The sequence below is a fragment of the Pholcus phalangioides genome, unplaced genomic scaffold, assembly GCF_987345545.1.
Source record: "Pholcus phalangioides strain wild (caught in Gottingen) unplaced genomic scaffold, Ppha-v1.0 ptg000004l_1, whole genome shotgun sequence".
In the NCBI taxonomy this organism is placed as follows: Eukaryota; Metazoa; Arthropoda; class Arachnida; order Araneae; family Pholcidae; genus Pholcus; species Pholcus phalangioides.
This window is the reverse complement of record NW_028301597.1, coordinates 17,633,509-17,777,687: the sequence shown is the minus strand read 5'-3', so window position 1 is coordinate 17,777,687 and position 144,179 is coordinate 17,633,509. Positions and strand designations below refer to the sequence as shown.

Sequence of the window (144,179 nt, the reverse complement as noted above, 5' to 3'; positions counted from 1 at the left end):
CCGTGTGGACCTATCAGTGCTTGAGCGATCCGATGTCCAACTGGAAGTAACGAGAGAAATAGCCTCCAGAAAACAAGAAAATGTATCTCTGCCGTGTTTGCTGCAAAGGGGAGGAGGATGCGCAGCGCATCGACGATGGCAGGAAAGAAACTGCCAGGGTTCTGCAGGTGGCCAGCAGTACACCCAGATTCTTTTCTCAGGCGGATACCGAAACCGACGAAAAACGCGATCTGGAGGTATTGAAATCGAGATTGATAACTCACCACGAGAAGAATATCGACCGCATGCTTTTGACTGGGCAGTGGCGTAAGGCGATGTTTTCTATGCACGGGATCTCTACGCTCAACGGACAAGAACCGAACGAGATCTTCTTTATGCCCAAACCACTCAAAAGCAAGCTGAACTCCGAAAAGATCAGGAAAGCAGAGTCGAAGAGGATGAGGTCATACCCTGATGACATAGCAGAATAACATTGCGAAACCTTCTCTTCTCTTCCAGACAGTTCTTTTATGACCGAATAAACGTCGAATTCCAAGCGAGATAGATATAACTTCCGACTCCTTCATTGTCATTTAAAACCTCAGTGGGAATAATTATACAGGGTCTATAGCTGACTCCTCGCACCGCAAATTATTGGTGAACCGTTGATCCTAGAGAGGCATATTTCCAATTCGAAAAAGTTTACAAATAACGTGTATCCTCCAGATATGTCAGTCATATTGTAAGATGATGTATAGTAAAATAAAATGAAAATGCCACTTTCTAAGCGTAATGAATTCGTTGAGTTATTTAAATTCAAAAATCGCACAAAAGAAGGGAAAAAACAGTATAAAAACTAACGGGCAGCGATTCTTTCCCTCGTTTATGCTGTTCTTTCCTAACTTATATCCGATTTACGAATTCAAATATCTTGATGAATATTGCACTTAGAAACGTGGATTTTTTTTTTGTTGGACCAGGAGAGACAGGTTAACAACTTTATAATTGGAGTTTTGTGAACAGGGTGTCCGTATAAGATGCAATTCTATTTATTTTAATAACTATACAACCCCTTGGAATATGAACGATGGATCTGGCGTCTACACGTTATTTGGGTGCTTTTTCTAATTGGAAGTATGCTTCTAGAATGAATAGTTCGCCAGTGATTTGCGGTGAGAGAAGTTAGCTATTCACTCTGTGTACAGTACACTTTACTGATGTTTAAAATTCTTACATTGGAAGAGCGCACATAAAATTAAGGGCGGGGGAGGGAATGTAATTGAAGTGTTTAAAATTTTCAACGGGATAGATAAAATGGACCATGATTTATTAATACATCGTCAATCAACTGCTTCGATGAGGGGACACCAGTATCGACACCACAGCGTTTCTAGGCTGTGGTGTCGCAGGAAGTTTCTTTCTAATAGGGTTGTGAATAAATGGAATAGCTTACCTCTCTCTCTCTCTCTCCGGGGGTCATGAATTCTAACACGACTGACACGTTTAAAAAGAAATACGATAAACATATTGGGTTAAATCGATAAGCTACCTATATATACTTAGATGAGACACCATAATTTTTTATGGACAGTATGTTTATATTTTATAATAATTATTGGTATTTTATTGATCTTATTGGATTGCTGTATTTTTGATACACTTTTAATGTGTATTCGGCATCCATATTTTTATAGGCAAATTTTTTTTCAGCCACTTCTTTTGGCATTTTGCTGTTGGGATCTTTGTATTTGTACCGCTACTGAAGTAGCAGTTTTTCTTCCGTGAGTGATGGTTTCACTACACATTTTTCTGTCACTACAATACACAAATACAAAGATAAGTTTACAATATGCAGACATGTTTACAATATGCAAACATACAACACAAACAATAAACACACTATCGAGCATGGGACATGAATGTCCTTCAAGCAGGAATGTACGGGTTATACCTGGTGATATTAGTTCAGCAACATCCTTGTTTGCTACAAAAATCAAATTAAATTAAAATAAATGCTAGGTGCCGTTCAAGTATTACGTCAGCAAATTTTTTGCCATTTTTGACCCCCCTCCCCCCGTCAGCAAAACTCTGACCCCTCTCCCCCTTATCAGCACTGCAAAATTTCGTCAGCACTGCCCCCTATCTCCTAACGCATATTGGCGGGATCAAAAACGTACGCGGGAGGGGGGGGAGGCATGGGGGCTCGTGCAGCCTCCCACGAGACAAAAAAAACTTAATTTTCGAAAGAAAATACCTGTATATGTTATTATAATCAATTTCTACAAATTTCAATGCTATTTGGAGGGTAAGAACTCAAAATTTATCTTTAAGAAATTTATTGCGACACACCCTTTAAGCCATATATGGTTAAACCCTTGACCCGCAGACCAAATGTGGCCCTGAAGGTTATCTGCTGTGGCTTGCCCCCTCAAACCTAATTTTGTAAAAATGAACTAAGCGGCACATTTACAAATCGCTTAAATGACCCGTGGCACAATTCCAGAGCATTTAAGAGGCCCGTGGCATATTTTTAGATCACTGAAGTACGCCTCAAAGATCACTTAAGTAACCCGCGACAGAGTTTCAGAACACTTAAAGAATCCGTGGCACATTTAGAGATCCCTTGAGTGACATGTGGCTCAGTTAGAGCACTTAAGCGCCCCCAGTGTGGTTCTACATCCCACTGCAACTAGATGGTTGATCACCCGGGGCAAGCGCGCATTTTGACGCTCTCTTGTAATGTTGAAGGAGAGGTTTCAGAATGAAATTTGCGCCCCCTCGGGTCTAGCTCCCCGGGCACGAGACTCACCTGCTCCCCCTTAGTTGAGGCCCTGCATCCCAGATTACTTATCCAACATTCCCAGGTTACTTAAGTGATCCGTGGCGTAATTACGGATCACTTGAGTGCGTGGCACAGTTCCAGAGCACTTGAAGGATCCATGAAACATTTAGAGATCACTAAAGTAGCTCTGTAGGGGGAAATCAATAGGTAGAATGTAAGTTCAAGTGCCACAAACTAGCGAAAGATTTTTCTCGTATTTGGCGCGCACCGAGTAAGATCCATCAAGAATATTTCATATTTTCATAAAGGGTGGAATCAGGGAATGTTCCGCGGGTAACTTGAGTGATGCTGAGCCGGACTGGGCTGCCGCTTAAAATTGTTCGGGGGGGGGGCGTGTTCTGCGACTTAAGACTTGCGAATTATATCTATGAAAAGTCGCAGAACACCCGATTTGTTTTGCGACAATCCCAGAACATTGTCACGCAATACATGTTATGTGACTTTGTATATGAGTGTGGACAACTCATATACTTCATAATAACAACTCATATACTCACTTCTGAGAAGCAAGGAACTCCTTGAGCTTTCTCTATTTTGTCCTCCAGCGTTGATTTTAGGAAGATTATTATCTAAGCTACAACCGGTAAATTCGTAAAATTTTCATCAAATTCACCAAAGTGGTCAGTGATTATTACCGGATTTGTTATATTGGCCGTAATGTACATACACTTATAAAGTAATTACTTGCATTTTTTTCTGGCAAACAAATGTCTTTTCCCCTTATGAACGAATTTGAGCTCTTACCCATCTTGATTTTAACACATTAATTCATAAAAATTTGAGAATTACTGATCCATGGACAGAATATTTATTTGTGTTTCTGTTTGAAGGAAAAAATCTAATGAGTTCTTTCGATTTTTTTTGATGCTGGCATGGCTTTTTTTTCGGTCTCATCATAATGTTTTAATTATGTATTAGGGAACTATACTGCCATCTATCGGCGTTTCAGAGCAACTTGAATGTTTTGTTTTAATTTGGTGCTAGATTGCAACATGGGATCACGATTTGTTTGAACTGTTGATAGTGATCGAAGATTGGAAAAAGCTGTATAGAACCATTCCCCGACTTACGAACCGCCCAGATCCACTTTTATTCATGATTTGCTCTTGCATTGTCTTATTTGTGCATAGCTTCCAATTGCATTTTCTCCTTATTTTTGCAATGTCAGCAATATGGTTATTATTGTTATAATTATTCTTTTTCTTTTTTTTTGGTGAACAAATAATGCATAAAATTCATGTGATATTGCAATTGATGTGACTACAATACAGAGATGGTGTGTGTCATGTCTTCATTATAACTTTTTCTTTGACATTCTTGATTACGGTTATATGACTGATGCCGGTTCTACAGTATATGTACTGTCGAATGAACTTTACACAAAAATTTTGGCATGAACTAATCTTTTATTGATTTAAACATCTCTGATTGGTGTCTCTCGATTATATAAAATTTCATGTTTCAGGTTTTGGGTGGCATATATATCATCAGCTACTTCCCTCTCAATTACTTCTACTACATTTCCTCTTTTTTCTTCACTGTGTAGTGTTTTATCTCGATGAACACTCATTTCGTAAAAATTTGTAAATCTTTCATTCTCTGCACATACATTTGTCTCCTAGGAGGTGAAGAGAGGCAGTTGTCTTGCACAACAGCTCTGGGCGTGAGCGGTCATCAATCAATCAATCAATCTACACATACATACACTATACACCTTACACACAAGCAAAAACTTGTTTTTTCCTTCCCATGCATACCCCTGGCGATCTGTAAGTCGCCAGACAGCCTGCAAAGGATAGGTGGCGACGGAAATGTTGAATTCTGTTCTGGTCTTAGTCCAGATCCAACTATAACGACGTGGGTTATTATAGAATTGTCCCTTCACATTCAACATTATTACCATTTCCGAGATTATTGGCGCTATTGAAAGAGAACGATCAATAGAATTCAAGAAAGATCGTATTAAAAAACATTTTGTCATTGTATTGAATCGCATTTCCTTGAATTTATGCAGTGGCCGTGATAATTATTTGAATGCCCTATGGACAGCGTTGCCTGAATCTTGTGTGATTTAACCCGTCAAAATGCTCCCATCATCCACAGATCATCAGCGAAGTAGCCTGCTCAATCATCCTGTGATGATCTGGATTTTTTTTTTTCCTTTTTAGCATGAAGTTCTTAAAATGACGCATAGAGGGCGTACGCATTTATATATATTCTAGTTTTTTTTAATTTATTTCGAACAGATTTTTATTATTTTCTAACAAATTTTCTGGTACTATGTAGGACGGATGTAAATTGTTGAGTAGTGGTTGAGTGCCACCAAGCACTTTCTTTTTTCTGTCATTGTCGGTTCAAACCCAGATTCTATGTTTCTATATCGATCTTTTTTTTATCGATTATGCAGTAAAAGCTGCACGAAACGGAACGTCAGGAGACTGAAATAATATTACACAGGTTTCCGTTTTATTAAGGTGCACATAAAAGCATTAATTAAAGAAGGAACTATTTTCTATTTCGTCGAAGACGGGTTTACGTCTCATACTTTAACCGTGTATTAGAAAAGTATGAGTTTGAGCGCCATCTACCTTTCACGAAAGATAACTGAAAGAAAGGGGAAAAGCTTTTACACTGTCATTTCGAGTGAAACATTTCTCGGACTATTCCCGCGGCCGGTGAAAGAATGAATTCTAGATTTATGCATAACGTTTTTCATTGCTGTTTTTTTTTCACTTGGATACTAAAACCCACCATATTCTCCACAACCCTTACTAAAATCCGTCAACACAATGCATTTCAGTACGTAAGAACCGTTGATTTATACCGAACATGATATATATCACCATCAAATCAGAATGACTGGATTCATACACTTTAACCCAGTGATTCCCAACGTGGGCGTTAACGACTCCTTGGAGGGCGATGGAATGATTCGCAAAAAAGATCGTTGCATTTTAAGACATTTAGGAGTTTTAGGACCGTTTTGACTTAATGGTTTATACTGTGGAGGGACGCCGAAACGATACCACGTATGGTTGAGAATTTTATTTTTATCTACTCTTGCTTTAAACCATATGCAATTTTTTAACAACATCAGAAATAATCTCAATGAGATGCAAGTGTGAGCTGCAAGTATATAATTCACATCACATTTCCGACTTACGAACAATTTGTCGTTCAAGTTTTCGGAACGAACCATGTTCTCAAGTCATGCATTTATTCATTCTGAATATAGGTTTTGAAATCCATACTTATCGATTCCTCAAATGGAAAAATTCATAACTATCTGGAAAATAATTCTCTTCTAAATCAAAATTTCTTTCAAGAGTTTTACGAATGAATATAAAATATTGTTTCTGGAGAAACAAATATAGATTTTGGTGAAAATTACTGAACATCTCCGAGTGAGAATAAACATCATTATAAGGTGATTAAAGTTACGACATTTGGTAATTGCCCCATGCAGTAATGCTCTTGTATCGAACGCTCGCTTGGAACTGCTCATGTTTCACTAGATCTGAGTGATCTTTTTTATCTTTCCTTTTAATAATTAACGTTTTAAAGCAAAGCTAAGGACAAATCTGGAAATTACCGTAGCTTTAAAGGGCTACCCTCTAGCACTTCTTCCAGTCGAAATCAATGTACTGTTTTCACGTTAAAAATTTATTATGAACATAGTTAAGCCGGTTGCTGATTATTAGGTAATTAATATGGAATCAAAGGACCTTATGGAGTCGGGATGAATCCCAGTTCTCTGAAAAATTAATGATGGATGGGAACGTTTGAACATATTTAATCGGTTTGTGATGAGATGACGCGGCTACTAATATTCATCCTATGGCTACGATTTGCAATTGCGGAGATGGTAATAGGAATTTCGATAATGTTAAAACTCCTCTGAATGTCCTAAGTCTGTACAAATATTAATCGTCAGAAAAGTTAAAAAAATTATAAACAAGTATTAACCAGTATAATCACAGACTATGAATTAAAAAAAACTAATTAATAAGAAAAATGCAAATTTCATTCATATGACTATTTATACAGTCGACGCTCATTATAATGACCCCATCGTTCTATGGAAAACGGACGTTATACCAAAAGTTTGAAAAATTACAGTTTCAACCCTTTAAATGGAATAGAACAAATCCCTAAAGCCCAATAAAAATGATATAATTTTTTTTAATGAAGTAGGCTTGCTTGTGACTTTCAGCAAGTACAAACTAATGGGTATAGAGAAAAGTGTTGAGCATTCAGAAATCAACTTTACAAAATATCTGGGTTTGTCAATGCTAAAATGAGAGGCTTTCAAGGAGGCGAGATATCTCATCAAAGCCGATCAAAGGGTTAAGGAAAAATTCCATATTTGGACGGATAAAAATATATTATTCATTTTGCTACAGTGTAAACAATTGCAATAAATATGCATCAGGTTAGAAAATAATGATAAAATTGGGCAATAATCAATTGCAGGTCAAAGTCAACAAGCTCACGGATGGATTTTGTTCATTTCTTCGTAAAATAATAAAATGGAGCAGAGCTGAGTTTGGGCGTTGTATTAGATCGAATGGTCTCTGCGGGTAGTTAGTTATATAGGATGAAAAAAGAAAAATAAAAGAAACAAACATGAAACATGGGTAGGAAATCGTTTCAGACGTATCCCACCGGTTGTCATAATGGAACGGTATCAGTAACGCATGGTCATACAAAATACAGTCGACGCTCGTTATAAACGAGCATCGATTGTCTTATTTAGAGAATTTTGGTTCTATTATAACAGAAGGAAATGCAAGTATTCATTCTAAATATTTTATTATTATGTAAGCTAAGTGCATTTAAGAGATATGTGATATATTCTTTCCGAAAATGTTCCGATACATTTCGCATAATTTCTAGAAATTTGTGTAAGATTCTTCATAAGGAACTCCTTTTTAATTAAAAATAAATTCAAAAACGTATTTTTTTTATTCCTCGAATCAAAATGAAATAATCACCATCAATTACAATCTCTTCGAATACTTGGGATACTGCAAAGCTAAACACAAAACGGGGAAAAAAATTTCAATTCCCATAAAAGACATTTTTGCCGTACACACATGTGAAAAAACGTAAATCTGTTGTGTATGCGAAGTATTTTTTAATTAATTCAAGATTGCGCACCGAAAATGAGAAATTTAAAAAAGAAATGCAAATGATTTTCTTTTCCAATAGATAAATTCATGAATAGTTTGAATATCTTATTCGCCGTCAAATTGCCAAACCGAGGTATGTTAATTAAAGCGAGAATTTAGTTCCATTTATTTTTTATATGCAAACATTTATATACCCCACCCCCTTCGCACTAAACAACAATCTACATTCGGTATCGATTTGGTGTATGAGTAAAAAGGTGTTTATCAAATATCGATGCCACTGTCCGAACAGGAAATTTCGCCATTAAAACGTTTAGAAATATAGGAAATCATTTTTATAAAAGGAAATTATATGCAATTAGGCCACTGAAAAAAAGGTAATTTTATAGCTTAAGTACTGTTATTGTCAATAATTACGGAGTGATAATTAAGAAATGAACAAAAAAATAGAAAAACATTATTCTAGAACTACGGAATCGGTTCAGAATTATTGTACACATTTAAGTGACACCCATATAAGAATAATTGTTTTTTTTCCCTCTTAGTTTCGATTAAGGACATAGATGGCCGCACATATAACATAAACTGCTTTACATGCATTCACTACTGCTGTTACTCAACCGTACATGCACTTCGTAAACATTCCGCCTGATGAATTTCTAACGATTTGGTGCTTGCCGGAATATCTGCCGTGTGAATATTTATTTCTCTGACGTATTTATGTTGTCGGAGTTATACACGCATTGTTTCGTGTTCTACTGCTACCAATCGGAAATGAGGGAGTCATCTATCGGTGGTTGCCTGAATTTTCGTGTTGTGTAAGATTCTTGTGGAAGGTCGGTCTGCTTTCTGTGGAGAAACTTTTTAAAAAGGGAAAACGGATCTCTCTCTTTCTCGCATTGGCGTCTCGAAGTTGGGAAACTAACTTCAGCCAACCGTCACTGTGCTGCCAGCGGAGTTCGAGATTGAATGAATCTTCGCGATGCGTCCACGAATTTCATAGCGACGCACATAACGACCACATAACGGCACATACATGCATGCATGTACTACCATACTGCTTTTTTGTGTGAAAAAATCTGCGCAAAAGACGAAATTCAGGAAATGAAACTGTAGTAAAATGTCTGCAAGGTGTTAGACCTGGTTTATGTACTACAATAAAACCTATGTGTTTAACGGAACCTGTATTAAGCGAAAACCTGTCGTCAACGGAAAATAATCTTGGTTCCGTGATTTCAATGCAAAAATACACATTAAAAAAAAAGATGCGTGAGAATCTCGCGCGATAGAAGTGAAACTTCTAGGTTTCACATGACTAGATTCATCTTATTGAATAAATTTTAATTATATAAAATTGAAATTAGACATTTTAAATTTAGGGTGTAGGGAAAGGCAATAAACTCTTTTTGTCCGAGACAAACTGTCCAAACGAAAAAAAACATCTAAATTTACAGTGGTAGCGGTGGGAAATTCATATTGCCCTCCCGCCGCACTCACAAAAATCCTAGTTACGGCTCTCACGGCGAGGATTACATAAACATAGATGACAAAGTGCAAACTGAACCTCACACCACACATATTGACACCCTCATTGAAAATTTAAAAAAAAGTTTAAAAAAATATAAATGTCGGCTTTTTAGAAGAACAGTTTTAATGAAGGATAATTATTTTATCTATATTTAAATTATGTACTTTTTATTTAAATTACCTGCGAGTTCGTTACACAAATTTACACAATTATGCCAATTGAACCTTTATTAGCTAAAACTTGTACTCAACGGGGAAATAATCTCGTTCCCTTGCAATTCTAGTTAGCTAATTAAAAACAGGTTTTACTATATAAGTAATTACTGTGTGTTAGAATGCATTAAGGATTTAAAACCGTATTACATGTGTTTTATCGGGAATAACGTGATGGTGTTTATACGATGAAATAATTTTCTTGAAGAAAAAAAATAACTTCAATGTTAAACATAATATGCAGTTTTGTATGCAATTTAAATACGGTTTTTTATCAAGTAGAAAAAGTGATGATCAATCACGAAATCGCGTTTCGAAAATTTGATTAAAGAAATTTTCTAGGTGAAAAATTATGAATGTGTGTGAAATACTAGGATTGATATGTGTGTGTGTGTGTGTGTGTGTGTGTATGTATATATATATATATTAGATTTTCAATGAAATCTTGACTTGGATCACAATGAATTTCTTAAAAATAAATGTTGAGTTCTTAGCCTTCAAATAAAATTGAAATGAACAGAAATTGATTATAATAACATATATATAAAGACATTTTCTTCCAATATCTCTATTTATTAAATATTTTTTGTATAAAAACATAAATTTCAGATAGTGGGGAGGGGCATGAGCCTCCTATCCCCCCCCCCTCCCGTATATCTCTCTGATATCAATATGCGTTAAAAGGTTGGGAGGCAGAGCTTTGCTGATTTTTGCTGACGGGGGAGTCAAAAATGGCTAAAAATCTGCTGAGGTAATACTTGAACGGGCCGATAGTAGAAAAATGAAAACGGGGAAAGGGAAAAAAACAACAACTACGGTCCATAGGTTACAATAAAGCTTCGCGATGGTGAGAGAGGTAGCGAAACACAGCGAACTGAATTGACTTTGTTCCACTGGCGTCTGGACGAAATATTTCGTCCATAATCATAAAGGGGTAAAAGAGGTTTTGCACGTTTTGTAAAGAATTCCACGAAATCAATACAGATCGAAACGTAGCTACAATGTCTTAGTTCTTTGATCATACGCTCTATCATTTCGAAAGGACAATTAAATTTGTCATTGTATTACTATGCATAACCTATAAGTATTTTCATCATTATTTCTGATGATAACCAATGAAACATGAGATCACACAATCGTTGATTGTTTTTTCCCTCCTCAAAACCGAAATAATGCGCTTATCGTCAAGAACATCCACCTGAAAAATTTTAACAGCAGATCTTTCGGATTTCACGTGGGATGAAAATAAATGATTGCTCCTTCGAACAGCAAATAGCTGCCGTATATCAAAATGTAACCCATGAAAATGTTGTCGCTTTTATGACTCTCAATGGCGAGATTACTTTCAGAATCAGGAACCGAATCACTGCGCTCAGTGAAAATATTTGTATATACGATACTATTCGTTGTTGGAGTAATGACCGTCATATGATCAAGAAGCAATTGCTTCTGGGAGATTATCATTAGAAACGTATACTTATGAATAAATTCGAGAAAACTCATCAACACTAGTTCTCTCGAAGATGGAAACATTTTCCGTAAATGCTCCCACTGTGGAATTTAAGACTGGAATATTCATACAAAATATACAACTCCAAATTTTTATTTCTACAAGTGACATACTAAAATTTTTCTATTAAAATGGGAAAAAATATTCTAAATTTTAGTTATTTGTATAACTTTTGATAACTCCTAACAACAAATTTTGACAAAGTTTTTCTGCCGAAATAAAAATAGTCATTTCTTATGTAATTCGGTGTGCTGATTTGACCATAAAAATGCTGGATTATCTACGGCTTTCTTTTAAATTGCATATTCAAAGCACATGTAATAACAAAATACAATACATTGAAACACACACAACATAATAAAATACAGAAAACAAAATACACGTCCAGAAAAAACAACACAAATGTAATGGAAACTCTACCAATAGATACATGAAATATATTACAAATGGATAGAAGCACAACAAAAATACACAGAAACACAAATGTACTACAGCCTAACAGTTCATTTATATTAGTATGGCACGGACTTCGTTTTGCATAGTGCTCGTACTGAACATATGAAGCATGTCTTAAGGTAGTCCAACAGTGGTCAGCCAGCCTCGAGGTCAACAATTTTCCCTTGGTGACGTTGTTCTATGGTCCTTACTACTTTTTCACCATACAATATATAATATAGTTCTTAATATAATATAATATAGTTCTTAAAGCACTTTTTAACTATAAAAACAGGACATTATCGAAAAAAACATGAACCAATAGACCTTTTCCATGGTGATATTCATGTTCAGCAGGTCAAAATCTTATCTGAGTTGCATATTTTCATGACACGAGAGCCGATAAAACTTTTCCATATTGATATTATAATGACAATATATTCCATGGCTCCACAGGTTAAACCTTCCGGAATTGTATATTTTTTAGTCGGGCGCAATTTCACTGTTGTCCAGTCATTGTATTGTATTATTTTTTCAGTTACTTATACATATTTTACACCATAAATTTCCTAGAATGTACGCCGGGAAAAATAATGCATTTGCCTTAAATACAATTTACGTCTACTATTACTACTTGACTGTACGTACATGCATCTCGTACATATTTCTCTGCGGCATTTCGAACGAATCGATACATACTAGAAGGTGTGTTCTGAGTGTATGCGTGACCCCTAACGTATTTATATTGTCAGAGTTGTGCTTGTTTCATGCTCTTGCTGATGCAGCCATCCGTCTTCCATATTTTGAAGTGAAGATAGTTAATGCTTGAAGTTTCATTTTATGTAAGTATCAATTAGCGTGAGTTGTATTTGCAGTGCCATATTATGAAATATTTTATAGTATTCGTGATGATATATAATTACAGTTTTAAATAATGTTGATTAACGCAGCATTCTCGTAAAATACATACATCTGATGCTGTCTATTTATAGAAAGCTTCTACAGAAACGGCAGATGAAATTATGGGCACCATATTATGTAACAACAAAATTAACAACGCAACGCACACGTTGTGCATAACACAGGAGAGAGAATAAATTAAAACGATGGCTAGAAAAATTTGTTCAAGCCTAGTCAATAATGCTGTTCTCCATAGGTTGTTTCAGGGGTAAAAAACAACTTTTCATAAGCTTTATCGATGATTATATATTTGGTGAGTCATTAGCATAATAACTGCAAAAATTTTTTTGTTGCAACTCTCATAAGAAAAAGTGCAACAAAATACAACAAGATGAAATTTCTAATATGTGAAATTCTTATAAGTCTAGTGCTTTCGCTCCGAACCTCGACGGGGGGTTTTAATGAACGTTATCTCAGCAACTGAATAAGTAATTGGAATTTTCCCTCAAAGTCCTCCACCATAACCCGATTTAATAACTCGGGCCAAAACTCTAGTGAGACAGCATACCTTGGACAACTTTCCCCCTTAATGACGTGACGCATTATCTTCGGGACGCTAAAATATTGATCACTTATTCTATCGCAAATCAGCGAAGATTTTGTCGCGCTTGCTCAGCAATTATTCACATCCCTGTAGAAATAGTTAAGATTATTAAAGAAAAAAACATGCTCTCAAATCTTATGAGTTCGAATCATCAAAGAAATCAGTTCCCTGCGCATTTCTTCATCGGTAAAATGCTTCGTCCGTTGAATTCAGCTTAGATCCACAGAAATGATATCAGAAACATCTCAGATATGCGGAACAAAATGGTGTTTGAAGGAAAAAAATTGCTCTCTGATAGGAAATTTTCGTAGAATATTATAGGCTCTATAAGAGATGGGAGGTATAAAAGCTTCTTTGATTGTTAAAAAGTGACGACTCGAATGCTGGTACATAATGTAGCACTTGTTATTATGCTAGATAGCAACGAATTTGCTCAGATATTCTACTCTCACTCAATCTGAATTCACTTGCTCATGAAGCAATAAAATCTGCAAATACTGTATAAAGGTTGTCCCAAATTGTTTGTACGGCCTATATCTCTGTAATCGTTGATTTTAGAGAGAAAAACATACTTTTGATTACAAAAAAAGTTTTCAAATGCGTGCGGTTACTCAAATTGTATTAAATTTCTCAAGGGGTCGTATACATAAGAAATAGAAGAATCAACTTTTTATGTAAAACTTTAAAAAACAGTTAGTGAAATGTAAAAATGCGACTCTAAAAGTTCATATACACAGAATTGCATATATCTTTAAACGCAATATTAGCGGACATGTTTGATTTTGAAATTATAACTATTTTTATGGCATTGATTGAGGATATGGTTCACTAATTGCGAGACGTGAATTAAATTCATAGTAGTAAACATTTTTTAATTGTCAAAAAATGCCATTGTTATTTATTGTGAATAAAAAAAAAGGAAATTATCGAGGTCATTCTATTGGTGAACAGTGCTGAAAATATGACAACTTTTGAGCCAATGAAAACTTGCCAACACAATGATAAGTTGCCAAAGCATAGTGATTTTATATATTCAATATCTCGATGAATATTGGAGTTAAAATATGAAATTTCTTGCAAATGACTTCTTAGAACGGTATCTACATTTCAATAATTGGAAGTTTCAAAATACCGGGACTGAAAAAAAAGTTAATTCCTTTATTTTTTATGTATAAGTTTCATTATGTATATTTATTTATAATGTATTTCTATGTTGTTATGTTTATATGTTATTATGTATTTATTCTTATTTACTAGAGATTTATATTAGCCATTATTAGAGATTTTAAGTAAGAGTGTGCACCTCATTTGATAACTTTTTTTTAATTATAAGTATATTTCTCTAAAGTCAACGGTTACAGAGATTTCTACTATGCAAGCAAATTTTGAGAAGTTTGTATTGAGTCTCTTGTTTCTTTTTGCCCGAAATTTATCAAACCCGTCTATAAAAACCATGTAATGTTAATTTGGTTCCATATTGCATATATGCAAATACACACAAAAGCCACAACAGGCAAAATGTCCAGCTAGGTGGCTGAATTTTTTTTTTTTCACAAAAATATGAATGTAAAACAAAAATTGAAGCAATTATCATGGAAAAAAAAATAGAAACCATGGGAAAAATATTTTACATTGCCCATAAGAAATTATGGTTGCGTTCACCAAAGTATGTATATATTTATCCCAATATGAGTATCATATTTCTTTTTGTTTAAATTATCAATCGTGTTAGAATTGACGATGTGTGTGTGTGTGTGAGGGTAAGCTATTCCATTTATTTAGAACCCTGTTAGAGAAAAATTCCCCTCGACACTACAACCTGGAAATGTCCCTTATCAAAATCGATACTACTACTATTAACCGTAAATGTACTTCGTACACGTTCTTCTGCGGAATTTCTACCGATACGGAACATGCTGGGATGTGTGTTCTGAGTTGTATGTGGAGACCTATAAAGTATTCATGTTATCAGAGTTGTGTTTTTTTTAATGATAACATAATCACCACGTATTTGCAAGAGATCTTTACGATACGATCTGTCCAAGGAATTTTTAGTGTGTTAGTAGACATCTATGCCCGAACCAGGATTCGAACCCAGACCCGCACAGTCAGACGCTAGCTCCCTAACCATTGCACTGCCACGCTTGTTTCGTGTTCTTGCATCTGTTTTCATTTTTTGAAGTGGAGATTGTAAATGCTTGAATTTTTGTTGTGTAAGCATCATGTTGAAGGTTTGCCTGCTCTCTGCGAGTAGACTTTTTCAAATGTACCAATAGATAATGATGTTTCCTTGTGGACGCACTCGATTGAGGGTTTACTAATAATTCATAGTCCGTCCTATCCATACCGTTGAAAGTTTTCAATACTACTTCAATCATATATTCATGTTCATCACTACGTTTTCCATCACTCAAGCCCCGTGTATCAACTAGGATCGGCTCTTTCTATGCTGGAGCGCTTCTTTGCACTCCTTCGACCAAGACTGCCGTTTTGAAAATATGGTCTCCAAAACCGTTCTATATACTCTAGGCAAAGACGAACTAATCCTCCTAATATTCACGTTCTCATACAATACGCCTTCCTAAATCACTTAATATTAAAAAAAAATAAATCACAAATTGTTAAAAAAATTGTATAATTTTGTATCATTATTCATATTTTTTAACAAAATTAAACGGAAATACGGGGATTACTTCGATTGAAGTAAACACTGCCACGATGCAGTTTAGCAATGAAAAAATACTCGGACATACGACTAATTCGCTTGAGAAGTTTTATAAGATTGGTGAAAATCTATCAATATCGCATCAGTATTTAGCGGTGGAATGCATTGATATTGCATCCAACGGAGATGAGTAGAACTTTAATTAAATCGATATTGCGTTATGAGGTTCAGGATTAGTCGATTCTCCGGTGTAATTGGCCGTTGAATACCCCATAGGATATCAAGAAGGTGGTACAGAAAAGAAGAGATATATTAAGCTGAAGCGTATTAAAAAAAGCGCCAGAGAAAAGTTTTTCTATTTCAAAGAGAAGTGTGTTTTGGGGATAATTAAAGTTCGAGAGAAATTCTCATTTAGAAGATATTGACTTCCGACATCGCCATCGAATGTCTCTTCTTGGCAGCTATTATCTTCGTGTTTGATTGGTTTGCAGACCTTCCTTTCTTCTCGAACACATGCCTGTGAATGACAGTTTCTCATTTCCGAGGCAACATTAAGGAACTCTCGAAGGGTTCTCAAATACACCAGAAAAGATATTTTCCCCCGATGGGGAAAGAGAATGACTTTAGGACGACAAACTTGGAATTTTGTATTTATAAATGCATTTCACATAAGCTCTTTCAATATACCATGACATCATGCGCCTTCAGTAATCAATTACGTGAACTCCGAGCTTTTAGACCGAGAACACTCGTGAGAGATATCGTGAAGGAAAAGCTTCTAAATAATGTGTAAAATATAAAAACGGTTATAACTTTCTATTCTCCCTGCGAGGAGGAGTTTGAATCTAGTAAGTATTTGTTGACGTACGAAACGTCTTATCCATCGTTCCTATGGGCAACGCAAGCAAAAAGTAGAGGGAAAAACTGTAAGTGTCAAATATCGTGCTATAATTTCGAAACTGATCTGAACACATGAGAAAGAATGAAAGAATGCAATGAAACGAGGCTATGCAATCATGTCTTCAGTAGCGACGGGCAGCACAAATTATTACAGTTCGGAGTGACAAAAGTGCCTGCACCTCGTATACATTCCCCTGAGGAATTTTTAACATCGGAATGTTGGTTGTGAGTACATGTGAGGCTAAGGTGTTTGCATTATGGCTATTGATAGAATTGCGATAAAAAACATAGCATGGATTTGTTCATGATATCTCATCATCATATATATGACATTTGAATTGCAGTAACATGTAAGAATATTGCTGAGATGCATTAGAAAACTTATAATAACATAAAAATGCTGCATAAAACAATTAATTAAGAATTCAAAAAGAAGTAAAAACAGGAAATTAAAATAAGCATAAAACGTAATTTTAACAAAGAAATTCATGATAAAAGTTTGTAATGAATGGAAAAATGTTTCTGGGTGTAAAATCTTATAATCAGTACTATATATTAATTCTGTATCATAATTTTATAATCATAATTATTATTTATTAACAACTAGCTATAATAGCCGGCGTTGCCCAGGTTTTCTCAACATACTGCGAGTATTGAAGAAGTGACAAACCATTGTAAAGGAATAAACATGTCTGAAGCGCATTGTTAGGGAACCACGGTGAATAAAGTAAACATTCCGAAAGTCATTGTTGAGACCCGAGAACTATTCTTGCCTGATAATTTCGTGCATTTGACCTGTTTTGTCAAACTTTTACAGTGGCCTATCGTACAAGTCGGGCCCTGTATCGTTTACGAGTATACGCAAAATTTGGTAACGATCGATCTAAAATTGTGGATTTTTAGAGAAAACATATATACACAGAAAATCAATTTTACATATATAGATATCGCTCAAATAGTCAAAACTAGTTTTTGGTTATATTGAAGACGTTTTGCGGCAATCTTAAATTTTTTTTCGTTGTTTCCCCCATGCTAGATATCAATGGATGAGAAAAAGTTATTAATTCGTGCATCACATCTTGATAATTTTTGCAAGAAACTTTTTCGAATTTATTGAAGTTTTTGATGTATGTGCTGTTTCCTTAATGAATCAGTTATTGTCCTTTTTGATCTCTTATTAGTCTCAGCAAATTCTGATATGTGTTCACTACCGATTCTTTGTGTGTACAGTACTTCGCAGAAAATGAGAACGTTTGTTAAGATCAGTCAAGATTTGCAATTAATTTTTTGACGATTTCTGTACACCTTTCAAATTTCACTTAATTTAAGCATTTAAAACGTCATTCTGTGTTCATTTCTTTACGCGATTTCCTAATCGGTGCATTGCTGCCTAAAATTTGAGCTATGATCCTTTATAAGTATTTTGTTAAAAATCTAAATTTTTTTCAGAGTGGAGCACCCTGAGTTTGAAACTAAAAAAGACAAAAAAAAATCTGAGGCATGTTTTGCAGCTTTCAATGTTAAAACTCAAATAATCTGCGGTTATCAGAGCAATAATCTGCCATTTTTAAAGAAATTTTCTCAAATTAAAATCTATTCCGCCTTTGTATAGGCAAGCCTCAGCTATGGCATGTTGAAGAGAAGTCGCTGGGGACAGCGGAGTAGCAGATATTAGCAGCTAATTTCACCTTTTTCATAAATTAAACGTGTTAAAGTATGTTGGGAAATGAATTTCAGGAGGTCACATCAGGTCACTTGTTTCTACCGCCACTCACAAAAATGAACTTTTTTAAAAAATGACTTGGTATTAAAAATAATTTATTTTTTAATAGAAATATCAAAAACGAAATTCAAAATGTATTTCTAAATTGCTAACACACTTGAAGGAAAAGAAATAACTGCCTAAAATTTCCCGGGGAGCTACGAAATATCTGAACGAGAGAGGCTTTGTAAAAGGGTTAGATTGATGTGCGGTATACTGCTACTTGAATAACCACATTGGAGCTCCTTCTGGGCAAAAACTAAGAGGTGATGAACGAAAAAAAAATGTACGTCAGAAGCCGGGGGTTATTCACTCTTCATCTGGGAAAAAATCAGGGTCAACGGCAAAACTTTGTTTTGGCCACGATTTTCGCAAAACGCACCACTGTGCATTATAGGCCTCGCTCTCTGTGGCGAGAATTTTAACGGGGGGGGGGGGCGTCGGCTAGCATTCGAGCCTCGAAATTGCAAACCACAGAAAACCAACTTCAGCCGACCAACACTGTGGTGACAGTGGATTTCGGACCCGGTTCTTCGCGATGCGAGTTTGTTGCTATGACTACTCCACCACCACAGCATTCTTTCATACTACTGTATAATGGTGTAGAGTAATGCAGCTAGAGCCATGCTTGGAGGCAACTTGGGTTATCGTTTTCTGTTCACATACGCCTGACGGTGTACATAAAGGAAATATACTATATTAGCACACACTGATGATGACATGCATGTTTCGCAGTGCAATTTTTTTTCTTCCATAAAGAAATAAAAATAACTATTTTGGAACCCTAAAAATTAGGACAAAGGGGAGAAATTTCAAAAACTCTATGAAGACGTCTGGTAACTACATATGTTTATTAGTTCAATGTCAAAGCATGTTTTTAAACCAGAGCTTTTGATCTTTAACACGATGCTTACATTACACATGAACATGCAGGCACCTGCTGTTCACTTTAAAATATGGAGAAGTGATATAAATAAATGAATAAAGAAACAAATATATACAGGTTGATTCAGAAAAGATGGGAAAAACTTGAAGAGGTGATACTACACACCAATACAAACAATTGTCATCGAAGAATGCATGGTGTAACACAAAACGCAAACGCGCTAGCGTGTTTCGAAACGGCTGCTCCGAAAACGTTAAAATGACATTCCTGTTGAAATTTATCGGCAGAAAAAGAACACCATGCATGCAAATGTAACCTTAGGAACCAGAAGCTGTATGCAAATCTGCGTCACAGTGAATAAAAGGCATGGACTCAATATTACTAAAGTGCTCCATTATCCCGTACGTTACAACTGTTAGAACGGTTGCACGCTGGAATAATTACACAGGGCTGGCGTCCACGGCTTTTATTCACTGTGACGCAGATTTGCATACGGCTTCTTCTTCTTCCCCAGGTTACATTTGTATGCATGGTGTTCTTTTTTCCCCCAATAAATTTCTACAAGAATGCCGTTTTAATGTTTTCGGAGCGGTCGTTTCGCGTTTGCGTTTCATGTTAGACCATGCATTTTTTTAATTGTAATTCTTATGACAATTGTTTGTGTTGGTGTGTACTATCACCTCTTAAAGTTTTTCTCATCTTTTCTGAATCACTCGGTATACATATTTTCCACCTCCCTCTTTTAAAAACCCTTCCCTCTTTTCATGCAGGAAAAAAAACCAAATTGGCGCTATTATTTAAACATTAATTATTGCTATAACGTGCTTATACTGTAGCTGGTGAATTATGTTCATAGCTGTTGAAATGCCACCGGTAAGTTATATATAGACTCAGTTACGTACAACAAGATTGATAGCATTAGGTCTGTTTTACGGGAGTATAACATTAGTATTAATGATGACCTCGACTTTACTAAAGTTGTATAAATAGAAAGCAGCCTCGATCCGATAAACTCGTGTTATGAGAACAACATTTCCCGAAAACATTGTTATTCATTAAAATAATTTCACTTCCTACACAACAAACGTACAGGGCTGGCTTCAATGTGATTACTTACCTTCTTGATTTTATCTCTTTGTTCGTTTTGAAAATGAACTAAACTTCATCGTGGAATATCATTATTATTATGTAAATCTCTAGAATCTTTTCGCTGATAAATGGGCTTTTAAGTGCATTTCTAGGATATAAACTCGGTTTCCTCATTTGAAACGAAATTAAAATAATATTTAATATAAAAATGACAAAAATTAAAACATTTTGAATTAATTAATTTTGATTCTAGCAAAAAAGAAGATATTATTTTCACAATTTACACTTGGAGCAATGTGTGTTTCCCAACCTTTTTACCTTCGTAGAACTCAAAATAATATATAAACATGTTCTAAGGAATCCCTATACTCTCTTCTAAAATAGAATATTTGGAACATTACCAACACTTTTATCCCTTTTAATCATTACACAGCCAAACCTTGATAAGGCGAATTCGCATAATACTTGTAAATAATAGCAATATCTTCTTTCAGCACAAACACTTAAGTAGCAAACTTCGTAATATCAAATAAAAAAATGGCACTCAAAATGGAAGGTATCTCTTCAAAATTATTGCCTGGAAACAAGTTCAAGGTACGGGGATTTTCAATGACAAATTAAGCTGCATTTTGTTTTCTTTATGATTCTATGCAATTTTGTTATTAACATTTATTTTATCTTGCATATTTAACGAGTTTCTATTTACAAATTTCCACATTTTGCCATATTAAGACCGCTGTAATTTATTTGAAAGATCGGAAATTACCATTTTACTATAGATAAACATAGAGCCGCGGTGTGGGCACATCGCCATAGACTCGCATCGCGAGGACCCAGATTTGAACCCGTTGGTGGCAGTATTTTCTGAGGGTTTCCAACCTCAAGGCACGGCAGTGACATCTTTTTCAGCATTAAAAGAGGAAAAAAAGGACTTTTTTGAAGTCGTATAACAGGGAACAGAGTTTTCTGAATCACAAACATTATCTGTGCTCATCGACACTAGAGGGACACCCTTATTAATGACATCAATATCATCTCAGTTTATAAATGTATTGCCATGAAGTACAGTATTCAATTGAGAAGTCTAAAACACACACTCACACATCAATATCTCTCGAGCACGAAAACAAGCATTGAGCATTCTCAAGTGTTTTGGTGAGCACCACCATACTCGCAAGCAGAGTGCATATATCTGCTGTATACGTCCAATCCACTTGGTTCGTTGTTCTATGTATTCAAATGTTTATATTAAGACGCTACGTATGTTTCTAGAGGTATGTAAATACACTCAAACTTGGTTATAAACGCCATCAAAGATTCCATGAGTTTTTGTTGTTAAACCGAGGTTGCAAAGGTAATCAGATACAATCAAATACTTTGCAAGAAGGTATTATTTCGTTATGATTACGTATAATGAATGTATGACCATATTTAATCGAGATAAAACGGACATCGGGGTTATACATACGACAAATTCACCAATTCTCTCTAAAAATATTACCAACTGTCGGAGAAATCATCACATATGACTAACAATTAAGCCATGGCGAGAAATACAGATCAAAAATTATCCAGTGATTTGAAATATATTTCACGGGGAGGGGGATTAGATGGCAAATGTTACGATGGATATACAGGGCGCAAGGCATTTTACTGGCGAACCATTGATTCTAGAGACATACTTCTAATTAGAAAAAGTATTCAAAAGGCATGTAGGACTCGGATATGTCACTTATGTTGCAACGGGTGCGGTACAGTTATTAAAATTCAAAAGAAAAATTTTATTCCAATTAAAAAGTTGTTGCCCTGTCTCTTCTGATGACAACAAAAAATTTCCACGTTTCTAAGTGCAATATTCACTGAGATATTCGAATTAAAAAATGGGAGAAAGTTTGAAAAGAAACAGCATTAGATGCAGGTAAACCATTTTGCCTCTGATGCCAGTAAATATTGGTAACTCATGTAAATTTCGTCCAAAAAAACGGGAAATTTTTGTAATGGAGAAAGTCGGAAAGGGCGGAATTACCGCAAAATATGGTATGTCCTGTTATTGACTAAGCCCAATTACAAGTCCGCCGAACTTGTTCAAAACCCTTTTTCTTCCATCGTTAGGTATCAAAAACGCCATAAACCGACTAAAATGTGTCGTTATATTTGAGGTCGTGTCATTTTGATCGACGTTATAGGCAAGCTCATTGACAATATTCTCACAATATTTCCTATATGGGGATCAATCCACACCACTAATTATTGATGTTATAATCGAGATGAAGTTACAACTGAGTTTGGCCGTAGTTTGCAATACTCATTTTCTCATCATTATCATACTGTTCATTAAACCTGCAAACATCTAAGCGCAGCATTTTAAGGCCTACTTTTCAAAATCAAATCGTTGTTATATCAATTAACACGAAATTCGATTGATACGAAATATTTTAGTGCCCCTGTGTTTCAGAAACTCTTATTTAAGGAATAGAAACCATTTATCTATTACTCTCAAGTCTCGTTTTCTTTCTTTTTTTGGTCAATAAATAATATAATAGACCCTTTAATAAAATAAACTGACGAAGCAATATTGTCAACAGCAATATTCCATCTCCTTAAAACTGTGGTTCCAATTTACCAATTTCGTTTATTTATTGTACTTATTTCTAATGTCTTTTATCTCTAATCCTGATTTTGCAGGAGGAAAAAAAAAACCTGAATTCAATTTAAATTTTGTTGTTTTTTTTCTCTTTAGTTTATCTTCCAATCTTCGTGAGTATTAAATTTTATTTATTTATAAATTATTTTTATTGCCATCAAGTAAATACCTAGAAAATGTCTCATTCGGAACGACGTTGGATTAATAGCCGCGATTGAAATAACAAATGCCATTAATTAAAGAGGCGGAGTTTTTGTAGAAAGAAAAGGAGCTTATATAACATAAAAATTCATCTTTTCTTTCGAAACCCTGTAGCTGAAGGGGGAAAAAATCAAAGAAGTAACATGATTCGAAGAACGTCATCTTCTATGAAGTGTGTTTGTGTTTTTTTAAAGTAGAAACGAGTTATCCGTCTAATTGGATCTTTCACTTGTTTATGCAAAATAGTCCGAGTTTTTTTATTTATTTATTTATAAACTATGTTTCGAAACTTTCTTTCATAGAATGTAATATTCGTAGAGTGATTAAAACTTTATATTGTAGAAACAAATGAAGGTTCTTATCAATTCTTTTTAGTAACCCTTTTCGTCTGATTACTTAGATACGGAGTTATAATTGCCTCTGAATAGCATCCACGCATTATGCAAAATTCATCAGCGCGTGAGTAAACAAGTAATCAGTTTAGTTCTTGGAGGAAAAAAAATAGCTAAAAAAACAAATTTGCAATCAATGAATTAAATGAAACATCAATTATATACAGTATATATATTAAAAGGAACTTATTTATTAACGCTTAGAGTGTTTTATAGTATTCCGCTCGAAGTTTTTCCAACTACTAATCAATGCAGTAAAACCTCCTCCCTCACTAGAAAAACAAAGTGGTGGCTTAGCCAATTTCGAATCAGAATATATTTTTATATAGAGCTCTATACAGTTATACAGACTGAAATAAGGGAACTTTAAGACCTAGAAATTATGAAAATTGGCTTATTTTGTATGTTAAGTGAGTTTGTGCATGCAAATTTTCTAGAAAACAGATTTTCTAATTTTTTAATTCTCAAACACTATAAATTTTCTGCGTCTGTGTTCGAGTTTTTGGTTTTACCTGCACTAGAAGTATTTTTAACGTATTTTAATATAAACTGCTATGAGGCATTATATATGCTAATGTTTTCCATTCAAATACTCTTTTCTCAAAAGAGTTTTTGTCAAATAAGTAAAATTTTTTTAAACACCACTTACTCGAATGTCTTGAAACTTAGTGTCTCTCTCAACACTAAGATGCTACATAATTTAACTAGAGGATTTCTTATTGAAATGATTTAACGAAGTTTTATGGCACAAATTTCAGGTAATTTTGAAGAAGCTACATGTTGTTGAAGTTAAAATTCGAGAAAAAACAACAAACAATTAAAATCCCAAATGCTCTCGTTAAATTGTAAAAAAAAAAGTATCTATAGCATTTGAGGAAAAAGAAATTAGTCCCTTAAGAGTGAATAAAAATATTTAAATATTTCTTAAAAGGAAATAGATTTTTTCCCATAGGAAAGCATGAATACCAAGATCGTGCACCAACCACTCCCTCATAAATAGGTCTAAAAAATAGATCACAATTATTTGCACGAATTCTTTAGTCACTGATCTTGTTCACACTCTATCAGGTTGCCCGTATCTTTGAATATGCATATGTGAAAATTTATTTTTGTTGTTTTATATAGTGAGTCATAATCAGAAATGGGGAGAAAGACAAAAAATATTTTACAAAAACTGGTAATCATAATCACATTAGGCACATGAGAGACAATGGTTGGTGGGGGGGGGGGTGGTCAGTCTTTTGAGAATTAGGGAAATTTTAAGAAAACTTTCCTAGATGGAATTAAAAAAAAAATTTCCAGGGAATTGAAAAGGTGCGTCTACATATACTTAGGGGCCGTTCAAGTATTACGTCATCATCGATGGGGGAAGGGAGGAAGGGGGGTTTCCGATTTGCTGACGTTTGATGACAAGGGGGGGGAGAGGGGGGTTTGCATAATGCTTACGTCATCAACCATCCTTTATGAAAATATGAGTTGGATTCAGAGGGGCAGAGCTGATGACGAAATTTTGCTGACAGGGGGGGGGGGGGGTCAAAAATGGCTAAAAATTTGCATACGTAATACTTGAACGGCGCCTTACTCACTTTGACTTTTGCTCTCAGTGCTTTTGTCTTTTCCCCCATCCTCAATTTTTTCATCTCCCAACATGCACTGAAGAGCCAAAAAAAACTGTGCAGGTGATCAGACAGGATGCTTACGTACCTGTCACCTGTCAGAGTCGTATCTAGACGTATCAGGGGTCCCATATCACGCCAACTGCACACGCCCCATACCATCACAGAGCCTCCATCCACCAGCTTGAACAGTCCACTGTTGACATGTAGGGTCCATGGATTCATGAGGTTGTCTCCATACCCGTACACGTCCATCAGCTCGAAGCAATTGCCGAAACTCGTCAGACCAGGCAACGTGTTTCCAGTCCTCAACAGTCCAATGTCGGTGTTGTCGAACCCAGTCGAGGCGTAAAGCTTTGTGTCGTGCAGTCATCAAGGGTTCCAGCATGGCCCAGCCGCAAGGTAGCCTGCTTATATCCCACAAGGGACAGAGCGGGGGCCATGTTTGGTGTTTGCAGTCATCAAGGGTACACGAGTGGGCCTTCGGCTCCGAAAGCCCATATCGATGATGTTTCGTTGAATGGTTCGCACGCTGACACTTGTTGATGGCCCAGCATTGAAATCTGCAGCAATTTGCGGAAGGGTTGCACGTCTGTCACGTTTAATGATTCTCGTCAGTCGTCGTTGGTCCCGTTCTCGCATGATCTTTAATTTTCTACCGGATTCCCGATATTCACAGTACACTCGTGAAATGGTCGTACATGAAAATCCAAATTTCATCGCTACCTCGGAGATGCTATGTCGCATCTCTCGTGCGCCGACTATAACACCACGTTCAAACTCACTTAAATCTCGATAACCTGCCATTGTAGCAGCAGTAACCGATCTAACAACTATGCCAGGCACTTGTTGTGTTATATAGGCGTTGCCGACCGCAGCGCCGTACTCTGATTAGTTCCATATATCTTTATTTGAATACACATGCCTGTACCAGTTTTTTTAGCTCTTCAGTTTATAACGCAGATCCGATCGCAGCGCCATACAACCTTTGCTATGCAAAATTCAAGAGCTGCAACATGAGTACTTCTAATGTGGCGACCTTCGGTGGGTTGTCCCAAGTTCGATGTCCGTCTAGTGTGCGTTGCTTGGCTCGCTATGAAATATTTCGTGACAACCGTACTCCTAGATGGGAAACCTCAGCAAACCAATCTGAGCATGTAGACTCACGCCCCTTTAAAACTGGAGAGGAAACGAAACAGGGTTTTTTTATACAGCCATCTAGCTGGGTGAATCTCCCGTTTTGACTGTGTAATATTGTATTGTAATATATTATACTATAAGCTAAAAGGTAATAAACGCATCAAAAAAGTGATTACTGGTTTTATAATGTCAAAATTAATAAGATAAAAAAGTGATGGCTATTCGATCACATGATGTATGTGAAATAAGGAGGCGTGACGGCATACGTAGTTTGGAGTGATAAAGAAAATGGTTAAAAATCAAACTATAACTTAAAAACTAATAAACATACTATTTTTCGCCATTTTAATGACACAGCCTTGAGGGTCTCGATCAGTCGTGTTTCCGTAACCAAAGACTTTGGTGTTTTCTTTGACTCCAAGCTTGCATTTACCGATCGTATATATGATCTCACACACCAATAAATGCTTATAACTGCTAGGATTTGTTGTGAGGAACAGCAACAATTTCAAATTAATCGCAACAATCACGACACTTTTCAGGACTTATGTGCTCCCGAAACTGGAGAACTGCACTATTATATGGAGTCCTCACAACAATCTAGACTCACTGATTCTAGAAAGAGTCCAGAACAGATTTCTACGTTACATGTTTTACAGGCAATTTCACGTCTACATCAATGACGTAAGTACAACTGAACTGCGACGTTTTTTACATTTCCAATCATTGGAATGCCGAAGAAGTTACCCTCGCTTTTTGTATAAAATTGTTAATAATATAATTGATGGCTGATATCTTCTTCAACTTATTGATTTTTCCGTGCGAATTGGAAATAGGCCTGTTCGGTGGACTTTTCACCTCCCTAAACCCCGGACAAATATCTTACGACGATCCCCTATTTTTAAGATGTGCAATATAACTTTTATATGATCAGTGCGAAGTGAAACCCGATATGTTCAATGCAACTATAAGAGAATTGCTTAAAAGTTATATGTGAGTATTGAATATTCATGTTACTATGCTTTTCCGTATGTATTTCTATTGTTCCACTCGTTTTTGTTTTTTTGTAATTTGTTGTGTTTGTGTTTTCGTATTTCTATTCTCTTGTCCATCTCTGGAATTGGGCAATCCTTGCCTGTTGAGACGTGAATAAATAAATAAGTAAATAAGGGTTTCTTTCTCCCCGTGTGTAACTAGTAATGGTATGTGAACTGGATACTATGGGTGTAATTAGATTATTTGATACTATACGTATACATATTACTTTATTAATTTTTTTCACAGGAAAATACGAATTCAACTGCTCAAAGGAGCATATTACTGCATTGAATATGGAATCTTGGGAAATAAAGAAAAGTGAATCCACATGATCCAGAATCATCTGAGGCTCGAAAATTCCAGATTTGAGAGATTCTACTGTACCTATATTTATTGATATTTTTATGATTTTACTGCAGGTTCTTATGTTCTTGAGGAACGTGCCTTGTAACTGATTCGATGAGAGCAAGGATCGAAACTTGTGCTGGGATCAGATTGAAATTCATTCAGGAAATCATGTGATGAGTATAAGGATGAACTCTATCTAATCCAGCATCTCCTAGAGATAGATCTAAATCCTAGAGCTTTTATAGGAGGTGCCGCCTCATCACGAAATGAATGAAAATGATATACATATTTATCCTTATGCACAATGGTTTGTAACTTTTTCTTTATACCTCTATCTTCAGACAACTCAAGCTACTCTGACAGCAGTTGATACAATGAAGACGTATTGTACGACAAAAGAAAAATGTGTCTGCGGCTGACACAAACCTGACATTGTTGGTTTCCTTATTTTGTAATTGAATTATATAAGATGGATCGTCATATCATTTGTAGTAGAAAAAATAAGTTTATCTCAGTCATTCCTTACTATTCCGTTTGAAAGTAAGTATTCATTGTTGAAATTCTGTGTATATATATATTGTGATGTGTGTGATATGAAAAATTTAAAGAGACATTGGCATGATGCCAAAATTGAAAGAATGGGAAAAAAATGCATTATCGATCGAGCTTCTTTCTTCTTTAGTCTGATTGTCAGCACTCTTTCATGGATATCGTCAAATTGTATTATGTATGCTTCGAAGAACGATCACGGTTCAAGGATTCTAAATGAAATTTAGATTAATAGGGATTAAATGATAGACCCTCCTTATAACTAAACTACCCATTGTGGAAAAAAAAACAATGACGAAAGAAATTTATAACAAAGAAATTACACGAGACCACTGGAATGTTAGTAAGGTAATAAAAGTACTCTGGAACAAAGACCTTCTTTGTTTTATGTCTACATTAATAACACACTTGAGCATGATAATAATGTTGATTTTTTTCCATTATTTTTACACGTAAGTGCCTAATGTGCCTTCATGTACATCTGGTTTCTTTCTTCGAAACATCCAGCTGGTGCTGACGTGGTAAAGACCTCACTGTAAGAAACATGGAAATTGAGTACCGAATTTTGAATCTAATTAATTTTTTAATTAGTATTAAGATGAGAATTTTTCGATGTTAATGGAATATTACATGAATTGGTTATCAGTAATTACATAAAAAGTTTATTGCACGAAAATGTTCTTCATTTTTCTTGATGAGTTTCGAAATATATAATAATAATAATGCGTGTATAAACGCATATAACATTATATAGAAAACATAATGTAGGAAATACGAAATTTAAGTATAGGTTTTTATGGACTATTAAACAAATGATATCGCACTAAAGCTGTTTCCAAATATCCGAATTTAACACGTAGATAACGCAGTGAAAATTCTTAATTGTGATTCGTGGAAGATCAAAGCGATTTCTTTCCATTTAGAAGTAATTCTAAAATGTTTTAAGCGTACTTCAGAGGGAGAAACACACAGTTCTCAAATTCTCATTTGCCAACCAACTATTTAGAAATATTTCTTTTTCACCGTGACTTTTAATTTATTCTTGCCTTTGTGACAAAAATTCTCATTACCGAACGCTACTTTTAAAACTCAATCAATAGAGTGTTGTTCACGTTGTCAAATGCTGGAGGAAAATCCCCTCACGCTAATTTAAAAGGAAAAATAAAATCCATAGTAGATAAAAAAATATATTGAAATATCTTTTGAAATTTCGTGAAGAGAAATGCACTCATTGAGATCAAGTTTTGATGAGCTTCATTAAAGGGTTTCCAAGACTTGAAGCCATCCTTAATTGGGATCTCTTTTTATGAGATAACTATGGATGAAATCTAAAGAAAATACATCAAAACCAATGGAATTTTGTCTAATTAATAATATTTGTTGCTTTTACCATGAGAGATTTGGTTTCATATTCATATTCAAACGTTTCAAGAAATCAATGACCATTTCGTTGTCGAATTCCATAAATCCGTGATTGTGAAGGACACTTCAAATTAATCAAAAAATGAAGATAGAATTAGTTTTTTTAAAATGTGATTTTATTCTTATTTATTATTAGTAGGTGGACATAAGTAAGAGTTACACTAGTTTCTAGTTTATAAATCAAAGACGCACCGCGAAACGAGAAATAGTTTCTTCTCAGGACTATCAAAAGAATACTTACAGTATAAATAGAGGAAATCAAAATGCATTGAATAGAAGCGTTAGTTGATTTCGAAATAAGAATAAGCTCAAGACGTACAAAGAAAACGTGAAAAAGAGAAGATTAGGTAGGCTTTTGCAGTTATTTCCTTAGAAAGTCAAACATTGACTCTAGCATAGTTTAAACAGAGAGTTACAAGTGAGTTATTCAAGTGATATTTGCATATTCTAATGATTTGGTGGAACCTGTAGATCGGCTTATTTGAATTTTTTTTCTCGTTATCTCGCATTTTGAAATTGCGTATTAAAACATCGTCTTTGGTTCGTTTCACACGGATGCTACGTTTTCTCGACAATTATTTGAAGGCCATTACATCTTATTCTACGAAATTATTCATTCTGAAGGAAATAAAAAGATTCTGTCGAACCACAATGCATTCAAAACGTAAAAACGGAAAATCTTGAGATTTATTTATCATAGGGGGTGGCTCGTAATGAAAGCGCGAAGGCGCGTGCCCCCCCCCCCCCAGGAAAATGTCTAGGTATCAGTTTGATACCTAATTATGATACCCTAAGTTATCTGAATGTTAATTCAATTTCTCAACATTTATATATATCTCGTGGGCTTATTTGAAAAAATATTCTGAAGCGAAATGTTGTTTCCATTTGCAGGAGAATTATTTATAACGTGCTCAGTTCATATTTTCAGCGCTCGAAAAGTAGCGTTTTGGTCCTCAGAGCTCTGTAAGTTAAGATGAAGCAGTGGAGAGGGAAAGAAAAGTTCCGCGCAGTTTGTTATGCTTTCCCCGGCACGTTAGATCCCGCTCCCAAGTAACAGTAACTAGTGAAAAAATTCCCATATCCATGGAAAAAATTGGCTAAAACTGATATAGGTAGAAATTTTCGTTACATCTGTACATGATCTACGTTTAATCTAGACATAAATATATCATGTTCGTATACATGCAGTGGAATCCCGTTTTAATGAACACCGTTATAACGAAAATCTCGTTTTAACCAACACGTTTCTAATCTCCAGATAAGTTTACATAGGAACCATGCAAAAACCTGGAATTCCTTTATAACGATATTGCGTTAAAACTAAGTGTTCGGTCTTTTGGAGTTCGTTATAACGGGATTCGACTGTATATATATATGTATATACATTTTCTTTTTAAAATTGATAATTGAAGCTTGCTTTATTTATTTCCGCCAAGAAAAGAATTGTGATCTTACTGTGCCTATCAACGGTTTTTTAAATATTGAATATTTTAACTTTTCTCCGAATTGTGGTCCTTTGGAGCATATACTGCATTTGTTCTTTGGACATGACGTTGGAGATTTTGTTTACTTTACTCAAACAATCACTCATGCTTTACACATACATGTACAAACTTGTCTTTCTTCTTCTCAACTGCTCAGAAAGGCTATTTGTAAGTCTTTTCAGATAGCCTCTTCGCGTTGGGAAACGACGAAATAAATTAAATTCTAGTTTATAGTGTTTTTTTCCTTGGTAAAGCTAGTGATGGCGGTAATTAAGGTCCGCGCGAAAGATGTAGCCGCTTAGAGGTTCTATCCAGCCTGCCGAGGATTTCAAAATAATGCATTCGAATCCCGTTTTAACGAACTCCAAGAGTGCGGAGAAATCACTTCGTTATAACGAAATTTGCAGGTTTTAACATTGTTCCTATGTAAATTTATCTGGAGGATTAGAAAAGATTTCGTTAAAACGAGATTTTAACGGTATTCGTCAAAATGGCATTCGACTGCAGTATAGAAGTTTTCAATATCAGCGTTTTCAAAAAATTCATTCAAGTGTTAAATTTCTTGCATGTAGAAAACATATTCGTGAGAATTTAAATAGAGATTGATTTAAAAATATTTGCATGCATATGAAAAAAAAATTTGATCATAATATGCAATAAATATGCTGTACTTATTTTTTCACAGTTGCGTAGGATAAACCATTGTGTTTCATTTGCAATGAAACCGTAGTAGCCTTCAAAGTATAGAACATCCCACCACTTCATTTCTAAGCATAAAAATTCTAATTATCAATAAATGGCTGAATATGTCCGGCCCTACTGAATGTCTTTTTGTTTTTGACTCACTCCTAAAAGAGTTTGCCCATCACTGGGTAAGTGCCACTTGTTTCCCTTTTTTATGACTTATAACTCTTTCGACCGCGTTGTTTTTGTGTTTTCTCTCGATGAGCACTCATTTTGCAATGATTCGCGAACAAAATCCTCTCCTGACTCTTTTCACTGTCCACACATACATGTACTACGCAATTCACGAACATGCACGAACTTTCTTTCCACCTCCACATACCAGTCGTGATGATTTGTAAATCGCCAGGCAGCCTGCGAGGGTTGGGCAGCGACGGAAACGTTCAATTCTCGTCGGGCCAATTTTTATTATTTTTTAGTAATTTATATCCAAAGTGTATGTTTTGAGAAAGGTATGTTATATAACTGGGGTAAAAATATATAGAAGTCAATGGGACAAAAGTCAGAAAACACAGAACCGTATGTTATATACACTGTGTATGCTTTATCCAGGACTTGCATATCGGTGCTGATGAACTGGCTACACGCAGTACAGGGAAGTCCAAGATATTCCCGGAATTTTCCAGAATACTGATCGGAATTTCATGTGGCCGGAGATGTGAGACCCGCATCACAGCTCGTGGACGACACTTCGAACACCTTCTTTGACCTCGGTTATTTGTTGAAACGCATATTCACTTAAGTGGTGGTGTGTTTCCTGTGTACTCTACCTTATCAGGAAAGCATTTCCAACCCCGTAGGACATCCAGAGTAGTCAGGGTGCGCTAGTACTGAGACAACCTGTATAAATTCAGCATTTTTGTGGAAAGAAATTGTAGTCAGGCGTACTGTACTGACTGCTGACTTCTATACAGCCATGTTGAGAGTGAATTTTTTGTATTTTATCAGCCATATTGAACATCAAGTCCCAATACACCAATTATCTAATTAATTAGAATAAAAATATTACAAAAATCATATTTGCGAAAACTGACTACTGGTATCTTGGAATGAAATTTTGTTTTGGCACTTCCCTTCCAGCCAGAACATTCGACCACGAGTCTCCACTTATTTATAACGAATTGTGTACATATGACGATTTTCACCTGATCGAAACGTATACAGCTATTGTTTTCAAAATGTACCAGAGTCAAATAGCACCCGAAAGTTCAGGCAAAATGTCATAAATGCTTTTTGTTTTAAATATTTTCGACCCTTTGATTTTTGTAAAAACACCTTTATTTTTCCTTACCATAAATGCCTATTTTAGTATTACTTTCAGTTTATTCGTGAATTTCAGAGGTCATATTCTGTAGAACTTGGATATTTTTGAGTATTTAGAATTTCAAAAGAATTGCTCTTTTTAAAATCCCAACTCTTTGTATTAATTATTACCAGGATGCCCCCTCCTCCCCTCCATTCCCATTAAAACTCGAATAGGTGTAAGTGTCTAAGATATAGAAAAATTGGTATTGCCATTTATAATTTTACTTTCCCCTGATGGTGTTAAACATGTATGCTTCTGTGTCAGACGAACGCTGGCCATGTATGAGAAAAGATGAGAAAAATTATGTTTCACCCACGGTTTCGTAGAATATCTCTTGCATTGTATAGCTGACTGATGAGTGTCTCAAAAGACCGTTGTTGTCATGGCACACGCAAAGTGGAGAAGGAGCTGACTTGGCTATGGACCTGGGGCCCGAGTTGTTTCGATTTTTGGTACCATAAATGCACTGCAGACAACCATAGCTATTTATTTAATATGCATACTCAGTATTTTCGATTCGTGACCAGAGCCACCCTCAAAAGTGCGTGACAGGTAGGACCACTCCCCCCCCCCTCACTGGACAACACGTTTGAAATCTCGCATATGAGGCAATATAAATGAGAAAAAAAAGCGTAAATTTCTTTTACAACAATAAAATCATTTGGTCATTTTCTGTACACGAGGACTAATTAGTACAAGAATAAAACATGATAGCTATGTTTTAAGTATAAAAATCCTGATGAATATTCCAAATAATACAACAAATAAACGAGAATTATTTGTAATTCGAAGGAGATGATCTATTTCTCTACAAGCTCCTCGTCTGATAACGGTTGCATTGGAATCGACCTAAATTCGAGGGACCACGAACTTTTACTTCCTGCACAAAATGAATTTATAATGACTGCATTATTACCGAAATTAAGCTATAATTGAGACAGTAGATCAAGTAAGTGCAGCCAATTTTAGCCGGTTATCAGACCTTCAATAACTTAGCTTTTAACTATTTTTCCTTTCTTCGGTTAATTATAAATTCTTTCTTTTTAGTGTCTATTTCAAGCGTTTTTTTTTTACTGTTTTTTATCCTTTTCCTATTTTGACTATTTTTAGTGTCTAAACTTCCGAGTTCTACGACTTACTTTCAGTTCAAAAATTTGAAAGAGAAAAATATCGCAATCTTTTTTTTAATATTTCACTTTAGTGAAAAACCCTTTTTTTTCCCGTAAAGCAAAGCAAAAAAATTAATTAGGAAAATGGAACCAATCGCAATTTTTTTTTCCTTCTCTTTAGTTGAGAAGTGATTCTGAGTAATCTGGAAGCTCAAAAGAAACTTTCTCATTACACCGACTCAAAAACTTTCATCCTCTATCGTTGTTGTTTCAGGGATTAACGAGTTAATTAGGCTTTTCTTACAAATCGGAAGAAGGGAAAAAAATAAATCTTACGAAAAGTACTAATTTCATAAATTACAGGATCAGTTATTTTCAGCGGTTAAGTTTTATGAATTATTAAAACCGCATCTCTTGATAGATCACTAATCAAATATCTTTTTAAATATCGTACCCTCCTTTATTGCAGAAACATGAATGCACAAATTTCAAAAATTTGGGAAATGACGTTCGAATGTTTATTCTCTACACATATTACTCGATGAATATCATTTTCCCAAAAGATTTTGTAGTATGTAAAATTTGCGATAATTATATATATTAATTACATCATAAAGTATTACACTATTATGAAAATTCAATCTCTGAAAAACTGAATGTCTTTAGATATTTAGATGATTTAGTCATTTTCACACAATTTCCAAAAATTTTCATGAAATTAGTAATAAATTTCCGAACACACTTCATCTGAAAAAGAAAAACGAATGATGATAATACTTCAGCAGATTTATTAGACATAAAATTAAAAGTATTAACAAAACAGCCTTCATCGGTATTTATTACAAAAGAAATTATTTTAAATGTAAAGTTAATTTTTTGACTAATTATTACCACAATATAAGAAAAAAAAAGATCTGAAAACTAATATTTTTTCTCCACTTGGCGGAATTGAAAATATTTACAATAGCGTAGAGAATTATTTAAAAGCGCTATGGAAAAAAATAACTCTAAGAAAACTGTAGTTAGCGATGGCATTCCCGCTTTTTTTTCAACCTCTGTATACGGGCGATCAAGTGGTTGTTACATTTAAATTGTTGCATCTCTTCTGTGTTGTTTTTTTTCGTTATCGATGTTGATGTATTTGTATTTCTGGTTATGTTTCATGGTATGTTAACGTTCTTTGCTCTTTATGTGTGATATAATTCTGGTATACTGTATGGCGAAACATATTATATCGGGTGCACAGCTAACAGCACGCACCACAAATTACTGGTGAACCGTTGATCCTAGAAACATACTTCCAATTAGGAAAAGTATTTAAATAACGTGTAGACCTGTGATAAGTCATTCATATTGCAAGAGGTTGTATAGTTATTGAGACAAAAAAAAAAAAAAAAAAACTTTTCATACGAATTCCCTGTGCTTAAAAACCCAGTTAGAAAGTTGTTGCATTTTCTCCCTTGAGGCAAACAAAAATATTTAAAGTGAAATATTCGATATTTGAATTCAGAAAACGGAGGAAAGCTGGGAAAAACAGGACAAATGAGGGACGTCTCATGAAAAGCTGTGATTCTACTGATTCGTCAAATGAAGAGGGAGGGTAAAATATGAAAACTTACTACGAAGTCGTAATTCTGGATACTGTGTAAATTATTCAAACCCATACTGAATCGTTGGGAAATAAAATGTAGCTTCATAAAATCCTAATATAATTATTTTTTGCTACACATGGATGAAAGACTTGAAATTGAGCTTGACACAACCAGCCGTTTTTGAAGGTTAAGAAAGCAAACCGTATACAGTATGATAAACTTAACACATCTTAACCCTCTATGGTCTCGTATACGAAATACAGTCGAACTTGGTTAATTCGAAGTCCAAAGTCACTTGAAAAAAGTTCGAATTGTCCAATTAATTTATCCTGGATCTGTAAAATGACTCCCAAAATTGCAACTCAATCATCTACATTCACATGGAATAATAATTATTAATTATTAAAATGTAGTAACCAGTTACGGAACTGTTGCCTAAATTATAAATCATAATAATTTATCTTAGCTGCTACATTATTTCACTGTTCTGGAATCGGCATCACTGCAGAAGTTCATGATCATGTTTAAAACCTGATTTACGGAAACAGTTCATGATCATCCGTTACGAAACTGTTTTTCAAATTTTGCATTTATCATGCAACATTTGGGACTTTATCTTTATCATTTTGATGTTATCAACGAAATATATTTTCATTAACGTTTTTTCAATCTGCACTTTCCGATATTTGCATACCTTTAATGACGACAAAAAAATTCAGATTTTGAATACTGCACCCTGATCTATACGTTGAAAAGCATAATCGATTTTAAGTGGTACACATTTCTAGATGCACTCCAGCTGAACAGCGTTAAATAATCGTCATTAAATTATTATCAAAGAAAGAGTGAAGAAAAACAGAATATCCACACCTTTATTATTATTTAAAAATTTGTTGTTTACAACTTGATCGAGAAAAGCAAAGTCTGTGGGTGTCTTGTAGAATTTTTCAAAACTAATTTTTCTTATCCAAGGATTATGTCACTCTCTGCTATCCATACCGTACATGGATGGTCCCGTTTAGTACACACGAGCTCTAAGGAAAGATTGAGGTATTCGTTGCCTTTGTAGTCTAGTGGTCTAGGGCACTCACATGGCAAGTGAGAAATTCAACCGGGCAGTTGAATTTTCTCTCTTTTTTTAATATATCTTCTCACAGTCAGCTGTTAAAAACCTTCGCAAATTCACTAATATTAGAAATCTTTTTTTCCTCTCTCCAACTTCGAATTATTCAAAATATTCGAAAGAATTTGAATGAAACAAGAAATTTTACGTTAAATTGGGTAGAAATCTAAAAGGGAATTCATAAAAGTTTGAATTATCCAAAATTCGAATTAGACTTTTTTTCTACTGTATTTGAATATATACAGTAAAAATGTGGTGTCTTTCTAGCACTTATAAAATACAATTTTCCTCCTTGTGGCAATATCACAAAAATCCAAAATCAAGGCCGTCTGGCTAAAGAGCTTTTGTTGTTTACAAATGCCGGTCGCCTCTTGCACATGTCCCTGCTCTTGTGCAAAGCCTGTTTCATTTTACCTTTGTTAATATTGAAATAAATAATTGTTATGTTTCTTAATCTACTGTTTCGAATGTTATAGTATACCTTAAAGTCAGCTCTCACAACTATAAAACCTCTCTTTTGCGGAAACTGATGGGGCAAAAACATTTTCCAGTGAAAGACCGTTAATCAGGGATTTGAAAATCCCAGTTTTATCACACACGGGAAAATTATTATTTGGCCGTAAAAGAGGGGGTGTCCGTTAAGAGGGGTTTTACTGTACGTGGCCAATACACGGTAAAAAAAATTATACCTGTACATTCTTTTTCGTAAAAAACAAAAAATTTACACCATTACAACCTATTTCTTTTCTCAATTTTTCTGTACATCTTTCAGCGTCATTTTAGTACAAAATACTCCTATGTAAATACTCTAAAAAATACTCTATGTTAGCTGCTGAAGTTTTACGTATTCAGAGATGTATAAAATGGTACAAAATTAAGGGAATCGAAAGTAAAACTCAAGGATAAAAAACAATACAACTAAGCAGGATTTTATCCGTTTATATAGAGATAATATTAAAATCAGGGCAAACTTTTAACCTTAATTAACCTTTTAGCCAAATTCCATTAATCTATAATTAATTAAATTGCTGTGCTGATATATTGTTCCAATTAAAAACATGGTAGCAGAAATCATTTACGTCCGCATTTTCTTTTTTAATTTTCAATACGTATTTATAGAGGTGAACCATAGAGGGTTCATTAGTTTATGAATGATATTTTTCAAGCAGATTTTTTTTCAAAATACAAAAATACGTATTTCTTCTCCGTATAAATAATTTAAAGAAAGGGTCGTTTTAATACACTCAAATAATAAAGAAACTCAAAAGAACAAACCTTCTCATGGGAATTCAGCTTTATTTGCAAAGGAAACACGAAATTACATAAAGCATTTCTTTCATGAAACAAAAAAATTCCCTACAGATTTCAAACACATCAATTTTACACCAATGCATAACAAGAAGTGACAAAAGCAACTGAGTTTGCTACCCTATTAAATGCCAAATCTGGGGCTCAACAACATCTTTACACGTACGTCATTTTTTTTTGTTCCTTCTTATTAATTTTTATTTTAAAAAGATTCAAAAGATTCGTTATTAAAAAGGAAACAAAGTTTGTCCCTTCTTTTATGCTGGAATCGAAGATCGATTCTAAACTTTTGTGGATTCAAGCCAACTTTAAAAATCTCAAAACATTTAGGCAACACATGCACTTTAATATACCATTCCCTATAACCGAATTAATAACAGCTCTCATTTACATCGCAGGTAAGCAGGAGGAAAAAAATTCCATGTTAAATAGTCGTATTTGTTATCCGTACAAAATGGAGGAAATGATTCCCAAAGATTATAAATCCCCTATAATAGTCACAAATAACTTTTTAAACTTTGTGATATATGTTACTTCTCAAGAGGATTCCGACTATCGAAATATACAAATGAATTTAATTTACGATGAAAGAAGTATAAAATAAAATTCGTTGAAAATCTCATATTCAATATTGCAGAAATAGAATCGAATACACACACACACACACATTTTATTATCTTTTTACTCGTGTTAAATGGGTAGCAAATCAGTGTCAGTTCACGATATATACGAGTATAGCAGTTGAGAAAAGACTCGCAATGACTAGAAACTTTTCGTGTCAACAAAAATACATCTTTAGCGACACATAAAAACAGTGCTTATATTATTATCATGTATATATATAATTTGTATCCATATGTATATATTAGAATTTTTACACAAACATGTATGCACATGTATATACAAACACTCATACGTCGTTAACCTACAACAAGATCATACGTAAGTCACAAAGTCACTAATTGGAGAAGAAAAAACGAATATATGATAATAAAACATGTTAGACAATAACTATATTTGTGTGTGTTTGTTTCATGGTAATTAAAACTATTGAAAGAAATTAAGTTAGTAAAAGAAACACCAAATGTGCATTTTCATTATCAAGTACCATTTAATGATGCATTATACTTTCATCTCGCAATTTTAAATGGCTTAAAATTATAAAATTATTAAGATGAAAACATAGCGTAATCAGTCTAAAGCAATATCATTCCATACCTTTACAACTTTACTTTTCCAATAACTTTCAGTAAGTAAATAAATACTAAATTTTGATGCACATGCGTGTTATACAATTATGTAAAACAAAATCATGTATAATATATTTTTTTACCGAAAAATATATAATTTTAATAATACTATAAATATTTTACATATGTATAAACTAATAAAAAATTTTATGCTAATACGAAACATATTTGGGATTATGCTACAGCTTTATATTTTGAATAATAAGACTGGAAAAATAAAGCTAAAAAGATGTAACAAAAGAGCCAAACTTGTTCAACAGAAACTCGGGCATCTCTTTATAAGTTCACCGGTATAGCTCTTTGATTCTGAATCAAATCAATCTTAAAATATAGATATATATAGATTATATATATCATGAAATTTTCAACCTTATTAAATAAACTTTATTTTTATGGTTAGATCATAATAAAAATAAGATAAAACTATTGATCACATTGTTATTAAGAAATACATTTTCATAGCACAATAGTGTTCAATAGAACTAGCCTTCAATTATATATTATGCATATGCTTGAAACATCAATATACGTGTCTTTCTTACGTAGAATCAATTTTATTTTAACCCAACAGGATCGGAACATTTCCTTATATATATATATGCATATAAGACAAACATTGTAATATTCATAGATATTAACATGCAACAGAATATAATACTTCGTAACGGTGATTTTAATTTTCTATTTTATTCAGGTACTTGTAAGAATATTTTTAATATTTTCAATACTAATTTAGATTTTTTTGTCTTCAGTGCTTGCTGGCAAAGAAATAGGCATATACATATGCATGTAAATCTCACATACAATAAAAATTTCAACACAAACAAAAAACTAGGAAATTATAAAAATGTGGCATTCAGTGATACCACTCGCATGTTTCTATATATGCCATTAATATGGTGCCGGTAATTTTTGGTCTCGGTATACATTGAAATTCTTGAGCATGAAACTGGAGATGTTTGTGCCTTTTTCTTGCAAAATAAACGATTCCGCTCGTAGCGGATGAAATTGATTTTCGCATTTTTTCGAAATGAGTAAGGTATTGAAAAAAATCAATATATGAGTAAATCGTCCGAATCATCGTCCGAGTAAAATGTCTTTATTTACTCAACTTAAAAACTGCTGTCGATGGTAGAGTTTCCGAAAGTAAATTCTCAGGACATTTCTTGAAACCACTAATATAATAATTTTAACTGTTGGATGTCACTGAGTAGTTATTCGATTCCATCTCTGCCGCTGCCAAGATCCATAGAAATTAAATTCAGTATAATGTTTACAAAATGTACCAATTCCTTTTAATGAACTTCCAATTGTTTTAATCTTGAAAAAACACTTGGCTTTTCTATATTCAGACATTGAGAATTGAGCCATTTCAATGTTTTTTTTATAGGTCCCTGATGCTCAAATTTAAAAACAATTTTTTTTTTCCGTAGTCGAAACACAACTACTTATGAGTTCTGAATACGAGTTACCATGAAGAGATTTCAAACGCCGTGCAACGTATTTCTATTAAAAATCCATGACACAATATCAGCCGTTCATTGTATAACAGTGTCTATAATAAATCTCGAAGGAAAAAAATCTGTAAAACTAATTGTAAAGATCGATCAAGAGAGAAAGATCGGTGCAATATTCCAGTTGTTCCAGTTCAAAAAGCTCGTTTCTATTTACATTATTTTATTTTTGTTTGCTTATTTTTCTCATGTTGAAAATGTTTTCTTTTATAATGAATAGCGATCGTGAAGAACAAGAATATAAACGACCGCACTAAACATGGATATCGCTGTCAACGCCGTGCCTCTCCGAGAAATCTTGAGCATCAGGTGGAAATTTTTTCCATTTATTTTCCTCGTGTATAAGGTAAAAATTTCATTCGGAAAAAAAAACAAAAAAAAAAACAGAACTTATTTTAAACGTAAGATAAAAGCTGAGTAATTTATCAACTCGTGCATATATAATATATGTATCAATATTCTAACGAATATAAATAACTTCATGTTACCAACATTACGACCGAAACGGTATTACTACCAAATATCAATCAAAAATTTTACACACCTCAGATAATTCTTGTCTGCTGGTCTTTTCAAACGTTTTTATAATATCGATATATTTCCAAGCAATCGAGATCGGTTTTCGGTGTCTCTGATTAATTCGAGGGAATAATTAGGCATGAAAACTGACATGACATTGAACCATCTTCATCTTTCATGCAGACCGAAATTACGAACTGTGTGCATGTGCACGGTACGTTTTTCATGCTAGGGGCTACAATCACTTAGGCTTGCGCAGTCGAGGGATCCGGTGTGCATGTTATTATGGTTATTCCCACGAATATCAACTGATCATTTTGCAGATCCAAAAACACTTTGAAATCTACACTCTAGGTTGTTTTACAACGCGAAAACGAACAATAGGCATTTTTTGTTTGAACACGATCTTATCCAGTTTTGGCACAACACTTGACACTATATCCAACAAGACTTTTTAAGCTGAACATTTTTTCTTTCTTTTCAGAATATTCCGATCAGAAAAAAGAAACTGAACAGAAAAGAGAAACAAACAAACAAACGCGATACAATTAGTAGTTTTGACGAACAGCTGTACAAACAAACAGTAACATTGGAGTTTTCCTCGTGGCAGTGAGCGACTCAATCGACCAGCAAGTTGAATGAGAACTTTCCGCTCGGTATAGCTTCGTCGGTGTGGTTTACGTTTTTCGCCCATAATTTGCACGTGACGGATACAGCGATGCCCACGGCGGGATTGGTGAATCGCACAGCAATTATCGGGGACATGTAGTACGGTTGACCTTTATATGGGAAGAATCTCGTGGAATAACCACGATCGGGACTGTACTCGATCGTGCCCATATTCTCCTGATCGACCAACGTGTCACCTTGGCAATCCAAGAAAACCATATTCGGCTTGTACAGGAGCCTCAGGTCATCCGGAAGATCTGGGAGATTTTCGAGATCTCGTGTTGTGTAAGATTCTGGCTGCCAATCCGTGATGTTGTTGAATTCGAAGAATATGCAAGGCTTGCCCTGATCGTATCCGTAATTCATAGACTTGCTGCATTCCAAGGCTATCGGCCGTATGTCGAAAGCGCATACTTTACCCTTGGGTGGCATCGCTCCGTAACACTCGACGACGTTCTTGGAACGATTGAACGGGTTCTGGTATCTGGATATCAGCTCGTCGAGCTCCAAAGCCAAGTCAGGCCAGACTCTTCCCTCGAACGGTAGAGTCCCGTGCACGAAGTTGATTACGTTCCTGGGCTTGTTGGGCTTAGGCCATATTTTCATGAGCCTCACCCCGGTGTCGAAGAAATCGTCCTCGTAATCCTCGACGGCCAGCAACGTACCGACTAAAACGACGGTGAGCAGGATGATGGCTACCAAGACTGCTATCCACCACTTCACCCTGGACTTGGACAGCCATTCGCGCAGGCCTTTGCCCCTGCCTTCCTTGGAGCTGCCCTTGTCTCCCTTCTCCGGGAGACCAGCGTCGTTCTCTTTGGAATCCGTGGCTGATGTTTCGTAGTCTCCTTTAAGTGGCGAGTCTTCTGCGGCTTCTTCGACTTCTTGCAATTTCTTCTTCTCTACGTCGTCAAGTAGATATTCTTCTTTTCCACCGTCTTCTTTTGCATTTTGTTTCTCGATGTCCGAGTTCATTTCCACAAAAACCTCCTCAGTCTCTCTCCTCTCTCGCTCTTTCCCCTCCCTTCTCAATCTTGAATTCTTTGGTTAACTTTGGGAAAATATACCATATGATTCTCTGTCTTTTTCCTACGATTTCACACCTATAGAAAGAAAAATTTTAGATAATTAGATGATTTTATTGTTTTTTCTTCCATCATTATTATACCCGTCCTTTTAAAAAAAAATTAGAACACCCCAGAAATTTACAAGAGCAAGTCATGAAATGCTCAAACTCGGAAGCCCAAATTAATTGTAATTGTTATAATTTGTATTTTTATCTGGTAAGAGCTTCTTGAGCATATCGGTGGCAAAGAAGTTGCATAAAGTAGATTGAACGTTTCTTGAAGTGTCGAATTACTTTTTCCATTTTGTTTCAAAAAATTAGAACATCTGACTTAAAACCACCTGCCAGTCAAGTGGTTAGGAAACTAGCATCTCACTGTGCAGGTCTGGATTCGAATTACGGCTTGGGTATGGATGTCTACTAAAACTCAAAAATTCTCCCATGTTGATCCCTCGGGAATATGTGAGGATCAAGTTATTAAAAAAAGAGACGCATTATGACATGAATATTTTCATGCAAATTTACACCAATTTGATCGATTATATGTTTATGTATTTCTGGTTATGTATATGAATCTGGAATAATTCAATACTCACATTACTGCAAGAAAAACGGGACATTTCTGCACGTACAAGGCTGATAATAATAATTTTTATGTTTCTATCTTTTTAGCACTTATATTCATTAAATATAGTTTTTATTGCAAAATATGAGGGATGTGCGTATGTATCACGTACGGACAAATCTAATAAACTGTTTAACTTGATAGAAGAGGGATGTGATAATTTTTCTATATTTATCAAACTTGCCAACTATACTAGAAATAATCACTGGAAGTTATAGATGAAGTAAATTTTATTGAGACATTACCAGACGATTTTTTTTGCTATTATGCATAATAACCGGCAATTATGCATAATTACCTATATTTATCATATTCACCGTAACAACTGTACTCTTATACAAAATAATTAAAACACGGTATTCGTTTAAATTTACGACAAAAAGTAGTTTAAATTTCATAAGCTCTTTCATTGGAATGCACAAAAGCGAAATCTAAATCCCAACTTTATACTCCAATGAATAAAATTTTCTTAATGAATTCAGAAACAAAATGTTATGTCACAATTTGAAAACTTTTTGAAAATCTCTCGCATATTTAAAATAAAAAAAATGGAATTTTTGTTTACTCTGGAATTCGAAAGAATCTACGTGAAGTCGGATGTTTGTAATACCTGGAAGCACTAAAAAATCTAAAACAGTCACGAAGTTGAAATAAAGAAAACAAAATACCGAGTGTATTTTTACAGTTTTGTGTATTCAATTTGTTTATACTTTTAAGAACAAAGAAATTCTGGGAAAAAAACTTTTGATACGTGAAACGTATTTTTCTTTTATACAAAACACACGAATATTTTATTCTTAAAGAAGAAAGAATATATAAAAAAAGACAAATAAGGTTATCCATTAATGTGAAAAGAACCTTGCTTCGTGAATTCCTTTTAAATTTATAACTCGAACTTGAATAGAATTATTTGGTCGTGAAGGAAATCTTTGTGTCCGTCTTCCAACTTTAACGATTTTAGGCGTTCTTCAATGTCTTTTTTCACAAAACAATTCTAATAATATTATACTTACCTTTTGAAAAAATAAATAAATCTGATTTGTACCTACCAAAATCGGATGTGTATTCAAGTAGAGTATCTATGAAACATTGAACAGGCATGAGACCAATGCTGTATAGGTAGGTAGAATAGGAATGGTTCATTGTTTTAAGAAAACAAACGTTGAAATAGCGATTGTGGAAAAGGACACAATTTTAACGCACAATTTTTCTTTTGTCGCTCAAAATAAATTCCATGAGATGAATGAAATGTTTTATCACGTCTTCCATATTGACCAGACATGTCAATATTGCATTTTAATTTCTCCCGCCCTTCCATTATGCATTACCATATGAAAATTCTTTCTTTCAAGAAAAGAAACTTCTTATATTTCAAACCAACCCAATTCTGAGAGAAAAAAAAAATTCGAAAATGCCAAAAAAACTTAAATTTGTGAGGAAAAAATAGCTTAAAATTGTTAAAAAATAGCTTAAAATTGTTAAAAAAAAACTTAAAATTGTGGGGAAAATCTGAAAACTGTGAGGAAAAAAATTGCTTACAATTGTGTCAGAAAAATAGCTTAAAATTGTGAGCAAAAGGAATAGATTGAAGTAGTAAGAGAAAAAAGAGCTTAATATTGTGGGAAAAAGAAATAGCTTAAAACTGTGAGGAAAAAATAGCTTTAAATTTTGAGTTTTTCCTTTATCTGATAAAAAAAAAAACCACTTTAAACTTTCGTTACGTCCCAATAGATTTCATATCAATCCATAAATGAAGGTTGATCTGATAAAATTACGCATCAAATACTGTACGTACATTTTCAAGTGAAGGTCAATATTAAACATTAGATTATCCACCAAAAAAAAAAAAGCGAGAGTCATGTTACAGATTAAAGAGCGGATGCGATCAGACAGCCGTTACGCAGTGTCACGAACCTTTTCGAACGATTCCGAAAATTTAATCTGCGATTCGGCCACTCACTGCGCAGGAAAATTCCCGGGGAATTTTCAATTTCTTTTACTCGTCGCTTCACAAGAAGTTGGGGTGGTGACGGTACCTTTAGTCGGAAAGAAATATATTTCCTGGGAAAACTTTTCAGCTGGAAACATGTTTAAACTATTTCCTGGAGGTTGATGAAGTACGGTAGAAGCAAAGGAAGGCGCTGGCGCAAGCTCCAAGAAGAAGTATCACGAATCTCTCGGAAATTGATTTCTTGGATTGAGCCACGAATCCTCGTGGCTTTTCGTTCTTCTCACTCCCGTGTTTTTGTACAACATTCATTTCGAAGATGGCCGAATGCAGTTTTCTTTTTCTTTTCCGTTTTGTACTATTTTTATTCTTTTTTTTTGTTAACACCAGAGATGATTTACACCGCTTTTTCCATATTTTTTCTTTCTTTAGACAGCTGAAGTGGTACCGGATAACTAACCGGTACACGTTTTCTGCCAAGAAAGAAAGAAAGAAAACATACGAGAAAAGGCTTGTGGAAAGGGGAGGGAAAGGTGTGCAGAGAAAGGAAAACTTCTTCCAAGAAAACTGAGTTCCAGAAAGCGATTTATCGGTAAAATGTTGGATACAAAAAAAAAAATTTTTTTTTCTCAAATGCTACGAAAAAAAGACAATAAACTGGTAGCTCATTTATCGACTTCGGAGTCCAGAAAGTATCTGAGAAACTGACAATCTTATTGATAATTGTGTTCTTTTTATCTTCTCACATGCAGTGCCTTAACAGTAGTAGCTTGATCTTTTTAACCCTTTCAACATCGTCTTTTCTTTTTCAACGATGGAGGAAATGAGGGCAGAAGTACGCACCTAGTGGATTTTGACTATAAAAACGGGACCAGTGAGGGTCTGGTTCCATTCATAATTTTTTAACGTAGTTTATTAGATCAGAAGTATAAGAAGTAGTATACGCATAGCTCTCTAAAATAACTAAAATCGCAGTTTAGATCTGTGTAAATATTCAAAGCAGTAGTTTTATAAACAAATGAGTTATACATTTTATAAAAAAAAAATAAAGAATGGGTACTCATTCCCGCCCTGTTCACGTGAGAGTACGCAGTGTGTATGGTTAAGAGTACGTATGCACCCCAAAAATTCCACAGTAGTCGCAAACGAATGTCTTCGTGATTTCGTAACTGGAACATTCTTTCAGAAACAAGCGTTTATTTTTGGGATTTTCAAGACAATTATGCATTTTTGATCCCCATAAAATGCATTAAAAACATAAATGTCATCAAATCTTTATTTTTTTCTATTCATTTTTTTAAATAAATTTTGTGACGAAATAATCCATTTCGTTCAAACTTTTTCAGTCACGATAATACAAGGTATATTCATCTTGACATGCAATTTCTTCCCGAATTTTATTAAATGTTTATGTAAAAAATCACACTTTTTCCGGAGGCAGTTTCTCCTAGAAGCCATCTTAAAAAACCCCTGAAAGTTCAACTTTGAGTGCTGCCCTCTGATGAAAGCCTCTAAAAGTTCATATTCACCATATCAAAAACTTGCACAATCCTTCAACTCAGGGCTTAGCTTCCTGAGATGAAAAGAAAAAAATGTACAGTGAGAAAAAACTACCCACACATTCGTCGTGGAACCAAGGATTAGTGGCATAACCACTTTTAATAACATATTTCACACGTTTAGAAAATTTTTTATTGTTATTTTAAAGCCCTTTCAATGCAATCACACCTTTTCTCTATCTTATGAACTCGGTGGCTTTTGTTTACCTCAATTTCAGATTTCACTTTATTTTGAATGATAGAACTCACATCATCATTTTGTGTGTACTCTCTGCCGCCCGCCCGTGCCTTACTTTTTCTAAATCGCTCATAGATAGCAAATTCCTACTCACGAAACTGTTTGGCAGAGAATGCATTCATAATAAATTAAATCTTGAAAGTTTTTATCCAACTTCTATTTACAAAAAAATTAAGATTTCTCCACAGTAAATCTTCATACTAATATGAAAAAAATTACATTTTACTTAATAAATGGAGAGACGTCAAAGATATTATCAATATAATGACGGTTTTTAACACTTCAAAACACGCGTGTTTACTTGGTCATAGTTGCTTTTACTTCCAATAGCGAAAAAAAAAAAATCGGCTTACTTCTTTTATCCCCTTTTCCTATATACAATAATTTTATGCTTCGTGCTATCGTGAACTATTCGATAAAAATAAAAATACATCAGCTAATTAAATTTTTTTATTCAATCTCGTTCAGCCTAATTGGAAACCTTTTTGTTTGGGTAGCAGATAGAAACAAATAGTGGAATAGACAATACAAAAATAATGCCATAATTTAATTTTGAAATTGGAAGAGAACTTTATGCATTCATTTTGCAAGTGATTAGACATTTTAAGAGGGTTTATGAATTTTTCTCAAAAAAATTTCTTTAAAAACCAATTAAAAGTCGATTTTTTCTGGAATTGACTATAATCTGTTTACGGAATAAACACTAATTTTTATTTTTTTTCAATCGAAATAAATTATGTAAACGGAAATTTGTAGTGAATAAAATATTTTTCTTTGTGCAAAACTAATTAAATCGTTGTTTCTCTTTCATAATGAAAAATTTCACTTTTTTTTTTACAAAAAAAAAAACAAAAAAAACTTGAAAATAGTCGCTTCTATAGATTTTGATTTATTATTTCTCACCTATTTATGGTCCCGTACTACTTGAGAGAACATTTCGTCTAATTTAAAATAGGAAATATCATCTCGAATGAAAGAAAGAAATTGAATTTTTCCCATACGGATACCTATAACGGGAACATCTCGGTTTGTGAATAACACATTTATTCGGTACTTCATAGAGATCCGATAGTTCATTTGAATCGATATTCATGCCTTTCCCTCGGAGCAAATCGTGGAAAAATAGATATCCGATGTTCGCGAGAAATGTCTCGCATCAAAAGGAGAAATGTTCTCTCTCGCTCTGAAGCTTCCAGAAAACAGCCATCGAAGTTTTACTTCTGCCTTATCAGTTTTGTACTCCTCGTCCTCCTCTTCCTTTCGTTTTCTCTATGGGGTTCCGTCTTATAGTCTTTCCTCTCCTCTCGGTACCTGGTGGAAGATACATACATACATACGTATGCCACAAGTTCCTTTTCAACCTCCAAAAGCAAACTTCCTGCTCTGACCTCTCTTTTGAAGGACATCATTGTCATTAGGAGTTTCAGCGTGTTCCTCTGGCAACCGCAATACGTCCACCGGCCACATCCTTGCGCCTCTTTTGTACGCACACGGACCGAGTGGCGAGGCAAATAGCCGTTTTAATGGAAACAAGATCAAATTGCTTTCCGCTTCACGTGAGATCGGTTCCCTGTTCTGGTATAAACACATATATACACAACCTCATGTGTACGTAGCAAGTGCTCTATATACATATCCTATTATCTTCCTACTGACGCTAAGGAAATTACTGGAAAGTAAGGCGATATATGACCTAAGTCCAGGCAACGTGTGCATATATACGAAGTTTCTTCGTAAAGCTTATTTATATCATGAGGATAAGCAAATAATGCGATAATGCGTTTCTAGGAATTAAGTTGAAGCAGAATAAGAAACAGACAATGCATGTTTAGGAAATTCGCTCAGTAGGCTATTTTTGGTGTGGTAACGCAGAAATATGTTGGCAGAAATACATCCGTGCCTGACTTCGATTTTTAATTATTGAATACTTAACCATACATGCACCTCGTTCTTCTGGGGAATCTCTACCAAATTGGTTACTTGCAAGAACGTGTTATGGTGTATGGTGTATATATTACGGTAAATGTGATTAATACAGTTATTATACACAATAACAGATTGTTATGCATAATCACCGAGCATTTTGCTGAATTTCGCGAATCTCCCTGAATTTTTTCACTTTCACATAATACCATGGTGTCGTTGGTAAATTTGATAAGTTTTCCCTAAATTAATCATTTCTACCAGCGATTATGCACAGTACCCGAGAGTCATTGTTAAATATGATAAATCGTAGGCCTACTATATGATATACTGTACATGATAATTCATTACATCAGGGTACTTGTTACCATTATATCGGTGTCCGACTATATTCATCACACATACTAGACTCCTTTGGAATTTTTTGAAATGAAACTTCTTTAGGGATGGTGCGAATTTTCAGATCCCCGTCGGAAAATGTGAAACGGTGGAACGGAAATGACGTAACTTTTCTTTCCTCCCCCCCCCCCCTTAAAAACGGTTAGGCAGACGAATTTACGTTGGGTTAGTGTTGGCAAGGGGTAGAAAAAATTCAGGAATTGTCTTGCGGTTGCCTTGCATGATAACCTGTTATTATGCATAAAAACCGTTTTATCACATTTACCATAACATATATATAAGTGGTCCCAACTTATATATGTCGGCAGGAGTTATGCTTATTTTCGTGTTATACTGGTGCCGTCACCTGTCAACATATGAAATGGCAAATGCCTGAATTTTTCATGTTATGTAAGTAATGTGTTAAATATCTGACTACTCTCTGCCGAAAGAGAGGAAGAGAGAGTATCACATTCACAGTACCGCTGCTTTGCTTCATCACACTTTATATATATATAGGAGAGTTCCATCACCAAATTTTTCGGATTGGCAATTTAATCTTAGCAATTTATGAAAGAGAAGTAGTGTAATTTGATATTGCCTATAAATTTCGAGTGCATGTGTGTAGCCATTTTTATGGGGGAAAATTACACTGACGTGTTCGAAGAGTATGATCCTTATTTCTGATTTCACGACTAAGGTACAACTAGAAGTTTTTTAATAAAAAAAAAGATTTCTCTTACATGAAGGAATTACTTCCGTTTCAAAATTCTACCGGTGATAAAATCCAACGGTGTTAATTGTTTGTCCAGCAAAGGATACACGAGTGTCCAAAAGATAAATCTGTACTTTGTTACGAAAATATCAACAGCGATGTGTGCAGTCTCAATATATTGGTTTTCTGTTTTCTCAAACTTCGAGGCGGGAATGCGAGCCGAGCTCTTGGTTAAAAGTCTCGCTACAGATAGTAACAGGCCTACAATAATTCGAATATTCAATCATTATACTTCACTCACTTTCTCTTCTGAAATGCGAATGGCAGCAGTGAAAATCAGACACAACACTACATACGCACGCAGATTGTAATATACACACAATCACACTACCAGCACAACTCAGTCGGTAGTAAATTGCCCATGGATATAGACAAGATTTTTATTCTGGGTATGAAAGAAAAAGTCTCAATATCGCACCATTTTTCACTAGGTAGTCACCTAGGCATCGTGATGGACCAGTCAAATCGACAGGTACCTGATACCTGAACTCTGACATCATCTATACGTTAGAACCACACACACAACACTTTCCAATGCGCACTAAATCGTTAGAAATTCCTCAGAAGATTTCCTTCTTGCTGAAGTTGGGTTTTCTGTCTTCTGTGTTTCTATGTTCCATAGAGGAATATGGACGAGGTACATGTGTAGTTTTCGGTAGTAGTAGAGTAAATATATACGGAATTGCGAGTAACGAGTGGAAAGCAACTACATCTTATCGCTCCTCGAATAATGCATCACGCATTCACAATAATTTTGTGCCATTTAATGAACTCATTGTCTTTTTGCAATGCTAAATTCAATAATGAGTTCAATTTTGAAAGTGTGCTTGAAAATATGATCTTTACTTATTATTATACTTCGTGATTATAATTAAAGTTCCCGTGCTCTTAGTAGTTTTTCCTCAAAAACTGCTTATCCGAATGCAGCTAAATTTTCAGGATGTCTGAATGAGACCATGGGAGAGAGAAAAAAAAGTTCAATCTTCGAGCACCACATAGGTCCGAGTGGCTTCAGTGTACTGACACTGCCCAGACCAATGTAGTACCCCTCAGTATACTCACATCACTCCGATCTATGTAGCGCCCGTTCTGGTAGACGTATTTCATTGAAACTTGGTATATACGCTATATGGTCCATGGAAAAAAAGGGAAATTCAAGAAAAAAGCGGAACTTTTTCACCTGGTGCTCGAAAAGTGAACTTTTTTTTATTTCATAAATCTTCCTCCCATGGTGTCATTAATATATCCTAAAAATATACAGTTTTTGAGGAAAAACTACGCGACTTTAATTATAATCACCCTGTGTTTTAAAAGATATACGTAAATGAACATTCCCAATACTTCTTTTTGGGACATTGGCAAACATTTATCATGCAGTGTGGAGCGTAAAATGAAGCTCATACAAAAGAAAATTATCATAACATACATGCAATAAAAAAAACTATTTCCTCGACAGAGAAAAAAGAGTGTTTAATTCGATATTTCACTCAACGGAAACTATTCCGACAACACTCAGTACCAGAAAAAAGATCACTTCAAATTTATAATACCTCCTCAACATCATCTTTCAAAACCAATTTTCCTATTCCTTTAGCAGAATAACCTTGTTTTGTAAGATCTAGAATAAAATGGAGAAATGTCTTTTTAAATTACAATCACGAGACGCTTCTGCTCCCCCAAGGGACAATGTCTGGTTTCATGATGAGTTATGAATTACGAGAAGTAATCATTATTCTTACTTATTATTCCTACACACTCTTCTTTTTTTCTCTATTCTATGTCCTCATGTATTAAATATTTTATTTAATCATTTTATCTTCAAGACTTTTTTTGTTTTATTTTGCTTACAGATTTTATCTCATTATATAATTGAATATCTTTCAATAAAATATTCCGAGGAAAATTTTTCGTTTTTAATAAATTTGTGGAACACTAGCTACAATATCCGGAGTTTTCCGGAGTCCGGGTTTTCTTCAATTACTGGAAGGATTGAAAAAGTGACAAAAACCATTATAAAGGAATAAACTATTGTACCTATTACTGGCAGTATTAAAGAAGTGACAAACCACTGTAAAAGCATATGCATATCTAAAACGCATTTTTAGGGAACCACGGTAAACAAAGTAAACATTCCGAAAGTGATCATTGTCGCTCAGAAACCATTGTTGTCCGACAGTTTTTGGCCCATTTCGGGCAGTTGCCCAGCTCTGATAAACTTTTATAGTGGCCTATCGTTCGATCCGGGCCCTGTTTGGTGTATATGCAATATCTGGCGATGATAGATCTAAAATTGTAGATCTCTATATAGAACACACACGCAAACACACAGAAAATCAATTTTATAGATTCAATTAATATTAATGTATCCAGACGGAGACATTGATCTTATTCAAGTGCAGCCATATTTCTGGCCTAGGACTGTCTAGATACGGATGACGAATTATGTATGCTTCAGATTTGAATATTGTAGGTAATTTTTTTTCCCCTTTAATGCTTCCAACAGAATTCAAGTTGAATATTTTAAAAATTATTTTTAAAATACAGTGTACGCTGCTTAATGGGATCACATCGGGAACTGGAGTTTTTGATAACAATAACCAATTGATAACTATACTCAAAAAATCTCGGATGTACGTAGGATGACCATATGTCCCATTCGACCGAACGAGACACTTCCATTTTTTTCTCCGCATAACATGTCTCAAAAAGTAAAATTATGCATCCTTTTCAATTGTTCTAAAACATGATTTTCCCCTCTTTAAGCTCTAATGTTCTTTTTTTAGAAGTGGAAGTTTTTTAGGTGAAATTGTGAGGAGTTTCAATGAAACTGTCTAATGTGCATTACGAATTACACTACTTTTTATAATGCACTATCTATCTATACGGTAGGTCCAATAGATTCTCTGGTAAAAGTCTTCCGGTCTACCAACTGCTAATGTGGTTACTTCAAAGAAACTCACCATAAGCAGAAAAGGACTTCCTTTTTTACCTTACACATGCCTTCGCTATAGGAAAAAATTGCAAGTGAAGCGCTATATGTGCATTAGTAGCTATTGAGGCTCGATTAGGACATTGTAAATTGAGTACGAAAGTTTTGATCAATAAGGGAGTCTTTTCTTAGGGCCGTATTCACCGACATGGTTTAAACTGTAATCACAATTTTTGGATAAGAGATCAACATAGATTGGTTAAAAACCTGAATTTAACAATCCATATGGATCTCTTATCAAAAAAATTGTGACTATAGTTTAAACGATGTCGGTGCATACCACCGATAATCTTGCAGATTGATAGCGATAATATAGAGGAAAAAATAAGTCTTGTTCAACCATGGCTTCAAAATATGCAAAAAGAAAAAAAAAATTCAACGGGAAAAAAGATCGATAACAAACAGAAGTCCTGATAGCAAGAAACGAATTTTTCCCTATGTTATTATACCATTCCGTTCCGGACTTTATATAAGTGATAGAAATACGCGAATGATAACATTATTCGTGATCCTAATTAGCAACGTCTACTGCATAATGTATTCTATTTAGCTACCCGTACTTACCTTTTGCGTTAAAGATACACAACTGAAAATAAAAGTGTTGATGAATCGTGTAAAGAAAAGTTATATTATTTATTACTAACAGTGTTCAGGAGAACTGTGTAAAAATATATAGTTGAATTTTTTTTTTCAGTTCAAAACCATACGTGAATTCATTGGCAACTCGATTTCATTGAGCTTATTGAACATAAGAAAACATCGAGTGAGTTGAACTCACGTAAAGCGATAAAATTACTTGCCCAAGTCACGTTTCTGATACTATGCATTCATACAAATAAAATTGAATTTACGCGTTGGTATATTCATTACCGACTTCTCAAAAGAGGGGGTATGTGGTGAAAGGAAACTTATTTTTTTTCTACTTTTCTTTCCAAGGCATTTAATTTTATTACTTTAGTATAAAAAGAATTTCCCCCCTTTCTTTCGCGAAATTAAAAAAAAAAAAAGACCCCGTGTTTAGGGGCATCCATTGATTTTTTTTTGTGTGTTGTTGATCCCAAAAGAAGCTGCTCCTGTGTTTACCGAAAAGCCCGTCTTATGACTCCCTTGCAAGCAGTAAAATCTGCGTCTACGGCGATCGCCATTTATTGTGCGGAAACTTACAAGCTACTTTCGGATGTAACGGTCAATGTCAGGGGGCTTATGGCATTATGACAAGGAGAACTCATCAGCCCCCGTGTACTTGCTCGCGAAAGTACTCTCTTTCATCTCAAAATACCCTTTTATTATTTTTTTCTCTCTCTGTGGCGTTAGTGAAATAATACTCGTATTTTTTTTTCCCCTCTCTCCACAAATGAAAAAGCTCTATAAATGTTATTCCAGTTTCTTTTCTTTTTTTTTTTGTTGAATTCACTGTTCGTGGGTTGGGATTTAATGTCAACCATCGACTGCAGAGATATTGTGTGAATGATAACTTCAAAAATGAATTACTGTCGGATCCACTTATAATGAAATCGGATATTACGAACTATCGGTAATAATGATTTTTTTTTGTCCTAAAGAACCTGCAATAACAAATTAGTGTTAAAAATATCGCTTATAGTACTGTATTGCCATATTTATGAATATCGGATATAACGAATGAATGAGCGCCAGAACTCTGCCACGGGATTATTCTGTTTTCCGGCATCTCTCTATTTTACATATATATTTTTACCAATTATTCGGTACACTTTATTTTTAAAGTTCACTTAGTGTTAGGTTTTTACAAAGTCTTTTGCAAGAATGGGGAACTTTTTTATAGGATTAACTTTCATAAAATCAGAAATTCTCTTTCAGTCTGAATCGAAAGTCCGAACGGAAAATATCACTTTACTATTCCAAGTAATATTAATATGGGTGTGTCAAGTCAGCGCCGCGATGACGATCTCTAGCTATAAATAGCGCTGATTCTGTTGGTACCCAAAACTGCTGGAATAAAGAGGGATCAGCGTACCCCAGTTTCGTTTTTGTCAGAGATTCTCAGTTTTTGTAAATCATTAAAATGTTTGCAACAGGTCCATGCAATGCTCACAGCAGTGGCTCTTTCAGTTTCTGTCATCCCGTGGCTCTTTTTTTCAGTAAACGTTTATCCGTGACTTTCGGGAATATTCTAATAATGAATCACTTCAAAGCACTGAATAGCACACACTGACATTGCCAGCTTGCTCCTTGAATAGCAACGCCCAGTTTGACAACTACCGACTTACAATACATGGGTTTAATATTTTATTCAAACCTATGTGAACATTGCTGATATTCGTGAAACACATGAATAATTTTAGTTTTAATTATAATTAAATTTTCAAGTCTATTTGAGGAGCTTCCCCCCCCCCCTAATTCGCGGATCATAGGCTCAGTAACGTGGATTCCTCTCATTAAACTCGAGTATTTATCATGCATCAGTTATAAAGAATATCGGATATTGCGAATGCTTTGACGTTCCCGTGCGACTTCGCTACATCCGGGCTCGACTGTAGTTATCCACGAATGTTTCTGACATTCCTTTTTATTTCAATGGCTCCAACAAATCAGTAAACGATTGAACTCTTTCTGAGAATATTGTTTTGCTACGAATTTTTTCTTCAACTTTCAATGGGAAAATTAAGATATCAGATACTATTTGCATGTGTGTGTGTGTGTGTGTGTATACGAATTCTTATAAACAGTTCAAACACCAGTCTAAATTATTAAAATAATCGAAATCGAATGTCATCTCATGGTTATTTTCCTGTAAGGAAATATTCCCGTTCTTTAGAATTAAATCGGACACTGTCTCACTTTATATGGCTTGGAATGTGAAATCCTCGTACATCATTTTTTTTTCCGGATACGACTTTTCGTACCTGAAATTGCGAAAACCCTGAAAACCAACTTCAGAAGACTACCTATGTGTTGGTTAACGTCAAGTATTAAGAATTAAAGTTAACTTCTAAAAAAGTGAGAGATTGATAATAACTGTGCAAGTAATACAGGATATTTATCAATTTTTTAAATATTTCTTTCAATCATTTTCATTTTAATACAGATTCATGTTATAATAATCGCTTAAGCTTTTATAATTTTATTCTTTTCTTGTCACCAGATAGCGGTATAATTTTTTGTCAAGAAACCAATGACCATGGTATAATGTGATTGAATCCTTGGCTCTCAATTAAAATTAAATATATAACGAATAATTCACTTTAACATTTGCTGAACGAATTACGTGTAGATTATATAAAATCGCATATTATTCGCATCCTATTAATATGAAATATTTGCTAATACTGCTTCATCTTAACAAAAAAAAAAAAAAAACATTTTTAATGAGTTCAAGAAATATTTTTCATGAATATTTCATATCCTTTTTGCAAATTTTTCTCTCTCGCGAATTCAACTTGAATATCTAAGGCGGACGGAAACAGACAAATTAAAGCCTTTAAATCTTCGAATTGCATTCACTGAGATTGACTCAAGTTAGAAGCTTAATAAAGTGAAAGTTATTTGCATAATTGTCGCACACGCAGCCTAACGTTTAACCGAGAATAAGAAAAGAAAAACTTGCTTCTCTTGGCAGGTTTTTCTTTTCAACAGAGTACCGTAAAGAAATTGAAAAAAATATATACTTAAATAAAACGAAAGAAGACGCAAAAAAAATTTAGGCTGAGCGAAAATTTTTTCTCCATTGAATGTAATTAACTGCAGAACTATTTTCTTTTGTTCCTCACTTCTCGGTTTTTTTCTCCTTCTTGTTTTAAATGAGAAATTTTCTAATTTGTTGAAGAGAAATTAGTTTAAGGTAGGGAAAATAAAGTCGGTTTTCTTTAGCAACTTGACGTTCTTGAATGATTTATCGGCTTCGATGTTGAACGGAAATAACCCCTTTGAAAACTCTCAATAAACCGACTATTTTAGATTCTTGGAGCTCTAGCGCTTTATTGCATTCACAAGGGATCGGTTACATCGTCGTACCCTTCAAGAAACAAGGAACTAGAGAAAAAAAAAATTACGTTACACTCGATCACGGAGCTGCTATTCTGAATGAAACTTCTCAGAAGAACATTGATTACCCTGGTAAATTTATTGTGAGCATAAATTTTTAACTCTTATCAATGCGATACACATTCATATATAAAATTAAAACCGAAAATTCATTAAATCCTCTGTAATAAAGCAAATGTTTAGATTTAAATAAAAACGCTGTTCTCTTTGATCCATTATACTTTAACTGCACATGATTAAGGTTATATCATGGACATTTTGTCCGTTGTGGCCTTGTATTTGCATTTGTATTTATCAACTGTTGTCAATTTAAGCCATTGTTCCACTTAAGGAGCGGGGACGTATCGAAGTATTGTATATGTTGCAGCCAAAGCCCGAAATCAGCCAGTTCGCAAATTGGTCAATTTCGTTGTAAATTGGTGCCACCGATGTCCGAATTTTGTGCTCTAATCAACCAGTTCACGAAGTTCCATACTTTGGCGGTTAAAGAAATGGATTTGAAGCCTATCTACAGCAGTAGATCGAACATTGTCCAGGGATCTCCAACCACTTTGCAAATTGGCCGGCTAAATATTGAATCATTTCTGCAAAGCGGACTTTATAGAGAAAACTCTCAACCATTTCACGAATTGGTCGCACTTCGGACTATTACATATGTATATATATAGAACGTGTTCCGAAGGAGCTTTGAACTATGAGTTAAGATGTAACCAGTACTCTATTTCATAATAAAAAATTTTCTTTTTAATTTGAATGTCTTAAAAAATCAGCCCGACTTTTGAGCATCACGAAAATAGCTCAGACTCAGACTTTGAATCCAAGTAACTTTTATGAATACATGCGAAGAAGTCATGTTCAGCATCTCGTTGGAAAGACAAAAATTCAAAATTTGTAGGAATAAAAGAGTTTGATCTGAGTATAATGCTATCAGATAACAAAATAGCGCCGCAAACAGTACTAATACTGTCTTGGCACTCATCGAAAATTTGCATAGCTCGAGACTTCGGCCTTAGATCACCTTAGGTGAAGTGTCGTTGGATTTGTCCCAGCAACTTCTATAGTAAGGTAGTAAAATAAAAGCCGATTTTTGGGGGCATTTGAAATATATGTATATATTTTTCAAAATAATGTGAAATATAACTAGTAAATTGTTTTTGAAACATCGAAAACCATTTGAGAGGACTGATTGAATGGGTTCACGGAAGCTTTGCCTCGATATTTCGCTCCTACTACTTCACCAAACACCATCTCAGGCCATATCGCTACATTGCAATTAACTGCCATTAATGAGATGGGTTGAAAATGAAGGCGCTGTCTTGTTTGGTGGTCGCCTCAAGTTCGCTAGGGAAAATATCTTATCAATCCTCCCTCGGGTTCGAACGCAGCACCGTGACAGCAAACTTCACGGTGGTAGGAGCGCATCTTACCACCACACCACTCTGGCGGACATTCCGCCCCTAGCACGTTTAGTCCCCGCTACATTTTGCCCTCGGAAATTTTGTGCCTGACCATATGCGGTACTAAGTGAGTGGCCATGTGAATGACCAAGTGAGTGATCTTATGTGTGATCAAGTGAGTGGACGTTTACCCCCCTGACATTTCATCATACCGTCACTCACTTGGTCACTCACATAGTCCTTCATACAGTCACTCATACTGTCATTTACTTGGTCATTTACACCGTCACTCAGTTAGTCATTTATATGGTCACTCAGTAATTCATAGTCACTCACTCGGTCATTCATGCAGTCACACACTTGGTCATTCATTCGGTCACTCAATATAGTCACTCACTTGATCATTAATATGCTCACACACTTGGTCATTCATTCGGTCGCTCAATATGCTCACTCACTTGATCATTAATACGCTCACACACTTGGTCATTTATTCGGTCACTTACTCGGTCAATAATAAGGTCACTCACTTGGTTATTTTTACGGTCGCTCACTCATACAGTCAATCGCACTCACTCACTCATAAAGTTAGTCACTCATTCACTCATACTGTCACTCATTCACTCATACTGTCACTCATCCACTTATATGATCACTCACACAGTCAATTATTCATACGGTCACTCATACTCTCATGGCAGGTGAAGTGTCAGGGGCGAAATGTACCGAGGGCAAAACGTCGGGAGCGAAATTTCTGGATACCAATTGAATAGTGTAGATTCCAAGAAAAATGTTCAAGTTTCTAATGCTTTACTAATTAACGTATAAACTTTTGGTCGTGTCTCGGCATAGTTTACTCTGATTTTTTTTTTTTTGAGATATTTATAGTCGATAACCGTTGTAAAAACCTATAGGAAGCACACGTTTTCCAATACAGAACTAAATAACCAGTAGAAATGGTTTAAATCCGATTCCTAAATTTTTTTATAATTATTTACAAAAAATATTAGCGTGGTTTATTTACTGAGTTAATCCAACTCAATCACATTCCAAGGACGGCGTTGAACAAAAGGTTAATAACTCGTTCCAGCCACAGCTAAACGAAACCTTGCCGAATTCACAGCGCTTTACGAATTTTTGTCCCATCTCCTAAATGCGATATATATTGCGCAAGAATGCTGAACCATATACAGTATACAACGTACGTGTTACGTTTAAAAAAGGAGGAATAAATGTGTATCGTTGCATTTCTACGGTAAATCTTTTCCGATGCTATTCGCGCGATGGCTTTATGTTCAACCTATACTTCGTCGACAGCTGGCCGTAATAAACTCGCATATCAGTGAAATAAAAAAAACAACAACAAAATATAGAGAGATAGAAAATGCTTTTTAAGAGATCTGCTATGAACATCACCGCAAAAAGACGATATTTTACTCAAGAGAGAGAGAGAGATGCTCCTTCGCCCATTTCAAAGGCGCCAACCAACTTGGCATTATACTTCTCTTCTTCTGTATTAGCGATAGACGACGGAATAAAAGCCGATGCGATATATCCTGCAATTTTCTTCCTTCCCATAAATATATATACACTTCCCTTCATCTCTCACCTACAATGAAATAGCTTTGCCAGGAAAAGAGACGCTATAAGGGGGGAAAAAATCAAGGAAATGCGTTTTAAGGAGATGAATGGGAGGCGGAGAGAAAAAACGTTTCTCTTCGTGATGAAGATGTCTTTGTCGTGTGTGTTCATGAGCTCTTTTCTATTCGAAGATTCATCGTAATGAGAGTTCGAGGAAATGAATGTAAATGAAATAAGATTTATGCTTGAATTCACGGAGAACTGAAAAAAAAACCCATCAATACTGAATATTATTATGTTCATTTACAACTCCAAGTTCTGCAACCGTCTTATCCCAATTGAGAAAGACTTTTCTATTTTTGAGTTACTCACCGACAGAAAATTCCCCATCGACGGAAAAATCACCGCTGGGAGAATTCATTGACGGTGAATGAATTGAACGCCAAGGCTCTACTTCACCAAACACCAACTCTGGCCGTATCGATATATTGCAATTTACTGCCATTAATGAGATGGGTTGGAAATGAAGGCGCTGCCTATCGATGGTTTCCTCAAGTTCGTTAGGGAAAATATCTTATCTATATCCTCCCTCGGGTTAGAACCTGGGACCGTGACAGCAACCTTCACGGTGGTAGACGAGCATCTCACCACCGCCGCGACACTCGAGCAAAAACTTATCGTTGCCTCCACCGCCAAGACTCTGTCACCGGGTTTATCTAGCGCGTTGCCGAGATCTCTTCCAGCCCAGTTCCGCGGCAGAGCCTGGGAGAAAGTGCATATATCTAACGGTCTGAGTGCGTGTCGTGTCTGATTTTTCAGTTATACCATCTAGTATATTTCAAATTGTGAGTGAAGTGTAATGATTGAATTATTGTACCGTTGCAGGCCTGTTGCTCTTGGCGAGATTTTTTAACGGGAGATTGGCTGACGTCATCATTCACGCCTTGAACTTGGTGACCATGGTAAGCCAACTTCAGCCGACCACCACTGTAGTGCCGGTGGGGTCCGAACCCAGATCCTCGCGATGCGAGTCCAGCATGGTGACGACTTGACCAACCGAGCGGCACAATTCACCGACAATATTTCGTCACCAGTTAGTGAGTGATCACGTGGTTAAACACGTGAGTGAATTTGTTAACGAGTTGAATAGCCGGATGAGTGGGTGAATGAACTAGTGAATAAGCTAGTGAGATGAGTGAGCGAGTAACTTTATGGGTGATCGAGTAAATAAGCAGTTGATTAACCGAGTTAGTGACCGTACGAATTACCGAGTGAGTAAAGAAGTGAATGACCGAATGAATGAGTGGGTGATTCACCACATGAGTGACCGCATAAGTTACCGAGTGAATGAATTAGTGAATGACCGAGTGATTGGCTATATGGGTGATCAAGAGAGTGAGTAACCATTTGAGTGATGTGATCGATTGAGTGAGTAAGCGTATGAGCGATGGGGTGAGGGGATAAGTTATAAAGTGAGTAACTGACAAAAGAAATGGAGGAGTTACCAAGTGAGTAAGTGACCGTATGAGTGACAGAGTGAGTAAACGATTTAATGACGAGTTAAGAGAGAGAGAGGAGAGGGGGAGTTTTAACTAGCGAGTTATCCCCAGTAACCGTATGAATGACTCACTCACCACTCACTCGTTCACTTGCTCACTCACTTGTTCATTTGCTCACCTGCTCACTCACTCGTTCATTTGCTCCCTCACTTGTTCATTTGCTCACCTGCTCACTCACCAACTACTGGATACACTCATCTACTCAATCATTATGCCACTCTGTCGATGAATTGTTTGGTAGATGGTGAATTTTTCTTTCCGTGAATTGAGTGATGATTAATTTCTATCGGTGAATTTTCCTGTGGCCTGATTGTTGGCAATGAACTTTCCGCACATGTCTATTTTCATCGAGCAATCTGAAAACTCACAGCATGATTTTGCATTCAAATTCTAAAATCTCAAGCGGTAAACATGAAATGATAAATCTTATTTTGTGATCGCTAAAAATTATTTCATTTAGAACCAAAGAGTTTGTCATTCCAAAAAACAACGATTCAGATTCTCTGGAAATTTCTTGAAGCAATATAGATATTGTTTCGCAGGTATAAGCAAGCAAATAAATTTCACAATAAATAAGATTATGCATTTGTTCAAAAATGCGAATACAATAGTAAATATGATTCTTATATAAAAGATATCGTCTAGAAATGTTTGGGTTTCTAGTCAAGAAATAATTCCCATACGGCTACTGAATAAGCACTTATGAACAAAGTTGACAAGCCGTCGCATAAATGTAAGACTCTTTTGTGTGTGTAAGGGGCTTTCCGTTATGGAAGCGATGTTTGTCTTTGCGGGAAAGTTAAATATGAAAGCCTTAGTGCTCTTCACTTTGTATCCCTCACTATTCTAACTATAATTCATTTTGCGATTCCGCCCAAATTTATACTAGATATCTTTTATTCCTACTCAGCATAGAAACAAGCAATTTCTTGGGGGGGGGGGGGTTACCCCATGTATTTGTTTTCCCATGAATTTGTTTTGATTTTTTTCCCCAATAAATGTACACAAAATTTCGCGTACAAGTTTCTCCGTAAGTAAATTTGTGAACATATGAAATTATGACTGTTATCATATAATACTCAAATATCAACTAATCAAATTATATAGAATGTCAGGGTTAAAGATACATCAAAAGAGAGTAAAGGCATTGAGACCACACCTGGTTACTCTCAAATTTGAAATAGTAAAACCTCCTTTAACGGCCACCTCCGAACAACAGCCACATTCCGTTGGAACCCAACGTGTTCCATAGACTTAACCTTTACAGATAACTTTCGAACAACGGCCACTTTTTGGACATGGAGTCGGAAATAAAAACCGTGATATCGCGATGATAGAAAGAACGTCGTTCACAAGCTGGTTTTCTAGGGAGATTATTCCCTTCAACTCTGAGGGAGTGAAAAAATTACGTGTTTTCTTTTCTTGGATGAAAATGCTAGATGGGTATATTGAAGGCACTGGAGAGGTAAAAAAGGGCCACTTAAGTGATCTATAAATGTTCCGTGGGCCATTTAAGTGGTTTAAAAATGTGCTGCTGACCACTTAATTGGAGTGAGAATGTGCCGCGGGTCACTTAAGGGATCTGGAACAAGCCCAGGTCATTTATGTGATCTGTAAGTGTGCTGCGCGTCACGGAAGTGTTCTGAGAATGTGCTGCTTTAGTTCATTCTTACAGAATTGGGTTTGAGATCGCGAGCTACGTTTGGCATGGCATGTATGGCATAGTACGGTGAGGCTCATATCCCACAAGTGGGCAATTTGGTTTTTAAGGGGGACGGGGCAATTTGAGAATGAGTTTTTGTATTAAGGCCTGTGTGTGGAATTTCTCAGAACTCCCACCATTTTTTTACATAAGTTGAAACTTTTGTTATACTTATTAAACTATTGATGACTTCTTTCTTTTATTTTTCTTATGCATGTATGCAAAGCTACATTGAAGGGTTAAGACGCGCCAGTCATTTGAATTGAGCTAGCGATGCGCACCTTATGTTAACACTACTACTACTATTACTAACCCAAACGTGCGCCTTGCAAACATTTCTCTAGGAAATTTTACGAATTGGTGTAAGTCGGAATGTGTCGTGCATGCTTTGTTTGTCATCGTCAAGTTCGTTTTCGAAGAATGTTTGTGATGTGCTCTAGAAGTGCTCTCATCTGTCTTCCAAAATCGTAGCAAATAACATAGCCGGTCGGTTGGAAATTTGGATGAAAAGATTTAAGCAATCCCGTTTTGAATGTGCGGCACTTTCATAACTAAGCGGTTCCTTCAGTATAAGCCATTGTTGTATAGTGTGGCTATGGCTCCATGGGCCTAATGGCAAACACATACACTCACAACACACATTCCGGCATGTGACAGACAGACAGAATTTTTATTGTTAGGCCGTGAGCCTATTACAATGGGGGTGGCATTTGAATATATATCATACACTGAAGGGAGAGAGACAATACATCAATTTGAGATTGGGGAAAAGGATTGCACTGAGTTATTTACATTCGTGACAAACGTTACAAACAATATATTGAATAAAGCAAGAAAAAAATACATAAAAATATTTAAAAACAAAAACGCATTGAATAGGAACATAAGAAGATTCTTTGAATAGGAAAAAAAAAATGCACATATATATCAAAGAATGCATCAAAATATATTCATGTCTCGGATTCATTTGCATACTCGCTTTCTGTGAGAGTAAAATTTTTTAGTCTTTGAGCAGCTACAATGAAATTGAAAATTGAGTGATATTGTTTATGAGATAATTTTAAGAGACCATTCAAATCAAAATGACTTATGAGGTTAGACAGATATTTCCGTCTATATGAACGATAGATTGAACAATTGAAAAAAACATGGTGCCAAGTTTCGAATTCGTTCAGATTACACATATTACAGAAATTGTGGGTAGATATTGCAAAAAATTTTCTATGAAAAAAGATTGAATTATGTTTCATTCTAAGTTGAAAAATAACTCTTTTCACTGTGATATCAATTTTTGATGTCATGTAATCCTCAACAAATGCATGCGATTTGAGAAACTTATAATGGGGATGGTTATTACTATTTTCCATAGCACTCGTGTCAATTTGGAGATTTTGGTCTACATGTGTTAGCAGAATCTGTGGCAGAAACTTAACAGCTGTGTTGGGATCCTGCGCAAACCAAACAAACCCAAAGCCAGATTTTTCAAGTAACAGTTTGACGTTTGAAGTCCAGTTAAATTTTGACTCAGTGGACGAGTTGCTATATTGGTGTAAATATGATTTCTTACTAAGTCTAGAGTCCGGCATTTTGAGAATACGTATCCAGAATTTAACAATCAACTTTATAAATGTAATAGATAAAAAGGTATATCCGAGTTCCAATCACAATATGTAATTTGGAGTATATTTTGACTAATTAAATAGTTTCTTGATAAAAAAAAAGAGAAGCATTTGTCGAGTTGTAGAAGGTAATGCATTGACCAAATTGGTGAGCCATAGATCAAAACAGAAGTTACCATACCGTTAAATAGTTTAAACCAGCTATAAGGTGAATTAAGTTTGGCTCCCAAAAGAATAGGCCATAATGCATGTATTGCAGATATACCCTTCGCATGGAAATGATTTTTTGCCACATGGTATGTTCCAGAGGAAGAAAAGGGAATTCCGAGGTAAGTATAAGAATTAACGGTATCCAATTTTTTATTTTGGTAGAAGAATGTATCGCTTTTGGACTTCTTCACCCCCCCCCCCCCTTACGGAAGACCAAGACTTTTGTTTTGTTCACATTGACCGTTAGTTTATAGTCCTTACAAAATTGTTCTAGAATATCAATTTTTCTTCTTAAATTCATACGGGAGTCCGGCAGTAACCCTGCGTCATCCGCGTACAGCAAGATGTTGAGTTGTGTTCCATCAAGGAAAGACAAATCTTTTATTTCTGTAGAATTTAAGCGAATTATGAGGTCATTCAAAAACAATGAGAACAAAATGGGACTCAGAATTTCTCCCTGAAGAACACCAGAGTTAATGTTGAACAACTCAGTGCATCCTAATGAGCAGCGCACCCTTGCGGCGGCCTTTTTGTATTGTCAGCGAGCCTGGAAACAAATTTTGCACTAAGATTAAACTCTTGGAGAACCGACCAGAGAATTTGATGGTCCACTAAATCAAATGCGCTCTTGAAATCAATAAAAGCTGAGAACAGCTTTCCTCCCTTCCATTTTAATTTGTTTTGAATGAAGTAGTTCAAAATGAACACTTGATCCATGCAGCCATATTCCTTTCTGAAACCTGCTTGTTCCTCAAGGAGAACGTCATATACGTTTAACGAGAGTTAATTATAGAGTCTGGAGTTTAAGATTGATGTAAATATTTTTGTAATTACTGGTATGAGGGAAATTGCTCTAAAATTTTCCGGATTGTTAACATCACCCTTTTTATGTATCGGGGAGATAATTATTTCGATCCAAGATTCGGGTAGATTAGTTGAGGTATAGATTTTATTGAAGGTATCTGTAAGAGTAATCACGGAGGAATCTCCTAAAAACTTAAAAAATTCGGGTTTTAAGCAGTCCCAACCTGCGGCTTTCCCACATTTTAGTTTCTGAATAGCGTTTTTTACTTCATGAAAAGTAATATCGGGATCCAAAATTGGGTCAATTGCATGACAGCTATTATTTAATGGAGGTTCCATTCGTGTTGTTTAAACGCAGTCACATTCCAGCATGTGCCGATTTGTTAGAAATTCAGTAGAGGAATGTGTACGAGGTGCATGTATGGTTAAGTAGTGGTAGTATAAGCCATTGCTTTTAAGGGATATATTTAGTCCGGACACCCTGTATTTCAACAACTCGGAATCGGCTCAAAGCGCTTAGCAATCATTTTCTAACGACTATTTTGTTATTAGAACACAAGAAAACAGTAGCTTGATGAAAGTTGCATTTTATTCTATGAAAGGTGCAGTGCATTGATCTTTACCAATTTTTTTTTCGATATTTATTTTATTTTCGTAGAGAAAAACGTTGAATATTTTTCAAAGCAATAATGACTATTTTGAACACATTATTTGAAACTAATTACATCGTTTATAATCAATAACGCCATTCAGTATTATTCGAACACTTCACCATGAGTTTTCGGTTAAACTGTCCAAATTTTGAACTTGTAACACATTATAACGTTTCGGGGAAAAAAATGAATCTTCAGAAAGAAATGTGGCGATGTGCTGCAGGAATTTAGCGGTCCAATGAATGAGATTATTTGTTTCCGAAGATGATGGGAGACATCAACTTCATTCATCATTCTGACTCTCCGGCAGAAAACGGTATTGCCATCCTTCGTAAAAATAGAAAGTTTCACCGATGAATAGAAATCATTCGTCCTTCAGTCGTGTCCCCTGCGTGACCCTCATCCCAGACGATACAATAAAAAAGCTCGATACAAGAGTACGGTACATTGCCATGTACATGAAAAAAATGAGAGAAGCGACGTTGCATTAGCGCAAGGTGAACCTCTAGGAAAAATATCGATGATTTTTATTGATGAGAGAGATGCGCTCTTTTCAGCAACATCAAAAGGAGTTCGTTTGAAAAAGAATCGATTTGGAGAGAGACCATAAAGGATAAACTAGTAAGTGAAAGTAGGAAAAAAAAGTACACACGTTGGAGATAGTACATTTTGATCTCCCGAAAGAATAATTTAATCTCTTCGATGCAGAAAGAAAGACGTCCGTTCGGAAAAAATACGTATACGAGTATAATTTGTTTACTTCAATTTTCTCTTTTAGACTTCCGTTGATTACGTAGAACACATTTTTCATTTGCCGAAGTTGCAAGACGAAATCCCTTTTTTTTTCCTTCTGAAGATGGCTTCACGTTGAGAAAAATGACAATGAAAATATAATAAATTTGAACGAAAGATTTATTGAAATCCCATAATTTCATTTACAGAGTTTGTTGTTATTTTACTTTTAATACGTCTATTGTGTTTTTATTCCACAAATTTTGATTCATCTTTTTTCTACACTTTTTTCTCTTATAAGTTTATATATATATATATATATATAAAGAACTAATGTTATATATATAACTAAAGAACAATATATATATATATATATATATATATTGTTCTTTAGTGCGATGTTCAGAAGAAGCTTTTTTCCGGCCGAAAAATCTATTTTATCATAACACATTAAAGCATGCAAGGAAATTCGTTTAGCGTTTAAAACTGACTAAACTAGTGTTCTTCAAAGAGTTTATACTTTTAGCCCGGTGAGGTTAAGTGAAATATTTAACATACCGGCATGTTTTTTTCTGGGAAAAACCCCAAAAATATTGCGATAAACATATATAGCTTGTGAAATGACATTCCATTCCGCAACTGATTACGGTAGTTAAAAACTGTTATATTAAAATATATGGGTATATTGATAATGTATTATAATAATTGATTAATCGATCTAAAGCACTATTGTGACATCCTAAAATTCAGGCTTGCAGTACTTAGGTAGAACCCAACAAGAGGGAAAAAATGATATGGACCAAGATGGTGTATCAGTTCCCCAAATACCGTTCTTTGTTCACACCACAGAGTAATAATACTATCTTATACTATCTTAATAATACTTATATCTTAAGTCTATGGTTCACACTGAACCATCAACTAATCCTTCTTTCCAAGGCGTTCCTAAATCCAATCTGATATCTGAAGACATAGGTGCTGACATACATTCTTATAAAAGAAATTTTTTTTTTATTCCTATTTGCAAGCACCATAATTCATACGGAAACATTCCTTGGAGTAGGAAGCGCCGAATAAACAAAGGGGGTCTTGTGATCGGATAACTTGCATATCCCTGAAGTGATTAGAGTGCTGACAACAGGATCTTCTGTTGTCCCTTATATGATCTGTTTTTTCCTCTCCACTGCCTTCAATATGCCCATCTAGCATTTATACCCAGAAAGCATACATAATTTTTTCCCCATGAATTTCTGGGAGGCGGGAAGACTCCCTTAAAATTCAGCTTGAAAATTATTTTCCTAAGATGCGTATGTTTTTTTTTCCGACTTCTTGTCCAAAGTGGCCGTTGTTCAGAGGTTACTTTTGATGTCAAGTGGATGTATATAAATATTCACAGCACTCATATAATGTACAAAAAAAATGCACATTCGCTTAGTCTTTAAATATTGCTTAGTTGCTATAACTGATAACGCAAAAAAGGAAATTATGAGTTTCAAAAGTGTAAATTGAGTCTTGAATTAAATCTAAACAAAATCTCTAAATTCACCAATTCAATGTTATTATTAACGTTCATCTTCATCATAACTGTATACATAATTTTGGTTACGCTAATAATATAAACTGCAAATATATGTATAAATTTCCATTAACTAACTCACCGTGATATTTTATGTAAAAAGAAATTTTAGCAAAATATATCAATTCCGTAACTCTAACCATAAATTAACAAAGTCTTATAATATGTATCAAAGTTGTCATTGAACTAACACACAAAAAAAATTCTACTTTTATAGACCTATTGGATGGACGCCTTGGTCCCTTAGGGTCACAAAGTGAATGTACTTTATTTGTGTATTTTTTGTGTTACTGGTTTTCGTTGCTATTTCGTTGTTTTTTGTACGATTTCTAGTATTTGAAAAAAAAATTCAAATACTAAAAAATTTTCAAGTGACAACATAATGTGAATTACTCGATCCCAAACTTTTTTCAGATTCGTATCATTACAACTGAAATTTTAAATGTCCGAATAAAACCATTAAAGAAAAAATTCTTCATGCATCATAATATTATACATATGAACTACATAATTTCCTACCAGTATTATAAAATCATTCTTAATGGGTTCCGTTTCAATTAAATTATTTTCAGAGAATAGTTTTGTAACCTTTTACTTACGTATTCGTTAATTGTCATAAACGTTTGGGAATAGCTAGTCGGAAGTATCTTTTGTACATTTAAAACTTCATATATAATATTACTTCATTTCCATGAAGTTAATGGTTAATAAAGATAACACATTTCAAGTAATCAACATAACTGAGGCTCTCGAAAATCATTACATTTTCAATAGGAGGGGAGACAGATAGAACAACCATCTCTCAAGCCAATATCTAACTTTTTTTCTGTCGTCGATAAAATATGCTTCAAAGTGATGACATTAAAGCCAATCTAACTTATTTTTCTTTAGTTCTTACCGCTAATTTGATACGCCTCACGCATCAAGTGCAAATTTCTTCCAACGAAAATATCAATATACAATGCACAATAACAAGATAGTCTATGAACACATCATCAGCACAGAGTGTATCCATTAGGTTTTTACGAAGTGTTGCGGATATTTTAATGATTTTTCTCCAGCAAAAAGATAATGACCATCGATTACTTTAGGAGCTGAAAGCAATTAAGGGAGTGAGATAGAGAGAAACCTTTCACCATTTCTCAAAAATATTTCACATACAAATGTTCACACAATACATATACGTATGCATCATCTTTTTTTTTTACATTCTCACATGGAATAGCTCAACGAAATAGTTTTTTTCCTTTCATTTCTATGAAGAAAAAGTCATTAAATGTAATAGTTCAATCGTTCTATTTGATTCTATTTTACTGTCATTTAATTTACTTCTTTTAATGTGTATTATATATATATATATATATATATATTTTTTTTTTTTTTCAATTTCATATGTTTGTACAAGGAAATGCCTTGCGATGAGGTACCGAAAGAAAAAAAAATTGGTGCCGTGAGATAATTACCGGGAGAGAGAAAGAGAAAACACCAGATGTATTTGTATGTCTTGATCCCAGAAATAATAATAATAAAAGAAACAAATAACGATTATGGATAGCTTCCAACTGCAAGTAATGATAGCCATGCTTTTGTCTGAGAAGGTCATTATTATTCGGGAAAATGAAAAGCTTTGTCTGTTTTGTTTGTGATCTGCAATGTCTCTCGCAGTTTATACCGCTCAACTCGTTCACATACCTTGAAACGGAATAAAAGTTTTACAAAACGTGAGATATAGGTGAACAAAATGCATTGTATAAATGTGTTAGTTTGTTTTCCTTCATTTTTAAAAAAATAAGAATAGCGAACGTGTTGTCGTTCACGTGTTTCTTCTCCCACGCTAAATCATAAAATTAGATAATTTTTTTTCCTCCGAGAATATTCATACATTCTGAAAATTTGCGTGTTTATTTTTCTGTGCTTCTCATCATTATGATTCGGAGCGACATATTTTTCCGACAAAACATAATATCGGTGCCAATCGTCATCAATCATATTTGGACGTGACTGGTTCAACACATGATTCTTCTCTGTGTTGAATTTTTGTTTCGGTTTTCTTTTTTTTTCCCATTATCTCGTAAAAGATAAATAAAATTTGTATAAATTTTATTAAACATTTTATAAAAGTAATTTTTTTTTTCACTACGAACAACTTTGTGATATATTTTACATGTATTCGGTGATCAACCTTTGTATACAGTCGGTCCCGCCCGCTTAATCGGCTATCAATGATTCCAGCACATAATATCCGATTAAGCAGGAAACAATTATATTATCATTTTACAACGTTAGTATAGTTATAGTTATAGAGCCTAGTAACATATGTTTTATTGAATCCAAATGTTTCATTCACAATAAAAACACCATGTGTATAGTGGTCGATGTGTTGTTAATTTAACAGTTAACATTTGCAGTGTAATATTCAATTAGTGGTAGTAGCAAAAATCTCGACGAGTTAGCCCGTTGTAGGAATCCAAATAGCTACCACTAGAATCCACATAGCTACTTGTAGGAACCGCCGTATCGCTAATCTGAGTGTTTTGGTAGCGGGGGAACTTTTAGTTCCTGAGAATTTTATCCATTTAAGCGGGATGTCTCTTTTATACATATAGCGACTGTATTTTGCTATATGTGGGGTGCTTGATGATAATCTGACTGATTTTCTGTATTTTTCTTAAATCAAAAGTAACCTAATGGTTGGTGCACATATTCTGTGTATATCTGCTATATGCTTGGAAGCATGACCTATTGTTTAGGGGAAAGCGCAGTTTGGTTCTGGTTCACCTTCTTTTTTGCTCTAAGGTGTAGTTCAAAACTCCCGTAGTTATATATTTTCTTGCACTTTAAATTGCATTCTTTTTCCCAAGATTTAATATTCTTTTATTTGAACTCTTCAGTACACTTGCATGTGCAGTTTTTATAGGTTCGATTGCACTAATCGTAATTTGGCTCGATATACAAACTAGGTTGTTAGTTATATTGTTTAGAAGTTATAGAAGTTTAGAAGTTAGTTGTTTATCGAAGTTATATTGTTTAGAAAAATTAATTATTATTTCAGTTATAGTTACGAAGTTCTATATAGCTTTCTTTGTTTACCAGTTGTGTAGTCTCATTGGATTAGATTGAGGATTTTTGGTAGGTCAATTACTATTAGGCCAAGAAAACAAACATCTTGATTGGTCATATCACCATCGCTATTTTTAATATGGCCAAAACGTAGATTGTTTGTGAAGAAAATATTATTCGTATTTCTCGTGGGAACAGACCTTAGAATTCTTTTTTCCTTTTTCAGGGCACTCCAGAACACATTTTTACTATCAACATTTTTCAAACGGGCTGCAGAAAAAAATCAATGAAATTTAACACGGTCATATCACCCTTAGATACATTGTTCTGTGTATTCCAGGTAGTCCCCCCCCCCACCCATCACTAACGTGGAACGTAGAACTCAAAATCATCTTCGAGATTAGGAAATACGAATTCGGGATTAGGGATTTTATTATGAATTTAGGAATTTAAGATTTGCTATGAATTTACAGATTAAATATTTGCTATGAATTTACAGATTAAAGATTTGCTATGAATTTACAGATTAAAGATTTGCTATGAATTTACAGATTAAAGATTTGACATAAATTTACAGACTTGAGGATTTTGCTATGATTTTAGGGATTTAAGACTTACTATGAATTTAAGGGATTTAGAGATTTACGATTTTTGTACAAGTCTTCAGAATTTGTTGGCTCCAAGAATCACTGGAAGTTTGAATCGACACGTCCGAGAATGAAAAGAGAGAATTGGGTGTGAGATGCAACTGCACACTATAAATAACAATCGTAAATACAAAATAAAATGCATGATACGAACAATTTTGGGCATTTCAAGGCGTTCGATCAGATTTTCAAGTTGACCTTCATCAATTTAAAATATCCCCTTATCTCAAGTACTGTATATTGCAACGAAATTCCTAAAGATTCGTGCCTTGAAAATAACATAAAATATCAATTTATCATTACGGAAATGTTCGAGATTATAAAAAATTATCCCCTGATTTAATTTAATGAGAAAAATCTTCAGGCACTGGAAAATCTCTCACACTAGAATGATGTTTTTCCTCACAGGTGAAATCGTTCAGGTGCGAGTCAACTGTAAAGTGAAGTTCCGAAAGAAAATTTATTTAATTAATTATTCAAATGATAATGAAAAAAACTGTTAATTGAGGAACTCATCCATCAAAGAGCATCGAGTGATTGAAATGATGAATATTGATGAAGATCTTTTTGAATGCGATCTCCTTCGGGAGATTCTTTCCTTACTTGTTTGTTTGCCCATTTAATGTGATACTTCATTTCCTTGCGAAAGAGTATGTGCTGAGTCTAGTTTGAATTAAACGAAACATGTTAAAAAATATTAAACATTTTTTTTTTTCTTTGAATCACTGGAACCTAAACATACCAGAATTAAAATAATCGAAAATATCACTTCATCAAAATAGTGGAAGACGAAGTAAGTAATTCATCAACTAATTAACAGTTAGTATTAGTTTTTTTTTCTTATTTTGGGTAAAATATGCTCTAGCGAAATCGGATATCTTAGACATTCCATCTGTTAATTAGCTAATTAATTGTTTCTCATTGGAAAGAACAGTCAAAGCCTCAAGCGAAAAGAGGACTAAATAAAAAAAAAAAAAGCATTATGGTAATTATATGAAAAGTCTGTGCACTTATTTGCTGCGTGGAAATCACTCTTAAATAAGAGTAAATTAGTGTAAAGATAATGGTTTGAAGTTAAAGAAAATGAATACGGTTTTTTATGCTGATATTTCGAAAACAGTTTCGTTTATTTGAGCCATTGAGAAAATTCCCTGTTCTTATCTATTCCATCTAATATTACTTTTAACTAAATATCTATTAAAATAATAATAATATAATAAATATTTATAGCACATAATGCATTCATCTGTAAATATTTCCACTAAATATGGATATCGCTCTCATGATTTCAGCTCAATAACATAACCTCGCTGCGTGTCCTGTGGAGAAATGCATGTTGACATTTTTTAAAATGTGTCCAGAGAGAAAACCGTATCCGAAGTAAGATTTAGAGCACGGGTTTTCAACTGGTGTTCAGGGTTCCGCGACAGCTTTTCTGGAATTCGCATGATTATACGTTAACGAATCCCTTAAAAATTCCGGAACTCGGAGAACTTGTAAACAATAGAATTTTCTTTCTATTGATACTTGCAACGATATTCTTTGTTGCCAATTTTAACGAGATAGTGTCGTGTTAAAAAGAAAAACCAGACTACTTGAATGACCAACCTAGAGAATTTGCAAGCCTGTGAATGACCAAAAGAATGACCTGGTGAACGAAAGACAAGAACAGTGACCAAGAGCGTGTGATACCATGCGAAGACAAAAAGAGTGGCAAAGGGAGGCCCCGGGCGAAGCCCGCCCTTATCGAAGGATCCCAAAATAGTGTGGTCTTTGTCAATTGCTCGACTTTCCGCGCAAAAATGAGGCATTTGCCCATGCGGCAACGGCTATTTTTCATTACGCGTGATCCTATTATCGTGGAGTGCTTCTATGCATCCGAAAAGGCCCTCCAGACCGTGTTTGGATGACCTATGCGTTAAGACTGCCCTGGGGCACTTCATTGAAGAAATAGGCACTATCTTCTTCAATTTAGAAACAAACAAAATGGATGAAGCAACACTCAATCTCTGATAATAAAATAAATACCCCCCCCCCGGGTAAATTCACCGTTATAAAAATGTATGTTACGGTAAATGTGATAAATATGTTATTATATAATAACTGGTTATTATGCTTACTCCGTATTGATATGTTTGATAAATTCATCACTTTTACGGTGAATATGCATAATACCCAATTGTTGTTGTTGGTAAATCTGATAAATACTTGAAATTTGCCTCTATCTGTGATTATGCTCTAGCGTAATTAGTGAATTTAATAAATGTGAAAAAAATTCCACGAGTCTAGTATGTGTGAATATAGTCGGGCAAGATATAATAATAAAAAATTTTGCGATCGAATCCCGATATGGTTATACAATACATGTATGAATTATCACGTATAATATATATCATATGTAATACGATTTATCATGTTTATATACCAACGACGCGACACACTTCATAAGAAAATGTATAAACGCCGGTAAAAGTGGTAGTTGAGCCGGTAAATTTCGGGAATTTATCAAACCTACCAACATGCTTGATAAGCATGCATAGCCGGTTGTTATGCATAATAACTAAATTTATCATATTTTTTTTGTAACATGTACATATTAAAAGTGGTTCTGTTTTGATTAGAAAATAATTGTTGTTCGTTGTTAGTGTAGTAGCGCCATCTGTTGTAAGCATATGTAAGGAGCATAGCCAAAGATGCGTGCGCATGCGTCCTCATGTCCAAGTTTAGGAATTGCTGATAACCCTGCTTCAACGCTTTCTCACGCGTATTAAGTATGTACATGAAAAAAAATTGGAACCCTGCTGTCTACTAAATACACCTGGGCCTGCTTAAAACATCCCGCTGAGATGAATAAAATTTGTTTATTTTAACTTAACTTCACCAATTAACTTATTTCATCTGCACATACCGGTTTCGCTGCGCACAGAATTTCGATATCTGTGTGGATCTGGGACGTCGCAAGTGTTTGGAACTGATGTGTGCTCGTCTACAACTTAACATAACGTATTAAAATAGCATTAGTAAGACCTACGAAATTGCGAAATTCAGCCCTTCTTTCATGCACCATATCAATCAAAAACCAGTAACCGATTTTAATCGAAGAATTATTTCAGTTTTATTTGATAGATGGCAGAACAAATTTCAGTTTAGCGATGTTACTCACATGTGGTATAATACTGTACTGTTTAGCTATTTTAAATATATTTTATAGAAGGCGTCTTTTTAGCTGAGCCTCATTTATTTTTATCCGTTTATTGGTTATGAACTTGATAACTAAGAAAGGAAAATTTTTTGATGGTGAATAAGTTTTCAAAACAAGGCCGTTTAGAGTCTGAGAATACTTCCGTCCGTGTGCACAGAATTCTTTTGCTGCGCAGAAAAATATTATCCATAAAAAATCCATTGTGAGCATGTTGTTTTGTCATTCCGCACAGATATAGAAATTCTGTGTACAGGGAAACAGGTCTGCGCAGGTAAAATAAGAGGCAATGTGTCAATCTGGAAAAAAAAATTAGCGGGCACATTCTATGTAGGAATAAAGTTTTCCCTTTCCCTGCGATCATCTCGGTGCTCATCATGCCCCCCCCCCCCGTTCATTAGTCACATCCCGCTCAGATTGAAATCTTTGGTGGGGCCTGATACCATGAAAATTCACGCATTTACTATCTTCACTGCAAGATATACAAGATAGATGACAGCAGCGGCAAGAACACGAAACACAGACAAAACGTATCTGCATGTAACCAACTCGTTAGAAATTTCTCGGAGGAATGTGTACGACGTGCATGTACGGTTGGCAATTAGAGCTGGAGGGAGTTGTTTGATGATATGTCTGTGAATGCGTGAAGAATAGCTTAATACTTGATTAGCAGTCGATTTTTACCCCAATCGATATGTTTCTATCAATAGAAATACCATGCTTATTGCTGGAGAAATCAAGAAGTTTTCATTTCTTAAATAATAATCATGTATATTATATAGGTAGAAATATCTTAGGTTCATTTATTTTTACGCATACACAAAATCATTTTCGGGTGTAGTATGTTTGTTTCATATCGAAAGTGGTGAACGACAACCGTTCTCTATATGGAATTTTTTTCAATTGTAAGGTATTCGGAAGGAAACATCAGGAATCATGTCTCATGCGGTGCACATGGACCGCGCCCTTGTCCGGATTGCAGGAGGATTGGTTTCGATCAGCACCTCCTGGAGATAGAAGACCTCTGCACGGGTTTTCTAGCCCATCTGAACGTCATGAGAGTAGTCTGGCAAGACTACCTAGCACTAATGTTTTCCACATTTTGTACCACAACACATCCTATTTCGTTTCTTCTTATTTTTTGCGTAGAATCTTCCGTGATGGCTCACAAATACTGCATGGTGATTGGATGTAGAGCATAAAAATCGCCAATTTTGTGCCTGATCGTTTCTTTTCATCATGACGGTGATAGTAGCGCGTGCAGAGGGGTATTTTTTTTTCTCTGAATATTCTGAGTGAGGAAGAACTACTTGCGTGACGTCACGAACAGCGTGTGGAAGCCTTATATCTCTAAGAGGTGCTGATTCGATTCCCGGTGGATACCAGTAGACTTTTCTTTCCGAATTCACCTCGACATAATATCCAGAAAAAGTCTTTCTTCATACATTTGGCTGAGAAAAAAATCAAATATCATCTCAATCTCGATAAGCTATTCTGTTAGCTTTTACGTCTGCCTTGATATTTGTTTTTACTAGGCATTGATGAAGATAGCTATATTTGCAATTCTTTTTATTCAAACGAATGTAGTATAATTTCTTTTAGCAACGTCGAAAAGTTTGCGCTCGGATGCACAATATATTCGAAATCCTCACAAGAATTCCGTTTTAAGCCAGTGTGTGTTACGAATTTTACGAATTTCCTGATCTGAATCCATCTCAAATTCTAAGGATTTTATATCATATCGATTCCGAGACAAATGACGTCAAACCAAAAGATTTCTTCGATTTTTGAAAACGACCCTGTGTGTGTTACATCAGTGAATGCAGTGGTGAGTGAAGAGTTTCATGCTACTGGAGTGAAGTTCAATCTAAAAATAGCCTAAATCTGCATAGTAATTTTTTTTTTACCTTTAAAAAGCAGAGTCGGATTTCTTTTCAATATCGGGAAAGCCATTTTTCAAAGTAAGTACAATTTAGTATTCGGATGAGAATATTACCGGGTGGGCCGACGGTCTGTGTTCGCTGTTATACCTAAAAATAGTTTCCGAGTCGGAAATCGGTCATTCCTCGCGTAGATACAGAAATAAATACAAATACAAATACAACGCCACAACATGCAAACTGCCCAACGAGGTGGCTGACTTAAGAACATCATGGATCCCCGAGCCATTTTTTGGAGGCCCTACCTACTACTGCTACACCACACATGCACCCCACCCACACCCCCCCCCCCCGTGGAACCCCCAACGAATCGGTACATGCGGGAATGTGCTTGTACGTGTAGTGAAACCTGACGTGAAGTTCTTTGTTTCTCTGTAATGCTTGTTATGTGTAGTGCTGCCATCTGCCACCAGTTTTTCTAACTATGAGTGAAGTGTTATGATTGAATGATTTATCGTTGTAGGACTGTTGCTCTCTGTGGCGAGAACTTTGTAACGGGGAGATCGGCTCGCATTTGCGCTTTGAAGTTGGGAACCACAGAAAACCAACTTCAGCCGACCACCACTGTGGGGTTCGAACCCGGATCCTCGCATCGCGAGTCCGTCACTATAGCGTGGTATTAATTTTCATTTCAGCCATAAATTTGAAAATTATTCCATTCCATATAAGGTAGGTACACTGAGATAAGTGGAACCCTTTTTAATTAGTTCAAGTTCAACCCATTACTTACGTTGGAGAAGTCAACGAAACTTCTTGAAAATATGGCAACATATCATTCTCCTTTTTAGGGCGCGTGTTTTAACCTAATTTTCTTCAGTGTCCACTTTCCAAGATTAAATTTATGTAGCGTTGGTTGCCACAAGTGGTATGAGGCTGATTGTGTTTTAAAATCATTAGTAAAATCACTATTCTTAAGAAGTTGAAACAAACGGAGAAAATTAACAATTTATATTAAAAATTAACAAATTTTATGGTGATACCTTGGCTAATGAAGATAATTCGTTGGAAAATTAATTAAGATAATAAGGTAATTCATTCGGAATCACGTTTGTTAGCCGAACATTTTTTAAGCCGAGGCGTTCGTCAATGTGCAGTGAATCCTATTTAAGACGGACATTGTATGAGACGGAAACCTGTCTTCGACGTAATCAAAAAATAGTCCCTTCATTGATTAATGATTTTATGTGACTGTGGGGACCTTTATAAAATGAAAACCTGCCTAAAATGGAATATTATTTTAGTCTCTTGTGACGTTCCGTTTCGTAAAGGTTCTATTGTATAAAACAATGGAAAAAAAGGTGTGGTAACAAAAGCTGATGTAATTGTTTTTACAGTATTGATGAATATAGTTTTGATTTTTGCCAAAAACGTTTTTGTTGTTTCTAAATATTATTGATTTGTTTTTGTTATTTTTCATATATTGCAAGGAATTGACTTTTCGGAATTTGACTATTTTGCGTTTACTTTCTGAAGTTGATTTCTACAATCACTGCACAGTGTTTATATATATATATATTGTTAGTTAGGTTTTTTTTCCTCTCTTTGTTTTGTATGTTGTTGCATGAAAATATTTTAAACTTTATATATTTATTAAAAAAAGGGGAAAAGGGGAAAATATATATATATTACAAATATATATATATATATATATATGTAATACCGATTACACTAATAAGATATTACACATAACTTGATATTAACTAATTCTTTGTACTACTATATTAAAATAAAAATAAGTAAAAGGCTACATTATATATACATAGAATAAAAAGTATAAGGTAAAAGATTATTTTAATAATAACATAAATTGAAAAAAAAATCCCTGAAAATTTTGAATGACGGTTACCATGTGTGCACAGACAATAGATTATTTTTTTGTAGACCTTCCGGAAGGACACACTAGTCTCTTGGGGTCACAGAGTGGATGCTCCTATTATGTGTTTATATGTGATTTTTGTTTCCTGTTTTTGTCTTTTGTATCAGTTTGTATTTGTAATATTACACTAAAATTTAAAAAAAATAGAATATACTGTACATGCGTTCGCCATTTATACGTTATTTTAAGAACTTCATTAAAAAATTTCTTTGGGGAAAAAATTCAGATCATCTCTCAGGATGATGGAGCGCGCGAATACGAACTTCGGTACGTACAGAACTCAGAATATAATAATACTCCTCCCCCCGTACATATTAACCGATATTATGTGAGGCAAATGAGAAAAGAAATGTGAATTTTCCCGAACTATCAAACTCGAGAAGCGAAGGGAAAGACAGAACTTCATCACCTCTAATGATACTTTAACTTTCAATGTTGAGCCATTAAAAGCTAGATGCGGTAACGATTCTTTCTCCAAAATTTGCTCCCTGACGAGTCTCACCTTCGATTAGTTGCCCAACGAACATCTTCACTGGCGTTTTATTTGTGAATTTGATGAGAACCCAGTCACATTTTGTGTGACCAGAAATGTTTTTTGACATTATGTCTGTGAAGTTTTGTTTTTCCTCTATTTCTACACACTCATCTTATAAGTCTATAGAAGTAGATAGTGCTGACTCAGAAATTTTATCTCTTTCTCAACATGGGTGAATAAAACCTGTTTTATCCCGGCATGCAGGAACGGGCCAGACCTCCTACATTCAAAAAACTGGTGCCTCTCGAGTTTCACACCATGCCGGCAAATGGGGGGAATCTTTTTTTGAATACAGACCAGTGGTTCTCAACCTTTTTGGACACGCGAAGCCCTTTCTGGTATATAATTTCTCTGGAGGAGCCTTAAGCCTATTTTTTTATTCATTCATCAATCAACTGTGATTTATTATCATTATTCACAAATACTTACAATTATATTCCGAATTTACTGTTTTTTTGTATTTTTCTGAAACTACCGCGAAGCCCCTGGAGAGTTCACACGGAGCCCCAAGGGCTCCGCGATGCAGCGGTCATTATCATTACAGGTGATTACTCTTTTCTTCACCTCCCAAGTTTGATAGTCCGAGAAAATTCGCATTTAGTTCCTCATTTGTCTTGTATAATGTCCGTTAAAATTTACGGAGGAGGGGAGTATTATTATGGTGTGAGTTTTCTCTGCATACCAAAAGTTGTTAATTAGCTTTGTATACCAGAATAATAAAATGATCATTTTTTATGGTTTAAATGAATTTTTTTCAATTTGTTCGAACTTCATTTTTTCAAAATTTCATTTATCAACCTCAAAAATCAACCGCAGGTTCCCACTTGCCCTCTCAAGCAGGTAAGTGAACCAGTGCCCACTAAAACATTAAGCTTGGAAAGGAGACACACTGAAGAAAATGAGGTTAAATTATTAGCCCTAAAAAGGGAATGACTCAAAAAACCCTTGCTGCCATATTTTGGAGAGGTTTCGTTGACTTCTCAAACGTAGGTGCTAGGTTGAACTTGAACAAATGGGAAAAAGCGGTGCTACTTACCTCAGGGTTGAAAGCTCCTTGTAACCTTGTGTGAGCAGTTATCGTAACAACAACATTTTTACTGAAAAACAGAGTAAGTACGAAAGAAAAGTTCCGTAAAGATCTATCACAGAAGCTCACTGAATTTACAAATCATGTGGTTCCACTTCCTACCAATTGCTCCTTAACTTAGTTAAACCATTTTTGACCGCTCCTCAAATTCATGACCAAATCGCGCAATTTTTTTATATATGATAACTGATTGCTCAAATAACATATTTGAAAAGTTTCAAAAAATTTTATGTTAATTTAACATGTTTTTCTTTGTAATTATTGTAAATTAGCAATTAATAAAACTTTTAATTAATATAGGTTAATTAACTTCATCTAATTAAAATAATTGACCATTATGGTATTGGAAAACCTCATGCATCGTGTGGCAAAAAAATGTTTTTTTTTCCTGTTTTTAAAAAGAAATTCTTTCTGTTCATGGCCATGGAAAAAGAAATTTAAAATCGAAAATCAGGATAAAATTTCCAAAAATTTCATTTTTGAAAAACCATAAAAAATTAAATTTCTTTGTAAACAAATTTTAAAAAAATACTAAGACACTCATTGAACTTTTAAATTCCCAAAAATGCTAAATTGAAAAAAAAAATTTTAACAAAGCGTTGCGCAAATGCAACGTCAGTCAAAAATGGGTTTTTACCTTGTGTAAAAAGATGCCATTTTCATACCCTTTACCCCATTCCATACCCTTCAGCAACTTTCAAAATATAGCACTTCGAAATCTTACGAATGTAATTAGTAAAAGCGACCGCGAGAAATATTGTGAGAAATATCAAGGTTAAGTTATGCTGGAAAGACACGTTAAATCTGATGTTACGTGAAATTCACAACACGGTGATACATTCCCACTAAAAATCGTTCCCCTGCATATGCTGCTGTGAACTCGCTGCTAAAAATGTCCCGAGAAATGGTCCGATGAAATCTAAGAATTATGCCGTTGTCTTTCTCGTTGCAAAACGCCCATATTCTATATTAGCCGCCTTAACCATTACACGCACTTATGTGCACATGTAGAACACATCGGGGTGAAATGAAATATTCATATTAAATATCATTTATTGGCTCCATCGTTCGACGAGTTTCTCTCAGTCTTCGGAGCTCAATTACGCCCTAGCGATAAACATTCGATCTGTGAGTCGGATGGTAATTGGATTCAAACTTTCGTGATTGCAGGAAACGCCCTGTAATCATTGACAGGGATCTGATATCACTAAATTAATTACGGGCTCCTGCTCTAAAGATAGTGTTTCCGTAGCGTTGATCTAGTATTTGAGTCACCGTCGTCATTCCAAGAGAGTGTTCGTTGTTCGATGCCCTAAATTACGTGTGAGAAAACTACGCTTCGATGACGAAAACTGTTTCGTATCAATCGGTTCAACGAGTGCATTCACACACGAATATGCGCGTGTGTCTATACATATAATTTCACATTCATCTACCAATCACGGCGCTTATTCATTACGGAACATTCATTGTATAGAAGCTCCGATGATTTTGAGCAGAAGCTTTTCAGATAAACATAATACGCGTAAAAAATTCGCCGGGTCATTATGACTTGAAGTTAAAAACAGCTTGCGTCAGATAAAGCTCAAATGCGTCAATGATCCAGATCGATTACGAACTAGATATTTTTCATATGTATTATTTACAGGGATTTAAAATAAACAACGTCTTTTAAAGTAACGAGTTCATATAAAGACTACATTTTAAGAGAGAAAATTCAAAATTATTTTTTTTAATTTTTTCTCTTAAATGTATTTCCCATAAGTACTCGTTACTTTAAAAATGCGTTCCATAAAAATGTTCATTGAATATCTACAGTATGTAATGTAATATATGCGGAAGACTACATGTATTAAGAGATATTGATGTTTTAGAGGAGAGTCTAAAGAGAAAACATCTTAGTCATCATGACGGGAACTCAAACCCCTTTCTCTTGTATGCCGGACGAGTGCTCAACCACGAGGGTATGAAAGCAGGGAGAACATTCCCTCCTTGGAGCGTATATATATATATATAGGCTCGCATTCGTGTCTTGAAGTTGGGAACCACAGATAACCAACTTTCAGGTGGGGTTTGAACCTGGGTCCTCAAAATGCGAGTCCGTCACTCTGAGGCTAGATGACAAAAAGTTAGTAAATACACAATATTTATATCAAGCACAAACGAATTAACCATGCAATGAGTACAATAACTTTTTCGCAAATCGCATTCAAGTATATCAATTCTTTCAATTTTATGAATTTTTCAACTATTTATGAATTTATGGAATACCCTGTAGTTTTAAATCAAAGCCCATGATTATAAGTCACAGTCCCCCCCCCAAAAAAAAAATAATAATGATTCCGAAACAAAATAGTTTTTGAAAGACTAAACAAAACAAAATAAAAATACGTGTTCAATCCTATTTGCACGAATCCCGTAATCCTTATACAAATATAACAAAAAGAAAATGGAAAGGCTGTAGAAGCATTATCTGAGCTTCTTATTCAATATTCAGAATGTAGAAAGAAATGAAGAGAGAAAAACGCGAGTATTCCGTGAGAAAAAAATATGTAGAAAAAAAAAGTACATGCATATATATATAAACAAGATTTTTTCCTGTTCCCGCAAATATTTTGGATGTAAACAAACTCAGTCCCGCAAACAGGAAGAAATGCAGAAAAGAAATAGAAATATTTTCTTGAAGAAACTTTTTACGGCTGAAGAATGTGAATACGTGTATATGCAAGCCCATACACACACATTATATACACTGTATTCGTATCTACATTATTTCATGGAGGAAGTAGAAGAGTTATGAATGCACGTAGCTTGGGGGCAACTGCCTGCAAAATAACGAATAAGCAATTCTTTCTGTTGAATGACTACGAGAAAAGAATATTGATTTCACAACATTTGTTCTGAATGTGGTTTTGAAATCCATGACACACAAAAAAAAGCTGCTTCCATCTTATTCTCTCTGCCATCTTCCGAATAAACTACCATTAAGCTTATTTCCAAGAATAATTCATATTTATTTCTTTTACATCATATAATGTTTTTTTACCAGGCATTTTTCCTCTTTCCGTTCGTCTCATAAAAGTTTCTTATTGAGGAAATAAACATAAATCTTTCTCGGGCTTTTTTTCTTTTCTCGTTATTATTATTCTTTTTGAAGAATTTTCTTCAAAGCAAACGCAAAATTTAGATTTCGAAACCGTCTGACACACGTGTTCATAGGAATAATAAATCAAAAACTTTTTTTTTCTTGTTTTCGTCTGCAATATAAGATTATAATATGAAGTAAATATTGCAATAGCGTTTTCGAAATAATTGTAAGTATACAAAATAGAAGCTCCGATGGACGTTCATAACAATTTCTGCCGGAATAAGAGATAAGGGAAACTGTGCAGTATAGTATCCGTTATAGAGTACTCTCTTGTGATGCAGAATTACTAGTTCCGATTTCAAAACCATAGTATGTACAGGTGCGGGGATCACGGAATTATAGGAAAAAATGACATTTCTATTTTTATCGTAATCGGAATTTGAAATTCCGTATTTTTATTAAAACATTTTGTATTTTTTTATCGTTGCATTGACACATGTATGTATTTAAAAACAAATATTACGTCAGTGAAAGAAAGATATTTTGATAAGTTAACTACCTGTTATCAGGTAGGTAATATGGATAGGAGTTTAAGGTGAAGATAACTAACTAAAATTTATTAAAAAGAAGATTTAGTTGACCCATGAAAATAAAAAATACAGTTTTTAGTTTGTTTTAATTGTTGATTTATAATAATGATACATTTATACTAAAATCGCAGATGCAATTTTCCCCCTCTGCTCCAGAACAGTCAAGACGGGCCCACGGAGAATGCGGAACTTTTCGTCTTGAAGAGATATTCCGACCCAACTCAGATGACACTTATAGTGTTTGATATATACTCAACACACGTTTTTGAAAAAATAGTACCCCATTCGCCCTGACAGAATCGGTGGCTGAAAAATGAGCAAATAATAATAAAATGCAATTCTCGTGATGTATATTGTGCTAAGTTTCAAATCACAACGAACTCTTCACAAACTCTTGAAAACAAAAATAAATTAAAAAAAAAAAAATCAATGAAAAATTGATTGGTGAAAAATCGAGTACATTATGTAGAGCTCAAAGACCGTCCACCCCTTTGAGAAAGAGCGCAAACCATCCCAAGCTGGCCTCTCTGGAGCGGTCATGTCTGTCAGTAGAGCATCGTGGACATTTTTATTTTCTGTTGAGCCAACAGAGAGCGCTAACTTTCCTAATGAAAAATAAAAATCTTAGGTATTGTTACTATTGTAATTAAATATAATTTTTATTTCAGTTTTGATGTCTGATTTATTCGAGAAGTTTTATTAATATTGATTTGCCATTCAGTTTTCAATGTACAAACTATACTAACGTTGTAAAATGGCAATTGAATAATCGAATACCCAACTGAATAGGATATTGTGTGCTGGAATCGTTAAGATCTTATTAAGTGGGGCCGACTATATAATATCATGGAAAAAAGTTAGACGTTTAAAATAGAAATGGGCCGGAATATTGTAAGAAGACAGAGCAACAGATAGACCATAAATGTTCTGAAATGGTCAGAACAGTCATCAGTAAAGTTAAAAGACCAAGAAGACGTGCCAAAACAAGATGAAGCGATGAGATCCAAAAGATGAATGGAGTCGACTGGATAGCAAAAGTATCAGGCAGAGAAAAGGGAAAAACATTAAAGGAAACCCATATCCAGCAGGGGATTGAAAATGGTTATGATGATGACTCCCGACCGGATGAGTTGAAGTGGAAGAATAGTCACCAAGAATAAAAAAATACGGGACAATGACTGATGCAGGTGTTCAAAGAGAAGTAAAAATCTTAACACAGTGCAAAAGTATTGTAGAGCAGGGGTTCCCAAAGTGTGGTTCGCAATCCTGTGGAGGTCGCGTGAATGAATATAGGGGGGTCGCGAGAGATCCTCCAAAATAGAAACGAACGAATAAGAAACTTATTTTCATTTTCCGCAACGTAAATAAAAATATGTCAAAAAAGCCTTTACTCAACTGAGGTACTTACCACGTATAATACAATGTAATTTATCAAATTATACTTTTAATAAATATTTCAAGTTAATATTTATATGGGGTGAATTAGAAAAAAAAAGTCATCCGATTTCAAAATCATGCATTTTTGAAAATTAAAAACACAGAATGTGATAAATTGTTAATATAAAAGGTGAAATGTCTACGTAGAATGAACAATATGGTATTAATGGTTCATTTCAAGTGAAGAATCATTCTGAAATTGAATGATTCTTTTTCTACACCCACGCACTATGTCAAAATCAAAGAACATGAACCTTACTAAACTTCCCGTTTGATAATAAAACAGCACTGTCAACTAAATATTGAAAAAAAAATTGATCTCATTCATCACTGATTGCGTAAATTAGTACCTCATATTTTTGCAGAGAAAATAGAAATTTCTATCTACGATCAATTGGGAAATCTTGATGATTAATCACAAAATAAACAAAGTAAAATAGTCTAAGTGGAGGTTTTTCTTATTGGTTTTTGTCCGTGGAAACGAAGAGTGATTACAATAATGTTTCTTATTTCTTTTTGCTGAAATGCTTTCTAAAATAACCGAGAAGTGCTTTACTTTATTAACCTTCGGCTAGTTCTTTCATCGATTGCACTGACTCTACAACGCATATGTTTCTCCATTTCCGCTGCTCTTAAGAAGATATTTTCTCTTTGTCGATTTTCATCTGAAAAATTTCCCAATACTGCGAAAGGTCATTCATTCTTTTTTCGACGAATATGTAGTTCTAGCATTTTGGAAGACAGTGTTTCAATAACATGGCCTCGGCGAGGATTTATATTGTGCAGGGAGATTTATTGTATCGATTAGATTTCTTTTTTATGAAATTATTATTTTTTTACGACTTTCCTTTCTGGCCCTCTTATTTTGTCACATATTATATATTATCGGTACGAAATTATTATGTTCATTCCATCTGGTATATAAAACCTATATTGATATTTTTCATATCCAACGAGCTTTCTCAAGAGCCCGAAGAAGAGATATTTAATCAAATTTCAATTTCGTTAAACTGTCGTACACAAGAAAATACCGTATATATAGAAATTATTTTTATTTTGCTATGAAACATACAACTTCAAATACATCTTCCTATAGTTACTTTTCACTGTGCTTCAATGTTGGACTGAAATTCAAGGACAGCAAAAAGTTTTTCCAGTTTAATTTGAACCGATGGTTTCTGTTTACTGTATGTATCGTGGGTTTCACGGAATCTTTGGCAGTTTGTTCCTATATGCAAATGCGCAGTTCTATCTTTACAAATGCGAAACACGGATGAGGATATGGAGGATAGAAATTGGAAACTTTTTAGCATTTTTCAAGCGTGTAATTAGCTATTGGCATCAAAATAAATAACACGTTCCTCATGAATTAAAGCTAAATTCTTGTTTTGAGCTGTGCTTCTAGTATCAAATGTTCAGGGAAATTATTGTTCGGATACGTGTTTCTTCTTGGCATGAATGTCGATGTAGTTAATTCCACGTGGGTAAAATTGGATATTCGTAAACAAAAAAAAAGTACACGAGAATCACTGTATTGCATCTCCGATGCAAATGTTCAAAATCTCTGACTAATGAATCGCAACATGAATTCTGTTATTCCATCCGCCATATAAATTACCTGAAATCTCCCATTGTAATGCAGATCGGAATGATACAATAAATTTCTTTATACGTTTTCTTCGACAAAGTAGAGCTATAATCTCTGTCTTGTCTGAGCGTGAATAAATAAATTATTAATAGAGTACTCAGTTCATTGTGTTTACCAACGTTTCTCAACGTAAGATATATAAAACCTCGAGGTACGTGACGAGCCATTTGCGAAAAACAACATGTATTTGACAAAAATATTTGTAATGAAATAAAGTTTTGGTAACATACACAATATATAACATTGCATGGGGGGGGGGGGTGTACGCATGTCACATAAGCATTTGCATTTGTAGGGGCCATTTCAGGTATGAAAAACCGAGAACTACTGACGAGAGTAACAGTTAAATACGTGGACAAACAATTAAAATGTCGGAAAAATAATCTAATTGAAATTTAATTATCACTGTGTCAGTAAAGAAAAGTAGCGAGAAAGAAAAATAACGCGAATTTTTTACAACTTACTGTTAAATATGGCTGATGAAGATTCACATTAATCCTCTGCAATTAGTTTACACTTTGATCCACATGTTATTTCACTTCTCTTGTTTTCTGAGGACAAAAAAGGTGATGAAAATATATTATACAATAACATGATTCTATGTGTAGTAAGAACAATTTTAAGCACACAGAAGTAATTGACACTGTAAAGTACTAGTAATGCACACTATATGTTTCACAAAAGTCTGCGTCTTTTTTGGAGCTTAGACACACATCTCCAATTTCTAGAAAAATACCAGGCAAATCGTTTTGAAATTTTGGTCACGCGAACCCTACGCTTGTACTCACAATGTCCAGTGAAAATTTAGTCACGAATGCATTCCAGGAACCGGCAAAAAATTAAGTAAGAAAAAAAAGGGTTTTTGATCAACCCTGTATGATAAAAAAAAACTGGGAATTCGGTTATTCGTATAATCGCCGAGCATTTTGATAAGTTTGATAAATTTCCATAATTTATCAATTTTACCGGTGATTACGAACAATTCCATGACGTTGCTGTTAAATATATTGAATCGTACTATATGATATAATATTTACATGCCTTGTATGGATATAATGATGTAATCCATCATTATATCGGGGTGTGATCGTAAAATTTGTTATCATCATAAGGGGTTCGACTATATTCATAACACATACAACTCATTTGAAATTTCTTTCATATCTATCAAATTCACCAATAACACTTGGTTGTTATGCATAATCTCCGGTAAAAGTGATAATTTTGTAGTATTCATCAAATTTAGTAACGACGCTTGGGTATTATGAATATACGTCTGTAAAAGTGATAAATTTATTAAACTTAGCTAAACGATTGGTAAATAGGCATAATAACTGATTTATCAAATTTACCGAAACATTTATGAATTGTCGTTTTCGTGCAAGTACGATGTGCCCTGAATGAATATACGTAGTTTAGTACTTGAAATCTATATAAAAGAGAGAAGCAAACTAAATTTTTTGAGAAACTGTAAAAAAAAATCGACACTTACTCAGAGATGAGATCACGAGTTTCAAGAAAACTTGAAATAAGTTGACTTTCATTAACAACGCAAGAAGTATTATTTTTTTTTTTTTAAAAAGAATCTAATTTTAACTTGTTTTAGATCAGATTAATGATCGTTCTTAGAAAAAGAAAAGGTGTTGTGGTAAAATTTGCTTAAGTGCTTTAAAAAAATATCCCTTGCATAGTTGAGGGAGAAAAATGATATAGCTACGTATATATACCTATTCGCGTGGAACACGTTCAAACAAGCTTCGAGCTGTCAGCTGCAAATTTTAATTAATTTCCAGGATTTGACAGCTCCTCTGTTCTTAGCGAGAACGAGGAAAATATTTAGATTATTTTTCTCAAGTAGAGAAAAAAAATTCATTTCTTTCACTTATCGTTTATTAAGGAAAGTAAAGAAAATTGGTGATTGATATTATCTGAATTAGATATGTGGTAATGGATTCATTATGATGATGCAATGTAAATTAACATGAAACAAACGAAATCAGTCACTCTTGATTATTTTCCTATGTTTCGTCTTTATATGATTAAAACATTAAATTTCGAGTTATGAAGCTGAGTTTTTCTTCTCGAAATTATTTTGAATATTTCAAGAGCAATTCGTGATCGCATAATTTTTTTGTGAAATGCTCGTATTTACATAGACCACAACAGACAAAATGCCCAACGAGGTGGCTGAAAAAAGATGACCATAAAATATATGGATGTCGAATACAAATATAAATTATATCAAAAATGCATCCAATAATTATGGTAAAATATAAATATACTGCCAATAAAAGGTTATGGTTGTCTCATCTGAGTATGGATAGCTTCTGGATTTAGTTCAATGTGTTTATCGTTCTTCTTTTTAAACGTGTCAATCGTGTTAGAATTCACGACCCCAAGAGGTAACATATTCCATTTATTAACCTATTAAGAAAGAAACTCCCTGAGACACCACAACCTAGAAATATCCCTTATCAATCGGTAAGGGTTTCCCCTTGTCGAAGCAGTTGATTGACGGTGTACAAATAACTCATGTGTGGTCCATTTTATCCAACACGTTGAAAATTTTGAACACTTCAATCATGTCAAAAAATTAATTTATCAAGATATTTTAAAGGAGAATTTCTAACAAATTTTATTGATCGTAATAGTTATTTTTTTATAATTTAATTTATGCTTTCTTCGATGATTTTTCATTAAAAAAAGTTAACCAACTGGAATGAAAAAAAAGAATAAAATATGTTTGGCGGCCACACACACACACACACACAAATCTCTCTCTAACATTTTCCAAATCATTGTATGCAATATGAAAAAGTCATAATTTTAAACACATTGGTAGTTATTATTGATATGATTTCACGCCATCGTAAAGCGATTTCCTGTGGTTTTTGCACCTTTAATCAGGCGAAAATGCGTGCCAGCTTCCGTATCAGAAAAAAATTTCATCAGCTAGGGGGTCATTCAAGTATTACGTCAGCATCTATGTGGGGAGGGGGTTCCAATTAGCTGACTTTTGATGACAAGGGGGGGGGGAGGTTTGGATGATGCTTACGTCATCAACCACCCTTTATGAAGATATGAAATATTCTTGATGTCATTTTACTCGGTTCGCCAAATACTTGAAAACTCCTTCGCTAGTTTGTGGGCACATGAACTAACATTCTTCCTAATGATAAATCCCTTACAGAGCCACTTCAGTGATCTCTAAATGTTTCAAGGATCCTTCAAGTGCTCTGGAAATGATTCCTATCCGCTTAAATGCTCTGGAATTGTGCAATGCACCACTCAAATAATCCGTAATTATGCCACGGATCACTTAAGTAATCTGGAAATGTTTTGCAGGTAACTTGAGTGATGTAGAACCGCACCGGGGGGGGGGGGGACCGCTTAAGTGCTCTAAAATTGTTGTGCTACATGTCATTCAAGGGATCTCTATATGTGCCACGGATCGTTTACGTGTTCTGGAACTGTGTCGCGGGTCATTTGAGTGATCTGTAAAAATGTGCCGCTTATTTCATTTTTACAAAATTGGGTTTTAGGGGGCAAGCCACATCACATAACATTCAGGGCCACATTTGATCCGCGGGTAATGGGTTCACCATATATGGCTTAAAGGGTGAGTCACAATGAATGTCTTAAAGAGAAATTTTGAGTTCTTACTTTTCAAATAGCATTTAAATTTACAGAAATCGACTATGAATACATATAAAAGTATTTTCTTTTGAAATTTTAATTTTTTAAATCTTTTTTACATTAAAATATACTTTTTTTTCGTCTCGGGGGGGGGGGACCCACCCTGCTCCCCTCCCGCGTACTTTTCTGATCCCCTGATCCCACCAATTTGTTAGGAGGTAGGGGGCAGTGCTGACGAAATTTTGCTGACAAGGGGCGGGGGTCAAAAATGGCTAAAAATTTGCTTACGTAATACTTGAACGGTCCCTAGACGGAAAAAGAATATTACAGAAATAAATTCATTACATGTTCAACCAAGGTGAAATTTCTCATTGCAAGGTTATGATGCAGCACCAACGAAAATTTGCCTACTTTGACACGAATTATCATCGCATAATCCTCATGTGAAAACTTCATTCATCAAAAATGGAATATTAAGGATTCAAAGAGGTTGTTTGTATTACGTTTTTTTAGTAAAAAATTTAGATTTTTCTACTCCCACAGCTATACGCTGTCTAGAAATCTTCAAAAAATTATTTTTCACAATGTAATATTTTTTGAATATCTTTTTGTGTTCCATCCATCCTCTCGGTGGGAAAAACGGTAGATGTGACGCGACAGAGTATGATCAGCTCTAACAAATCCGATGGTTTTTACTGCATAATCTGCAAATTATAGGCAGGATATTGCGGTGTACTGCGATTTAAAAAAAATGCATAGAATGTATTTTTCTGTACTCAAATTATTGGAGCTGTTTAAAGATTCTATGATAGACCTATTAGTTGGTATATTGAGGCGGACACTGTTTACCGCAAAACGAAGAACATCTTTGGTTTTGGTTTGACTTTGAGACTGGAACTAAAACTAAACTCTCCTCCCCCCAACTCCTGACGAAGATCTTTCATATATACTGTATCACTCGCTGACTCACACAGAGAAGCATGTTCAGTTTGTCTGATTCTTAGTTGTCTTATATTTGTGTCTTGGTAATTTGTGCTAAAATGTTTAATAAATTTGTGTTATGTGTACGCCTCGGCTTCAGTGGTGACTCTCAAATGAACAGAACCTTCTGAATAAACTTTTTGGTCGTATTTCCAAGCTCTGGATTATTTTCCCTCTGTTTCCATTGGCATGATGGGATCTTCTCACGGTGAGCTACTGTTTTCGCTAATCTTCCGGCCTTTATATATATTTTTTTTTTCCTGTAAAATTCTAATATTGTTCGCATAAAATAATTTTATAGTTGGAATTTTATCCTCGTTTTCCCCCATCTATTTCGTTATTGTTATTACGAGATGGATGACGGTACGGATCCCACGGTGGTCGCAAGGGTATCTTGTAAATTACCTCCAATGTGGATAAATAATATTGCTTTATGGTTCGTGCAAGTGGAAGCTAATTTCGCAGTAGCACAAATAACTTCCGATATAACGAAATATAACACTGTTTTAGCAGCTGTAGATGCCGACTCGCTTCATTCGGTTTCAGACTTGGTGCTTAATCCACCAGCCGAAAACAAATACGAAGCACTTAAAAAAAGGCTTATCGCTGAGTTTACAGATTCTAAATCGATACAAATCCGCAAACTGTTGTCTGAATTGACTCTTGGGGATAAGAAACCATCCTCTCTACTGAGACAAATGAAAGAGCTGGCAGGAAATTCAGTAACTGAAGATTTTCTAAAAACTATTTGGATGGAAAGGTTACCTTTGAACTCTCAGGCCATTTTATCAGTGTCAACTGCAGATTTAACTGAGTTGGCCACACTAGCCGATAAAATTTCCGAAATACGACCAATACCGAGTATTTCTGCGCTTTCTTCACAGTCAGGCCCTTCATCAGATTCTGTGAAATCTGATATTGCACAATTGCGTAGTGAAATATCGCAATTAAAAATTCAAATTGCAGATTTGTCAACGAAAATTAAAAATGAAAATTATTCAAGAGGGCGTACTCATTCTCGCTACCGAAGCAACAGCCGTAATTTTAGAAATCGTAACTTCAATACTACACAAACACTATGTTTCTATCATAATAAATTTGGTGAGAAAGCAACAAAGTGTTACCAGCCGTGCACATACAAATCAAAAAACTAAAGCACGCTGCTGCATCGTTACAGCATACTTTTTCCGGTGCAGCAGCAGGTCCTACTAAATGTAGACTTTACGTATATGATAAAGCGACAAATTGTAATTTTTTAATCGATTCGGGTAGTGACATCTCTTGCATTCCTGTGTCACCCAATGTGAAGGACAGTTCTTCACATTTTCTCTATGCAGCCAACAACACGAAAATTCCAACATACGGAAAAAAACATTTAGAGCTAAATTTAGGGCTTCGTCGAAATTTTCGTTGGACTTTCCTCATTGCAAAAGTCAATACTGCTATTATTGGTGCTGATTTTTTAACACATTTCGGACTCGTGTTGGATTTAAAAAATAGAGCATTAATTGACTCTATCACTAACATGCAAACAAAAGGTGTACTGTCCAATGCTGCAGTACCCACAGTGAAATTGATTGTAGGTGAATCACCATATCATAAAATTTTTGAACAATTTCCAATTTTGGCAAATCCAATACCGCAGTTTTCCCGTCCTCCAAAACATAACACTCAACATTTTATTGAAACAAACGGAAGTCCAATTTTCTGTAAACCAAGAAGGCTGCATCCAAAAATATTACAAGCAGTTAAACAAGAATTTGAATATTTGATTGATAATGGAATTTGTCGCCCATCAAAGTCACCTTGGGCTTCTCCAATTCATGTAGTTCCGAAATCAAATGGAACGTACCGAATTTGTGGTGATTATCGTCGCTTGAATGCTATAACTGTCCCAGATAGGTACCCATTACCTCATATACATGACATAACTAATGTTCTGCACGGAAAGAAAATATTTTCCAAAATTGATATAGTAAGGGCATACTATCATATTCCGATAAATGAATCCGATGTACCAAAAACTGCCGTTACTACTCCCATTGGTAGTTTTGAATTTTTATATCTCCCATTTGGTCTGAAATGTGCACCAATGACATTTCAAAGATTTATGAATGAGGTACTGAAAGGTCTCGATTTTACTGTCAGTTATTTAGACGATGTCTTAATTTTTTCTGAAAACGAAAATGATCATATTAAGCACGTGGAACTTGTTTTGGAAAGGTTTAGTAGGTACGGACTAAACATAAATGCTTCCAAATGTGTTTTTGGTCAACAACAAATTTCCTTTCTGGGTCACGAAATATCAGCAGGTGGTGTTCGACCTTTGGACGACAAGGTAAAAGCTATAATGAAATATCCACGTCCAGAAAATCTGGTGCAACTCAGAAAATACTTGGGGTTACTAAATTTCTATAGGAAATTCATTTCACATGCTGCTGAAGTACTAGCACCATTAACTGACCTATTAAAAGGGTCTAAAAAGAAAAATGATCAATCTCGCATTACATGGTCTAAAAATTTGTTAGATTCATTCGAAAAATCAAAAGAAGCTTTGCTAAACGCTACTTCGCTAGTGTTTCCAGAAAATGAAGATAAGTTAATACTTCATTGTGATGCTAGCGAAATTTCAATTGGAGCTACCTTAAGTGTAATGCAGAATTTAGAATATAAACCCCTGGGATTCTTTTCAAGACGTCTTACACCTACACAAATGAAATATTCAAGTTTTGACCGTGAACTATTAGCTATATACGAGTCTGTTAAATTTTTTAAACACATGCTAGAGGCTAGAAACTGTAAAATTGTTACAGATCATCGCCCATTAACATACGTTTTTCGTAAGGCAACGGACACTTACTCGAATAAGCAAACACGGTGGATTTCTTACATATCAGAATTCACTACTGATATCGAGTATCTAAAAGGTGAGCGAAATGAAGCTGCCGATGCACTATCGCGCATAAGTGAGGTTATTGTCCCCCAGCCACTTAATTATGATGAACTCAGTAATGATCAAAAATCAAACGAACAACTGAAACAACTCATTTCAGACACTAATACTGGGTTGCAATTGAAATTAATTCAATTGCCCAATTCAAATTCTCAAATATATTGCGATCTTTCAACTGGAAAAGTAAGACCTTATGTCACTGCTAAATTTCGCAAACAAGTTTTCCTAAACTTACATTGCCTTTCTCATCCAGGTATTAGAAGTACTGTTGACCTTATACGTAACCGTTTCGTTTGGCAGTCTATGAATAAAGATGTTCGTGAGTGGGCACGCCAATGCATTGATTGCCAACGTTCTAAAATTCACAAACACACGAAATCAGAATTAGGAAAATTTTCACTGCCAACTGCACGATTCCAACATATTCATTGCGATCTTGTGGGACCCTTGCCGGAATCAAACGGGAAAACTTATTGTTTAACTTTAATTGACCGCGTAACACGTTGGCCGGAAGCATATGCGATTTCAGATATTACCGCTGAAACAGTCGCAAAGACAATCTACTCTGAGTGGATTGCCCGATTCGGCACACCAGACCGCATAACAACTGATCAAGGCAGACAGTTCGAGTCAAGACTAATGTCTCAGCTTGCTGCTCTTCTAGGTGTGGAAAAGTGGCGAACATCACCGTACAACCCAAAAGCAAATGGGCTGATCGAAAATTTTCACCGGCCATTAAAAGCTGCAATTATGGCTCACCACACCACCAAGTGGACAGAAGTCCTTCCAACCATTCTTCTCGGTTTTCGTTCAGCACTGAAAGAAGATATAGGTGCAACACCAGCTGAGCTTGTCTACGGTGCTTCCTTGCGTCTTCCTGGCGATTTTTACGATTCGAGTGACAAAATTCAAGATCCGTCCATGTTCATCGAAAACCTCAGGCAACACATGAGAGCATTAAAACCGAAACCAACAAGCTCTCATAACAAAAATAATGTGTTCGTACATAAAGCATTAAACACCTGTTCTCATGTATTTATCCGACATGACAGGTTGAGAACATCGCTTCAAGCACCCTACTCTGGACCGTTTCCGGTGATCAGCAGAAAAGAAAAGAACTTTAAAGTTCTGATAGATGGAAAACCAACAAATGTATGTATCGATCGAATCAAACCTGCATTCACAGTGAATGAGGATGCTACAACTACAATTTCGAATACAGTGAGTCCCAAAATTAATGTGCTTCCGAAACCACCAGACCGCTTCACGCGTTCCGGAAGACAGGTTCGCTATCCTGTCAGATTCAATAATGTTGTCAGACTGTGTCGTTAGTCACTGGAAGGGGGGTACTGAGGCGGACACTGTTTACCGCAAAACGAAGAACATCTTTGGTTTTGGTTTGACTTTGAGACTGGAACTAAAACTAAACTCTCCTCCCCCCAACTCCTGACGAAGATCTTTCATATATACTGTATCACTCGCTGACTCACACAGAGAAGCATGTTCAGTTTGTCTGATTCTTAGTTGTCTTATATTTGTGTCTTGGTAATTTGTGCTAAAATGTTTAATAAATTTGTGTTATGTGTACGCCTCGGCTTCATATATCATAAATGGTCATCAGGATGTAGTCCATAGAAATTATTTTCAACTACACAGAAAAATTCACAAGATTTCTAGATTTTTTTGGCTCACAAACAGGATAAATTCTGAGACAACTTAAAAGCCATAAAATAGCAATTAGTAATCATTTTTCCAACTCAGAGAATTAACGAACATCGTGATAGAAATAGGATTTAGTATCATTCTCTGAGTGCTTGAGCCCGAGTGGTGAATGATGCATGGTGGTAAGATGCTCGTCTTCCACCATGAAGGGTACTGTTAAGGTCCACGGGTTCGAATCCGACAAAAGAACATCAAAAACAAGTTCTTTACCTACTGAGCCAAAGGTGAACACCGATAGATGGCGCTTTTATTCCCCCCAATTACACTGGTTGGAAATTGCCGTACGGCGATATGACCAGATTTGGCGTGCGATAAAACAGTCTAAGTCCGAAAATTTGTGGAGCAGGTCCGAGCAACCCCGTAACTGATTCAGAAATCAAAATTTTCTGAACTCAAAACCTACAGGTTCGAAAAACTTCCGATACTAATACTCTGAGCAAAGGAAGTTTACACTGTCGGCCTCTGACTGCGGTATGGAATCATGTTCCTGACATATCCAAATACCAATAGAAAATTATCGTAACAAGTACATGATTTTAAATATTGAAATTCTTATTTTGTAGGGAAAAGCAATTCTCAGCAAATAATAGTAATACGTACAAGTAACTCGCTTTAACTTCGCCTAAAATTTCTTGTTAGAAAATATTGTCATCAATTCAATGAATGAGCTTGGATAACTGTCTGAATAGGAAATTACGAGTATTTTCGGATCCAGAAACGCCCTTTCATTTTATCCTCAATAAGTCAAATTGCATGCGTCTTCATTCATTATACGCTCTGACCGTGACGCAATCATCAAAGTCTCACGCCGTAAATTGATTTGTGCCTTGTAATCTAGAGAAGAGTCAGTCTGGGATGTAAACTAAGAAAAAAATAACCCACAAAGGGTGGGAACCGCGATTCTATATAAGAACTTTTTTCACTGGTTCTCAGGCCCTAGATTCTAATGGAAAAGCCTCTGCAAAAATTACACGATCAAAACAAAAGCTGCATTAAAGAGAAGACGCATTAGCAGCTCGAATAAGTACGGTAGAAGAGTGGAATGACTGTGACGAACAAAAGCTATTAAACAAAGAAAATGAACGCCCTCGTCGGGTGGAGGCTCGAAAGCTTATCGCTCAGCTCTAGCCTCGGTCGAATTCAATTAACTCACGCTGTAAGCCACCAAAAAAAAAATTGAGAAATAAGAAAAAAACCCATTTCACGGAGCTGCATTTAGAACTAAACATTCTCATTTGACGCAGGTACGCGTTAAGGCGCATCGTCAGTAAGCTTTTTTTTCAGATGGTGACTCATTTGTCATGAAGGGGTACACAATTGTGTTTGTAGAGAAAACTAAGATATTTTACCTTTTTACACCTCTTTAATACTACATCTACCATAATATGAGATATGAAATAATTATCATGTAAATATTTTGGTAGGTCATTTTATTTCTAATTGAAGCCTAAAAACAAAAACAATTTGCTTTTCTTCAAAAAATTATTCCGTACACGACGATTTAAGTAACCTGGTATTTTAAAATACAGTCAGCACAGTACGCTTGCAATAAAAACAAAAAATACCAATTCAAATGTGTTTAATAATCCATAATAATGAATGTTCATTTTACCGCAAACAAATCCATAATTTCTTCCATGCATTTGTTTGGAAACATTTTGTGGGCTGCAATATTTTACTGCATTACATACTTGTGTGATGTGGTAGTAACACTTCTACAAGGGTGAAACATCTATATGAATTTTATTGATTAACATATTTAAAAATACTAGTTTTCCCACACTTGTGCTTTCATCTGGTAACCGAAAATAATTATACAGAGTTTATATTTCGAAATACCTGCACTTAACAGCGCATGTGAAAAATCTTACGGGAATTATAAAGAAAGCGGTACTTTAAAGCACACACACCGTCAGCAGTAAAAGGGTTAACAAAGGCAGCAGTGTAGGACATGATATAGTCAACGCTATTTTAACCCTTTACTTGAATCGTCTGAACTGAGTTCAGGCAACTCAAACGTAAAATACAAATGCCGAAAGAAAAATTTATTTTTTCTTTTCCTTTTCCATAATCCGTAATCATTTTTACTCAATCTAAAATAAGTGATCCCTCAATCATTCACATCAAAATATGCAGCAGTTCTTTAATTTGGTAAATAGTAGCTGTCTTAATTAATAAATAAAAGCTATGTTAATTGAATACCCAACTATAAACTATTTTACTAATTAATAAATATAAGTTCTATTTAAAAATTTGTTTTTCCCCCTCACGAAATAGTCATTGATATAATGAATGAAGCTAAACGGGGGGAAGGGAGAAAATTTCCAGTCTCGGTATATTTTTCTAAAATAAATATCACGTATAGAAAAAAATTTAAAATACAGGGTATCCCATAAATTTAAAAATAGTTTAAAATCTAATAAAACTTGAATGAATTGGTATGTTTGAAAAAACGTCATTCTTACGAATTACGATTCTTCTTTTTTGATCCTTAAAAATTTTTTGTACTTAGAGAGCCCTGCGTGTTAGTTCAGCCGTGGACTGGACGTGATCCTCTCTTAAACCACTTCTGTGTCTAAAACGTCCGTAAAGCTTCAGCCAGTGATTCGTGGTTGGGGTAAAATAACTTCACCAATACTGCTCTATCTACTATTGTCAACATCCGAATAGAAACCTTATGTAAGTGCCAGAAATACGAAAATTCCATAGTGAAATTTTAATTACACATCCTGCATTTCATAGGACTCTAATATATATAAATTTTACCTAATTTTTCTCTACGAAAAAAAACGACTCTTCGTGAGAATAACTTTTCACAGTTCGCGTTCAAATTTTCCAATTTCTATAAATCTTTAAACTGTATACGAATTCGAGGAAAACCCTGTGTGTGTTGTCAATCTGCCAGGAAAAACTCAGTTCATTTAAATTTAGAAAATCCGAATTGTCTAAGGCCGATATTACACTATAAAAGTTTGATAAAATCCCTTTTATAAAACTTGAAAAATCCCACCAATAAACCTCACAGGTTACATTCGAGCAAATGAAACACATAATCTTACTGGTTGAATTATTCAAATTTTATAAAAGAACTTTTAAAAAACTTTTATAGTCCAATTCCGGTCTAACTTCTTGTAGACTACTTCTGTGAAAGAATTTCCATTTTGAGAAATGGCCAGATTTTCATCATTGGCACTCACGTTTTCAAGAACTGGTGTAGTTTTAATAAATTTTCCGGGAGGAAAAATATTTCGATTTTACATTTTGATAATTTGAGAATGTTTTTGAAATTTAAGGTCACGTAGAATAATTTTCATTATGTACTGGATAGTAAATTAAGAAAAGTCATTTGAAAAAGAAATAATTGTATTGTTCTTGTTAAGAAAACTGATTTTTTAATATATCCAAACTTAGTCTCGTATTATTACATTAAATTTCGGACAACTTATTTGTGAACTCGAAAAACCAACTCAAAAACAAAAAAAACACATATTTTTGGAATTCGTTTGCATTAGTAAAATTCAATGATAGCGCACGCACGCACACACACTTCTTGAAAAATAATTTTCTTTCGAAACTAAATTTTGACTCGAAATAGACTTTTGAAAATTAGTTCTCGAATCTAGTTACAGAGAGAGTTCGTTGTCAGAAAAATATATCTTTTATTTCCGGCAGATAATAAGTTATCACTGACAACTTATCAGTAACAAATACATCAATGTTTAATAGGTTCCGATCTGAAATGCTATAATCGTTGCCTGAAGTCTATTTCAGGAAGAATAATGGTTTCGTTCATGTCCATGAATCAATAATCCATCAGAAATTATACTCTGGCCTAAGCATAGGACATGCGACCTTCTGTTCTGGCATACGACTCGATCTGGATTATTAAAAAAGCCTCGTACATGACTTTGCTTTTCTTGTGATTAGGATTGATGAATATCCTTCTTCTTTGGGAAACAGTAAATCACGCAGGAACTGGAAAAAGTTGCACCAATAAATGCACGCATGTTTTTCGGAATTTATTCGTAGTTTGAAAGTGTGTGTGTGAATATGCGACTTTTTTTTTTATTTAAACCAAGCGGTTTTTGCTCTTTCACATACTGTAGAATATATCGTTTGCTACGATAAAAACTAAAGGACTTTCGGGTATATTTCAGATATTTTATTTTAAAATGTAAATAATCCGGGGGATTTTACAAAATTGTAAAAACAGTGCATCAGTTTAGTGATTATTCGACCTTACTTTTGGGACAGAATAATAATAATGAAGTTGCTACTATTATTCATTTTTTTATAATGTAAGCAGTTGCAGTCGAAATTCAACAGGTTAGAGAATTATTATGAAAATTTTTAATGTAATATTATTAAACGAAGTACGAAAGCGTGGATGACCAGGCGGAGGTGACGATGAAGTTCGGAAAGCAAATTCGCATTCCTCTGCGGGGAATCGAACCATCAACTTCTAACTTTACACGGGAGTGCTCTACCATTGAACTACAAAGGACAGATATTTTTTTTTCTTCGGAGCATGTTTATAAATGATTAACGGGACTACGCATAGACAACCTCCTAGCTCAGATAATAGCTCTTACGACGTTAGCAACCCCCTCAGATGTCGACATATAGATAGATGGGTTCAGCGTTCATATATATGCTTGAAGGAAAGACAATATCTGTGCTCTATAGCTCAATGGTAGAACACTGGCCGGGACAGTGAAAGATTGGTGATTCGATTTCATGCAGAGAAATGTGAATTTTCTTTACAAACTTCATCTTCGCCTGATTATCCAGGCTTTCGTACTTCGTATGAATAGCGGAAAGTGAAATCACGCGAGCGTTTCTCTCTATAATATTATTATTACATGCACGCATCTATATACCGAATTCTACAATATCAAGCTTCAAAGTTGAACATAATTTCATTAAACAAAAAAATACGGATTTTGTACTTTTCTTTGCGAAAAAAAGGGTGGAGCAGAGCTGAGTTTAGACGTTGCATTGGATTTACAAGGCCTTTTTACGTCTTTATATTGAATGAAAAATAACGTGGGATGAATACAAAATATTTGGGACTTACCTGTCGTCGTCATTATAATAAAACAGTCTAATAACTCATGGTCATTATATGGAGCATCGACTGTATAATTTTCCATTCCATCCAAATATGAATTCTCTTAACAATTTAATTTCTTTTAAACGTTGGATATTACAACCTCTCAATGTATTGTCTGTTTTCAATAAAACGAGGGGATCGTTATAACGAATGTTGACTGTATGTTGATTTTTGAAGTTGATAATTTATAAAGAACAATTCACATCGTAGTGTAACACAGAAGCCCTAGTCTTGATTGCTTCCCTTTAAAAAATCCCACCACAGAGAGCAACAGGCCTACACTTCACTCACTTCATTTCTGAAATATAGATGGCAGAACTGAAAAATCAAACATAACATTAGATACGCACTCAGACTGTTAGGTACACACACTTACACTTCCGGCACAACTCACTACATAGTAAATTGCACATAGATGGTGATAGACCTGAGTTGTGCTCGGTTTGAAAGAAATAAAAAGAAAGTGTTCATTGCTTCTCGTCCTTCTGCGTGGCAATGACTGAAATTGCTGATTGGCTCCATCGCCGAACAGCAATTGTTCGGTTCAACGGAAAAATTGCTAATGTAATGAATTTTTTATGTGTTTTAAGTATCCGAGTTTTCTTTTCCTAATGTTCATAGCTTGCTGTCTGTAAGACTTAACATCTTGCTAGAGAAAAAACACGGGTACTGTCAGAACTGTTAGAATAAGTTTGGTAAAATTTATAAAGATAAATATAATCTGTAATGCAAAGTGCACATAAGAACAAAATCTATATTTATGAACGAATAACTAATGAATTGAATATTTTGTCCAGTTGATTGTTGTGAAACCTCTGTTTCACTAATATTTGTTCGAAAAACTTGTCGCAACAAAAACGTTGTTTGAAAGAAAACCCGTTTGAAAAAAAATGTAGTAAAAGCATTGTTTGAAAAAAATTATAGCGAAACCATTGTTTAAAATAACTTGTAGCTAAAGTATTTTTTGAAAAAATTTGTCGCAAAAGCTTTATTTAAAAAAATTTAAGCAAAGGCCTTGTCTGCAGAAACTCATAGCAACATCAGAACATTGTTTGTTAGAAATTGTAACAAAAGCATTGAAAACATTTCAGTAAAAGCATTGAAAAATTTTCAGTAAAAGCATTGAAAACCTTTCAGCAAAAGCGTTGTTTAAAATACCAAATGCATTGAATTCCTTTCACCAAAATAATTGTTTAAAAAACCAAGCCCATTGTTTGAAAAACCAAAATATTGTACGAAATTCTTTAAAGCATTTTCTTTATCTAAAAATAAAATGCATAAGTTCACTGAAATATTTAAGGTCACTAAAATATTTTTATTTTTATTTCTAAATTTCTGCCATTTTGCATTTTTTCCTTTTTTTTTGTTTCGGTGAGTAATTTTGTTTTTCACTTTTAGAATCAAACAAGCATTAAATTACAAGCATCGCATTTTGTTACTTTGGTCTCCTTCTTTCAAAAAAAAATTTCTTTTCAAATGAGAAATAAATCAAAAAAAAAATTTTAGTAATTTTTTTCGAGAAACTTCTCAGTTGCCGTTTTCTGTACCCAACCATACCTATAGTACATTTTTGTGATAACGGGAATTTCTTTTCACTCCATTTATGTATGTATTGCTTTATATTTTTCTGGAATCATGAGAATGGAGGAATGCGAACACTTTCTCAGAGCCCATAAATCATTCCTTAATTGAGCATAATATACGTATCTCTCTTATCTCGGAGACCTGTCAGCTGTTAAAACGAACGTTCCGTATCATTAGGCTGAATCTTTCTTACTTTCATTCTTTGACTAGATTTTTTTTTAAATCGAATGACGACATTCAGAATTACTGAATTCTGATACCTTTTCCTTTGATGTCAGAAAACGTATCTCTTTTGTATGCAGATTTCCTAAAAAAGAAAAAAATACTATCTAAAATTGGGGAAAATATATCTCAATTTCATCGGTATATTATTGGTAGCGTTTTCTTTTGCCTAAAAATACGCGAGAATTTGAATTCTCATCGAAATATAATATGTACCCAATAATCCAACAGATAACTGTTCATCTGTTACAACTGATGCTTTCTTACATCATTAGCCATGATGCAATGAAGCAAACATTCAGTGTTTTAGCTATATTCCACAGCTATGGCAAAATATTCATGATGATCGACTGCACATTTTCAATATGAAAGGATTTTAGGTGTCAACACGCATCATAGAAAAACACTGATGAGGTGAAAATCTACAATCATTCAGTAAATTTTTCTTATTTATACCGTCAACTAGGGATAATTTTGCAGTTTTGAAAAATGTTTTCTGGCTGTATAAAATTTACTTGGTTGGTCGTTTGTTGTCGTCGTTTTATTGCATATAAATAAGACGATCTGAGGTTTGAGGTGTTTCATGATTAGGGATATCGCAAATAAGTCGGTTTTTTGGCAAGATTCAATATGAAGAAAAATTTGAACACCTTAAACTTTCATTTGTGCAGCCTTTCTGATCACCAGGCGAGTCCCACCAGTTATTAATATTAGATGTAATAGAAATTTTAAAGAAATTTGAGTCTTGGCTTTTCACCTTACCGGAAGATTTTATTTCAGTGAGCAATGTAACCCCAGTTTCTCCATAGGAAATTCAGGTTCACTTTGCTGACTTCCTAATGGCCATTTTGTCTCAGAGCTTAAAAGCTATAAATGGATGAAATCTTATAACGTAAATATGAATTGAAAATATTTAACAGCTTGAAAAAAAATCAGAAGTTTATTTTAAATGCGAGATTTACTCTTAAAATAACAAATATGAGCAAAAACTAGCCTGACTTTACTCAGGATTTGTTCAAGGTCGGACTCATAAAATTTCTGTTTTAACCATACAACCCGTAGTTTTTGTTACTTTAACTTGTATGTTTTCCTTTCGATCCACATTTTTTTTTCAACTCTTTCGTCATTAGATTTAGCGTATTCTCTAAGGCCGGGATTACACTATAAAAGTTTGATAAAAGTTCTTTCATAAAACTAGAAAAATGTAACCAATAAGAGTATCGGTTACATTAGAGCGAATGTAACCAACAGGTCTATTGGTTGTTTTTTTCAAGTTGTGTAAAAGATCTTTTATCCAACTTTTATAGTGTAATACAGGCCTAAAGATAATAGGTGCTTGTGTGTATGTAGCTTTGAACCATGTGAAGTTGTTTTTTGTGTATAGAAGTTTATATTGCAGTAAAAATATAAGCTTGGGGAGGGGGGTTTGTTCTCTAAAAAATTCGAATTTCAAATTCCCTTTTTCTAAAGCCTCACATCCTTATGATAACGAATGAATTTTAATGCATATAAGTTACCTGATTTCGACTTCAATGTGTGCTTTTTTTAATTTTGTCGTAATGTTTGGTTGATCTGCATTAAAAAAGGGCCATAATTGAGTCATTTGTTTTTTAAAAATAAAACTTTATTGCATTGTTTTGTGTTATTTTTCTTGTCATTGTGGTTCTCTTGACTTCCCGTGTTGGTCATATTGCTCTAAATCTACTCACTTCCTTGTTATATACACAAATAGGTAGTGGGCAAAGTCAGCCGTTATGACGGGTCACATTGCCTACCCTGTTTTTATTTCTCATAAAAAGGAAGGGGACCCATTAAAACAAAAACCGCATGAATCATGTCTACGAATCATGCACCAAACACAAAAATTTTCTTTTCGACTATAAACCAACGGGTTTAATGAAAATATTTAATTTCAGTTTTAAAATTGAGCAGTCACCCCAGTCGACAGTATGAAAGATACTACAGTGATAATGATGCATGATATTCCTCAAGAATAGTGTCATCTTCCCCCCCTTTTTGCCATATTTCATCTCATTCGTATTTTTCTAACTTATCACAGAATAACTGCATGATGTTTCTGCATTATTTGAATTCTTACCATAATGCACTAAAAACTTATTACTAATTAAATTTTTATTTTTAAAAATGTAGATAATTTTTTTACAATTTTTTTACATTGAACGTTTTTATTTCATTAAAAAATTATTTTTGTGTTGTTTTTCATGTTACGCTAATTAAAAAAATATGTACATTACAATTTAAAATAATCAGCTCGGAAAATTAAGCGTAAAATTACCAATAATTATCATTTTTATAAATACAATATTGTTTTCATACATTTGAAAATTTTGAAAATTTCTCACACATCCAAATACTCAAATACTCCCGATATTATTATGATGAACATTGACTACATCAAAACTATTATATATATATTATATCTATAGAAACAAAATGACCATGCTGTAAATTGAACTCACAATAACTGATTGCATTACTCGAAATTCGAGTACTAAATTTAAAAAATAGATTGGTCCGTCACCATGTTATTTTATAAGATGAGAAAATACATTCCAAAAATTAGAATAAGTTTGAAATGTAAAGGATATGAAGTATCTATGCTTTCATCGGAGGGCAGCACTTGAAGTTGAACTTTCGGGGAGGGGGGGGGCGAAAAGGTTTAAAATGCCTTCCAGGAGAATGTGCCTCCAGGAAAAGTGTGATTTGTTGTATAAAATTTAGTAATAACATTCTGGAAAAAATTATATATAGATATGTGCATACCCTGCATCATCTTGATTAAAAAAGGGGAATGAGGTGAGTTTTTTATTTACTTATCAAGCTCTAAAATTTGGGGATTTTTATTTTTTCAAAAAACTTCTGCTAACGTTTATGTTTGTTTTTAATGCATTTTTTGAAAATCAGGAATGTAAAAACTTCTTGAAAATTCAAAAACATGAATGCTCGGTTCCCAAATAGATACTGGCAAGCTTACGTATCAGAAATATTTTTCATCAGAAATGTAAAAAACAATGAATATTTCTATTTTTTATGATTATTAAATACTATAAAGATTAAAATATTTTGCATTTAAATTATACTAATTGTACCAAATGATTGAATTTTCATTTTTAAATATTACGTACATTATTTGTGAATGAAAAAGGAAAATATAATAAAAATTATTAAAACTAATCTTATAGAAGCTATTATGTATACATAATAGTTTTTATTTTTACGGTCTTTAAACTGATAACGTAGTTGGTTCCAGATGTACACAAAATGTTTTTCTTTAACTATTTTTTAAACATATTTGATGCGTTTTTATCGTGTCGCAGATTATATATAAAAATAGGGAAGTTCCACTCTTTTATTTACGCGACAAAAAAAAATTATTTCCAACATCTATCAAAACTTCGATAATAATATCGAAAAGTTAGAATAAAATAAAAAGGCATGGGACACCTGACCCTTCAATTGCATGAAAAATTAATCAGATAATATGATTTCTAACTTACGTTCAAAAGACGCTTAAAATCCATTTCTAATTCTTCTGAATGAAACAAAAAAGTTGCACTAATTGATTAATTCATTTCTTTCCACTTCGAATCACATAAGTAAAGATGCATTAGAATCGAAGTTTATGCACAGGTCCCACAGGCGGCAGACTTTAAAGCGCCAATGTGTCGTCTAATATTTATTTCACTTCCTCTTGTCACAGTGCACGGAAGGTTAATAAAAGCTGAGAGACGCATTAGAATTCAAGAAGTGCTAATGCATTTATGCTAAAATTTCGAATCCCCGCTGCAACCTTCACAGGAGAAGGGTCTCCGAAGTGTTTTCGTCACGACAACCACAGGTATGTAGTTCTTGTTCGCCTCCTTGCTGCTTATGGTGGTGGACGAATAATGCCAGAGAAAGAGAGAAAAGGGTTGCCAACGTAGCAAACCCGAAGTAAATTTCGCCAAAACGACGTTGATTTACTGCCAAATTGCATGATAACGGCTCTTTCGGCAAATTTATGGCTCTCTCAAGCCTGTATTCTCGGGGTTTATATATATCAAAGTATACGCGTTCAACATAATATATAATACACAGTAATATGTATTATATATATATACGTATACGTATTCCGTCGTATGAAATTGTGTTTATGCTCTCTCTCAATGGACGGAATACAAATGATCGGGCACAACTTCTGCGAAGAAAAATTTATATTTAAACGTCAATTAATTAATCATTTTATTTATCGATTGGAGTTTTGGGAATTTAATTCTAAAATAAAATCCTAAGAGACACAGATTTTCTAAAAGTAGAGTTTCATTAGTATAGTATAATTTTTGAATATTTTACAGCTTCCTCTTCCTTTAAAGTTGATATATATATATATATATATATATATATTCTGCGTTTACCTTTGTGCAAAAAAATGTAGCTGAAAAAAAAGACAAAGTGTTTTATTATATAACACATCTCTAATACCTATAGACTATTATTTTTTTAGAAGGTTTTTAATACGATGTTATCAATTTTATTGATTTATTCATTAATTGTAACACGATACCTGACACATAAATATTTATTTCATGAATTGAAAATATCTGGAGTAAAATTCATGATAAAAAAACTGTAAGAATCGAATTGAAATCCTTGAGGAATCATTCTTTTTTAATGACCAACAGACCAGAACATGGTTCCCGCTCTTTCCCCCAAAGAGACTTGAGCAGTTGGATAGACCATGCTGAAAGATTTTTTTTAATGACAGATGCATATCAATATATGCTGGTGAAAATGAATTGGGTTTCATCAGCCGGGAAAGGAATTACAGAAAAACATCGGTGAAACGCCAACATCCCTCAGTGTCATAAATTTTCAGTAAAAAAATTTTCCACGTAGGAATTGTGCAAATAATAATTTAATAAAATTTATTTACAAAATGCTGTGTCGGGTTGTTTACTAATTACATATTATTGTCCTTTTTGTTTTGATAATTCATTCAACATTTCCATCTCCCAATTTATTTTATTCTAAACCACGTATAGAAATATTTAGAACTAAAACATTTCCAAACCTCAGCTAAACAAAAATCATCTATGATTTCCAGTAACATAAAGATAAGTTAAAAAGATTTGTGCCATCGCAATAGTATTTTTCCTTCGTGCAATACAAAAACAAAATCAATATCGTAGAGTTAGACAATTCACACCCAGTGAATAAACGCCAAAAGTCAAGAAAAACGTTCGGGTAGAACAGCGTGCTTATTATTGAATTCTTAACAGCGTGAAAGTTTTCTTGAATTGAAATTCACGCACGAATGCAGGCCAATTATGGTGATCGTTGAGTCGATGCGTTTCCTATAAAAGTGTGAGTTAGACAAATCAAAGAATTGAAAAGAAAAACCGAGTTACAGAAAGAGACTTTCTTTTCCATTACATTAGAATTCAGTTATATGAATGTAAATATTACATGATGTTACCATTTGTAGGAAATTCCATCTATGGAATGCTTATAGTTGAGAATGTTTTGCATGTTTTTTGTGAACCACTCATGGCAGTGGCTGTTTTTGTTCACCACACTGCTTCTAGAAGTCTTGGAGGAGGTACTTTTCGAAAAGAAAATCGTTGAAAAATAATATTTACAGGAAGTAATAGAAAAAGGTAGAAGAGGGAATGAAAAATTAAAAACATAAAAAATTTTAAAAACTGGTCACCTGCCTTTGCGGACAAATAATGTTTGGGTTTTATTTCAAAAACTTCAGTAATGACCCCTTTTTTACTGAGAAAATCCTTTTACAGGCGAATTTTTTTGCCACAAATCGGAGAGAAAAACCTGCTTTTATTTTAAAAATGTGATCGGTTCTACTATTTTATTCAAAGTTCGTCGCTTTTAAGCCAACTTAATCGAGATTTAAAGGTAAAAAATTGTCGGTCTCTATTAATGCTCAATTTTATGGACTTATAAACTTGTCACCTGACAGTGCAATGGTTAGGGAACTATCTTCTGACTGTGCAGGTCTGGGTTCAAATTCCGATTCGGGCATGGATGTCTACTAACACACTAAAAAATTCTCTGGACAGATCATAAAGATCTCTTGGGAATAAGTGATGATCACGTTAGTATTATTATTATGTTAATAACACAATAAACATGCATTTTTATCATATGCTAAATTTCTCTATGTCAGAACTACATGCGGAAAAGACCAGAATTGTAGATTAGGTGTGATTCATTTAAGCCGTGAAGGGATTAGGAATGGTTGGCATAGCTCTATGAATACATTCATATGCCATTTGCATATCGTATTTATACATCAAAAAATGAAACTCACATGTATGAAGAAGCTTATACACAGTAAAGCCTGTCTTTAACGTGAAACAAAATCTTGGTCCCATGATCTCGATGCCAAAAAGAACTTGGATAAAACGGAACCTGTTATGAGCAAACCAAAAGGAAAAGTGTACCCTCTTATAACGGAAAATTTCCCCCAAACACTGCGAGTGTTTTCATGAGCCAAGGAATCATACAAAATTCTGAAGTGTTCTACCGAATTTTTGTTTTTATAATATTTCCTTGCTAATGTGCATTTCTACATCATCCGCATCCACATTAGCAAATATCGTACTTGATACTGTGATTTTAATGAGCCATATGTTATAAAACAGTTGCTTCTCTCCTGAAACTGAAACAAAACTGTTCGCAAGTTTTCTTTTCTACAAGGGAAAACTGATTCTATTTCCAAATGATATGTAGTACCCACAAAATTGTATGCAAGCTTCTTTCTGTGATCGCAGTACTGAGGATTACATAAACATGGATGACCATGTATAGGTTGAACATCACATGACAGACATCGACACTCTCATTGAAAATTTTAGAGAAATTTGGAATGAAAAGAATGAACATGAGATGAATGTCATAATTTTGGGAGAAAAGTTCAGTGTGAAGTCTTATTTGTAAGATGGTGTCAAAACATTGAAAAAGCTGCAGAATTTTGCTTTGCAGCATAATAATTCAGGCATGTTGAGTATTATTTCTGAAGCAATACTGTTTACTGAAAGTCAGACAGCAAAGGGTGTGAACTGCGTACAGAAAACTCTTATTGACTACTGGGAAAAATAAAAAAAATATTTAAGAATACCGATTTTTAATTTTTTACTCCCTGTTCGGAGATGCGAACAGTTAATTTATGTAATGTACTGCACGTGTACAGTAATGTTAACTAGCTTCTCACTGTGCAGGTCTGGGTTCGAATCCCGGTTCGGGCATGGATGTTGACTAACACTAACAAATTTCCTGGACGGATCATGCTGATCCCTTGGGAATACGTGAGGATCACGCTGTTATTAAAAAAAAAGTAACCGCTTACTTATATACATATTTATATTTATATTTTATTTTGTATATATATATTTATATTTTTATGAATAAATATATCATATCAAGTGATAACTATTTATTTAAAAAATTATAGATTATTTAAATAATGTCCATTATTTTATCTATTTTATTAAATTTAAATTATTTACTTTATTTTCAATCAATTTATTTTATTTTATTCAATTACATACGAGATCGTTACGTAATTTAACTCATTGTGTCAATCGAACCTTTATCAAGCGGAAACCTGTGTTCAACGGGAAAAATCTCGGTCCCTTGTGATTCCGTTAAAGACAGGTTTTACTGTACAACTATTTCGGTAGTAGTTTTTTGGACACATGCATCCTTCGGGAACACTTCCATGTCTCTCCGAGAGATGTGAAGTGGGGTGTGCCCAGTCCTTCAATGTTCAATATACAACTTTTCACATAAAGTATACTTAAACAGAAAAGTTGTATAACGTTAGATATTCTCATAAAAATGGGTTTAGAATGATGTTTACAAAGCCACGGACAATTTATTTGTTTTCGCAGGCTACGGTGTACTACAAATAAATTTGCCATAGGAATTCGAAAGCAATATAACGTTTCGATAAGTTTTTCTTTCTTTTTTTTTTTTTTTTTTTGCTCCTAGAAATCTTTCAACACCCGTGTACTATATATATATATATTTGGAGAGAAAGAGAGAGGAAAACACACATTTCTGAAATGAAACGGTAAAATTGAAGCTTCATATTGACTTCCCCTTGTGAAATGAATTTCGATCACTCACATGAGAATCGAAAGGAAGTTGTTGGCTGGGTAGAACATATTTTCGTGAATCTTGACGTCGATCTTGAAGAGCAGGAAAAGTGCTTAGCAATTGGATAGAAAAAAAGATGCTTCAACTTTTTTTTTTCTACGTATGTTTCAAATAGAAAAACGTGGCTTCTCTTTTCTACGAAATGATCGAAATTCAATCACATAAGGACATACACACACAGAAGAAAAGTATCCTGTAGTTTCATGGATTGAAACATATTTCACTTCCTTACGGAGAATTTCAAATGTTTGCGTTGCAATTTTATCTTGGCTTCGATCTATTTTTTGAGATAAACGTAGTCTAAACTTAGGTAATAATCATTTCTTCCCTACTTCTTCCAGCTATTAAATTTCTATTTTCATTTTGTACATTGAATTCTGGATGATTAGTTGAATTGACGCAAGTGGATAGACCTCTTGAGTGATACATAAAAGATTCAATGGGATAATTTAGTGAAAAAATGCAATACGGGTATATATATGCAAACACTTTTTTTACTTATAAATAAAATTCCCTTTTTCTTTCGAATTATTATTTATAATTCACCTACAATATTCGAAAGTTCGGATATCACAGCACGATAATAAGCGATCGATCAGTTCTTCGTTTTCCTCTAAATTCCCTGACCGCTTTGTCCTAAAATCCATATCGACCGACGCGTTTTGCCATGAATAATGGACTGAAAAATCCAAATCTGGCATCACCGGAGATCTGAAGCTACGGTCATTTTACAATTACTAATAAAAATTAAAAGAAAATTATTTCTTCTTTTTAGGTTGAAATAGCCGCTCTTATTATAATCACGAAATGTTATCACTCTGTATCGCTCTCGCTAAGTGTGAAAAAGAGCAATATCATAACATGGTGAAAAATGCTTTTATAGTTATCAGGGCTTCGGTCTATGTTATAATTTTTTTTTTGTTTGTTTTCGTCGAAATTTTCTTTTCTTCTTGCATATTTTGAAACTAAGATTGAACCTGACTCATTTTTCCCCCATAAGTTGTCGTTATCAACCTGCCAGACTATGTAGAAAATCAAAAGGCTTTTTTGTTGATAAAAATTTTAACACTCGGTTCACAATATCCTAATTGGGCCGTAATAGCCGCTATGATACATGTACGTGTAGCGTTGTTTCGCACTGGCTTTCCTTCAGTGAAGGCATGTGAAAAGTATAAAAAAATTCCCGTCTTCAGATCATGGTGTTTCTTTCAACTCACCACATTTACAGTTCCTCAGCTTTCACAAGGGAATCTATGGAATCTAGATACATTATAAAAAGCATCGCGATTCATGTGATGCACATTACACAGTTTCATTCAAACTTCCCACAAATCTAAATATAAAAAAAAAGATTCTAGCTTTCAAAGGAAAAAAATCTCGTTTTAGAACAAATAAAAACAAATACGATCTAACATTTTGCAACCAGTTGTGTGGAAAAGAAAAAGAGAATTTTCTTACGTCTCGTTCGACCGAATAGGATATAATAGTCATTGTATTTACAATTGCGATTTTTTCCGATATAGTTATTGTTATCAGAAACTCTGAGTCCCGATGTGATAACATTCGCGGCGTGCACTGTGTATCTTATTTTTTCTGCATCCCTCACAAGATTTTTTCAAAGATATCGACGTATCAGCAATTTTGTCTGATATGTTTATCTTGGAAAATCTTCATCGTTTTATGAATGGAATTCTAATCTGTGTGTTCGAGCCAAAAGTAAATCTGATTAACGATAGTAACGTACGATGTATAAAGCATTAGCTAATGAAGTTAGAAGCATCTAGAATAAAAACACATATTTTTTTCCGTAGCATAGCGCTGACATACATACACACGATTTGTTTTCGTCCCTTGGGATATAGTCTACCCGTGTTAATACAGAATAATTCAAACATCCTTAATGAACTAGGAACATAAACCGCCCTATGAGGGATCTACATAGTGAGAAAACTAACAAAACAGAAACTCGGGTAAAATATTTCTCATTGGAATTCCAAATGAGTGTTTAGATCACAAAGAAAAATATGCGTAAATATTTGTTCTACAAGAGTGAAATATCGGAAAAAATATTTTCACTAAGCGAATATTATTTCATACTCTTCTAAGTGATGTTCATAATTACCAAGTTATTTATCATAGCTGTTGATTAGTATATTCGGAGATATATTAATGATTACGGTAACAGTAAATAAAGATCATAAGTAACGATCGACAGTAATAATATTTAATTGATGAAATTTGGTAATAAATTGTCCTTCCTATTAATATTTATAAAGTAAAAAAAAATAAGTACGGTAATTAAACTTAATACTGTAAAAAATATTATTAATGTTAAAACAGAATCATGACTATAGAAAAATTCAAGAATATAATTATAACAGCATCTGCTTATGATACTACGACAATTTTCTTCTTTTCTTCATACAACCCGCGGTGGCGTATTGTCTGTAGATGATTGCTGCAGACAATGCACAACACCACGGGTTATGCGAAGGTATTGCTGTTTGATCCGCAGATTGCTGTTTGAAAAAAAAAGTAATTTCATCGTATAACTCAGTCTACAATGGTGTATAATCTGCACGTAAAAATTTCATTCACTGATGGTGGGAATATACGAGGGAAATTAAGGAATATAAAAGGTTGAATATGCATTGTTTTTTTTCGTAAAAAAGTTTAAAAAAAAGTTTTAAAATATTGATTTTCCTACTCGTATCCATATTCTATCTATAAATTTAAAAAAAATTGGTTTTATATTCCAAAAAGGCGCAGCGGTGTATACTTTGCATACCGATGTCTATTTTAGGCATAAATTTACAGGGAAATACTGTAATTGCTGTGATTAGAAAAATTTGCAACCTTTGCGTAACACATTATTTGTGATGCGTCATCGAGTTTGCATCATGCGATCGCAGCAAATCACCATCGGAAAGTTTGTCACTTTCACATGGTTGGAAAAGAAAGACTACACTATATTTTAGTGGACGTCACACTGATAGATTGAACAGTATTTGCTTAGTTCCATGTAAGATTAGAAAGATATATAGACGGAAGTGTGCAACACACACACACACACCGTCAAATTCAAAAATGTTTACTTTGGAAGTTCGAATCGGGTTGTAATGCAGTAAAGAACACTGTGCAATGTTAGCCTTGAGCACTACGACCAGATAAATAAGAAATATCGCCCGGGTTGATAATATGTCGTTAATCATCGAAGATTTTAGCATCGATATTTTTCGAAGTTTTCAACCCAACAATAGATACAAATACAACGATTATCACTCGGAAATTTATTTTGATATTATTCAATATTTGATTATAGAAGATCAGAATTTAAATATCCATGTCAGTCTGTATATATATAATTGAGCTGTATATAGTATCATTAAAACTCCATGAAAGATTATTTATATATATAAAATTGATTTTCTGTGTGTGTGTGTGTGTGTGTGTGTGTGTGTGTGTGTGTGTGTGTGTGTGTGTGTGTGTGTGTGTGTGTGCATGTTCTCAATAGAAATCGACAATTTTAGATGAATCGTCGCCAAATTTTGCGTATACACCAAACGGGACCCAACTTGAACGATAGGCTACTTTAAAAGGTCGTCAGAGCAGAGCAAATGCCCGAAATGGGGGGGGGGGAGGAGTCGTGCAACAATGATCTCTGGGTATCACTTTCGAAATGTTTATTTTGGTTACCGTTGTTTCCCTAGCAATGCGTTTTGGCCATGTATACATGCCTTTACAATGGTTTGTCACTTCTTCAATGCTGCCGGTAATGTACTATAGTTTATGATTTTATAAAGGTTTGTCATTTTTTCAATCCTCCCACACAGTAATTGAAGAAATCCTGGGCAGCGCCTGGTATTTTTTATAGCTAGTTATATATATTCTCGCACAGATAATTACAGTACACCTCACCTACCAGTGAGTGGCGTGGTGACAAGATGCTCGTCTACCACCATGAAGGTTGCCGTCAGGTGCCAGGTTCGAACAGGAAGCAGAATATCGACATCGAGATATTTTACCCTAACGAGCTTGAGGTGACTACCGACAGATGGAAACCTTCATTTCTATCCGAACTCGTTAGTGGCAGTAAATTGCAATATAGCTATATGGCCGGAGTTGGGGTGTGGTGAAGCAAATAATTACAGTTATTTGTATCTCTCCTCTTTCTCAAACCAGTGTAGCTCGTCACACTCATAATCTCAACAAGAATAACACTATGAAGTGTGTAAATTACTGAATTATTTGCTTTTTCTTACTCATCTCAATATATTGTGTGAGAATTTTTTTTTCATTATAAATATATATTAGGTGTTAAAACATAAATTAATTAAATCCGGTCTCAAACCGGAGATGCATCTAAACATTAGTAAAAGCACATTTAACATTCCATTTTCATTTCTCAAGTTTCACAGATATCTTCATGAGAATATAAACTATCAATTCTGGTTGATAAAATGATAAGTGTAGAGGAAAAGAAAACAATCCGAATCAATTCCCATACCGAAGGCTAATTGGAGGATAAATTTTTATCAGGCGTTGAAGAGAAAATCCGTTGCGTATTTGTCTTTTCATTTTACTATTATCATTATTCGGCAATAAATATTGCCATCGTATCTTGATTTTTCTTTAGTGCTCGAAACGTAATCCTTCGTTTTCCCAGTAAATGCGTACAATTTTATAACGATATCAATCGAGATTTCGATGTGAAATCCCCTTGTCCACTTTTTTTGTTTCAGAAGAGAAATGAAAATGCAATTAAAGGAAACTTTTGTAGAAAAGAAATGTTTCATTGCCGTTCTTTTCTTTTTTTTCGTTCCCCCTTTCTTATTTCTCGTTCTTTTCTTTTGCATCAGGTTCGGTAACGGAAAGGAAAAGTAAAGAAGGAAGATAAGAATGAAAGGAAAGGAGATGAAGGAAGGGACAAAAGTATGTTCAGAAAATTCCGTGACCTACATTTCAGTAGTGGGAGAAGATGGTGTAAACACACGCCGCTGCGTCGAGGTCTCAGAGTTGGTCGATATTTTCACTTCTCCACTTCCTATAAGTCCCTCCCTTTGCCCCTTGTGTTCTTACTACCCAGTCAAATGAAATTGTCTCTCTCTACCCTTTTTCCACCGTGCCATTGTGGGTCATTTCTATTGCACGTTTTCTCAATGAAAAGTTGACTAAAAAACATTTTTTTCCCTCTACACGTATTCATTTTTTGGTATGCGAAGGGTCCCATATTTGCGTTCATTTAGTTAATGAACTTGTTGTGAAACGCGTGGGATGCTACTCTGCCTTCGGATTCCAGTTTCCTTGTTTGAGATTAATTTCTTACGCTGCGATAGTAATTATTTGCGTCAGTCACTGGTTTATATTTGAAAAAAGAGGGAAGAATATTTTGAAAATATGTTAATCACATTTACATAGTTTTTTTGTATTCTTGCTCCTGTTGCGTCACATTCTCGACACCTTTTTTTTTTTTGGTTGTTAATGAACTGAGCTTACAGAAGTTTATATATGGTCACATTCCCCGGCGTGATGGTGTCCATCTTCTGGTGATTATGATTATTTATTGTGAGTGGTTTAGCGTAGGTTTGCATTCAGTGTTCTGTTACTTTTGGTGTTCGCAAGTCCATAGTATCAGAAGCTTGAAGATTTGTCTTTGGTATTTTAATATAAGTATTTGTATAGGGGAAATATTCGTATTTGTTAAGGTTGCGTGGAACAGTCTCGAAACTATTAGGGGTACCATGCACCTAAAACATTGGAAACCTCTAATATAGATTATAAAAAACATTTTTCGTATTTGATATTTTTCGGCATTTTACCTTTTGTGTTTGCATTTGTATCAGTAGATGGCTTCATGATAGCCTGGTCGAATTACCTTTTATCACGTTGTACATGTATGCAGTGTCCGAGTGGTGGCAGTGGTAAGATGCTCGTCTACCACATGAAAGTTGCCGTCGAGTTCGCAAGTTCGATCCTGGAGAAAGAACGTAGGTAACAGGTTCTTCCCGATAGATGGCACCTTCATTTCCGACCCAACTAGATTGGTAGTAAATTGCCGTATATAGTATAATACGCACATTATACGAGTAAAATTTTTTCACCTTGACGAACTTAATTAAGCTCAACTTAATTGAACTCATTATTTATGTCTCGTTTTGACATAATACTGTAAGCAAAAAAAAGCTGTTTTTATGGTGTTGAAAAGAAGAAGAAAGAAAAGAAACTAAACCCAGTAACTTAAAACAATCTCATAAACTATATGGAGTAGACATCTATACAGGTTAACAAGGAAAGTCCCTAGGCCACATTTTACTGACGAACCATTCATCCTAGAGACATACTTCCAACTAAAAAAAGTTTCTAAATAGCGTATAGAGCTCAGACACGTCATTCGTATTGCAAAGGGGTGCATATTATATTAAAATACAGATATTAACTTTTTATACGTGTCCTCCAAAGAGCAATTAAAAAGTTGTTGCTTGGTTAAAATACGGTATTGGGCAAAAATTGGGTAAGATTCGCAAAAAACTAAAGGATAGCGACTTTTTTCCTTTATTTGTGATGTTCATTCCCAATTTTACTCGATGTAAAATCATTTCCCAAATACCTCGCTGAATATTGCACTTGCAATGGTGCAATTTTTTTGTCCTCAGAAGAAACAGGGCAAGAACTTTCTAATTGGGTTTCTGAGGACAGGGTGCTCGTAGTTTCTGTATTTTAATAACCATGCAACCAACCCCCTTGCAATATGAGTGAAAGTCACCCAGGGACTTTCTATCCTGTATATTGATCAGACATACAGTAAAACCTCGATAAGTCGTCACCTCAAGTTATCGAAAAACTATGACAATAGTTTAACTAATTCTTCAATAGTAGTTCATGATACAACTACCAAGTAATCTGGAACATTTTTGACTTTGTGGAGGGGCCCTGGGCAGGGAAAAGTAAACAGAAGACCTCAACTTGGGAAAGAATGACTGATTTTTTTCAACAAAGATATTTTGTTTAAATTTCAAGCCCTAAATTAGTCCATGTTTTCTATGATAATTTATTATCCGTAGCCGTTGCACTTTGACTTTAACTTAATTTGATTCCTCGATTTACATAATTTTTTATCTCCTTGCACTATATGTAATCTTTGACGTATCAATAAATTTTTGTTTTGCCGGAGATGCCCTGGTCCCCAAACTTTTTCATAGTGACGAGTTAACCGTAATTAGCGACGAGTAAACATTGTTGTCTATGAGAGCTGGAAGGGCCTGAAGAAAAATGACGACTTAACCGGAGTGACGACTTAACAAGGTTTTACTGTATTTGGGTAAATAAGTTGATATCATTAGTCTACACTCCACTTATCGTTCTCATTCCCAACTCCGTTCAAAAATTTCTGCTCTCAATACTTAATTGCTTTTTTATTACTTGTTCAAGCCTGGACAATTTTCAAAGTGAATTAAAACGGAAATTGAAGACGTATGTCATCGAAAAATAAAAAAAAGTTGCAACAGCCACAAAAATATCAATTTAATTCAATTATTATCGCTTTTTATGAGTCGCAGAAATTTTTGAATCGCAAGATTAAAAACCACTGAATTAGAACAACGTTGAATTCCATATTTACCTTAACAGCTATTTTCATTGGAGTGCTAAATTTGAATAGTTTTACATATTTTTATGCACAGTTGACTTTTAATAAAATAATTTGTGTAAGAATTTCTTAAAATTTTAATATTTATTTTATGTGAAAAATCATGTATTTCATGTGTAAACTGGTAATTGTGCAGACAAAAAATAGAGCAAGCAGACAGACCTTCAATACGGTGCTTACAAAAACACGAAATTGCAAGCATCTGTCATTTCCAATGGGGGAATACAGATAGCAGTATTTTTCAAACAAAACACATGATTTTGACGTCATAGGGTCACATAATATGTGCCATAAAACTTTCTGGCACTCACCGATTTGTTATAAATTCACCAGAAGACTGTTTACGAGAGTTGAATGTACTTTTTATAGGTATGGTAAAATTGTGTAAGGGTGCGCAATGCATAAAATGCATAGGGGAGTTTCTTATGAGGTGCGTGTGTGGTTTGGTGGTAGTCGTAGTAATTGAGCAGTACATATTAAGCATACTGTATATTTTCGGTTGACTGAGACTGCGTTGAAACATTTGCTCGTGAACTTCCATTACTGCCTGTTCTCAGATAATTGAATACTCTCGTCCAACATTTCAGCGTTAGTTGTTCAAGTCACTGAGACGCACGTTCGACGTGAAATCTCCACACAATATTGCTAACATAGATGTCGGAATTACCGAGGAGAAGCTTTAATTAGTGTCCTTTTCAGAGAGGGTGAGTATTTTGCATCTGTGTAGTTTAACTTCGTGTTGACAAGCGAGGTTGGTCTCTGCCTGCACTTTACGCTATTCCAGAACCTACTGGACTTACGCAGGTGACGTGCAGGGATTTGCAAACGTACGAATTACTACCTCATTCTACCACTTGCAATAACTTGTTTCTCCTCGTGTTCTCGCAAAATGAATTTTCTCGTTCAAGTGTTCAGGAAGCACTGCTGTGATAAAATTACATAGCTATTGTTATAACAATGGCGATGTAATTAAGTAGCGGCGCATCAAATCTTCTATACGAAGTCCTAGGTAATTTAAACCCGGCTTTTGTGAAACCGAATATTATGTTCCGAGTACAAAAGATTTCAACTGAAAATATTTAATCAAAGTTTGAAAATAAAAACTTATACGTATTTATTTCATATGAAAATAAAGTCTTCTGTTATTAAAAAAATTTTAATTACCTGAATAAATAAAAATTCGCAGATGATGATGGATCTTGATTAATAAGCGTTTATCTCTAAAATCACAATAGTAATACTTATAGAACGTTCGGATAATATAAGAAATATCACTTTTATTATTATTTTTTTCGATTATTCCAATTCGAAACATTGTGGAAACCTGAAACCTGTATTTCTATAAAAACTAGTTACTTGTTTTTGCATTGACAAGCATATCGTATTTACAGATATAAATTTGTATTTACTTTTAAATAAACTAACAAAAAAAGCATTCAAAAATATATCATTTTCGTGGGGTAATATGGAATAGCCAGATAATAAGGATTAGGGGTTTCAAAACGGAGAAAAAGTAATTCGAACTAATCAAAAACGAGATTTAATGAGTTTATGACAATGAAAAACCACGTTTCATCATTTGCTTTTGAAATTGATGCGGCGGCGGTGTCATAGCCTGTTTAATAGTGTAATAAATGCAATGTTCTTATTCTGCCTTAAAACAGTCAAGGTGGACTTACAGAGAGCAGGATCCACATTATTTCTCGAGCCTTTCCTCTTCTATTTTACGAACATTTCTATCTCGAAGAGATATTCTACCCCAACTCAGATAATTTTTATAATATTCCATATTGCCTGACACACCATCTGTGAAAAATAGCGTTCAAATTAATTGGGAGAATAGCTAGCTAAAAATGAGCAGAGCACAATGAAATACAACACTTTGATGTACATTACGCTCAGTTTTAAAATATTGGCCACATTTCCAATAATTGACAAAAACTTTTGTGAACTTGCCTATGTAAATTTCTGGAGATCGAAAAACAAATATTATCCTATAGCAACCGTCCTGATGGTGACAACCGAGCGTCACAGACTCTATAGCATCATGGGGCATTTAGAAATCGTTTATCACTTGTAGGTCATACCTTCCTGGAGGTAGAGATAACCTGGTGTTCTATAATACTCGATTATTACATATTACCCAAGTGTACTATATATCAACACCTCATTTTATCCTGTACTAATAAATAATAATTATAATGGATATAGAACATCAAGTGCTAAAGTGTTTTTAGAGGTTTGTTGGTCTAAATACCCCTTTGGAAAACAAAAAATAAATTCAAAAATAAGTAACGTGAAGTAAACTAATTTTTAAAACATTATTTATATATGATAGTGTGAATAGACAATTTTATAAAGAAAATTATTTGGATACATCGAAGTTCTTCATTAGAAATATGATCAATTGACTTATACTGCAATCTCTGAGCATAATGTATGCATATTTAATTTATTTATTTTATTTATATTTTATTTTATTTATATTTTATTTATATTTTATTTACATTTTATTTTATTTATATTTTATTTATATTTTATTTATATTTTATTTATATTTTATTTATATTTTATTTTATTTATATTTTATTTTTTTATATTCAAGTGCATTTTTAATTGGATTTCTGTATTTTTGAAATATATGACATCCATATTTTTACGGGCATCTTTTTCTCAGCCACTTCGTTGAGCATTTTGCCTGTTGTGGCGTTGTATTTGTATTTGTATAGAATGCTCACCAATCGGTGTCGTTGTTTTTTTTTTGAAGTAAGTTGGGTATTTTTTGTTTTCAATTCATGAAATAAATTTTAAAAAATCATTGAAGTATGAAAGGAAGGAAAAATATTAGTCTATTTGTTGTGTAGTAAAATAACTCATTTTATTTTTGTAGTTTTGGTTACGAACATAAACACAAATACAGTCGGCTTATAAAAGTCCGCTTAATCTGATATGAACGATTCCAGCGTACAATACCCGATCAAGCGCGGTATCCGATTATGCGGGAACAATTCAATCGCAAATTTTCAGCGTTAGTATAATTTGTATATTGAAAACTGACGAAGGATTAATATCAATAAAGCTTCTCGAATAAATCAGACATCAAAAATGAAATGAAAATCATATTTAATTGGAATGATCACAATACCAAAGATTTTATTTTTTATTAAGAAATTTAGCACCCTCTATTGGCTCAATAAAGAATAAAAACAAAATAATTAAATGTACGTATTGAAGTCAACTTAAATATACTTGGAGGCCAGTACCTACTCTCAAATATTTCTTTTAAATCTTAGTAACATATTTTCTATTAATTCCGAATGTTCCTTTCAATAAATACCTTATGCGTATAGTGGTGATCTGTACTAACAGTTGACGTGTGAAGCGTAATACGCTTGGAAGAGCCATTGAAATTATTATATTAAGCGAGAACTTTTAACATTGTTTCTATGGGGGAAATTTAATGCAGGAGGATTTATCCGTTTGATCGGCATATCTGATTAATCGGGGTAGACTGTATTTCAAACACCGATGAGATTATTTACTAAACTTCTGTTGCCGTTATAAAGGCAACAGTTATAACTACTGTTGACATATACTGTTACTTCAATCGAAAAATCAATGGAATGAATCAAAGTAACATAAAAAAATAATAATAACAACGGTTATATTCACGAAAAATTAAAGACGTTTATATAATCAAAGATTAATTTCATAAAATTATTCAACATTCATTGTAATTTTTGATTCAAGAAACAATCATAAATAATTTAATTTTTAATTTCAGGAAATTTTTATGAATAACTTTTTCTTTCTGATTAAAAGGCTATTTTGGCAAAAGTTTAAAAAAAAAATCCTGCACATTCACGGACAGTCTATTTTCAAGAGTAACACCAATATTTACCGTTAAGCAAGCCCCGTATTGTTATTAAATGAATTGTACTTTATTAATTATAAAATAATTAAAACAAATAATGAAACTACACTTTTTTTACATCATTTGGTATATAATTTTCGTTGAAAAATTACATCAACGCTTTCATAACTTTTTTTTAAAAGCTGTCCAAAATTGATAAAATTATATTTTTCAAGACCTGATTAATGCTGAATGATAAATACACAGTTACGTTTGCTGAATAACAATGAACAGAAGTGTATTCACATTCTCAATAGCAGAGAGAGTCTACTATACAAAAAATTGCGTTAGCTTTCTGTTGCCTATATTAAGAAAAAATTATGAAGATGTACGCATGTGCGCCTTTAGTTGATTTCAGTGCTCTTTGAAAGATACATAAATGCAAAATCTGATATCTTAAAATATTCATTTTGTCAATTCCTTCTATAGTATTTGATATCGTGTATTTTTCGTTGTCAAATGTCAGATTAAAAACTTTTACATTTCCTTGTATTTATTATTTACTTTTTATGAAGAGATCCTTGAATTGATAAAAATTTTATCAATACAAGGAAAACATTTGTTGCTTCTTTTACTGTCCGTTGGGGGAAAAAATCAAACCCTTTTGAAATATATGTCATTTATGTGAGTACATGAAAAAATTGAATTTTTCAGACTATACTTCATTATAAATCCAAAAACTTAATCTGGGAAAAATATACCAAAAACACGTGAATCGAAAATGAAATGTTTTCTACTATATCTCAACAAACTTCCCAAAAAATTTTACTTAAAACTAGCTGTTTTTGTTTTCAAAATTAAGATCATATTATGTTTGGCAATATTTTTAGCTCTTCTGAATTATGAACAAAGCAATTAATATCATATGCATGCAACATTTACTTATCTGAACAGGAAATATCAAAAGGTTTTTTTTTACCTAAAACAAAGGTTGAAAACACATACATTTATGTGACAAAAAAATATCGTTTGGAAGAGAAAATAAAATATTGCTTGAATCTCCAAATTTCTTTACAATATAGTTTGGGAACGTTGTGTTAAATTAAATAACATCACGACATCTTCCAAATTTCCAATAAAAAATATATCCCATATGCGACCCACAAATATTGAACATTTATTTATAATTCGTTCCAGGCAAAACTGTTTTTTTTTTTAATGTTATTCTTCGAAATGGTGAATACGTGCGTGAATGAATGAGCGTAAAAATGTATCGATGTGTATGTTCATCGATCGCTACCGAGAAGATTCCGATTCACCTTGAATGTTGAATCTAGGAAATATTGAAGCTGAATGCTTTAGTCTAATTTTTATGTAGATTTATTTTTGTGCGGAAGGATTTATGAGAGCTTTATCGTTCCTCCTTGGAACATGTGTGACCCACATACGAGTAACTTTCTAAATATCACGGGATGTCGTTGGCAAGGCAACGGAACCACTACCAGCTGCATCATCATCACCTTCTCTTCCTCTGGAAAGAGCAACTCGCCCAGAGAAGATTAGGGGATGCCCGAGATCAATACAATATATAAAGCGAACAAAAAACCCACCACGGCCATCGAGATACTTTCCCCAACAAAACATACGTTTTTTTTCACCGAATTTCTTACATGTTTTTCATACGCTTTCCTTATATCTTAGCAATGCGTATACGGAAAGTGTAAAAAATATACAGTATCGAACTTATTAAAGAAAGATGTAAATAGTGGCTTACCTCGAAATCTCAGCTTTTCGTTGGCATCGACGTGCGTTTCTGTTGACAGTTTCTGGGTATCTCTTGCGCATGCGTGGGGACCTGAGGCGCAGTGAAGTGGCTCGGCTATTCGTGAAACGTTATTCAGCGAAACGAGCTCGTTTGTTACTTTTATTTCGTTCCTTATGATTGAAATCCCCCGAGAAATATTTCTTTTCTCATCATAACATTTTTTCCTCATCACACATCAAAATACAAACAAGCGATGGCATTTATCTGATAAATATTTGCATTAGCTGATTAACTTTCTCGAGAAAAATCATTGGTGGAGCGTATATCAATCACCAAAACTCATCGATTCCATTTTGAAATTCAAATATTCAGCATATATAAAATTCATGGTATACATGGTAAAATGCACACACATCGACACACAGAGTTGAAAATGTATCTTATGGAACAAATGAATCCGGATATTATGCATAATATCTCAAAGAAAAAGGTATATATACAACAATTATACGCATTATATATTTATACTTGAATATCCTATATTTGATTTGCAATCAAATGCATATAAATATATAATCATTTCCACTCAATACCAACATCATTACGTTATAATATCGGCTGATAAAATGTTAGAATATGTATGATATTTCCATACCTTATTTTCTTAATTGGAGAAGAAACTGATAAAAGAATTCCGTTGAATTCATTCAAATCTCGATTTCTAATTACTGATACAATCGTTCTTTGTCTTCAAAGAACAATTTTCTTCAATGACATTATCTCTCTTTGGAAGACAACAACATATATATGTATTACAATAATAATATTTAAGACACCATGGAAATTATTTCCTAGTATTAATTTTTTGTAATTATTCTTTCCAAATAGCTAATAGCAAAGTATATCGAAATCACTTTAGTGATAATTAGTTCTAAGTGAGAATCGTATTCCGCCATCTGCGTTAATACAGTAAAACCCGTCTTAACGAACACCTCCTCAGATGCGGTCACCCCTCTTTTACAGCCAAATAATAATATCCCCTTATATAATAAAAGAATGCATTTCAAAGCCCTGATAAATGGTTACCCCTCTTTTACGGACGAATTTGTTTGTCCCGCCGGTAACCGCAGAAGAGAGCTTTTCCGGGTGTGTATGTATGTATGTATCCTTTCTATACATATAGAAAAATGTGCAAAATGAAAAATGTTATACTTTGTTAATGTTACACCTATAAATATATTATTTATTTATTTTATGTTCACACATAAGCATAAATTGCATACCCCCCATAAATTAATTTATCTTATGTTTCGGGAAACTTGTAGCATTTGGAAAGCCCAGGTATGCAACTGATTTCGCTTCCGTTAGCTTAAAAAATTTTAAGAATAGAAAGGAAAAGAACAGTAATTATTTCTTGTGTTTATGATGATTAATTGAGTCAGTAAATAATATTTATTATATAGAGATGACAGAAGAAACTTGAAAACTTTTCCAAGAATTCATAGGAAATGATAATAACATATTATATATCTGATTATTAATTCTGTATGTGTTACTGATAATTCTTACTACAACGAGGACTGAATAATCGAATTCCAAGAAAGACTAGTTACTTGAAGATCCGCAGATTCTATTAATTTATTGAATATTTTTCAATGAATTTCATCAAAAATTAGGTACCTTTATCCATGCGAGTCTGTTTCTAAAAAAATGTTACATCGTATATTGATTTGTATCCACGTTTATTTAGCTTAACACTTTTAACATTCCGCAATCTGACATTTAAATTGACTCCAATGGTCTAGATATCTCGGATTCTTATCATTATGCTTAAATTATATGAGCATTATTATTATTATTATTACCTATCTATTATTATCATTCATGTATATCATATACACTTCGGAGAACAAGGAAAATAATACAAGCGTACCACAAACGATGCTTAAGCCGTACCTGGTACCAGTGCCGTCTTAACGCATCGGCCCATTTGGGCACAGCCCGGTTGCCTCAGAAAAACGAGAAGTAGTTGAATTTTTCGAGAATTTTCCAGGTAGGGCCTCAGAAAAATCACTTGGCCCTGGAGCCCATGATGCCCTTAAGACGGCCCTGCCAAAGCTACATATTATTTATAGAAAGACAATATTGTTCGTTTTGATATGTACTTTTTGATGGTACTTACTTTTTTTCCAATTTTTTGGCAGGGACCATAAACATGGCAAAACGTTCCTATAATACTTGAAAACATTGAACATTGAAGGACCGGACACACCCCACTTCCTCAGAGAGATATCGAAACGTTCCCCAAAGATGGGTGCATCCGGAAATTTATTAATTTATGTGAAAAAAGAATACTTGAAGACAAGAATAGATATAGAAGAGGCGTTAGGAAAATTACGCAACGGTGATATGGATTTCAGTGAAGTACACCGAAAGCATAACATTTCTAAACCAACACTGCGATGTCACCTTCTGGAACCACATAAACATAATAAATTTGGGAAACCAAAAGATTTAACAAAAGCGATGGAGAAAGAGCTGGTAGAGCACGACCTGACTTTAGAATCATGTTTATTTTGGTTTAGTGCAACCTATATTTAAGATAACTGGCATCTCAATTGGCTGAGAAATATGAAATTCCACATCGATTTAACAAAGAAAAACAAATAGCAGGCAAAAAACGGCACTGCTGTAAATTTGTGAAAGATAATCATTCATTGTCTTCACCTTCTCCACAACCAACTTCAACGACAACAGCTGGGACTTCAATAAACAACGCAAATATCAATAATTTAAGGTGTTTTTGTTTTATTTGCTTCCTAAGTAAGACTTAGAACATGGGTGGTGCGACTTAAGACACCGGTTTCCTTACCGATGTCATTACTTTTAGATTTATTTATTTTGTTCGACAAAGTACAGTCAAACCTCGTTAGTACGTCACCCGGTTAACACGTCACTCAGCTTAACGGGTCACTTTTTGGAAGTCCCAATTGTCCTCAGGCAGGCATTGGCAAAGCTATGACTTACTCCGTTTAACGACTCACTCCTCTTACTAAATCATATTTTTGGTCTCCCAAGAGTGACTCATTAACGAGATTTGACTGTACATGTATTTTGAACTTTCTTGTATTGAATAGCTGCAATATTCTCAGAAGTTGTTAATAAAGCAAAATTTTGTCAGTCATGTAGTAAAACCTGCAAGGTGTGTACTTTTTCCCGAGTGAGCATTAGATATAACTTTTTAGAGCTCTTCTCTCCTAAAAATGCTTCCAATTAAAATTGTATCTGAAGTTTTATCCACTATTGATGTAATATATTTTGTTAAGAACCGGAAATTGCAACAAGGGATCAGAAATGGCAACAAATTTAATAAATGTGAGGAGTATATGATACGACCAGACCCTACATGATTCATCTAATCTTGACATAAGTCCAGCAGTCCAGCTATAATACTTCCGCAAAAAAAATGGAGAAAGAAACCATCAGCAGTTCATTGGACTCGCAACATACATGTGCCACGAATCGTGGAAAAAAAACCTCCCGTTTCATCTGGAGATAAATGTTTTTTGGAATGACTCCAGCTACAACGTAACTAAATCAATCCGTTGCCATAATTCACTCTTCGAGTTTTAAAGGAAAGCCAAGTGGTGGCTAAAATCCAAGAAAAACAAAATAAAATGTGATTTTAAAGCCCACACCGACCTTATGAGTTTAAATAATGGCTTTTTTTTTGTATCTGTTAATCAATGGACAGTTTTTTCTGATAAAATCGAATTTATTGCAAATGAGCAGAGATGAAAAGTAATCTATTTAAACGGTAAATATATACAACTACATTGAATGAAGCAATCCGTTACTTTTTTCGTCCCATAATACACATTCAATCAATAGCTTTAATGGGTTCTTGAATTGGAAATAATTGGATAAGTTTTAATATTTTATTTTTCCTGATGATAATGTTCGTTATATTACGATGTAACAAATCCTTTTTTTTTACGGCCACCCCACTTTCACGGACAAATAAAAATTTCCTGGGAAAAATCCTATTTGAATATAGTTCATTTTGAACCCATTAACGGTCACTGACGCATACTCCTCCTAACCAGATGAGAAGGTTAGTCCTCCTCTATGAAGAGATTTTAGCAGGTGGTCGAAGGAAACTTGCTGGAAGCTGCTCAAGTATGTGCTGTGAATCTTACATGAAATATGTTTCTGTGTAACAATTGTTATGTGCCGTCAGTTTTTCTAACTATGAGTGAAGTGTAATGATTGAATAATTGTGTTGTTGTAGGATTGTTGCTATCTCGGCGGCTATTCTTTTCAATAGGGAGATCGGCTTGCATTCGCTCCTCGAAGTTGGGAATCACAGAAAACCAACTTCAACTGACCACCACTGTGGCAACGGTGGGATGAGAGCCCGTCATTATGACCACTTCACCACCATAGTGGCCATCCACACATATTGTCACATGCGTTGTTTTGATTACTCATTTCTCATTAGGTTAGAACCCCCTGTACGAACACAAACATTCGAATGTTTCTCCTTCCGTAATTCCTCTTATAAATTTTCTCGTAATGAAGCCGCTTCTTATTTAGCTTCGAAAGATTTTTTTATGTAACTCTTGCGGCCAATTCAAACCTACGATCAAACAATAACATTAAATCACTTCAATATAACATTTTTTTTCCGAGATACATTAAATCCCCTTTGAAGGAAAGTATATTCTTATTTTATCACGGTTGAAAAATGCAATATTTTTTCACTCAAGACTAACGCCTAATTAATCAAAACGGTAAGTTTCTTCAAGAAAACTTAAACGGTAAGTTAAACGTACAAAATTAAGTTTTATTCAAATGTCAATGTTTTATTCCTTGGATTTAAATAACATGGGACTTGGCTAGTAAAAAATCGCCACATTTCCATGAAAACATTTTTTGCGCTTTGTAAATTAAATTGCATATTAATTAAATTGCATATTAATTAAATTGCATATTAATTAAATTGCATATTAATTTAATTGCATATTAATTTAATTGCATTAAATTTCGGGCAATACTTCACTGCACGAAAGTTTGCACGGTACTAGTTTCACGCACAATGTCTACCTTATGGTATGAAAATCGTGTTTATATCTGAATGAAGAATTATTTTACCCATTCAGATCCGAGCATTCTTTTTTTTTTTTTTTGGCATTTTCAAAATCTGTGTGCATTTTTGATACGCAAAAAATGCACCATAAACATAAATGTCAGCAAATCTTTATTTATCAAATTTTCTATTGTTTTTTTTTCGGAAGAAATAATTCACTTCGTTCAGATTTTTTCATCCAAGATAATACAGGGTATATCCATCTTTACATACGGTTTTTCAGAATCTTATTGCTAAATTTCGTGTGATAAATCAAATTTTTTCCGGAAAGACTTTCTCCAGGAAGTTCTCTTGAAAATCCCGTGAAAGTTCAACTTTAAGTGCTGACCTCTGATGAAAAAGCCACCAAAAAGTTCACATTCACCATATTTCTAACTCGAAACTTATACAATTCTTTAAGGCAGAGCTTAACTCCCGGAGGTTAAAAAAAAAATTTCTACAGTGAGAAAAGCAACTCGCACATTTGTGGTACTTGGGTCTGAAAGGGTTATAGACTCATATAAGAACCCCCTTTTTTTACAGTTACCCCTAGTGTTATTCGAAAATATAATTTTGAAAAAAAAACTCAATTCTCTCAAAAATTTTAAAGAATATTTTTTTATTAGTGATAAGTAACTCTATTAAAAAAATGGCCTAAAACTTGAGGGGCGCATTTTCACTTCCCAACGGAATTTGGAGGAGGTAAAATTGAATTATGATGCATATTGCTCTTCCTTTTACGAAAATTTTTTTTTGTCCCGTTGATGTCCACAAAAGATAGATTTTCATGTATATAGTAATAAATCATGAATAGCTACACGTTTGGTTCAGGAGGTTTTTTCAGTCACACAGCGCCATTGTTCTTTCTTTCAACACTGCAGCAATGCAAGGGACAATGCAAGGTTATGGTGTCGCAGGGAATTTTTCTCCAATAGGGTTGTTAATAAATGGAATAGCTTACCCCCGGAGGTAGTAAATTGTAACACAATTGACACGTTTAAAAAGAAATACGATAAACATGTTGGGGTAAATCGAGAAGCTATCCATTCTTAGAATAAGACAACCATAAGTAATCTTTATGGGCATCGTATATTATTTTATCATGTGTATATATTGTTTGTAATTTGTGTTAATTGCATTTTTAATTGGGTTGCTGTATTTTTGAAACATATGACAACCATATTTTTATGGGCATCTTTTTATCAGCCACCTCGTTGGGCATTTTGCCTGTTGTGGCGTTGTATTTGTATTTGTATTTGTATTTTACCAATACGAACCATTGAAAAAAACAACATGAAAAAAATACGGTTTTACCGGCTTGGAACTATTTGCACCTGCCGCTTTCATTTAAAATTTGAAAGCACTTTAAACGCATACCAAGCACACCTCAGACACACATACACTTTTTTTGGCACACACCAATTCATTAGAAATTCCTTAAAAATGTTATAAGTATTTAGTCACGTGACTTTCTTTCGAGTTGCACGCTCAATACAGAAGCTGAAAGTTTCTTCTCGTGTGTGTCATCTACCTCATGTACAATTCATACACGAATGTCACACATTCTGGCACTTCCTCAGAAAAAAAGCAGAGACTAGTTTATGTATCTACCTTGCATATTATTTCCAGCAGTGGTATGTGCTCAAGCAGGAAACTAAATTTTAGTAGTTTCCTGCGATGGTAAAAACAGCAATTCTGAACGTCGCCCTTCTTTCAAGCGTTGCGGCATGGGACCCCCCTCCCCCCAGTGAAGCAGTAATAGCTATAGAGAAAATTTCTGGTCTCTATCTATGAAGAATAATAAAATGTTTTTAATCTTACGGTTTTTCACGCTGCTTCTAGGTTCCACAGAGATTCCGAAGGGAAAGTTTCAAACTAGAGTAAATCTCTTTGAACTCTTCAGAAGCTTTCATTAAAAATGTACGAGGTTATATCTTCATTTATTCTGGTTTTTTTTCTGTTTTTTCATTACGGAAAGGTACTCTCAGATTTTTCTATCGATTAACCTTTCCGGCGCGGTGGCCCTACAGTGAGAGCACCTGATTACATTGTTTTCTATGGGTTTTGGAAAAATGCCTGCCCTTCAAAGGGTTGAAATATAGTACGTACGTATATTTTTAATACAGGATGGGACGATTAGTTCTAGACACAGTTTAAAAATTGTTTAAGAGAAATCAAACAATTGACACGCAACAAGGTGCGGTTTGCACTAAAGTATTTATTACGGTCTAGAGAGATTATTTTATTGGTAAGTAAAAAATATTTTAAAAATTTCACTTAGAGATGTTGCTTTATGACGAAGAACTTGACATAACACACAGAAAGTGCAGCAACGCAGTATAGGCTTTAATTATTATGTCGATTTGCATCATATAAAACTATCACGTTTCAATACGAGCACCCTTTGTAGTTCGGGCTACATCTTACTGGGTGAAAGGGTGCTCATGTTGAAATGTTGTAGTTTTTATATGATGCAAATTGTCATAAACATTGATTACGCATTGTTCCTGCGGTATTTTTTTTATTATGTCGATTGCTTAGTGGTACAACGCCACCTGTGAGTGAATTTTTTGTTCTTTTAATTTATGAAAAAAAAAACTCTAGGCCATGATAAGTATTTTAGTGCAACCCGATTTTTTCTTTATGCAAATTGGTTGATTTGTTATTAATTGTTTAAATCTGTCCAAGACTTTCACCCACCCTGTATTACTTGATACTGATTACACTTCGAAAATTATTAATACCATTCATTTGGTTATTGATTGATTATTTGATTATAAATTAATCTTTATAATTTATTGGACATAACTACAGAAATTCCAAATATTCTCTGATTTATTCCACCAAATATAATTCTCGAATTTCTAAAAAAATAACTTCATAGTGATATGCATGGATTTATGAATAAATGATTTGACGCATTACATTCCGATCCAGTAGAGAATTCGCAGTAAATAACTAGGCATGCTTTTATTGGAATGCGAATTCACTCCGCCGAATAACTGCAAATTACGTGCTATGAAAATGAATCCCTTCTTTCTGATTCGTTTCGTCTTTTGGTGGAACGTGCTTTTTCGATGAGGTTACGAGGAACTCGGTTTCTTTGATCCACAAATTATGCGCCACGCCTGCTGTCGATAATAGCTGCGAACAGAAACTCCCATCACCTCCTACCCCCCCCCCCCCCCCGTTCCTTTCGCTGATGGACCTTAAAATTACTGATGTACGTGCAGAATTCAGTTACTGCTTTTGTATGCAAAATATTCCGGTTCATCATACGTTTCGCGCGATTTATCCTACGGCATTCCCTTTCCTACATTCAATATCAAAAGTGACTACTGGATGCTGTTAGTGACTTTATTTATGTCGTATAAGCTGTTGCTCTTTAGCCGGTATTACACTATAAAAGTTTTGTAAAAATTATTTTATAAAACTTGAATAATGCAAGCAATGGGCGCATCGGTTGCATTCGGGCAAATGTAACCAATAAACTTATAGGTTGCGTTTTTCAAGTTTTATAAAAGAACTTTTCTAAAACTTTTACAGTGTGATTCCGGTCTTAGTGTGCAAGATTCATAGAAAATTACAGAAATATATATCGAGAAAAATTCAACCATATATTCACGAGATGCATGCGAGTTTTAGTATGCAAGTAGTAGTAGTTTGTAAGTTTTTCTGCCGTTTCCCAACTTCGAGGTGTGAAAGCGAGCCTGTTTCTCATTGAAAAGAATTTCTCCTCCGCAGAGAGGATACAGACCTTCAACAAGAGTATTTACCATCTTCACTTCAAAATATGGAAGACAGATGATTTCACCAGCAGAACACGAAACAAGCAAACTCTGACAACACAAATGCGTTATGGCTACGCATATACAGGGTGCATAAACACAAACTCCTCGAACCGCAAATTACTAGCGAGCTGTTGATCCTAGAGGAATACTTCCAATTAAATAAATTATTCAAATACCGTGTAGTAATCGGATACGTCATCCCTGTTGTGTGTGTGGGGGGGTGGGGGGTGGGGAGGGGTTGCATAGTTATTAAAATAACGTTTTATACGGACACGCTCAAAAATCATATTGAGAAGCTCTTGACCTGTCTCTCCTGAGGCTAAAAAAACCCTAAAAACACGGAATAGAAATTTTATGTTTTTAAGTGAAATATTTACTGAGATATTTGAATTTAAAAAAATTGAGGAAAAATTCGAAAAACCAGCATTAAAACGAGAGGACCCCCCGAACAAGCTTTTCTTCCTCATTTATGCTGTTTTTTCCAATTTTTCTACATTTTTTGAAAACAAATATCTCCACAAATAATGCTCTTAGAAACGCGGAATTTCTTTTGTAGCTTAAGGAGAGACGGCAACAAATTCTTAAATGGGTATTTGAGCACAGGCTGTCCGTATAAGTTTTTATTTTATATTAATAACTATATAGCCCCTCGCAACATGAATGACGTATATCTGAGGTCCACACGTTATTTGAATGAGAACTCCTTAATACTTCCTTAATAGTCCTTATATGAAGGCGTCTTAATTTGAATACGTTTTCTTATTTCAAGTATGCCTCAAGGTTCAACGGTTCGTCAGTAATTTGCTGTTCGAGGAGTTAGTTATGCACCCTGTATGTACACTCACACGTACCGACATGTGTCAATTCGTTAGAAAATTCCCCAGTTCACGAAGTGCATGTAGTAGTAGGGGGGGTAGTTTGTGGCCCTCGAATGACAGGCGTCTCGCACATCTGGGTAGCAGTCTGAACATATTGTACACCCATGTTTTTTTGTGCGATAGCAGAACCACTGACACTATGGGAAAAACTCTTAAAAAAACTGCTATTTCGTGAAATGGTGGCAGAATAAATGGGGGGAATGGAAAACATTTTGAAGGTTTGATTAATTTTCATCGTGATTTTTATATTTTTGAAAAATGTGTACATTTTTTTTTATAAAATACGTCAAATTGTTGGAGCCGGCTGACATGTTTATTCATTTATTTGTTTTTATCTTACTTTATATTAATGTATTTAAACTTTTCTGTTGCTGTTGCTTCATAAGTCCCCCCATAATCCCCCTCCCTCAAGTAGGGGTGATCGGCTTAAACACTATACAGTATACGATATGTGTGGATGTGGACGCTCTTATATTACTTCACGTGACCAAATCAGTGGAATAGGACTTTCTTCTGTTATTATTGAAAAAAATAACTTTTATACCCAGATACTGTATCTCAAAATTTATCACGATCATTTTTTGATAGATCATATTTCATCATATATGAGCGGGACTATATCCAGTTTGAAGTCAATGAACTGAATAACTGAAGCTCTTATTTATGATTCAGTACAGATATAATTGCATACCCGTTCCTGCTTTTTACTCTCTCTATCTCTCCGCTAACTCTTCTCTTTATTTTATTCCCTTCTCGGTGACCGATATTTACTGATAAAACTAATAACGTTCGCGTCACTCTAATTTTCTTGAAAAAAAAAAAATTTAAAACTTCGTTTAATTAACCTGAAAGTTTTCCCATTTGAATACAGCCTTGGGGGAAACTGTTGTGGTGAAGGGGAATCGCCCTCAATAATAAGGGAAAAAAATTAAGGAAGAAGATATTGACCGCGAATAAAAGAAATTACAGATTCCATGAAAAATACCGAAAGTACTCGAGGGAGAATTACCTGAAAGCGAAGCTGGGAAAAAGCTGCTCTTTTTTGCCCACTTTATTTCTCGTCCAACGAACTTCATTCCAGAACATTAATATTTTTTAGGCTTTCGCTTCTTTTTCTCTATCAGTTATTAAACAGCGGCTGCTTTCGATTCCAGAAGTCTATTAACAGCTCGTTCTGATAGGCACGGTAAAAAGAAAAAAAAAACGGCCATCATTTTCTTTTTTGTGTGAAGGACGCGTCGTTTTAATGGTTTAACGGATAAAAAATGTGCTAAATCGGTGATAACTTAACTAATATGCATAACGGATGCGATAGTTAGCGTATAGCTGTGGAGAATTGCGATTTACAATGAATGACTCGGAAGATATTCTGAGAATGTTAACTTTTGGAGTCGGAGAAACATCAAAAGGAGAAATTACACCATCCATCATCTTCAGTTTGAAAAAAACCATCTTCAGTTATATACTGCCACTGCGCAGAAATTTGTTGGCAATCGCTGAGCTCGCATTACGAGAACCCCGAATTTGAACCCCCGTTGGTCGCACAATGGTAGTCGGTTCAAATTGTTATCTGAAAGTTCTCCGAGGTGCGAATGCGAACCCGTCTACTATTTGGGAAATTTCTCTCCGCAAAGAGCAGGTAGACCTAGAACACGATATACATATATATAACTGCCGAATTTTAATGTTTGGTGCTGTAGCCGTTGTGTGGTCGATGAGCATCGTACTGGACTCTCATCGCAAGGATTCAGGTTCGAATCCCAGAAGCGACACACAGCGGTGGTCTGCTGTTCTGTTGTTTTCTAGCTTCTAGCCACGAACGCGAGCCCCGGTCTTCCATTTGAAAAAATCCCCCCGCAGAGAGCAGAGAGACCTGCAACGTAACATTCTTATCATAAAAATTCAAACACATACCATCATCATTTCAAATGTGGAAGACAGATGAAAGCACTAGTAAATGTTACCCCTAAGATCCACGAGTTCGACAACATTAGACAAGTTCTTTACCTACCGAGCCTCGGGTGACTAGATGGCGCCACATTTCTCACCCAACTCCACTTATTGGAAATTATCAAGGTATATGACCGGAGTTGGTATGCGGTAAAGTAGCAAGAACATAAAACAAGCGCAACTCCGACAACATAAATACCCTCTAAGAGCCTCACATGCAATCATAACACACATTTCGGCATGTACCGATTCGTTAGAAATTCCGCAGAGGAACATGTACGAGAGATGCATGTACGGTGAGGTAGAAGAAGTACTACTATGGGCGATATGATCGAGGTTGGGAGGCGGTGAAGTAGTAGTAGCAGTAGAAGTTGTAAAGCACGAAAAACCATAACTGTAATAACATAAATACAGAAGCGAAGCCACTCGCACAACTCATAATACGTATTCCGAAACGTACCGATTCGCCAACAATTCCTCGGAGGAATATTTTCCAGGTGCATGTAAAGGTTAAGCAGTACATCCTGTAATCTTATGAACTGAAAGATAAAAAAAAAGTCTATATCTGACTTGCTGTGTTTGCTTATTTTCGTCATCATGTACAACATGAATCTCTCCCCCCACCCCCCACCCCCGAAAGGGCAGGTGATATCTATAGTTTACAGGCCATCCATAAAGTTCCATTATAAAAAAATGTGATTGAATTGGGTGCATGTGCGCTGAGTTTGTTGATTGGTTTTTTTTCACCACTTTTCACACATTCTTACTGGGAGTAGGCTCTTTGGTTTGCGTTTATAATGTCTTAAAAAATCGTATCACGTTTATTCCAAAAGTGAGGAGTGTGGGGATAGCGCAGAGCACTCGGCGGATGATTAAACTTTATGGCGTTTGCTGTGGGTGATTCAATGATGTACAGTTAAGGGTAACTTTTTCCTACAAAAATAAGGACGCTAGGAAGTGAGCGCATAATCATAAACGAACCATATTGGGGTGAGTATCTACAGTTGTTTGGTGACTGAAAATTTAGAGGGCTGAGTCGAAATGATTGATAACGGTGGTGAATTGCCCACAATTGGTGATAGATCGTGTTTGTGATCGAATGAGAACAAGGGTGTTCAACCTTTTTGGGAATGTGGGCCTCTCCATTGGTTTGAAAACGTGTCGGGGATCACTTAATTGATCTATAAATGTACCGCGGACCACTTGAGTGAAATAAGAACGTACCGCGAGTCACTTAAATGATGTATAAATGTGTCACGAACTGCTTAATTGAAGTTTGAATATGCCGTGGACCACTTGAGTGATCTTTCTTTCTGTCTTTCAAAGCGAGCACAACTCAGCTCTATCACCATCTATGGGCGATTTACGATTTACTACCTAATGAGTTGCCGGAAGTGTAACTTTGTGTGTACCTAACAGTCTAAATGCGTATGTAGTGTTGTGTTTTGAATTTTCAGTGCTACTACTGCTACTACTACTAAACCACACATGCACCTCGTCCATATTCCTCTGCGGAATCTCTAACGAATTGGTACATGCGGGAATGTGCGTGTACGTGTCGTGAAATCTGTCATGAAGTTTGTTTCTGTGTAATGCTTGTTATGTGTAGTACTGCCATCTGCCACCAGTTTTTCTATGAGTGAAGTGTCGTGATTCAATAATTTATTGTTGTAGGCTTTTTGCTCTCTGTGGCAAGACTTTTTAATGGGGAGATCGGCTCGCATTTGCGCCTCGAAGTTGGGAACCACAGGAAACCAACTTTAGCCGACCACCACTGCGGTGACGGTGAGATTTGAACCCGGATCCTCGCGATGCGAGTCCGTCACTACGACCACAGAGGCCACTTAAGTGATCTGTAAATGTGACACTTAGTTCACTTTCACAAAGTTAGGTTGAAGTCACTGGCTATATCGGATAAATATGAGGCCCACATTTGGCCCGCGGGCCATATGGTGAGCATGTATGATTTGGAAGAAGTTGAAGTGTTAAAGTAAGGCGTATACTAATTCATCGCTTTCTCTATTATTCTGAGGAGTCACAAGTTCATTCCTTTGCAAATTGCATGGCGGGAAAAGTTGTTGGGAATTGTGTAAATTCTTCAACATCCCTCAAGAAGACTGACGAGTTATTGAAATAAATTCATATGCGACTTGCGGTTCGGTTTTCTGAGGCATTATAAAGACATGCCAACGAGAATACACACATTGAGAGAGAATGTGTGGAAACCGTGCCAGCCTTTTCATAACGAATCAGCGAACTCATCACGTATGCACGCCACTGTGATCGAAACGCTCTCTGCAGTGGAAATACTTCAAACGGAACTTGCTTACGGATTTCAAAATGTTCGCCGTTGTTAAAACGGAACAACCAAATGTTCACCGTTTCATCTCTTACGGATGACGCGTGAAAAATGAAAAATTCACACACACACAAAGAACAGAAACTTCGTTATAAAATAATCGTGTGATTTTGTGTGTGTTGTATTTAATATTTACGTAAAGGTGCATTTCCTTCAAATAACGCGTGGGATTTCGCATATTTTCTATTATATTATTATTATATTAGTTTTTTCTTCTTTTTTACTTAAATTAAACGCAACAGAAATTTTTATCGCCAATCTCTACGCAAGTGTGAATAATTTGCCTTCCAGTCTGTGCGTCTGCCCGAGCGGCGTGGTAGTAAGATGCTCGTCTACCAATGTGAAGGTTACGGTCGCAGGTTCAAACACTGGGGAGAATATAGACAAGACGTTTTCCTAACGAGCTTGAGGCGACCACTGATAGATGGTGCCTTCGTTTCCAACACAGCTCATTAATGGCAGGAAATTGCAATATAGCGATATAGCCAGAGTCGGTGTTTTGGTAAAGCAGTCCGTGTATCTAATGGTAACTTTGAATTCATGCACGACAGGGTTTTACCGAGAGATTCAGTTTTATTTATTTTTAACTTTTCACATTTTATAACTACAGTAGATACCGCTTATTGCAATCACGGATAATGTTGTCATTCGGGTATTCGATTAATTCCTGTAAATACTGAACAGACCAACATCATAAATGAAAAAATCGTTTATAGTTATCAGGACTTCGACTTATTTTATGAATTTTTTTTTTCATCGACGTTTTCTTTTTTATGTATTTTGAAGCTAGCATTGAACCCAAATTTAATTTTTCCCTATAAGTTATCGTTATCAACCTACTGCTCAAACCAAACATGCGACTCGTTCACATTCCTCGGAGGAATTTCTAACGAATCGGTACATGTACGTGGTGTGTGAGTGCGTGTATATGCATGGCCCTAACGTACCTATGTTGCTAGAGTTGTGCTTGTTTCGTGTTCTTGCTAATGCTGCCACCTGTGTTCCATAGTTTATTTACACTGTCTTCCGATGAAACCGTCTCGATTTGCCTAAGAAGCACGGTGAACAGCGGCCTTGTGGCTGCTGCCAGCTTGAGCAACCTTCTAGTTGTTGTTCTGTAACGACCTTGTATGATTGAACCGCATTCCGCACGCAAGAACAAGTGAATATACTTATGCCAGCTGCGGAAATCTTCCTCGCCAATGGACCAGGCGACATGCTGAAATAGCGACGCAAAGATCGTGAAAGTCAGGTCCAGCCAGCCCCGGCATCTGCCAAGTCATATGTAGGAAAGCACAGGACCTACTTTAATAATTTCATAATTTGATAGAAATTATTTCACAATCAATAAAAGAGTGATTGCATAATTATTGAAAAAAGTGATTTCAAGATATACTGAGAAGGAAAACAGCATCAGAATTACCGAAATAAATAATTACAGAATCGTTTAAAGTTATTTCAGATTGAAATAATCTCAGAACTAATTAATTTGAATAGTAATTAATTAAAAACCTTTTCAGAATAAGTGAAAGAAAACTATTTCTGAACTAATCAACATTGATAATTAATGATAGAAGTAATTTCAAAATGAAGTCTTCGATTATTCTATACCAGTTTAACTCTGGTCTCCATCGCCCCCTATTCAGATGACACTAAATTATATAGTACATGAGTTAGTGACCCGCCGACTTCAACCTTTCAGACACGGTGGGCCAATTTGGAACTTCCCATGAAGCTTGCGGATCAGAGAATGGAGGCATGGGAAGTTTTAAACTGACCTACAGTGTCTTGAAAGTTTGAAGACCCCTGACATTACATAGTTCCATTATAACTCCTCATAGTATCTGAATTTAAAAAAAAATTCTTTTAACAAGGAAAGAATCACACCTTCACTGTGCAGGTCCGTGTCCGGAAAATTCACCGCCAGCAATTCACCGTGCAGGTCTGGGTTCGGGCATGGATGTTTACTAACACTAACAAATTCCCTGGACGGATCATACTGATCCCTTGGGAATACGTGTGGATCACGTTATAAAAATTAAAAAAAAAAAATCTGTTTTAGAACACTTTTCAAAATATGCACGATTTAACATTATGAAACGTTTTATATAATAAAAAACGGGGTTGTCCCGTTTGACCAAACGGGACATATGGTCATCATGCTTACAACCAGAATTTTTTTTCGGATACAGTTATCAATCGGTTATTGTTATTAGAAACCCCGAGTTCTGGTGTTATTACATTAAGCGGTGTGCACTGCATTTGATCTTTGTAGTTTCGGTCCTTCTTCACACAAATGGAGATACGTTTTCGTTCTCATTCGAAGTATTACCATAATTGGCGACGGATCTCTTGATATTTCTATAATTTAGTAATCTTGGTAATCATAGTAATATTTAAAAAACGCATTCACATCTGAGCAATTCAAATTATCTCGTACTTTTCTCGAAACATGAATATACGATAATTACGAAATGTTAGGCACGTTCGTTATAGGTTTAATTGTACTTTCCTTCATAATACCTATAAAGCGTCGTGTTGATAATAATAAATGCTGACGTCATTGACAAAAACTAGCATATGTGTGTGGGAATTGCCTTCCCTATTTTTTCTATTTTCGTTGTTCAGGAGCATTTTCGTATAATTTCCCGTAGGATAATCTCATTATGATCATTTCCGTTAGAATATACAAAGTGAAATTGTATTATGAAAATATAATATCAAATATTCAAAACGGAGTATCGCAATTAGCAATTTCTCGAGATTTTCTATAGAAAAATTGCTTTTTTTTTCTCGCCTCGTTATTTCATTTTATATATGATGTTCACGAATCTCAGGGAAATTACTTTTGCAATGAATTTCGTGAAAAATATTCGAAAAATGTAGATGTGATAAAAAAAATTAGTTTCTGAGAAATTTAGTTTATTATTCATCGTTTTTTTAATTGTTTTTTTTTTTGAATTATGATTAGTTTATTATTAATATTTACTATTCGTGTTTGAAAATAAACTCAATAATAATCGTGTCCACCAGTATGGATCGACAACGATCCCTTGGATGGATTTTCTTCGTTTTGCCAATGTAAGTTTTTATGATGTGATGAATAAAATTGAAAATTGAAATTCTCCTCAACTACACCGGGCAACAAAGTTTGAAAATTTTGCTGAATCCTGAATAAAAACAGTCAATTCCTATGTAATTCGCGATGTGCTGAACATGAATCTCATAATAAAAATAGTAGATTTTCTCCGGTTTTCTTTGCAATTGCACATTTAATATGCATATTAGTAAGAAAGTCCCTAGGCCACATTTTGCCGGTGAGCCATTTATTCTAGAAGCATACTTCCAATTAGAAGAAGTATCCAAATAACGTGTAGACCTTAGATTCGACATTCTTATTTAACTGCAAGGGGTTGAATAGTTATTAAAACGCAAAAATAACTTTTCATACGAACACCGTGTCTTAACAAATCCAATAAGGAAATTGTTGATATTTATCTTTTCATGCCAAAAAACATTCCATGTTTCCAAGCGCAATATTCGCA

The 144,179-nt window shown here is 34.6% G+C and overlaps 1 protein-coding gene across 2 annotated transcripts; it reads right to left on the bottom strand.

Annotated features, from left to right (window-relative positions):
- Nucleotides 1-38,428: 38,428 nt before the first annotated feature.
- On the bottom strand, nt 38,429-126,592 carry LOC149086628 (sodium/potassium-transporting ATPase subunit beta-2-like). Of its 2 annotated transcripts, none has more exons than XM_089231018.1 (3): nt 126,538-126,592; nt 89,341-89,427; nt 38,429-43,515 (listed from the first exon to the last, which is right to left on the bottom strand). In XM_089231018.1, exon 3 carries the CDS (start codon nt 43,385-43,387, stop codon nt 42,362-42,364), a length of 1,026 nt encoding a protein of 341 aa, XP_089087144.1. In that variant the 5' UTR covers nt 43,388-43,515; nt 89,341-89,427; nt 126,538-126,592; the 3' UTR covers nt 38,429-42,361. The 2 variants fall into 2 exon arrangements, with proteins under 2 accessions (XP_089087144.1, XP_089087143.1); XM_089231017.1 differs by lacking the exon at nt 126,538-126,592 and adding an exon at nt 108,606-108,981.
- Nucleotides 126,593-144,179: the final 17,587 nt, after the last annotated feature.

Excerpts from the sequence above, each read along its gene's own strand:
- LOC149086628 (XM_089231018.1), bottom strand. The coding sequence starts at position 43,387 with ATGAACTCGGACATCGAGAAACAAAATGCAAAAGAAGACGGTGGAAAA.